General features: G+C 43.1%; 1 protein-coding gene and 1 pseudogene across 3 annotated transcripts; one reads left to right on the forward strand and one right to left on the reverse strand.

Moving 5' to 3' along the window:
- The first annotated feature begins 3,148 nt into the window (after positions 1-3,148).
- Positions 3,149-75,313, forward strand: USP31 (ubiquitin specific peptidase 31). Of its 2 annotated transcripts, XM_081257973.1 has the most exons (16): positions 3,149-3,914; positions 38,334-38,471; positions 40,393-40,481; positions 40,572-40,664; positions 41,608-41,743; positions 44,019-44,163; positions 48,500-48,680; positions 51,879-51,990; positions 52,595-52,689; positions 54,110-54,187; positions 54,785-54,914; positions 60,977-61,096; positions 63,372-63,597; positions 68,825-68,983; positions 70,559-70,711; positions 72,618-75,313. In XM_081257973.1, exons 1-16 carry the CDS (start codon positions 3,294-3,296, stop codon positions 74,177-74,179), a joined length of 4,038 nt encoding a protein of 1,345 aa, XP_081114099.1. In that variant the 5' UTR covers positions 3,149-3,293; the 3' UTR covers positions 74,180-75,313. The 2 variants fall into 2 exon arrangements, with proteins under 2 accessions (XP_081114099.1, XP_081114100.1); XM_081257974.1 differs by lacking the exon at positions 70,559-70,711.
- On the reverse strand, positions 55,863-57,536 carry LOC308629044 (T-complex protein 1 subunit zeta-like; annotated as a pseudogene). Its single transcript has 2 exons — positions 56,839-57,536; positions 55,863-56,730 (listed from the first exon to the last, which is right to left on the reverse strand). The product of its transcript is annotated as a T-complex protein 1 subunit zeta-like (transcript).
- Positions 75,314-144,179: the final 68,866 nt, after the last annotated feature.

Consider the following 144,179-nt stretch of genomic DNA (forward strand, 5'->3'; position numbering starts at 1 on the left):
TCTTCAAAGCACATGATAGTCACGGGATGCTGAGTAGCTGGCTCGGACAAGTGAGGGAAATGGAAAGGAGGGCCCACCAGGCAATGTGGTCATATTTTGCCTAAGGCTCCAGTATAAAGAAGAGGAGCAGGGTGGTAAATTTCCACTGGTCTTTGACCACTCTCCGTTTTATAAATTAAAAAAAAAGAACTCTTGTTAATACCCACTGTCTGCCAGGCATGCATGTAAAGGAAGGAATGATGTTCTGGAAAGCAGCTGTCAGGACAGTCAAGTGGACAAGGTGCATTGGTGGACAAGGCCAAGGATTGTTTGCAGCAGCTAAAAGAAAACCCCATCTCGGGCTTCCCTGGTGGCGCAGTGGTTGGGAGTCTGCCTGCCGATGCAGGGGACACGGGTTCGAGCCCTGGTCCGGGAGGATCCCACATGCCGCGGAGCAACTAGCCCCGTGAGCCACAATTACTGAGCCTGCGCGTCTGGAACCTGTGCTCCGCAACGAGAGGCCGCGATAGTGAGAGGCCCGCGCACCGCGATGAGGAGTGGCCCCCACTTGCCGCAACTAGAGAAAGCCCTCGCACAGAAACTAAGAGCCAACACAGCCATTAAAAAAAAAAAAAAAAAAAAAGGCAAAATTCCTTTTAAAAAAAAGTGATTAAAAAAAAAAAAAAAAGAAAACCCCATCTCAACCAATTCCAGATCTGTCTTGGGTTTGAATTCCCCAGTTCTAATTAAAGTGACTCAATATCTCAGTTTGGGTTCCCCTTAGATCAGAGCCTGACACAAAGACCTGGGTGCAGGTAGTCTGTTTGGGAGGTGATCCCGGAAGCAGGACTGAGGGAGTAGGAAGACTGAGACAGGGAAGTAAAGAGATCTAGAAAAGGGTGCATTATTGAACTGGTTACTATGGAGGGCAACTGGGGCTCAATCTTGCTGGAGACTCTGTGAAGAACTCTGTTGGATGCACCCCACAGTTGTCCATCCAAAGGATGGGAGGCTGGGATGTTTTTCCACCAGCTGATATTTCCCACTGGTTGAAGGTTGCCCCTGCTTAGGGGAGGGGGCTTATTAATTCCACTCCACCTAGTGAGTTCCCTGGCGTTAGGGAGAATCCTCAAGCAGAAAAGCAAAGAAACAGCAGGCTTTTGAAGTGGCAGGGGTGTGTGTGGGGTGTGGTGGGTGGTGGGTGGCAATGACTTACACAGTTTATAGCTGAGGCTGAAATTGGAGATAGGCTCAGGGCATAAGACGTGAGGGATGAAAAGCTGTTGCTATGCTCAGTTTCCTTCTAAGACAGTTTATTCATTCAACCAAACATTTATTAGAACCATGGTCAGTGCTGGGCATCTATGGTCAGCAAAAGAGAGCTAATCTCTGCCTTAAGAGCTGACAGTCTTTTGCGGATTTTGAGCAAGTGTGATTGGTGCTATGGACATGAGTCCAAAATGGAGAAGTGCTAAAATAAATAAACAAATAAATAAAGGCAGCATAGGGAAGCAAAGCTTGGGGGCTAACTCCCAAGTTAGATTGAAATCTACAGAGAGAGCCCACAGCCCCAAGACCCTTCCCATATAATAGAAACAAGCAAGCAAGCAAACAAACAAACTTTCAGCATAATGGCTGATATTGTGATAAAATGTCAGACTGCTTGAAATTTCACCAAAAGCTCTTCCTTTTCTTGTCCCTTCCTCCGCCACAATTTCATGTTTGAAAAAATTTGAACACGTCTGCAAGGTGATCTGGGGACTAGTGCAAAGAATCCACTGGGTGTCAGCATAAGGGTCCTGCTTACTGCGGGGTGGGAGGTCAGAGGCAAAAGCCATTTACTTTGAAATACGGTGTAAGGTGGGATTTATGTTTTGAAAGAGGAAAGGCTCTCCTTTCCCTGATTTCTCCGTTCTGCAGTAACCAGGACTCAGGCGAAGGGTTAGCAAAGAGGAGAATCTACAGAGAGGAGGTCATAAACCAGTGGATCTGGCAGCCCAAAGATGTACTTTTTGGGGGTTTTTTTGCACTATTTTCTTCTTTTTTAATTGAACCAACATTTAAAAATAGGATTTCCACCTTCTCTTAAAGAATCAGATGATCTGAGCCCTCATTTCTGCATGGGAACAATTGGCTGGAGCTGAGTGGCAGCCACCCCCTTCAGAAGGATGTTGATTTGCAATTTGCCGGAGTCCTTGCCATTCCTTATATTCTCCGCAACACTAAGTCAAGTCACTTAAAGTAATAATAGTATGATTGAAACACCAGAATTCTTCATTCGCGGATAGGACCACCTGATAGGACCCACCGATATTTGTGGGTCTGTGACCTTTTGTTTAGAAGCCAACTCTAGGGGCTTTGAAACATACTTGGGTTTGAAATGGGTAAGAGTCTACCAATCTCAAAGGAATTGAATGGAAGATTGAAGGAGAGATTGCCTGCTTAGCGCAATGCTTGTAACGGCAGCTATTATCAGCATCCACTAACAAGAGAGCACGGAGAAACCCTGTTAGTTTCACACTTCGTCGTACTCCCAGCGTCTAGGACCGTGCTTGGCACTAACAGTAACTGTTGAATGAATGAATGAATGATGGTAGAGCTCAGGGGGGTCTGAAAAGGAAGGTATTCTGATAATATAGTTTCACCGCGACCCCAAAGTGCCGCCTGGAAGACAAGCCTGGCCGAAACGTGCCAGGCTCTGCGATGGCGTTCGAGTGGGCAAGCAGACCGTCGGGGTCCCTCGGGAACCTGGCGGGGCTGGCTTGCCCAGGATCGGTCAGGGCCATGTCCATCACCTCTTCCAGAGTATGGTAAGGGGGCGTCCTGATTCCTGCACTTTCCCAAGGCCTCCACCATCAGATCAGTCAAGACGGAGTCCCACCCCGGGGCGTCCACCACCCAACGCTAGCCCAGCGCTAGCCCAGCGCTACCCCGCGGAGCCTGGACCTTGACCACACTAGACATGGCCTCCCTCGGGCTTCACGGAGCAGTACCGCGCCCGGAGCCGCCAGTCATCGCGTCTGGCTGGGGAGGCAGCTCCGTTCCCGGAGTCAACATGGCGGCCGCGGCGGCTTCAGCGCGGGGCGGGGGCGCTGGGAGGCGGGTCACGTGAGCGGCCCAGCTGGGCGGATCTCGCGCGCTCCCGCCCGCCCCGCCGGCCGCGGCTCGCTGGCTGGCTCCGCGGCGCTCTGAGGTGTGTGGGGTGTCGAGACCCCCGTCCCGGTGAGGCGCGGCGCGGCGGGATGCGGCGGCGGCCGTGGCGGGGACGCGGGCCGGGCGGGCGGACGCGGTGATGAGCGTCGGCGGCCACCGCCATGTCCAAGGTAACGGCGCCCGGGCCCGGGCCGCCGGCGGCGGCAGCGGGCGGGAAGGAGAAGCGCTCCTTCAGCAAGCGGCTGTTCCGGAGCGGCCGCGCGGGCGGCGGCGGCGGCGCTGGGGGCCCCGGGCCGGCCGCGCCCTCCTCGCCCTCGTCGGCGCGCTCGGTGGGTAGCTTCATGAGCCGCGTCCTCAAGACGCTGTCCACGCTCTCGCACCTTAGCTCCGAGGGCGCCGCCCCGGACCGCGGCGGCCTCCGCAGCTGCTTCCCGCCCGGGCCCACGGCCGCGCCCACGCCGCCGCCGTGCCCGCCGCCGCCCGCCTCGCCCGCGCCGCCCGCCAGCGCAGCGGAGCCGGTGCCCGGGGTGGCGGGGCTCCGGAACCACGGCAACACGTGCTTCATGAACGCCACGCTTCAGTGCCTCAGCAACACCGAGCTCTTCGCCGAGTACCTGGCGCTCGGCCAGTACCGGGCGGGGCGGCCCGAGCCCTCGCCTGACCCCGAGCAGCCCGCGGGGCGCGGCGCGCAGGGCCACGGTGAGGTCACCGAGCAGCTGGCGCACCTGGTGCGGGCCCTCTGGACCCTGGAGTACACCCCGCAGCACAGCCGCGACTTCAAGGTGAGCCCCTGGGGCACCCGCCTGCCCAGAGCTTTCTTCCCCGCTTCCGTCGCGGCCGGAGGACTGATGCTCTGGTTGCCTAAGGAAAGAGGAGCGGGCCGCGAGTCCGGGCAGATGGCGCTGATTGCGAGGGACAGTCCTTCACTCATTCATGCATCGCGCATTTGTAAGGGCTTGGTACGTGGCGGGCCCTTTGATGGGCACAGGGGAGGGATGGGACAGTGGGCAAGACCGTCTGCCATCCTGGAACTTACATTCTTGGGGGTGGGAGTGTTGAGCTTGGGTTCAAATCCTTGTGCTGCCACTTACTAGCGGTGTGACCTCGGGCAGGTTACTCGACCTCTCTGTGCCACAATTTCCTCATCTGGTACCTACCTCATAGGTGGTTGTGAGCTGCTAACAAGTTGATATGTCGGGTTGAACCCTATGAAGTTACCCACTGTTGACCGTTCTGACTTACAGATTGGCACTTTCATAGCATTCAACCTGGTATGTAAAATGCTTCCATTGTGTGCAGTGCTATGAGTATTTGCTGCCATTATTATTTTTAGTATTAAAAACTTTAACAAATTAAAGAGGTGGTACCAGACAGTGGTTTGAAGGAAGTAACACCTGGTGATGTGACTGATGTGCTGGCAGGGTATGTTACATGGGTTAGGGTGACTTCTCGGAGGAGGTGATGTTCTGAGACTTGAGTAACCACAGGGAAGACCAGCCTTGAGCTCAGGGGAAAGCGGTCCCCAGGTGTAAGGCAAGTGTGGACACCTTGAGACGGGAAAGAGCCTGGTGTACTTGACCCGCATTGTAGCTCCGGGATGGGCAAATTCTTTCTGTAAAGGGCTGCATAGCAAATGTTTTAGGCTCTGCTGGTCAAGATGCAAACCCGAGGATATTATGTAGATACGTATATAACAAGAAAAGACACATTTCTACACATTTTTTATTGCCTAAAATAAAAATGTTATAGTAATTGAGTACAATATTTTGTAATACAGGTCTACTAATGAGAAGCATGGGACTCTTTTTGGAGAGTACAACGTTTAACTTAATTGGAGTTCAAAATTAATGTTCCCTGTTGTCAAATTGATTACAAGTATTCATCTCTCCAAATCATTCGTAGCTCATAGGCCGTACAGAAACAGGCAGTGGGCTAGATGTGGCCTTGGGTCCTTGTTGTGAGTGCCTGCGCGCTGAGAGCGGAGTGTGAGCGGTGGGCTGGGGCCAGGTGGTGTAGGATCATAAATTTACGCTGTAGTACAAGGAAATGGGCTCTTAATCTAAGCAATAAGGGGAAGATGATTTGGGATTGTATAAGGGATACTTTTAGGTGGGAAATGGATATAAATAGAACTAAATAGAATGAAATCACACGATAAGAAAGTTAATTCCTTTTCTGTTCTCTTTCTGTCCTGATCATGCCCAAGAGAAAGTCTCAGCTTGGTGGTTAGCTTGTCTTTAACACCTCTTGCTCACTCCCCCACCTTTTTTATTTAAATTTGTTTATTTATTTTATTTATGTATTTTTTGGCTGTGTTGGGTTATCCCGGCTGTGCGCGGGCTTTCTCTAGTTGCGGCAAGCGGAGGCTACTCTTCGTTGCTGTGCGCGGGCTTCCCATTGCAGTGGCTTCTCTTGTTGTGGAGTATGGGCTGTAGGCGCACAGGCTTCAGTAGTTGCGGCACGCAGGCTCAGTAGTTGTGGCTCGCGGGCTCTTGAGCGCAGGCTCAGTAGTTGTGGCGCACAGGTTTAGTTGCTCCGTGGCATGTGGGATCTTCCCGGGCCAGGGCTCGAACCCGTGTCCCTTGCATTGGCAGGCAGATTCTTAACCACTGTGCCACAAGGGAAGCCCCTTTTTTAAAGAAAAATAGAGAATAAGCTTCAAGTTTAGAGATCTGAATAGGCAACAGAAGCTAGAATTTAATAAGGTTATGTCTTCATTGGATTTGTCTTTACATTTGTCTTTTTTAAAATAAATTTATTTATTTTTGGCTGCGTTGGGTCTTCGTTGCTGCGTGCGGGCTTTCTCTAGTTGCGGCGAGCAGGGGCTACTCTTTGTTGTGGTGCGTGGGCTTCTCTTGTTGTGGAGCACAGGCTCTAGTTGCATGGGCTTCAGTACTTGTGGTGCACAGGCTCAGTAGTTGTGGCTCGCGGGCTCTAGAGTGCAGGCTCAGTAGTTGTGGCGCATGGGCTTAATTGCTCTGCAGCATGTGGGATCTTCCTGGACCAGGGCTCCAACCCTTTGCATTGGCAGGTGGATTCTTAACCGCTGCGCCACCAGGGAAGCCCTGTCTTCTATTTATGGCAAATGGTACTGTCATTCCATTGGTGCTATGAAGTTTCTTTCTAAAACACACTTATTTAAGTATGAGTAAATGATTTGATTAAAATATAAATTGGTCAGCTATCTAAGGGAATCAGCTTGGTTGAGGACCTACTGTCTTACTGAGGAACAACACTGCCAAGGTCCACTCCTCTCCATTTAATACATTTTACTTACATGTTATTTATATTTATTTATGTTCTACCCTGTTTTTCTCAAAAAGAAAAAAATGGTTGTTGTTTGATCTTGGAAATTTGAATGGAAATACTTGACTGGGATAGGGACTGGAAAAAAAGAGATTCATGTCAGAGATCTCAAAATAAGAAAGTAGGAGGGAATGGCAGCCAGCCAGCTACTATCGGTCTTTTTCTTTTTGCCTATCTGTGCCTGCAGGTAGCCACAGCAGTTGCAGACTTTCAAGGTCACAGCCTAGTGTTTTAAGTTTGGTTTTCCATTCTTTTCCAAAATGTGAAAATCAATTTCTACAGCATTTTTGTATGTGAACACTTCCATTGCTTTTTAAGAGATTGTGTTTACTTTTTTATCAATTAGAAAGCTGTAACAGAATTGGGTCAATAATTCTAGAAAAGCATGCTTTGGCAAAGTTGAGCAGATTCTTAGAGGCCTTGTTTTTTTTTTCTGAATTTTATTTATTTATTTTTTTATACAGCAGGTTCTTATTAGTTATCCATTTTATACATATTAGTGTATATATGTCAATCCCAATCTCCCAATTCATCACACCACCACCCCTACCCTGAGGCCTTGTTTTTAAAAAATGTAATCTTCTGAACCGTTAGTAGATTTCACTTTGCATTCATTCATTCACCTCCCTCTGTTGAAGGTTTATTCAGTCAGTTAGGAATGCCTTCAGCACCGATGGTGCCTTAAGCAATAAAGATGTTGAATTAACTCACCTGTAAGAAGTCTGGAGGTAGGTGGTTCTAAGGTGGTGCAGTGGCTTTATGGGCCCAGCTAGGACCCATACCATTTTGTGTTTCCATTCTGTTGTCCTTAGCTATCAGTGACCTTTTGTCCTTAATGTTTGTCACCTCAGGGTTTTCTACCCAGTCAATCCAGGAAGTCATTAGGGAAATAAAAGTTCTTCCAGAAGCCCCCTCAACAGGCTTCTACTGACATCTCATTAACTATAATCATGTCACTTGACCACCCCAGTTGCCATGGAGGCAGGAAGGTGGTATTTGGGTTTTCCTGCCTTAATAGAAGAGATGAGTAAAGGAGGGGATTGCCTTGTAGGCAGCCCACCAAAGTGCTTCGCCTACCATGTGCCAGGCACTCTGACGTGGGGAAGACACTGTGCCTGCCTGTGAGCCACAAAGGAAGTTGAAGCACCAAGCAAGAGGATGCGGGCACACCAGTCACCACGCCCCCCTCACCTGCTGGTGGCACGCATTGATATTTGAGGCAGACACTCTTTTCTACTCTTCTTGAGCTCACATTCAGCCTCAGAATCCTGTTGAATTCTGGGCTCCAGGCAGCCACTACCAGTTGGCAGAGGAGATAAAACCAATTTGCCATCTTGAGATAATTTGCCTTGAGGTCTCGAAAAGCACTTAGTATGTCTTTGCATGTACTTTTATCGTCCTAAAACTTCTTTAAGTTCCTAACAATTTTGTTTGTAAGATTTTCAATTCGGATTCTAACCACATTGATTTCAGCTTTAGGAGCTTGCCAGGTAAATGGATTTTCGGTTTTGGATGAGCTAGATGGTTGTTATGGTTGGATTTTCATTTTCCAGAATGAAAGAAGTTGACTGGTCCAATCTTGGTAAGCTTTAAGAAACTTCTCTAGCTACCGCTTATATCTTTTGCTTTTTTTGTGCAGTCCTTTTTCTCCTGCTGATAGAGTAGTGGTTGTCAACCAGGGCACTTTTGCCTCCCCTACCCCCTCACTTCTGGGGACATTTGGTGATGTCTGGAGACACATACTTGGGTGTCACAACTGGGGTGGGGTGCTGCTGGCAACTAGTGGGGAGACTCCAGGTTTGGGGCTAAGTGTCATACAACATGCAGGACAGTACCCCTCAAAAAGGATTATCCAGCCCCAAATGTCAGTAGTGCTGAGGTTAAGAAACTGTTGGAGGAATGTTTTGAACTTCCTTAGTGCAAGTTTTCCGTACTTACCCAGCCTTTAGTGGTTATCTTGTTACTTTTTCTTCTCTGTGTTTGCTGCAGCACTAGAGTAAAGGTTGGACTTTACTGGCAGGATCCTTGGATCACTGTCTTAGTAAAACTATGACAGTAAGTAAATCATTTTGAAACCTGAATGCTCAATATGCTGCTTTAAGAGGAAATAAGCCTATTGTCGTAACTTTAATAGGATGCTAGCTTGAGTGCTCCAGGTTCCTACAGATGCTTTCTGATTTCTAGTACTCGGTGCCCTTTTGCAGCAAGTGAAAGATGGAAGGTCATCTTTCAAGTAACAAAGATAGGTTTTATAGCAGCAGTTTTCAAACTGTGCTTCCAAAGAACAACTAGAATAGAGTGATCTACTGATAAAAGAAATGTGGGGACTCCTTTCAAATTTGCAGGAAAACAAAAAGTAATTGATGAATCAAATTTTCTCTCCCACATGTTTTTCCTTGAACTTTGGTGCCTGGTGGTGCTTATGTATTAGTGAGAGTTCTTGGGTTACAGAGGGAGTATATGTGTGTAAATGAATAGTGGCAGAGAAGCTAGCAATCAGGGGCTTCCGCTGGCTCAGTTTCACACCTTACTTTGTCATGGACTCATGCTGGGGAGCTCTGATTTTATGCTGCAGACCTATGATAAAAGTTTTCCTCGTTTGTGTGAAGCTGTTTACTACGTTGACATTTCACAGTGGTTCCCAAGAAGTGATCTGATTTTAGGGTGTCCCTCAAATTAATTTGAAAAATAGGAAAAAACAAAAAAGAAATTGTGTCGGTCACATTCAGATTTGTGATGGTATTAAATAGAAAGTATGTCTCCTCCTGGTCTGTTCTCGTCTGTCAAATGCTGTCAGTTCTGTTTTAGTGAAGTTCCACATCTTTGAAGGAGAAGGGCGGTGAGAGGATCATCAAATTTTGGACTTGGAGGGAGACGTGGGTGAGATGCGAGTGGCCCTCAGCCTTTCTGGATGAGGACACTAAGGTTCACCTGCTGGCTAGAGGCTGAGGGAGCAGAACCAGAGCTCTGACCACCCCCCGCGATGCCGATGCACGCACTGAGCCTTGGTTCTGAGGTCGTCTTATCAGCACAACCACTGAAGCGACAGGTCTCAACATAAAACATAAATAGGGAGGGTGGACGTGCTGAATTGAAACATGTAGCATTTTCTTCCTCTAAGTTTGCGGTGCTAAATCGTAGTGAAAATAAGGTCAGCTGCAGCTAGCTTTATATATGTGCTGTTGCTCCTGAGACTGAGGCACTTTGGGGAAGACTTCCTTAAAAAATTATCCTTTCAGACCATTTAAATGCGTATGTAAACACATCTTTTACATTGATGGGCTTATACTCTCCATAGAGTTCTGTAACCTGCTTTCCCTTATGCCCCTATACTGGACTTGAAAATATATCACGGGTAGCCATAGCTTTCATTGTTTTTTGTTAATACATCCAAGTCCACCTCATTCTTTTTAACAGTTGTATAGAAGCCCACTGATGGGTGTTTTGGTTGTATAAAATTTTTAACCATTATAGCCAATCCTTCAACATATATCCAGTCTCCTTTTCTAAGGAGTGGATCTTAGCTGTGGCGTTGCTGAGTCAGAGGGAACGTGCATTTACACTGTTGATGCACCTCACCAGACTGCCCAGCAAAATCCTGTGTAGGATAAGACTCTGACCCATCCATGCTGCATGCTAGGGCTTCGCCACTGACACGTGCTTCCTCTTTCAAGTGACTGCCCTATTCTTCAGTTTTCAAACTTATTTCCTTTCACGTAGGTCAGTTTTGTTCCTCTAGGTATGCCTATTCTCCACTCTTCTTAAACGTGTATGTCTCTCTTTCCAGGCATGCCCGCCTGATGTGTGCAGCTTCTTATCAGGTGGTAAAGGGGACTCATGAGAAAGTGCAAGAAAAGCGTTGAAGAGGACTAGTTGGGGAATAAAAATACACGGGACAATTATAGACTCTCATGTTTGCTGACTTAAACCACATTTACTGAGCAATTATTGTGTATAAAGGGACTAGTTTAGGGGAGAGGGTTGGGAATAGAGGATTAAGTATGACGATTATAGGACAAAGTTCTTGCCCTCAGAGAACTTACCAGTTTTATAGGGAAATTTTTTTTTTTTTTTTTGCGGTACGTGGGCCTCTCACTGCTGTGGCCTCTCCCGTTGCGGAGCACAGGCTCCGGACGCGCAGACTCAGCGGCCATGGCTCACGGGCCCAGCTGCTCTGCGGCATGTGGGATCTTCCCGGACCGGGGCACGAACCCGTGTCTCCTGCATCGGCAGGCGGACTCTCAACCACTGTGCCACCAGGGAAGCCCTATAGGGAAATTTTAAAAAAATTGTATTGACTGGGAAAGTTCAGTGGGAATTCAGAGAAGGGTGAAATTGTTGTGAGCTGAAGTGCAAGTAGAAGATTCATTCATTTATTGTTGGCAGTTAAGCTTCTACAAATTTATGAATTTATGGAACTCCTAATTCCATGACACGTGCTGTGCTAGTCATTGGACATATGGGGGTAAACCAAACGGTATGGTAATGTAAAAAAATGGTGCCAGGTCCCGTGATCCATTCCTTCTTGGAACTTTTATTGTTACAGGGTAGGCAGATGTTAAACACACACTGGTAAATGTGAAATTTAAAATTATTAGAGCTAAGAAGGAAAAGATAAGGTGTATGAGAGAGAATGATGGGTGTGGCCAGGCAGGAGTGATAAAATGTATTCAAAAGGCTCTGCAGGGGGCAGGGCTGGGGGTCCATATGAAAGTCTGACAGGCCTTCTTCATGGCTTAGAGAGCTAGGAGGGGTGTGGGATAGATGAGGCTGGAAAAGAAGGTCAGGTAGGCAGAGGCGGATCCTGTAGGACCACCTTGTAGACCAAGATTAGGGGTTTAGATTTGATTCTAAGAGCAGTGGGGAGCTTTTGCAGGTTTTAAGCAGAGTTCTGGCATGATTTCCTTGAAATGTGAAGTGATCATTGAGTCTGAATAGTGACTGTAGAGTGGAAGCAGGGAGGCCAGTTCGGAGGTTTTGCGAAGGTGGTGGATGGGATGGAGAAGCGGATAGATTTGATATATATCTGGAGGTAGACTCGACAGGACTTGCTAAAGGATTGATTCTGGGGAAGGCACTGAGGCCGAGGGGAGCAGCCAGAATAACGCCCTGGTGTTTGTTTTGAGCCAAGAGAGTGATTACTGGTGCTGTGCACTTACTTGAGGAGCAGCAGTTCTGGGGGGATCGGGAGTTCAGTTTCAGATGTATTAAATAGGACACTCATGAGATATCTGGTTGGCAGCTGGATAAGGAAGTCTGGAGTTCAGAAGATTGGGACTGGCCAGAGATAAAGATATGGGACTCTTTGGTCTATAGGTGGTATTTAAAACTGTGGCATATTGCTTGGAATGGGAATTGAAGATAAATAAGGCTTGGATAGTTAAGGGAAAGAGAGATGCCATTCCATATTGTTGGGGAAATATTCTGAGCAAAGGCACAGCCATGGCACATTGTCTAGGATCAGGGAGGCCACTGGGCTGTCTGCTGTGTGGAATTGATTTGCAGAAGTTTTTTTTAGCCTTGGCACTGTTGACCTACCTGGCATTATTGGCTAGATGAGTCTTTGCTGTGGGGGGCTGTCCTGGTGTATTAGGATATTGAGCAGTGTCCCTGTCCTCTACCCACTAGGTGCTGGTAGTACTCCCCTGCACCCACCCCAGTCATGATAATCAAAACTGTCTCCAGGCATTGCCACATGTCCCCTGGGGGGCAAAATTGCCCCTGGTTGAGAACCACTGATTTGGAGAGAAGGGCAAATAAATGTCAGATGGCTGAGGGGATGAGAGGGGACAGATGATGGGTGCCCTTGAAAGTCTGTCGCAGCAATTTAGCCTTGAGGCTGCAATCAGTAGTGATTCAACTGAGGCTTCTTGAGCTGTGCAGACTCTGATTTGACGAAAAAAGATGTTTTAGAAAAATGGTTCTGATGGTGAGCAAAAACGAATCAGATGGAGGAGAAAGTAAGTGCGTGGAAAGGGCAATCACAGGTGGGACATGAGGAAAAGGAGGAGGAAAGGGTGAATCTAAGAGACGTTTTGGAGGACATCATGACGTCATTAAAGAGACTCCAAGAGATGGAGAGGTAAAGGAAACACCGAGGTTTCAGACCTGGGTGATGGAGAAAATAAGGGGATATCTGACAGAGGTGGAGCAGTCCAAAAAGGGCACTAAGGGCAGAGAAGATCATGAATATAATTTGAACATGTGGGATTGGGGGTCATAGGATATCTAAGGAGAGTCTTTTTTTTTTTTTTTTTTTTTTTTTTGCGTTACGCGAGCCTCTCACTGTTGTGGCCTCTCCCGTTGCGGAGCGCAGGCTCCGGATGCACAGGCTCAGCGGCCACGGCTCACGGGCCCAGCCGCTCCGCGGCATGTGGGATCCTCCCACGAACCCGTGTCCCCTGCATCGGCAGGCGGACTCTCAACCACTGCGCCACCAGGGAAGCCCCAGGAGAGTCTTAATAGTTGGAAATATGGTGCGATTTAGAACTAGCTGTGTAGACTTGGATTCAGCTGCATAGAGGTGATAATTGAATCCAGGAGCATTGTGTGTAGTCAGAAGCCCAAGGCCAAGCCCTTGGGGGAAACTAAAAATAAGAGGATAGGAGAAGGGAGGGACTTGTTGGACTTGTTAAAGGGGCAGACAGATAGGCGGAAAACCAGGAAAGCAGAGTCAGGAAACCTAGCTTATTTAGGTTGACTTCCTGCTCTTAGCCCCGAGTACAGTGTAGAGCTGCAGAAACGTCAGTTTATACCCAGTAAGAGGGGCTTCCCTGGTGGTGCAGTGGTGAAGAATCTGCCTGCCAATGCAGGGGACACGGGTTCGAGCCCTGGTCTGGGAAGATCCCACATGCTGTGGAGCAGCTAAGCCCATGCGCCACAACTACTGAGCCTGCGCTCTAGAGCCCGCCAGCCACAACTACTGAAGCCCGCACGCCTAGAGCCCGTGCTCCGCAACAAGAGAAGCCACTGCGATGAGAAGCCCACGCACCGCAACGAAGAGTAGCCCCCGCTCGCTGCAACTAGAGAAGGCCCGCTCACAGCAACGAAGACCCTACGCAGCCAAAAATAAAATAAATAAATTTTAAAAAATGCTATATACCCATTAAGAATCAAATTCAGGTTGATATATTGTAGTCATGATTCATTAAGTCTACAAATTTATCGAGCACATTTTTGTGCTGGTCCTGTGTTGGGAAGCACTGAGCTGTGCCAGGATGAGTGAGATGGTCCATGCCCTTAAGGAATGCAGGGTCTAGAAGGGAAGGCAGGGGTTAAGAAACAATTGCAGAAGGGTAGGATGAGTGCTGTGATAGAGGTATGTATAGAAGTGCCGTGTAGACCCCAGGGAGGGAAGGGAGGCTTGGGGGGGACTGGAGAGATGACACTTTGGCTGTGTCTGGAAGGATTTGGTCGGAATCCTCTAGGTGGATAAGGGGAGAGGTGGGAAAGGCCTTTCCAGGGGAGAAAACCCATCAAGTGCAAAGGCTTAGAACCTCTAACAACTTGGCTTATTCAGAAAATTTCAAGGTCTAGTGTGGTTGGAGCAGAAGGATAGGGTGGTGGATGGGTTGGGGAGGAGGTCACTGAGTGATGCTTTGGGCAAGGTTAGATCTCTGACTTTGTTCTTTGGGTGCCATGTCAGAGAATAGCATCTTGTGAGGGCAGCACCAAGGAGTTTCAGACAGGCTTGTGGTATCATTGTCTTTTTCTTTTATTATTTTTCAAAGAATGATCACTCAGAGGCCCAGGGACATTGAGGATGGGGAGGTGATGATGAGAGAGGGCAGGGGCAGAACTGGGGGGGTTCAGGGAGAACAGAATATATCTTAGCCTCTTGGAGCCTGGTTACATTTGGGAAACTGAGGCAGCATAAAACTTTTCAGAGGTGCTAAATTCCACTTTAGGCATGTTGTATTTGAGGTCCCATGGTAACTCATAGAGGAAAATACTCAGTCGTGTAGGCTAGAGTTTCGGCTAGAGATTTTTATTTGTTATTAAACTCCCCTTCTGAGTGTTTAAAAATATCTTTCAAGCCAGCAACGTAAACTAGCACTAAATCTGTTATTTTGATTTGATCTAGTTTGGTTCTTTACACATATGCAGGGGCAGAGCTTCAACTTGAACTCAGCGCAGTGTGATGATAACATTTATGCTCTCACTGTACTGAACACATTGCCTTGAAGTGCCATCAGTTTACATTTTTGTACTTGTCCACATACATATATATTTTACATAGTTGCTATTATCCTGGCCAGGCCATTTTGTATTATAATTTTTTTTCATGCAACTTATAAAACATTTTTCCATGTTTCTAAATAGTATTCATAATACTGCTTAATGTTTAATGATACATATGGTATCATATTGCTAAGTGATAATTTAATCATCCAGTCCTCTTTTATTGGGCAATTTCCCCCAGACTCTTTTTTATTATAATGAACATGAATCATGTGTATAGCTTTTTGTTTTGTCATGTTATTTATTTAGGATAAATTTCCAAACATGTTCTCAGAGCATCAGAAGCTTATGGACATCTTTTTGACTTCTTATTACAGAAATTACAATGCTGCTAGTTTGATCATAAACTTCACCCAGCCCAGTGAATGGTGCATGTTGGATGCTCACAAACCATTTTTGGAATGAGTTGGATTTTATAATTTAAATTTGTTATTGTCAGTTTATATTCATTCTTTGCTCATTTGTCTATTGTCATTTTTTCCAATTTTTTGTTGTGGTAAAATACACAACATAAAATTTACCCTTTTCGTTGCCTTTAAGTACAGCTCAGTGGCATTAAGTACATTCACTGTTGTGCAACCATCAACTACTGTCCATTTCCAGAACTTTTTCATCATCCCAAACAGGAACTCTGTATGCATTAACCAATCACTCCCGTCTAGTCCCTGGTAACCTGTGTTCTACTTTCTGTCTCTATGAATTTGCCTATTCTAGGTATCCCATATAAGTAGAATTACACAGTACAATACACAAAATCCTTTTGTATCTGGTTTATGTCATTTAGAATAATGTTTTCAATATTCATCTGTGTTGTAGTATGTTACAGCATTTCATTTCTTTTTATGGCGGAATAATATTCCTTTATACATATGTACTACATTTTGTTTATCCATTCATCTGTTGATGGACAACTGGGTTGTTTCTGCTTTTTGGCTATTGTGAATAATGATGCTATGAACATAGGCATTCAAGTATCTATGTGTGTCCCTGTTTTTAATTCTTTTAGGTCATGTAGTAATTCTGTGTTTAACTTTTTGAGAAACTGTCAAACTTTTCCACAGTGGCTGCACCATTGTGAATTCCCACCAGCAATGCATGAGGGTTCCAATTTCTCCACATCCTTGCCAGCACTTGTTATTTTCCATTTTTGTTTTCAAATAATAGCCATCCTAGCGTGTGTGAAGTGTTATCTCATTGTGGTTTTGATTTGCATTTCTCTAATGACTAATAATCATTAGTCATTAATGACCTAACTGATGACTTGGACTGTCTTTTCAAGTGCTTATTGCCTATTTGTATATCTTCTTTGGAGAAATGTCTATCCAAATACTTTCCTCATTTTTGAATTGGATTTTTTTGTTGTTGTTGATGCTGAGTTGTAGGAGTTCTTTATATATTCTGGATATTAATCCTTTATCAGATATATGATTAGCAAGTATTTTCTCTCATTCCGTGGGTTGTTGTTTCACTCTCTTGATAACTGTGATGAAGTCCAATTTGTCTATTTTTCTTCTTCTGTTGTCTCTGCTTTTGGTATCATATCCAAGAAATCATTGCCAAATTTAATGTCATGAAGTTTTCCGTCTTTGTTTTTTACTAAAAATTTTATAGTTTTAGCTCGTATATTTAGGTCTTTCATCCATTGTGAGTTAACTTTTGTATTGATATATGGTGTAAGGTAAGGTTACAACTTCATTCTTTTGCACGTGGATATTTAGTTTTCTCAGCACTGTTGTTGAAAAGACTACTGTTCTTTCTTTGTTGAATGGTTTTGGTGCCCCTGTCAAAAATCAGTTGACTGTATGTGTGAGGGTTTATTTCTGGGCTCTTTATTCTGTTCCATTGATCTATATGCCTATCTTTGTTTCAGCACCACACTGTTTTGATTACTGTAGCTGTGTAGTAAGTTTTGAAACCAGAAGTTTGAGTCCTTCAAATTTGTTCTTTTTCAAGATGGTTTTGTCTTTGGAATTCCTGGAGATTCTATATGAATTTCAGAATAGGCTTTTCTTTCTGCAGAAAATAGGATTTTTATAGGGATTGCACTGAAATCTGTGGATTGTTTTGGGTAGAATTGTCATTGTAACAATATTGTCTTCCAACCCATGAACATGGAATGTCTTTTTTAATATTTATGTTGTCTTTAATTTCCTTCGCTTAAGTTTTGTAGTTTTCAATGTACAGGTTTTTCACCTCCTTTGTTAAATGATTATTCCTAAGTATTTTATTCTTTTTGATGTTATACATGGAACTGTTTTCTTAATTTCCTTTTTGGATTGTTCATTGCTAGTGTATAGAAACGGAGCTGGTTTTTGTGTGTTGATATTGTATCCTGCACTTTGCTGAATTCATCTATTAGCTCTAACAGTTTTTTTTTTGTGTGTGTGAGTCCTCAGAGTTTTCTACATATAAGATCATATTATCTGCAAACAGAGATAATTTTACATCTTCCTTTCCAGTTAGGATACCCTTTTTTTTTTTTAGATAAAGCATAGTCGGTATACAATGTTGTGTTAGTTTCTGGTGTACAGCAAAGTCAGTTATATATATTCATATATATGTATTCTTTTCCATTATAGTTTATTAAAAGATATTGAATATAATTCTCTGTGCTATACAGAAGGACCTTGTTGTTTATCTATTTTATATATAGTAGTTTGTATTTGCTAATCCCAAACTCTTAATTTATTCCCCCACCCTTCCCCTTTCTCGCCTAGTTCCGGCTAGAAATTCCAATACTCTTGAATAGAAGTGGTGAAAATGGGCATCCTTGTCTTGTTTCTTCATCTTAGGGGAAAAGCTCTCAGTGTTTCACCGTTGAGTATGACGTTAGCTGTGAGCTTTTCAGATATGGCCTTTATCATATTGAGGAAGTTTTCTTCTTTTCCTACTTTGTTGAGTGTCTTTATCATGAAAGAATGATGAATTTTGTCAAGCGCTTTTTCTGAATTAATTGAGATGATCGTGTGGTAGTTTTCTTTCATTCTATTAATGTGACATATTACATTGACTGATTTTCATATGTTGAACCCCTTTTCATTCCAGAAATAAATCCTACTTGGTCATGGTGTCTCTAGGGATTTTGAAGGTTCTTTTCTTTTTTAAAAAACTTTATAACAGCTCTTTGTAGAGTGTAGATGTAAGGTAACAGCTTCATTAAGCCTTGATACATTTGATATAGATACTTCTCTCAGTCTCTTGCTCTTTCAGTTTTGTTAACTTTTATGTATTACAGACGGTTTTAATGTTTTTGAACCTGTACCTTTCCCTTATTTTTTTTGTCATGTATAGCTGAAAAGTTAGGCTTTCATATAGGATAATTTTTCTCTTTTATTTTTTGTTATTATTTTTTTTATGTTCTAAAATATTTCTCTTTCCAATAGTTTGGAGTGTGGTTTAGTATAGTGCAGTGTAAAGTGAGGATTTATTTTAAGGTTTGAGATTTCCCATCTTATATAGTACATTGAGTGGTTGAGAACCTGGACTGGGGAGCCAGACAGCCTGTGTTCCAATCCTAGCTGTAGCACTTATTAGCTGTGGGTCCTTGGGCACTTAATTCTCTGGGCTTAGTTTCCTCATTTGTAAAATGGGGTTAAGACTATATCTACCTCATTTGGTTGTTTTAAAAAGAAGAGAAAAACTTGGCTAAGGGACTGGCGTACCATCAGTGCTAAGTGAGTGTTAACTGGTATTGTTACCCCAGCCTTGTTATTACCCTGCTTATTTGTAAAAGTCTTCTCCATATTTAGAATTTTATGGTCTATTTCTGAATTTTGTGTTCTGTTTCATCAGTACTTTTATTGGTACCACATGGCATTGTTGTTGCCTGTTCTTTTCATGCTATTCTTTTTTCCCCCTACTGTGAAACATTTATTTTTCTTCTGCAATATTAGGCATGATTAAAACCAGTGCAGAAAAGTACTCAGTACCTTGGGTAAGAGATGAGCTATCTTGCTGTTCTTTTAAAGTTCTCCAGACAAATTTTAGAATCATTTTGTCATGTTTCAAAAACCAATCCTATGTGAATTTTAGTGTTAAAATATCTACATTAGTTTCGGACAGATAACCATCTTTGCTGAATGTCTGCCTGTCACTGATAAAATTCATAACTTTAAACAAACCATAAACTAATAATAATGTTACAGTAAGAAAACCTGGTTGACTGATGAGGAAGAAATTGCAAGAGTTATTAAAAGAACTGCCTGTTCCCCCAAAAGATTACAGAATTGGATGGATTTATTCGTACATTCTTCCAAGGATCAGATAATCCCCATGTTGTATGACTGTCAAAAGTGTAGAAAAATTTCCTCTCCGAGGCAAAAGGATTCTGTTTCCTAAACCTGTTCATGTCTGTCTCCTCCACTCCACTGCAAGGCCCTTGAGGGCAGTGAGTCTGTCTTATTCAGCATTGTTTTGTTGGAGGTGCACAATGTATTGGTCCATCTGAACTGAAGATGCCACAAGCAAGGAAGAACAGTTTGCAGACCAGCCTCAGTTGTAAATGTAGATGTGCTGATGATGGGCCACTTCTCTTATACACATGGGTCAGACCTCACTTGAGGACTGTGATCACGCTTAGGCTTTAAGCCTTGCAAGAGGAGAGAAACTGGAGATGGGTGGCATGCCTCAGTAACAGAATCTTTTGAGCAAGTTGTCTGAAAATGGAATGAGGTGCCTCACCTGAGTATTTTTATCATTGGACGAGTTTAAGCAGAGCCCTGGGTAGTATTGTAAAGGAGAGTTACACACCCCATAATAGATTGGACTGGATTCAGTTTCTTTCTTTCCCTTTCCTTGTCTCCTGCTCCTTTCCTCTGACTTTTGAACATATAAAAAATGTATATTTGAAGCAGAGTTGACAGTGTTTGGCAGCTTTACATGAAGGGTGGATAAGATGAGGAAGTGAAAATAACTTCGAGGTTTTGAAACAGGGTGTCTTGGGATGGTGTTCTTCAAGACTGGAAGCACAGAATGGAAAACGATTCTGGAGGTGAGTGGATAAGTTCAGTTTAGAGAGGTCACATAGTATTGGAACATAAGAGCCTAGGAAAACTTGTTTGTCGTTGTTATTATATTTGTTGAATGTCTCCCATATGTCAGGCAGGCACTGTGTAAAGTGAATCGTTGTAAGTTTTTGGTGAGCTGTGTAGAAATGTGCCGATCTGGTCAAAATGTGGAAATCTCTCTTAAATTGATACAGATGTAGTAATAAAGATGCTTGTGCTGAGTTACAGATGCTTATCCTGAGTTAGTTGTTTTACATCTTCCTTTGTGTGCCTTGAAGTTTTTAGTTTGACTCTGCCACTTTTGTTTTGTTATTAGTGTGTGGTTTCGTGGATTTTTCCTGTCCCCATCTATACACTTGTCACAACGAGGGGCTGCTAAATAGGGCAGTGTTCTCTGTTTGTGTAGTTCCCCACAGCTGTTTCCTATAGTGAAGACTCAGGAAAACAATGACCTCATGGTTTCCACAAAAAAAGCCTTTTATATATAGTCATGGAAAAGAAATCATTCAAAACTGAGTAATTTAAAATTCTGTCCTCTGCAGCTTTTTCCTTCAAAAATATTCTTGTTTGCTCTGTTAATTGGCTGTTCCTCAAATGACCTTTTATGTTTAACAAACAACATTTTTGCAGTGGAGCACATCGGGATATCTTGTCTTTCATTTGATTGTGATCTTTCTCTATTTAGAAATCATTGTTTTCTGCCACGAACTGTGGCAGTTCCTAGAGGAATTGGCCACTTACCCAACATCTGTTGCTTCTTCCCTCCAGTTGTTGAGCTTGGATGGTAGCAAACAGTGTGTCCACAAACAAACAGTTCACGCATTAGATTGCATAGGACTGGTCAGGAAATGCCTTTGTTGCTTCTACTGTCAGGAACCTTTGTAAGCTCATCACCAGCTTAGTAAATTCTTTTTCTTTCTTTTTTTTTTTCTTAAATTCCTTGACTTTAACTCTTGGTCTTCTCATATTTAAGAGCAAGGCAGAGCTGTCTGATTCTCAGGAGATGGGAGAAATAATAATAATCATAATGAAAATACCATTTATTTGTGTGGAGCCAGATTATAGATTGATTGATTGCGGTACGCAGGCCTCTCACTGTTGTGGCCTCTCCCGTTGCGGAGCACAGGCTCCGGACGCGCAGGCCCAGCGGCCATGGCTCACGGGCCCAGCCGCTCCGTGGCATGTGGGATCCTCCCGGACCGGGGCATGAACCCGTGTCCCCTGCATCAGCAGGCGGACTCTCAACCACTGCGCCACCAGGGAAGCCCCATTTATTTATTTTGAACCTTCTTTTTAAAAATTTATTTATTTGGCTGCGTCGGGTCTTAGTTGTGGCATGTGGGATCTTTTGTTGTGGTGAGCGGGATTCTCTCTAGTTGTGGCATGCGGGCTCTAGAGTGTGCAGGCTTAGTTGCCCTGTGGCATATGGGATCTTAGTTCCCTGACCAGGGATTGAACCTGCATCCCCTGCATTGAAAGGTGGATTCTTAACCACTGGACCACCAGGGAAGTCCCTGGAGCCAGATCATTTACACTGTACATTCGTATACAACTTTTTCATTTAATCTTCACAACAGCCCGTGAAAGAAGCATTGCTATTCCATTTAAACAATTAGGATATAGGGCTTCAGTGCTAGTACTTGATAAGTAGCAGAGCCAGAACTCCAACCTTGCATGGTTTTTATGAGGTTAAAGGAGAAGATATAATTAAGGGTTTAGTACAGAAACTTGCACATGGTAAGTATTCCAGAAATGGAAGGTGGTGATGAGGAAGGTGCTCATTCCAAGTCTGTGGCCACCCGAGTACCCTTCCCCATTTCTAAACTCTGTCCTATTGGCAGTTTTTCTTGCTGCCAGAGTAATCTTAAAGCTTATCTGTAACTACATTATTTCTCTTCTCAAAAATTGCCTTTACTTTTTCTTTTATATACAAAATGTGGTATAAATTTCTTAGCTTGGCATTTAAACTTTTCTGGAAAAATAAAATAAAAAAGGCATGCATAAAACCAGCCCCATTAAAAAACATGGTTAGATTCAATAGACACACAATTACTGTTAATTTGCTCTAAATGTTTCTGATGCTTACTCTGATTTCTGTACTTACCTCATCATGGACTGGTGAAAAAAGTTCACAGACAGGCACCTATCTGTGGATCATACTTTGAAGAGCACTGCTGTGCAGCTTCCCATGGTCTGATTTTGTCTGTTTATTCCCATAGTTTCAATGAAAATGTTTTTCTGTCTTTGCTTTTCTTGTAAAATGGTAGTTAGATCTAGAGTCCTAATGAGATTCAGGTTTGAGGGTTTTTTTAAGCACCCCCCCCCCTTTTTTTTTTTTTTTTGGTAAAACTAGTTTGTGGGAGGTGTTATAAACTTCCATCAGGAAGCCTGTCATGTCTGGTCGTGTCTCTTGCAGTGTTAGTAGTCGTCAATGGTTAGTCCTTGATCCATTAGTTCAATAAGGGTTGAAAAATGGTGATGTTTTAATTTTTTTTTTATTTTTGCGGTACGTGGGCCTCTCACTGTTGTGGCCTCTCCTGTTGCGGAGCACAGGCTCCGGACGTGCAGACTCAGCGACCATGGCTCACGGGCCTAACTGCTCCGCAGCATGTGGGATCTTCCCAGACCAGGGCTCGAACCCGTGTCCCCTGCATCGGCAGGCGGACTCTCAACCACTGCACCACCAGGGAAGCCCGTGATGTTTTAATTTTAACGTTCCTTTTCACTTATTAGCTGGAGAACTTCTGTAGAGACTCTCGCCCTTGTTGGTTGTTTGGTTATCCCAAAGTAAATTTGGAGAAGAAAGGCGAAATAAATACGTGGTGGTTTTTTCCCTTTATTTTCTGGATTTCAAAATAATTACTTGATTTCCAAATGTAGTTAGTGAGGGTTTTTTTTGTTGTAATTGTATGAATGAATGGATTTAAATGCATATTTGATGTGTTTCAGTCAATTACAGTTATTGACCTTATTATGCCCAACTTGTCCCTTTTTTGCCTATTGGGACAAGTCGGCTACCAAGTCCTTTTGACACAATACTGCTAGTAGTCTGTGATGTCAAACCAAAATGCAGGAAGTTAAGATTTTCAAGGCTCATCTTATATGTTTCCTGCTCCAGATCTGGAATCAGTCATTTCTTCTTCAAGGAGCCCTAGTTCCTTTTGGTGGCAGATGGTACTAAGACACCACAGTCTGGGCATTAGGGGTGTACTTGGTTTCTCTTTGTCTAAGTAGGCAGAGCTAGGAAATGTGTGACTTGTTTTAAAGGTGTAATAAATCAAGAATTCATATTGATAGTTCCATTCAGGATTTCAGGGTTTTTATTTAACCTCATTGATCTTACATCTGTTTTTCCTCTCTTCCATGCTGAAAATCCTGTTCTTAACACTAGTGTAAATTCTCATTTACATTATCTCACAGTGCATTCATAAGTCTCAGAATAATCCAGTACTACCACCAACAGGATGAGTATTTGAAAAAGGTTTAAGATTTATTTATTCATTTATTTATTTTTGTCCATAGGATATGTCCTACTAGGACTGTATAGTCATATTATTATGTTTTAAAGTCACTTGGAATAGTTCTCAGTGTGGCTTTGTCACCAATGTGGTATACAGTTAAATTGATTTGTTTCTTTTTGCTTTTGGTTTTGAGGAGTCGTTTTTTAAAATTTAGCTTTGTTGCATAATTATGTAAAAAATAAAATTCATTTGCCTGAAGTCAAATCTATAAAACAAGATCTGTTCAAAGAAGTCTAGTTTCTGTCTCTGATTCCTATATGCTGTTCCCTTTCTCGTTAAATTTTATGATTTATTCTTTCATTGTTTTAATATAAGCAAATACATGTATTCATAATCTTCCTCTTTTTTTAAATTTATTTATTTATTTATTTATTTTTGGCTGTGTTGGGTCTTCGTTTCTGTGCGAGGGCTTTCTCTAGTTGCGGCAAGCGGGGGCCACTCTTCATCGCGGTGCGTGGGCCACTCACTATCGCGGCCTCTCTTGTTGCGGAGCACAGGCTCCAGACGCACAGGCTCAGTAGTTGTGGCTCACGGGCCTAGCTGCTCCGCGGCATGTGGAATCTTCCCAGACCAGGGCTCGAACCCGTGTCCGCTGCATCGGCAGTCAGACTCTCAACCACTGCGCCACCAGGGAAGCCCCATAATCTTCCTCTTATTCAGATAAATAGTAGCACACCATACGTACATGATTTTCTTCATCTTGCTTTTTTCCTATAGATAATATATGAGTGCTTACCATATGCCCTGCACAGTGGATTATTTTATGTATTCCTTATAACATTGTAAGGTAGATATACATATTATTATTTCTGTTTTACAGATGAAGAAACAGAGGCATTTCTACAGACCTTTAATTCTCTGATTCTCATTATTCCCCATAGTATCTGGTCCTGTCCTTTGTGTGCTTGTTCATGAGTGAATGAATGAGCAGGACCTCACTTTTGTAACTGCTTTACTTTGAGCAACGATGGGAGCAGAGAAAGGCTGTTTTTAAACTGTAGGAAAGGAAATTCAACCTTTTCTTTGAGGTCCATAGCTCTGTATAGTTGGAGAAGAACACATAGTAGAAAGAACCTTTTTCCTGACCAGAGGTGGTCCCAGCAATTACAAAGATACATTAACTTAGAACATTCTTTAATGTTACCCTAAAATAAGAGTCCCTTTTTGACAGTGCAGTGACAGCTTGGTAAATCTCCCTCATTTTAGAGTCTTTATTCCACTGAAGTTATAATAAAGTAGGATAGCTAAAGAAAAGACAAACTCCTTTAAAAGCAATAGCTCATGGGAAATAGCTACTAGTTAATGATTTCAGGATTTTAATAGTGACAGGAAGGAAGGAGGGTAGCCTCATTTCCCTGCAGGCAGGAGAGAAAGAGGAGCATTGGCAGCTTTTTATCTTATATCCAGCAGGAGGAAGGGTTAGCTAGGTTGGAGGCCTGTTGGTCGTTACCCTTTAAGGCTCTGTTGTGACATCAGGCAGCTGGTTAGGCTGTTGTAACTGCCCCACCAACTTCCTGGTGATACCCAATTCTCAGACTTCAGGCTGTCAGCATCAGAGGATAGTGCTGGGAGGAGGATGAGGGCAGCCAGGGTGCAGGTCTGCTCCTTTCCTTTTGAAAATCTGTGAACCCATGAATTTTGAATTTAGTTAGAATCCTGGTATGGCTGAGATCTTGGGGTGGTCACTGAGCCTCAGTTTCCTTATTTTCCTTTTCATTGCCATGTGGTAATGTCAGCCTCACAGACTGTGGTGTTGAATGACCACTGGTTCCTTTACACCTAAGTGATGGAAACACTTTAGCAGGAAAAACCCACCAACCCAGCCTGTGAAAGCAAGCCTAGAACATAGGAAAGGGACCCTGGTAGGAAGAAGATGTGGAGGATCCTACACCACAGCTAAGTGCTGAAGAGAGATAAATGTGTTCCACCCCAAATTTGCTCTGGGTCTGGCCTTGTGACTGTAATTGTTTTGAGCTCACCTTTCATGCATGTGTGCTGACCCTCTTGAATTGTAGACTGTTTTTGAAAGGGTGGTATTTAAATCTCCAGTGTAACAGTGCTAGAGGACTCACTGAGGCATCTGTCCCCCAAGAGGGTATCTCTCACTATGATATATTCTGTGCCATTTTGTTGTCATTGTATGATCTTTCTTTTTTTCTTGGTTAATATTTATTTGTTTATTTATGGCTGCTTTTGGAAGCCCCTGTATGATCTTTCTTGAGTAACACAGTAATAACCCATTCATCTGGCTTTTCGAGGGAGTAAGTCTTTCATATAAGTTATTTCCTAGATAATTATTTATTTAAATATCAAGTCTTTAAAAGTTTAACTTTTTTTTTTTTTGATAGATGGCTTGATATAGCATATTTTACACACTCACTTTCTCAGGGAGGGAATCCTGGGCATACTTTACGCTCTTTGGTGATTTAGAGTCTTTATTATGAGCATGATCTATTGCACTCTTCTTCTGTACTATGGAGGTTTCTTTGGGGCTAGTGGGACTATGTAGGACTTAATGAAGGGTCCTGGCTTGCTGTATTGTTTGAAATCTTATTTCTGCTTTTAGTAATACTCCTTCTTGCTCCCTACAATCGTCCCTCAAGGTCCTTCCTTAGTTTTCTCTTGCTTTATCCTGTTTTACTTTATCCTGGGAGCCTATACCTCCTACTTCCTCATTCCTGCATTTTGCAGTTTCTAATCTGCTTCTAGTTAAATAACCAGATAAATAGAATTGGCTCAAATAAGACTAAATATGCTGAGTTAGGGCCTGAGAGTCTGGCTAAATTAAGAAACTTTAGGGTTTTCCTTTTTTTTTTTTTTTTTTGCGGTACGTGGGCCTCTCACTGTTGTGGCCTCTCCCGTTGCGGAGCACAGGCTCCGGACGTGCAGGCGCAGCGGCCATGGCTCACGGGCCCAGCTGCTTTGCGGCGTGTGGGATCCTCCCGGACCGGGGCACGAACCCATGTCCCCTGCATCGGCAGGTGGACTCTCAACCACTGCACCACCAGGGAAGCCCTAGGGTTTTCCTTTTTGAAGTCAATTTTTAAGAACTTCAAAATAAAGTATGGCCTACATACAGAAAAATGCATAACATCATTAGTGTACAGCTCAATGAATACTAAATCCTAATGTGATATTATATCAACCAGATCAAGAAATGGGTTGTCGTTAGCACTTCAGAAGCTTCCTCATTTGCCCCCTCCCAAACCCTACCCTCTCCCTCCTCCCCGAAGGTAACCACTTGCCTGGCTTCTAACACCATTGATTCATTTTGCTTGGTTTTGAGTTTTATTATGAGTGAAGTAAAAGTATATGTTCTTTTTAAAGAGAGCTTTATTGAGATACAATTTACATACCATATACTTCACCCATTTAAAGTGTATAATTCAGTGGTTTTTAGTATATTCACAGAGTTGTGCCTGAATCATCACAATTTTAGACATTTTTATTATCCCCAAAGAAGCCCCATATCCATCAGCAGTCATTGTTCATTGCCCCCAACCTCCCAGTGCTAGATGTCCATTAATTTACTTCCTGTTTCTGTAGATTTTCCTATTCTGAACATTTCATATAAATGGAATCATACAACACATGGTCTTTTGCATTTGGCTTCTTTCACTTAGCATGATGTTTTTCAAGGTTCATCATGTCATACCATGTATCATTCCCTTTTATGGCTGAAAAATATTCCATTATATGAATATACCATATTTTGTTTATCCATTCGTTTGTTGATTGACATTTGGATTGTCTCTGCTTTTTGGCTGTTATGAGTAATGCTGCTATAAACATTCATCTACAAATTTTTGTGTGGAAATATGTTTTTATTTCTCTTGGGTGTATACCTAGGAATAAAGTTGCAGGGTCATATGGTGACTCCATGTTTAACTTTTTGAGCAACTGCCCAACAGTTTTCCACAGCGGCTGCACCATTTTCCTTTTCCACCAGCTGTGTGTGAGGGTTCTAATTTCTCTGCATCCTTGTCAGCAGTTGTTATTGTCTGTCTTCTGTGATAGCCATCTTAGTGGGTGTGGAGTGGTATCTCATTGGGGTTTTTATTTGCAGTAAGGAATCTTTTGTGTCTGGTTTCTTTTGTCAAAATTCATTATGAGTAACATCTATTTTGATAAGAGTAATATCTAAAATATTGTAGAAAACTTGGAAAATATGTAAAAGTTGAAAGAGGAAAATTGAAAATGTATAGAAGTTGTTTGGCATAGTATATTTTTTCCTTTTGTGTATGCTTTAACATAATTGGGATCAAACTGTGTATATAGTTTTGCATTATGTGATTATCTTTTCATATTAGTCATTTTTTTCACAAAAACTCTTTTTTTGTTGTTTTTTTTTTTTTGCGGTACGTGGGCCTCTCACTGTTGTGGCCTCTCCCGTTGCGGAGCACAGGCTCCGGACGCGCAGGCTCAGCGGCCATGGCTCACGGGCCCAGCCGCTCCGCGGCATGTGGGATCTTCCCGGACCGGGGCACAAACCCGTGTCTCCTGCATCAGCAGGCGGACTCTCAACCACTGCGCCACCAGGGAAGCCCAAAAAAAACCTCTTTAGATCACTGTATGAAGGTACTATAAACCTTTTTTTGGATGGTTTCTGGTTGCAGTGAACATGTTTTTTACATAAATCTTTCATTTTGACTATTTCTTTTGGATATTTAGAAGTGAAATTCCTTGGTCATTATTTATCTATTTTGAAGGTTCTTAAATTATATTGTTAGTTTATTTTTACAGCAGGGTTGTGCCATTAGCAGTGTAAGAATGTCTGTCATACCCCTCTGTTGCAAAGAAGAAACCCTTAAGTTGATAAGTGAAAAAGAGCATTTTATTGTTTTATTTGCATTTTTTTGGTTGATAGTGAGGTAGGACAGCTTCATCTGTTCTTTAAAGTGGGAGGATATCTATATGAGAGTAACACTTCGATAATTTAGGGAATTACCCTGTTTTGATTTCACAGATTTCTCTTGTTTGCTCTCTGTGTTTTCACACACACCCTTCCAGTTAGCTTTCACATGCTACAGGCAAATGAACAAGACCTGTACCAACTAGCATTGGCTGAGATTGGGGCAGTCAGACCAGATCTAGACTGGGAATGTTCTAAGTTGCACTTTGCTAGGAAAAGCCTGGAGCCAGGATAAGCTGGAGGCTTGCACCTGTGCTAGTTGTCTGCTACCTGATTCTTTTTTTTTCAATTAAAAAAAATTAATTTTTTTTGGCTGCATTGGGTCTTCGTTGCTGGGCACGGGCTTTCTCTAGTTGCGATGAATGGGGGCTACTGTCTTCGTTGTGGTGTGCAGGCTTCTCATAGTGGTGGCTTCTCTTGTGGAGCACAGGCTCTAGGCGTGCAGGCTTCAGTAGTTGTGGCATGTGGGCTCAGTAGTTGTGGCACATGGGCTTAGTTGCTCTGTGGCATGTGGGATTTTCTTAGGCCAGGGCTCAAACCCATGTCCCCTGCGTTGATAGGCGGATTCCTACCCACTGTGCCACCGGGGAAGTCCCTGCTACCTGATTCTTGTGGTGAGGGTTGAAAGAACTGGTGGAGGCCAGGACTGATTTGGAGACTACACCTGTGTGCAGTTTACTAGTCCGCTTGGCTTAACTATCAGACATGCACAGTGCTGGGTATGGAGAAGAGTGATATAGCAGGCCCATGACTTGAATGCTTCTTTAGCCAGTTAAAACTTATTTGGAGTGCTCTGGGTTCATGGCAATATGAATGCATAATTTATAGAGAAACTTGCTGGATCTCTATCTACTTACGAATAACATCTCTTGATTACTACTAATTGATACTTTAGGTATCAAAATGCAATAACAGAATATTGATTCAAAGCAAGATTATTTCCAGAATTCTTTGAATCCCTTTATAAAATTGTCTATTTGGTTATAAACATTTTAGATGTTTATCATCAAATTCCAATATATTCAAAATCAAGAGGATGTATACTTTGCCAGTGAACGTACACACACTGATTATAGAAGAAGTAAATGCACGTTTGGCCTTGGAGTAGTTCAAGGCTTCATGCCTACCCCACTCCTTGTCTTTCCCACCCTGTTTCACCTCTGATGACGTGTAGGTCCCTTTACTTCCACCCCAAAGAGGAGTGACACTCAGCCAAGAACATCATTGGCCCCTGTGCTGGCGAGCAGGGCCATGTGCTGAGTTCATAAGCAAGCCCACGTTCCCCCTCTTCTTCCCTCCACTTGATCAAGAAGCTAATGCTGCTATTCTTTTTTTCTCTTACTAGGGTTAAGCTTTCACCTCCCACCTGGCAAGCCAGGGAGGCCTAAAAAGGCCCCTGATGGGTGGCTATAGGCATGAATTCTTTTTTTCTTTCTCTTTCCCTAATTTTTCTTTGATGCTGGCTGCTTTTTTTTACCCCCAGTGGTAAGATCCAAAGATTGATTTGGGCTTTGGGTTTAGGATTAATATAGGCAGAAAACTTTGATTTAAGGCTCCCTAGGTCTGTCTAGCAGAGAAAAAAATTCTTAGCATAGTGCATCCTGACTCTAGGGATTTGGGGCCAAAACTTCAGCTAGAAATAAGGTCTGTTTTTGTTTGTTTTTTTGTCAGCCCTGTTTCCTTTGCATAAGATTTGGGTTCCTTGGTCAGAAATACTAGGGTATGCTATCATAAGATCACCCTTACGTACCACTTGGTTACTATTATCAACAAATTCATTTTGGAAAACGTGGAAAATACTGAAATGTGTAAAGAAGAAAAAGAAAACTCACTGAAAATATGCCACTTTAAGATAATGACTGTTAATGTTTTGGTGTATATTTACAAGGATAAAAAACAAAAAGGTCTTTTAAAATGTTTTTTAAAAGTTTGAAATCAAGTTCATACGTAGTTTTGTTATCTTCTTTCCACTTAATTTTATTACGTATTTATTTCTTTGAATTTTCTAAAACTCTCAAACATTTGTAATGTTCCATGGTAGGAATATATAATAATTTCTTAGATGGCTTTTCCAGTTTTTCCGTTTTGAGTTCTAACTGCTGAAGATTATTACACTTCCCGTATGATGACCTTTTAGTCACATCAGGGCTGGGTGTTTGCTTTTTTGATTGTGTTGGTAGTTAGCCAAAATTCCCCGTCTTAAAAAAAAAAAGCTTTTAAAAAGCACTATTTTACTATGGTTGGGAAGAATCTTAGATTGTGTAGGAAAATGTCAAGGAGACTAAAAAGAAGACACTCTTGAGTTACTTGATTGTATACATAAAAACACATTTTGGTGACCCAAGCTGACTTTGGAGTTGGCTAGGCTTGGCCTGTTAGAGTGTTCTGGGAGGGATGGACGGCATCAGAATCATCTCCACCAGCAGAACAGCTTGAGCATTATAAGGTGAACACTCCCCTTTACACTTGTTGATGAGAGACAGATGCAGCTCTCCGAGGGATGGTGGTCGACTCTCTCTGGTTTCCTTTCTCTAGCATCCTGGGACACTCAGGCAGGGTATAGTTCTTCACATGCTGCACCTTGATTTTCTGACATAGTCCGAATTCCTCCTTATTTCTCGAATAATAACATTTCCATTAGATAAACTGCATTTTTGTTTCTGGGCCATGTTTCAGTCATAGGAAAAAAATGCAAATTATAACAAAACAAACACTGATTAACAAGGATTTATTTAAAAGCAAATAAACTCCCAGAAGCCTCAGGCTTGGTGCAGCTGTAGTTCAGTCTCCAACACATGTCTGTGTCTGCATTGAGAATGGCGTTCAGAATGAAGAACCTCAAGCCCTACATGATCCTGAGTTGTAGAAGGGAATAAATCATTTATTGAACAAAATGATTATGGGCAAAAATATTTTAATGCCGTTTTAATCAGATGAGGTTGAAGAATAGAGGTAACTATGGACAAGTTACTTCAGTTTACTGAGCCCAAGGTTTTTTATCTGTAAATAGTGATGTTAATACTTAACAGCCTAGGGAATTTCTGGGGATTCATTTTATAGGAAATAACAGCTATAAACAATTAGTATAAAGCCTGATACATTACAGGCACTCAAATATTAACTTATTGTTATTCTTTGTGTCAAGTATTTTATTCACTAGGCTTGGGGGAAATAATATTGAATAAGACATTCCTGATCACTGTCTAGTGGTGGAGACAGACATAAGATTATATATTCTGGTGATTTGAATAAAATGTAATAACTGCTATAATACAGTTATGACAAAAGAGCCTCCCATAAGTTTTAATGTTTTTGGAACTGAAACTTCAGAGTTTTTCTGGTGTAGCATGCTCTTTCTCAGTCGCAGCTTCACATTAGAAATAGAATTGTGAAAAAAGAAAATCACATTTGACAAAACACTAGTGATGATCAGGTCCCACCATAGACCTAATTAAATCAGCATCTCTGGGCTGCTGCCAATTTCCCCAGGTGATTCTAATGTGCAGCCAAGGGTCAAGAGCCAATGCTTTAGATACTTTCTTCTCTTTTTCTTTGGTGTTTTCCAGGATTAAACTATACCATAGGATAATTCCTTGCTTTTTACTTGACTTTTGAAACTTACATAATGGCAGGTGTTTAGAGTTTAAAATGCTTTTATGATCTCATTAAAGCCTCACAATGATAAATTTAGAAAAGTATTATCATCCCCATTTTGCAGAAAAGATAGCTGAAGCTCAGAAAAACTACACCTTAAGTAAAGGATAGACTTAAACCAAGGTATTCAGAATCCAGTCTTTCTGTTTCTATTGCATTTCTAGCAGAAACTTCCAACCACTGTTTAAATACTTAAAGGTCTTCTCTTGCTGCTAAGTTTTCTACTGATACAACTTTATGATCTGTTGAGAAATCTTTGCTCATTGTTCATCTGGCTGAACCACTTGTATATTTCTTTTTATATTTCTTCCTTTTATTCTGGCTCTAATGCTCTTGACCATACTTCCACCCTCAGCTATAATTTCTTGAAATGCTGTAGCCATTTTTCAGTCCTTTTTTTTTTTTTTTTTACAGTTTTTCTTTTATAAAAGAATATACCCTTTCCTATATTTTATTTCAGTGGTGAGTCCCTGCCACCAAGTCTTTGTGGTATATATGAGTTTGTTTAATACTGAAAACTAATCTTATAACTGCAAATATCCATTGTTGTCCAAATCTGTTTTAGTTCCTGAGTTTGGATCTTGAGAACTTGGATATAAGGGACACCAGTACTTGAGGTAACCTTTGTTTAGTTCTCTGTCTGGAAGGATCAAGGAGCTCTGTATCAGAATAACTCACTTTTCCCTGTGGCCAGACATGAACACATGAACAGGTTGTGTTGTGTTTCCCTGTGGCCAGACATGAACACATGAACAGAACACAACCTGTTCTCTACTATTCTTCCCGAGTTGTCTTTCCATCCTGGAAGGAAACTCCTTTCCCATTGCTTCCTTCCTTTCTCCTCTCCCACCAGGGTCCCAGCTCCATCTTGCTGAGGAAGGAGGCGGGGGCAGTGCATTTGGGAGATGGGAGTGGAGGGCATTCCAGGCATAGGGAAAGTGTGTGAAAGTCTGGAGGCCTTACGGTCTCTTTCAAGGGCCCATAGTTGCCACGGCTGGCTAGTACTGAGGGCCTCTCTGCCTCATATGTACTATTATGTGAACAGACCTCCCCACCAGAGGTGACAATAAAAAGAGGAAAGGCTGAATGAAGGTCACAGAGAGCCCCGTTGAGTGTGGCTGTGTTCTGTACCCTGGCATGGAATTCTGTTGTATGGACGCTTTATCACTGTTTTTTATGGGTCATATCTGGTTTTACAGTATTCATCCATTTGTACCAATTTCATCCACTATGTTTTTAGTTAATTATTCTTCATCAACTTAGGTGTCCAGAAAGTCAAATACAAGACATGAAGCTTTTCTCAAGACAAGTGCTTATCATTCTGTTCTTTCCAGCACAGTCCAGAAACCAAGTTTCACTTTTAGATACCATCTGTGAACCCAGCTGTTTTTTTTTTTTTTTTACACTTCATCTTTCTTTTAAGATGTAAATATATTGTCCTCCCAAGTTCTTCTGTTCTTTCCCAGAATCACTGAAAATAAATTATATGTTCCTTCTGGCATAGAATCAAGGAAAGTGAGTGATGATTTGGTTTGATGAGTTTTGGCAAGCCACCCTTTCCCCCAAAGAGTAAGCCAACTCCTGATCAGTCATGTCAGGCCGATACTGCCATGTCCATTCCCCATGGAAGGAAATCACCAATAGCCATTACTTTGTCATCTTCTTGGAGTCAGGTAAAGGATGTCTTGAACCAGTTACTGTCTTTTTGCTGGAGCCCAGGATTCTGCTGCTTCTGTACTAGGGCTCTGTGGAAAGAAAGAACCTCATGTCTAGTTTTATAGCTCCAGTTGGATAGACTTCATTCTTTTCCTTTTCTGGACCATGCTTCCAACTCATTTTTTTTCCCCTTTAAGGGGAAAAAAAAGTTCTCTGTAGTTCTAGTCCTTAAGGTTTTATTTGAAGGGTAAAAAGAAATTTTATGAGGCTTGAAGGCCCGACAAATGTGTTTGACTTTTACTTTATAGTAACTAGATGTTAGGGATCATCCTGAATGGAAAATTAGAATGATGGTTACATTTATTTGTAATAGGATGTAAAGGATTTAAAGCAACAGATTCAGTTTAATGTTTTTACAAACCAGAATCATACCCAAATTCTATAAAATAGACACAGCTGTGTAAGGTTAATTTTAAGAAGGTTCTTCTCTATTTTTCATAGAAGTGACAAATTTAATTTTAAATGATTTCTCAGATTGTAACATTGCTTATATTTACAGATGACATATTCTAGTGATAATCAACTTTTTTAAAAAACTGTAAAAATACAGAAGTATTAATTTTAGGACATCAAATAAACCAAGATTTATTAGGAAGAAAAAATCATAAAAGACAAACCAAAGCAGTGTCAGATGTGGCCCAAAAGAAAAACCAAATCACTTGCTGGGACTTTAGGGGCAGACCTTGGGTGAAGATATGGGATGCCAGGGTCTCTGTGGTGGTCCAGCTCAACTGCTTCATTGTATGACCAGGAGTCAGGTTTGGTGAGTTACCTAAGATAACCATCCGTGTGTGGCAGAGCCATGCTTGAGCCCAGGTTTCTTTCTTTCTTGTTTTTTGCGGTACGCGGGCCTCTCACTGTTGTGGCCTCTCCCGTTGTGGAGCACAGGCTCCGGACGCGCAGGCCCAGCAGCCATGGCTCACGGGCCCAGCCGCTCCCCAGCATGTGGGATCTTCCCAGACCGGGGCACGAACCCGTGTTGCCTACATCGGCAGGCGGACTCTCAACCACTGCGCCACCAGGGAAGCCCGAGCCCAGGTTTCTTGACTCCTACTATGTTTCTTCCTTCTGTAACACACACTGAAGGATGGTTACTAGGTTATTGTGTGTTATGGTTTCTCTGGGGAAGAAGTAAAATAAATAGTCCCTTGGCTCTCTGCAGTGGGAAGAAGTCACCATTGTGAAGGGAAAAAGGAGCCTTTGTGTTGTGTATGTTCAGTGAGGTTTCCTTTAAAATTTCATTTAGTTTGAGATATAGTGATTTAGGGCGGGGTTGACCCAGAGCAGTTTTGGCCCTAGTTACAGAGGGTTGTGGAAGTGCTGTTGCTTGTTTAGTCGTGCCCAACAAAAATCTTGTTGAGCAGCTTCAGCACAGCACCTTTTACAGAGTGATTGGAGGATAAATGCTGGCTGAGTTGAAGTGATAGTGGCAGGAAGCATAGATCAGATTTAATGCGATAAAGAACTGAATGTTGTCTCCACCCTGAATTTGGTGGCCACCGTGCATAAGATATCTGCTTTGACACAAAAAGAAGCATTTGGTTTCAGCTAATTTGTTTCTTAGGATACATACGCTGAGAACTAACTCTCCCTCCCCATTGGGAGTAAATAAGGGAGAGGGTCCTGAACAGAAGCTTGTTATGCTTCTAGCATTTTGTGTGCCCCAACTATACGCTATGAGATTTGTCTTTACCCTTGCTGTACCTAAAACTTCCTCTTGGCAATTGGCCTCTGCTTCCTCCACAAAACAAACAAGGTTCCCTGCCTTCCTGTCTATAACTTCTCTGAATCCATAACTATCCTTACCTCCTTCTCTTCTGTCCCTCTTACCTCCTGTTTAAGATAGTTCCTCTACCTCTTTTCTGAATCTTTCCTTCTCCCCTTACTGAAGAATCCTCTTTCTTCAAGTATCTCCTTTCTGTTAGCTTCTTCCCTCAGCACTTAAGTCCCTCTGTCCTGTAGGTGCCCCCTCCAGAGAGTTACAGCATCTTTCTTCCTGCCTTTTATAACCAAGCTTCTTGTATATGAAGAGTGGTCTTCTTGTAACCATTCAGTTTCCGGCGTACCTTTTCTTCTCCTTTAGCCTCTCTGATCAGTGTCACTGAAATTGCACAGGCAATCAATCTCTTAATTTGCAATTCCAAAGGACCCATCTCTGTGCTTGTCTTACTTGACTTTTCTGTGGTGGTTTACGTCATTGTTTCCATCTCCTTGGAGGTTTCTTCTCCGTCAGCTTGTGTGATGCCACTCTCTTCTGGCTGCTACCTCTTATCTTCTTCTTGGGCTTCTTTTCTGTGACTTGTCCCTTCTATAAGATTCTGCCCCAGCTGCCTCCTTTTCTCATTAAATGTTCCCTATTTCCTCTATGCTCATATGATAGGTGTATGTGCTCTGATTTAATTTTCCAGCTCAGATCTCTTTCCTGAGCACCAGACCTAACCTCACTAGAGATCCTGTAGGTACCTCAAACTCAACATGTTCAAAGCTCTGCAGTCCCCAGTCTCTTCCTCAGTTCCTGATTTCGTTATGCACCAAAGTCCGAAACTAAAAACCTCGGTGTCATCCCTGATTTCTTCTTTATATCACTCACTATAGTGTCACCAGTCATCTCTTTCTCTTCCATCCTGAATCAGCCACAGGTTTACCTGCTAGTGCTGATGATGTTTTTTTTTTTTTTTACTGATCCGTTTTTCTTTGCTAGGAGGTCTCTTTCTTCTGTAGCTCACTTTCTTCTGCTCTTCATGCCAGTGGCTTTAGTTTTGATTCTCCTAAATGAGAACATAATCATGGCCGCAAGCCAAACCATTTCAAGATGGAGTAAGATGTCAAGTATATAAAATGCTACAGGGAGAATGAAAAAGGTGAAGACTGAGAAAGAAGAAATTAGATTTGGTGATGTGGGTGGCATCTGACCTCTGGGGTAAGTTTTGTAGTGTAGTGAAGACTTTTCCCCACACTCACTCCGCCTTTTGTGTACCCGTTTCTGAGGTGGCACCCAAGTGGTATCCTTCAAGTCACTTGAAATCTTGTTTGTTACCAGGGTCCTTTCTCTCCCTTGTTCACTTCGTTCAGGTAGTGAGTTTTGCCAATGACACTTGTATATTCTCATTTGCATTGCTTTGATTTTTTCCTCCTTAAATTCGAATTTTGTAGATCATCTTTTTGTTATTCACATCTAATTGATCATCATGTTGTGATGGTTCTTCTTCATAATTAAAAATGTATCCCTTCTTTTCATCTCTGTTATCATTAATTAGAAAATACAATGGACAGTTATTAGTTCTTTGGCTTACTTTGTCATTCTTCAACTTCTAATACAATTGATCACTCTCTCCTTCGTAGCTCTCTTCTCTTGACTCTTGGGACTCCGTTCTCTTGATTTTCTTGCCACATCTTTGAGGGCCTTTTCTTAGTCTTCTTTTAGGGCCCCCTAAATATAGAAGTCCTCTGGATTCTGTCCTCTGACTTGATCTCTCATGATCTTGTCTAGGCAGTCTTGGCCGTACTCATGATTTCAAGTACCACCCAGCTGTTGACCCCCAAATCTTTGTCCTGAGCGCAGACTCTTCCACTGTTTTTTTTAGTTGTTTGCCAGGTACTTCCATTTGGAGGTTCCACAGAACTTCAGATATAGTGGATTCTAATGGGAACTCATCATCCTCTTTTCCAGACTTCTTCCTTTTTTATTTTGTCTTGATGAAGGGAACCACCAGTGGCCCATCATCCAGATAAGACACCTGAATGACATGAATGCCTCCGTCCTCACTTTCCACATTCATTAGGTCACAAATCCTATTGATTCTACTGCCCCAATTTTGAAATCTCTCTCAAATTTGCCCTCACAGACTTAATTTAGACCCTTATTGTTTCTTGCCTGATAATTTCATTTGTCTCCTAACTGCTCTCTCTTTGTGCAGTTGTCTCCCCTCCTTTCTCCCTACTTCCAAATCCAATACTCGTAGCTAAAATTTGAGTGCTTATTATATATCATTTACATGTGAAATGTTTTATATGCATTCTCACTTAACCATCACACTAAACCATTATTATCCTTTTTACTTTGGAGCAGTGTAGGCCAGGCCTCACAGATAGTGGTAGAGAGATTTGAATTCAGGCTATATGCCCCAGAGCCCATAATCTTAATTTTAATTAACCAGTTCACCTACAGCCTTTCATGGCCACCCCTCTTTGCATACTCTAGTTTGGAAGCAAGTCACTGTCACAGTCTATATTCAGGGTTGTGGGGCGGGGTTGGGGGGTTAAGGTCCAACTCCTGGAGGGGGGATTATTGACTTAAATTATTCAGAATTCTTCTTTAAGGAAGATTTGTCTCTTCCCACTTATTTATTCATTCAGTCATTTACCTTATGTAGACTTGGTTATTTTATACTTTGGTTTATAATCTAATACTGTGATACTTATTTAACCAATTCTCATTTTTTTCTTTTACTTTAAAAAAAATTGAGGTATAATTGACATATAACATTAGTTTCAGGTTAACAACATAATGATTTGATATTTATAACAATTCTCATTTTAAAGATGTTCAAGTTATTACCAGTTTTTTGCTATTAGTGAATGAATATCTTAGAAGTCTTGGCATGCTGTGTTGATGGTTTCCTTTACATATATTCCTAAAAGTAGGATTGTTGGGTAGGTGCGTTTAAAAGTTTTTGGTACATGGGTGAGGTTTTTACATTGAGCAGCTGTTTTCATATTTGCTGTCTTTCCAGGAAGTACTCTCTAACACCCTTGAGATCTTGCGTTCCTCTTTGGGATTATGAATAGTTTATGTTTAAAGCCAGGAACTCACAACTATTCATGCTGATTTATTTACCTGTGTAGAGTATTGTGTCAAAGAATGCACTGCAGTATCGGGGAAATTCCCAGCATGACGCCCAGGAGTTTCTGCTGTGGCTTTTGGACCGAGTTCATGAAGACCTCAATCATGCTGTGAAGCAGAGTGGCCAGCCTCCTCTGAAGGTAAGGGCGTGCCCTCAGGGCAGTCAGAGAGCAGTGAGTGGTTGCAGCACAGGCCACCGGTGAACCTAGTGAGGAGTGAGTGCAGATTCTTCTTCCAAACCTCCTCTGAGGAGTTGTTGCAGTTTGCAGTTAGTTAATATAGTAAAATTGACTAAGCTCCGGGTGAGTATAAAATTCATGGATACTTAGAGACTATTTCCTCTGTTTACCACTGTGCTGGCAGTGTCAGATAGGAGCTTACACTCTCATGAGAGGGGACACATTTGCATGTATGACTAGCTTTAGACTGACATTAAGGGATTCCATCTCACTAAACTGTTTTTAAAGCAGAAATTTGCTTTCTATTCCAGTGAGACATAGTCTGTAGATCACTGGAATGTGAATACACAATCAAAAAGGAAATGTATTGATGTCTCTGCTGTTAGGATTAGATTTGAGTATAGGAACTGAACCCTTAGAATATACTTACTGAGAAACAGTGATTCATTCTCAGTTTTTATTTATATAATCTTAGTATGATGGGTAAAATGATTTATATAATGGAAATAAAGTGTTCTCCTCTCACAGCTTTAAAATTTTTTGATAATTCTTTTCTGTACCTCAAATTTTATTTTATTTTATTTTTTATTATTATTTTTTTATATCTTTATTGGAGTATAATTGCTTTACAATGTTGTGTTAGTTTCTGCTGTACAACAAAGTAAATCAGCTATACGTTTACATATATCCCCATATCCCCTCCTTCTTGAGCCTCCCTCCCACCCTCCCCATCCCACCCCTCTAGGACGTCACAAAACATCAAGTTGATCTCCCTGTGCTATGCAGCAGCTTCCCACTAGCCATCCATTTTACATTTGGTAGTGTATGTACGTCAGTGCTACTCTCTCACTTCGTCCCAGCTTCTCCTTCCCTGCCGTGTCCTCAAGTCCGTTCTCTATGTCTGCATCTTTATTCCTGCCCTGCCACTAGGTTCATCAGTACCGCTTTTTTAGATTCCATATATATGCGTTAGCATACGGTATTTGTTTTTCTCTTTCTGACTTACTTCACTCTGTATGACAGACTCTGGGTCCATCCACCTCCTTACAAATAACTCAATTTTGTTCCTTTTTATGGCTGAGTAATATTCCATTGTATATATGTGCCACATCTTCTGTATCCATTCATCTGTCGATGGACATTTAGGTTGCTTCCATGTCCTGGTGATTGTAAATAGTGCTGCAGTGAACATTGTATATACCTCAAGTTTTAAATTTCTAGTTTTGGTAAGTTGTTAAAGTATTCTGATTCAAGGTCCTTTGTGCCTGAACATTCTGTACTATCTTTTGACTGTATGCTTGCGGCTGACTTTCCCACCAGACTGAGACGTACTCAAGGTCAGGCACTGTGTCTTATTATCTTTGTATCTTAATGCCCTTTGCATTGCTCTCTGCACGTGGTAGCTGATGCTCAGTAACAGTAAGGGGGAGGGACATGAAAAGGTTAAGTAAAATATGAAGTAGAATGATTAGGCCCAAATAAGCAGCAGAGGTAATAGGTGCCAGACAAAAAATTCTCTTTAGGCAGGGGAGGAATTGGTACTTTTGAATAGTTGGGATTATTTCCTGGAAGAGGTTGGAGGGGGCCTTTTGAGAGTTGGAGGGGGATTGGAGCACTCTGGGGAAGGACTGCCCGACTGCCTGGATGAGGTGGAGAGACGGATAAGCACTGTGTCTGGGAGAGCCTGTGAGGCGATGAGTCCATTTGACCCACACCCTGGCATCTGTGTTCTGGTCCCTTTAGCAGATGTCTTTCCCTGAAACATCTGGATCTGATGCAGATTTTGTAAAGGAGGTCAAGGACATCTGTGACATTTTTAGGCTCATCTTTAATCAAGAACTGGCACTTTTAGTCTGTGAAATTGTACTTTATTTTTTTTTAGCCACCATCAGAGACTGATATGATGCCCGAGGGACCATCTTTTCCTGTCTGTAGCACTTTCGTACAAGAACTTTTTCAAGCCCAGTACAGGTACGAGCAAATTAAAATTTCCCTTATGTTGTGTGCTTATGTAGTTCTAGGTGATCTTAATGTGAGTGTCTTACATTTTTATTTTTGCAGATCTTCTTTGACATGTCCTCATTGCCAGAAGCAGAGCAACACTTTTGATCCTTTCCTCTGCATTTCTTTGCCAATTCCACTACCCCACACAAGGTAAGAACAGAGTTAATAAAATTAAGACTATATTCCTATATGTTCCTTTTCCTCTGTAGGCTCCTGTTGGGGCTTCTTGCATATTTAAACAAGTAATAGGATTAGTGATAAGTTGAATACAGGCATTGTTAAGGCCTTATAGAAATTTATAAATGCCTGTCTGAGTTTGCAGGGTGAGCAGGTGCAGGGGGCAAGCAAGTCTTTTTGGTTGGTCTGGTTGTAGTCTGTTCCACCTATAGGTCATCCACGTATAGTATGAGGGCCAGAGAAGGTTGTTGAATGCCTTCTAGAGCCTCTAGAGACCTTACGTTCCACTTTTAATTAGCTGCTTTATTTGAACTGTTCCTCAAAATTTCTAGGAGTTACGCTGTTATAAAGAAAATACAAAGCACAGAACCAAGTATTGATATGCTGTATTTTTGTTGTGTTGCCTTTATTATTATGCTGTATTGCCTTTTCCAAAGAGTTCTTTTTTTTTTTTTAAAGGAAAACCATTGCTTTCAATGATCTAGATTCTCCATGATTTGTCCCTCAATATATATATATATATTTTTTTTTTGCGGTACGCGGGCCTCTCACTGCTGTGGCCTCTCCCGGTACTCGGGCCTCTCACTGCTGTGGCCTCCCCCGCTGCGGAGCACAGGCTCCGGACGCGCAGGCTCAGCGGCCATGGCCCACGGGCCCAGCCGCTCCGCGGCATGTGGGATCCTCCCAGATGAGGGCACGAACCCGTGTCCCCTGCATCTCAGGCGGACTCTCAACCACTGCGCCACCAGGGAAGCCCTTCCAAAGAGTTCTTGATTGTCGTTTGATAGTTCTACTTAGGTCCAACTAAAGGTGTGGGTTAGCTTTAGTTTTGTTGATTCCAGATCAGGGTTGTTCTGCTTCTATATTTTAGTTGAAGTAAGTGACTAATAAGAATATCTGACTTTGATCTGTACAGGCCTCTGTATGTCACTGTAGTGTATCAAGGGAAATGTTCTCACTGCATGCGGATTGGTGTGGCCGTGCCTCTGTCTGGGACTGTCGCCAGACTTCGGGAAGCAGTGTCTATGGAAACAAAGATCCCCACTGATCAGGTAATAAGCTTGCTAAGACTGATTACACACGAGCCACAAAAGTGTTGCTTTCTTTTCTTCTGGAATTTTTTAACAGTTCTCAGCCAAACATGGTTGGAGAGAAATTTAAAACCAGTTGTTTCTAGTGTTGAGGGAAAAATAAAAAGTCAGGATCCAAAGGAGAAAAATATACACAAAACCTTCTCATGCTTCATTTAATTGTATATATATATTTAAAAGGAAAAGCTATGACTTTACACCAAGACCTTCTTTCAGCTTTGTTTATAAAGTATAATTAGTTAATCCCTCTTAAATCATTCTGGGGATGCTCATGTGGGCAATAGGAAGAGCATCCTGTGGTATTTGAAGGTCAGAGAGGCTTAGAAAACTCAACCAGTGGCTCTTGAAAATCCCTTCCCATTATGGTGATAAGAATGGGCCTATTTCTAGTACAGTACATATAGGTGCTCAGTTTGGTTTATTTCCTGATTAAAGCTAGGCTAGAGTCTTTTACCTTGTTTAGATAAGAGAAAGGAAAGTTGTACCTCCTCCCTTTCTTTTTTGGGTAAATTTTTGATAAGTAGTTATATTGACCGAAAATAATTTGGGCCTGTTTGTGACTTGACATACTTTTGCATACTCTTTTACTCAATTCACTGTTGGGGTTTTATTTGGAAAAAAATTCCCTGTTTAAAATTTACCAAGGAAAGATGATTCAGTGGCTGAATAGCTTCCCCTAGATAACTTCTGGAAGCTGCTGTGTAATCATGTGACTAATAAAGGTGTTTTGTACTTTGGCCTCCTGTGACCTCATTTGAAAAGTTACCACAGTAAAACAAAAACAACCAGTAGTGTTGCCCTGATATAGCAAATATCTCATATTTTCATAGGCCAAGTACTGGCAGATTGCTAAAACGTTCACATTTTTCCTTACTTTGAGGTGCTCATTGATTGATTGATTGATTGATTTTAAATTCAAGATGAGGGAAAAGACAGAAAGAGGGAGGCTTAGGTGTGTGTCCGAGGCAGATCTGTCTGTATCTTTAAATCTTCCAGTGCTGTCTGGCTCTTTTTGCATTGTTTAAATGAGTGATGTAATTACAAGTTTGTTTTTGACCTCAGCTTGCTGGAGAAAGTGAATTATACTTGCATGTTCACCTTCAGGAGAACAATACGGTCGTTAAAATCATTAGAAGAAAAAAGGGCCAGGAATATTTTTCTTGGACTGTTTGTGGAATATGCCACCAAGCCTCTTTCACCTCATCAACTCATAGTGTTTGTGATAGTAGAGGGGACCTTAGGGGTCCAGTCCAACCCCCTCATTTGAAGTAGGCCCAGAGAAACGATGTGACTGGTTCAAGATCACAGGGCTGGTTGGTGGCAGGCAGAATTGGAACTTCTTCAAGCTCAGTCCAGTGCTTTTTCACTAGAGGGTGCTGCTGAGCACGTAATGAGGTCTCTAAATGTCTCCATTGTCTTTTTCCCCATCTTTTGTTTTTCTTTCATTATAAACTACTCAACCATTTCAGAAACTTAACTTACAAGTGAAAGTATCTTGTACTAAGTATCTTAAGAACTAAGGGTTACTAACTTTAATACTGTGTTGTATATTCATTCATATTTTTTCCTGTGCATGTACTATATTAATATTTTATGAAAATGGAACCGTGTACTCACATTTTTCTTTCCCTACTTTTAATATTTACTTGGTAGATCTTTCCACGTTAGTGCAGATATATGCAGCTCATTCTTTGGAAGCGCTTTATAATTCCAGTAGAACTATAGTATAGTTAACTAGTTCCTATTGTTGGACACTTGAGTTGATTTCATTTTTTTTCCAACACAAATGTCCATGATTATTTGACATTTTTTAATCTGAAAATAAGAAAATTTAATGGTAGGAGAAAGTCTCGGAGTCAGGTGTGGACTCTATCCTCGCTACGAGGCTGAGTAGTTGTATAACCTTAGGCAAGTCACTCCATCTCTCTTTAGTTTCTTCCCCCTGTGAAAGAAGGGCCTTAGACTTTGTATCTGCTGAGTCTCTTCACCAAAACTTAGAGGAAACTGGATTTAGTGCCACAGCACTCTGAAATCAGAGTATGCTGTTATACAATCATAGAAGATACTGTGCTTCCAAGACTCTTACTAAAGGCAGATCACTTCGGCTTGATGAGGTGTTTCCAAGCCCTCAGATCACTGCAGTCCTGCTGGTCTGGAGACGTTCACAGCTGGATTGGGAGATCAATTCATATTGACTTTCCAGTTATCCAACTATTTACATTTTTCCCGTTTTTAGATTGTGTTAACAGAAATGTACTATGATGGGTTCCATCGTTCCTTTTGTGACACAGACGACCTGGAAACAGTCCATGAAAGCGACTGCATTTTTGCCTTTGAGACTCCAGAAATATTTAGGCCTGAAGGAATTCTCAGTCAAAGAGGTAAATGAGTATCTGTTTCCATAATACCACCTGGGTTTGCAGGTCTAACAAATGTCTACCCTCTTAGATTATTATATGATGGTATAATTTTTAAAACTTGTGGTAAAATACACATAACACATCTTTTTATGATGGTATAAATTTTAGGTAACATATTTCCCTGGCAGAAGGCAGTTCTTGGGAAAAACTTCGTTCCTGGCCTTAGTGTTCTTCAAGATCCTAGGGCTTCTATTCTTTTTGTTCTACTCCAGTGGTTGTCAAAACATCAGTGTCTCCTGGGAACTGATTAGAAATGCAAATTCTTAGGTGCCACTCCAGACCTGCTGAACAGAAACGCTGGAGGCAGAGCCCAGCAATCTGTTTTTAGCAGGTGATTCTGATGCACATGAAAGTTTGAGAACCGCTGCTCTACCCAGTCTTACCAGTATTTTCTACTGGTGATTTTTAGAGCTAAACTCTCTACTAGCCCCCACTTTTCTTCTGGTCCCTGACTTCCAGCTGTCCATTGGAATCTCTGTTTATAATCCTACAGGTATCTTACACTGAGCGCTTCTTTCTTAGTTCCTCTTGCGTTTCTTCTGTGAAATACGGCATCACCATCCTTCTCTTCACCCAAGCTGGACCCAAACACTTCTCCCTCAGATTTTGACTTAAATTCACAACTGAAGTTTTCCTCTGCATTCTACTGCGACTGACACAGTGCAGACCAGTCTCAACTGGGCTTTTCTAGTGACTTCTTTACCCCTGGGCTTTCTCCTGTTCAGTTATTTCTTCACAGCACCACCAGACTTATTCTGACATACAGTTCTGACCACGTTACGTGCTTATTGATTTACCAGTGCTTCCCTTTTGTCTGCGATTAAATCTGAATACCTGGGAAGAATGCATGGCCCCTCATGATTTGGTCCTTGCCTTTTTTCCAGCCTCTCTACTATATTCCATTTTCTTCCCCATGTACCTTATCCAAGTTACTCTTTATTTCTGGAACATGCCACATGCTTTTATACTTTCCCTACTGTTTGCTTTGCTAAAAATTCATTTCTCCAGCTCCCGTCTCATTAGCTCCTACTTTGTCTCCCCTAAGGACACCTCCCAATCTCCCCATCCCACCCAGTCCTAAGCAGTCATTATTCTACTTTCTGTCTCTATAGATTTCCCTAGTCTAGACTTTGATATGAATGGAATCATATAATATGTGGCCTTTTGTGACTTGTTTCTTTGACTTAGCATAGTGTTTCAAGGTTCATCCACATTGTAGCATATATCAGTCCTTCATTCCTTTTTATGGCTGAGTATTATTCCATTATATGTATATGCCACATTTTGTTTATCCATTCATCTGCTGATGGACATTTGAGTTGTTTCCACCTTTTGGCTATTATGAAATACTGCTGCTATGACCATTCACGTACAAGTATTTGTTTGAATACCTATTTTCAGTTCCTTTGTAGGTATGTACCTAGGCGTGGAAGTGCTGGGTCATATGGTAATTCTATGTTTAACTTTCTGGGGAGTTGCCAGACTGTTTTCCATAGCAACTGCATCATTTTTCATTCCCACCAACAATATATGAGGGTTACAATTTCTCCACATTCTGGCCAATGTTTGTTATTTTCTGTCTTTTTGATTATAGCCATCCTAGTGGGTGTGAAGTGGTATGTCATTGTGATTTTTATTTGCATTTTCCTAATGACAGATCATGTTGATATCTTTTCATGTGGTTTTTGGCCAGTTGTATATCTTCTTTAGAGAAAAGTCTATTCAAGTCCTTTACCTACTTCAAAATTGTGTTGCTTGTCTTTTTGTTTTTGAGTTGTAAGAGTTCTTTATATCTGCTGGATACTAGACCTGTGTCAGATACATGACTTGCAAATATTTTCTCTCATTCTGTGGGCTATCTTTTTACTTCCTTCGTAGTGTTTTTTGATGCACAAAAGTTCTTAATTTTGATGAAGTCATATCCAAGAATCCATCACCAAATCCAAGACCATGAGGTTTACCTGTGTTTTCTTCTAAGAGTTTTATAGTTTTAGCTCTTACATTTGGGTCTTTGATTCATTTTGAGTTAATTTAGCTCTTACATTTGGGTCTTTGATTCATTTTGAGTTAATCTTTGTATGTGGTGTGAAGTAGGAGTTCAACTCCATTCTTTTGCATGTGAGTATTCAGTAGTCCCAGCACCACTGTTGAAGAGATTATTCTTTCCTCATTGAATGGCCTTGGTAGCCCTGTTGAAAGTTCTTATTTTAGTTCCTTTTTTCCTTCATCTCTACTTCTAGAGGTCTCTGATGCCTCTAGTCTCTGAACCTTTGGTAATTCTGTATTTTGGGTTGGTCGGCTTTCTGCACTGCCAGCTTAGGATTCAGTTTTCTCTGGTCTACTCATATTTACATTATTATTTTTTTGAGTCTTATTTCAGTTGTCATTCTCTGACTTGGGAGCTTTTTTGTTTATTTTCTAGTTGTTGTGTTTTCAGGCGTGTGCTTTTGTTTGTTTAAATTGTTTTCTAATTTTAGTTGCATTATAGTAAAAAATAGCCAATCATCACCTTGTACAGAAAACCCTTCCTCACTTCCCCCACCCCAGACTGGCTGACTGACTTCTGCTCTCCCGTGTTCCAGTGTAGCTTTTGCTAATCTCTGACACTAGCATGTTGTATGGAAATGCTCTCAGCTCTGTCCTTCCTACCAGACTGTGAAATTCTCTGCAGTTGGGACTACACTTTGCTTTATCTTTCTGTACCTAGCAGTTTAGTGTACTTCGTAATACACAGCGAAAGCCCAGTTAACGTTTGTTTAACTGAAAATTTCCCCCAAGCCCCCTTCATACCCCAGTTGCTTACGGTTAACACTAAGTTTCTATTTATAAATGAATTTGATGAGGTCCAAGGTTATATAGTCTAGCCAGAGAGTGCCTTTGTTGGAAGAATATACCACTTAGTGAATATGCGTAAGCCTCTGTTCTTTACAAAGGCCTCATCAATATTTTGTTAGTGCATATGAGGCTACTGTCTTCCCCAGTTCACGGGTGAGGGAGCTGAGACTTAGAGAGGTTAGGTCATGGGCCCAGGTCACACAGTTGGTAGTGATGGGCCTGGACTATGAATGTGGAGCTTGATTTCTGAGCAGTTGAGTGGTATCCTCTCATCTCATTGGGAATCCTGATCACTTTTAGCAGAACTGGTCCTCCCAGCCTTACTTCTGCCAAGAACCTGGGAAATGAGCCTGTTAATTGTCTCAAATTCAGACTTCTATTTATTTTTCTCATACCAAAGTTTAAAATGGTTGTGAAGTGAAATCTGCTGCTCTTTTGTGATTTCTCTATGGTATTTAAGCTTAAAAAGTTTTCTTCCCTCTAATAGCTTGGTGAAGATTCAGTTCTTCCTTATTTCTAGTTTCTATGTTCTCATTTCTAAACTCTAATTAATCTGGAATTTATTTTAGTATTAACTCTGTATGTTAATAGGTTCAACAAATCTCCTGTTGCTGGATATTTAGGTTATTGCTGGAGTTTTGCTATGGATACTTTTGTGTAAACCACCTTTTATTTTATTCTCCTTTTGGTGATATTGTTATTATTTCTTTGGTGTGGTAGTGGTGGAGGGCTTCTTCTGTTCTCCAGTTTGAGGTATCATTTCCTTAGGGTATACTTCCAAAGGATTAAAGAAATGAGCAATTATTTAGTCAAGCATTTATTGAGTTCCTACTAAGCGCAGGACCTTGTGCTAGGTGCTGAATTGCTAAGTACCTCTGATTGACAGATAGCTCTGCTTTGGGGCATGTCTGAAGACCTGGTTTTTAGCAACCAGCACTGTGCCTGTCAAACATATATTTTTGTTCACTTTATTGTAGGTCAATCCAGGCTAGTTGATTGTATTAAAGTTCCGTAATGGCTGTGAGTTTCTTATAAGTCTGGGTCTAAAGTGAGGAAAAGAAGCTGCTGTTGGAATATTGAAGATCATTCTACATGTACTAGTCTTTATTTTTTATTAAAATTTTTTTATTTGGTTGCTGGTTGTATGGTCTCACTTTAAGTTTGTCTTGGTGGGTCATCTCTGCAAACTTGCCATTCTAAAACTAATATTCATTGAAGTGAAGAGTTTTAATTTTCAGTTTTTAAGGTAGTAGGTAGGTAAGGCGAGTTTAAATGAAATAATGGATGCAAAAAATTTTCTTATGACTAGATGAGTAATCTCAAAGTAGGTCATTTGTTCCTTTTTTCAATTGCAGCTTAAATACCATAATGACAATTTCTTAATTTCTCTAATGGGTAAATTTTTTGTAATGAAAGAATAAAAAATTTTGAAGAGATAAAGTAAGTTTTCATTTTGTTTTAGGAATCCACTTAAACAACAACCTAAACCACTTGAAATTTGGCTTGGATCATTATAGACTGTCTTCTTCTACACAAGCAGCAGCAAAGCAGGGGAGAGCAGACTTAACCCCCGCGAGAGCAGGAAGCGACAAGATTGTTCTATTAGTGTGTAACCGAGCCTGCACTGGGCAGCAAGGGAAAAGGTGAAGACCAACTTATTTTCCAATAAATATTGAGACTTTAAAAGTCTAATATTTTCAAATGTTTTAAAAGTAGGGATAAAAAAACCCCTTACTTTTAGTAGTTAATTGTTGATTCTGATATTTAGAAAGAGCATGTGTGTAAATTGACCTGATTTGAGGGGTTGGGAGGGGGAGAAGATAAAATTAGGATGATAAGATCTGAGTTAGAATGGCTCCCAAGCTCATGTAGTTTTTAAAGGCACATTTCTCTGTATATTTTCAGCTCAAGATCCTTCTGGGTCTCTAGACCTATAGACCTATATCCAGCTACTTTCTTTACAGCATTTTTTTCTTCTATTAATTCTTAACAAATCTACTTGGATGGCACATGCACCTCAGTCTTGTGTTCCAAACTGAACTCATTGTGTTTCCCTATAAACCTGACCCTCCAGTATTTCCTGGCTTGGCAAATGGCACCAGTATTCATTCAGCTGCATGTAGTCAGACATTTGGGAGTTAGAAATCTCTCTCAAATCTGTTTCTCTCTGTAAGAATTTATGGGAGTTACTTTTCTTTTTTTTTTTTTAAACATCTTTATTGGAGTATACTTGCTTTACAATGTTATGTTAGTTTCTGTATGGGAGTTACTTTTAAAGTAACTTTATCACAATAGTAATGTAACTTGAGTAATATCAAGGTATGGATGTGTTTCAGGGAGGAAGGATACTGTTTCTAATATTTGTCAGAGTAGCATTTATATTAACTTTTTAAAATGTTGCTTTGAAATAAGTTTCTTATTTAAGAATGGTAAATAACATAAAAGCAAAATGTGTTGATTTGTATATTTATGATGTTCATTAGCAGGTACTTTAGTGTTTACAGTGTGTTGGCCACTATTCTGAACACTAGGGATATAGCAGGATCTGTGTGTTCTCATGGAGCTTGCATCCTAGTTAGGACAGAGCCACTAGAGACAAGTAAACGCACTTAACTTCAGACAGGCGTTGTCACTTTGAAGATGTGAAAACATGCGGGTGTGATAGAACGTGCTGGTGGGGGCTCTAGCAAAACTGTCTTAGAGAGGGAGGCAAGGGGGGCCTCCCTGAGGACGCGGCAGCTGGGCTGAGCCGAGTGGGAAGGTGCGAACTGTGTGAGCCTCTTGGGAAGGGATCCCGTGAAGAGGGGACATCGAGTACAGAGATGCTGAGATTATGGCTGAGTAATATTCCGTTGTATATATGTACCACATCTTTATCCAGTCCTCTGCTGATGGACGTTTAGGGTGCTTCCACGTCTTGATTCCTGTAAATAGTGCTGCTGTGAACATTGGGGTGCAGGTATCTTTTCGGATTATGGTTTTCTCTGGATATTACCAGGGGAAAGGGGGCAAGGGATTAAATTGGGAGATTGGGATTGACATATACATACTACTATATATAAAATAGATAACTAATGAGGACCTACTTGTATAGCACAGGGAATTCTACTCAGTACTCTGTAATCCCCTATGTGGGAAAAGAATCTTAAAAAGAGTGGATATATGTATATGTATAACTGATTCACTTTGCTGTACGCCTGAAACTAACACAACATTGTAAATCAACTATACTCCAATGAAAATTAAAAAGAAAAGTTGCTGAGATTAGAAGGAGCTTGGCATGTTTAAGGGACAGAAGAAAAGGCAGCTCATCGTATTTATATAAAATAAAGAAATTATGGGGGCTTCCCTGGTGACAGTGGTTGAGAGTCCGCCTGCCGATGCGGGGGACGCGGGTTCGTGCCCCGGTCTGGAAGGATCCCACATGCCGCGGAGCGGCTGGGCCCGTAAGCCATGGCTGCTGAGCCTGCGTGTCCGGAGCCTGTGCTGCGCGGCGGGAGAGGCCGCAACGGTGAGGGGCCCGCGTATCGCAAAAAATAAATAAAGAAAGAAAGAAAGAAATTATGAAATCCCTTTCATGATGCTAGTCTCTTAAAAGTGAGGACATTGTCATGTGAAAAATATGGCTACCGATTTACACATTGTGCTTGTAACTTATTTCGCATCACAGTTGTCTTTAGGAAGGTAGGCTCACTCTTGAGTACTACTGTGAGTAAACTGGTACTTGTTAGGAGTGGGTTTCTTGGTGACCTTAGCACCCCTGCTTTGGCCTGAGTCAGGGTTTATCTGTTTGTTTATTCACTTGTTCATTCATTCATTCAGCATCTACTATTGTCTAGGTATTGGCTGTCTGGGCTAGGAACATAAGTCGGTCACAGTTCCTGCTGTCAGGTAACACAGTCTGTTGGTGGAGGCAGCAGAATAAGCAGGCAGTATTTGTAGTGCAGCAGAGCTCCGGGAACAGATCAACAGGGTGCCAGTGGCTCCCTCTGCGGATGAGTAGGAAATAGCTTAAAAGAAGAGTGAGAAGGGTAGTCCAGACTGAGGGACTGGCTGTACGTTGGCGGTGTGAGTCGGACGCATTCAGAGCACAGCATGTAGGTCTGAATGGCTGGGGCTTGGGTGAGAGTTAAGGCTAGGCCAGTGCTCCTCCACGTTGGCTGCATATTAGAATCACCTGGGGAGCTCCTCAAACAGCCTTGGTGCTCCAGCCACAGACCAGAGGGATTGCAGCAGAATCTCGGGGGAATCATTGTGTTTTAAAGTTCCCTCGCTGATTTCAGCCTGCAGCCACTGCTGAGAACCATGGCTCTGCCTCTGATTCTCTAACACCTGTGAGCTCAGCACTGGATAGGAAACCTGGCAGGGGCCACGTGACTTCTGCCCTAGGCTAGGAGCTGACTTTTAGTGTCGCTTGCCAGTGCCTTCCTTGTTGTCAGGCCACCAGGATGTGGCTGCCTCCCTGCTAGACCTTCCAGCCCTATCTTTTCCTCTGGCACCTAACCCCTTATATGTTTGACCCATGCTGCTTGCTAGACTCGTGTCCACTCCCACCTGCTTTCCTCCCCATCTCCACTAATCCTGTCATCTTATTACCTGGCACCATACTCTGTTAGACGCCATTTTGGTGTATGAGTTGTTAAATTTCATTTAGAAATCTCAGTTTCCCTTCTGACTGTTTCATCCACTTATGATATTAAATTTCCTGTTTGTTTTATTTTGAGAACTGTCCTAAAACTAATTGTATTGTGATTCCATTTAAAAAGATCATGAATAAGGAGTTACAGTATTAAAGGAATTGTCATACTTTTTAAGGTGATTATAACATTTATGTGTGTTAGATTTGGACTACCTTTTGTGCTGCACTTAGAGAAGACAATAGCATGGGACCTTCTGCAGAGGGAAATCTTGGAGAAGATGAAGTATTTCTTGAGGCCCACAGTTGGCATTCAGGTGTGTAAGCCTTTTGGTACTCCAGCATAGCATGTGTGTACCCAGTGAAGAAAGTCATTACAGTGAGATTGGAAGTTCAGACCTTTGCCCTTAGGAAACACCAGACACTGAGCTGGAATGCTGGGGATCCCTGGAGAAAAGCTGCGTAGTAAAATCTGCTGTGTTCAGGTTTTCCAGAATGAGGACTGTCCCTCATTTTATGAAGGGAGCTGACCACTGCACGGTTTTCCATGCACTGCCAGGTGTTCCTTTATAATGTTTGTCTAATAAAGTTTAGCACATGATCGGCTTGGAGAGATTTTGTAGACTATCTATATATTTTCAAAATTATGATCTCTTTGTTAAGGTATCCGTGGAAAACTTATATTAATGTTCAGCTAAAGTAAATATTACTTGTCTTGCATAACATATTTGATATGTAAATTGCATTTGGGGCAATCATATTTAAAGTGTATTAGAGTGGCTCAACAGCCTCACAGAATGTTGTAGAGAAGCATTTTGCAAAACAGTTTGCTCTCCCTCTAATCTGTTTTGGAAATGCCCCAGTGAACCACATGCCCTCGAAGAGAAACTCAGCCTGATTTGCCTTTGCCATTTGTTGCAGGTGTGTCCATTCAGTTTGCGAGTGGTCAGTGTTGTGGGGATAACATACTTGCTGCCCCAGGAGGAGCAGCCCCTGTGCCACCCAACAGTAGAAAGGTAAAAAAAAAAAAATCACCTTCTAGACTTTCATATATGTTTGTGTGTAATTTCTAGTGATGTCTGATGTAATTTCCACATAAGTGTGGTAGGTCCTCCAGGCTCACTTAGAAAGTAAACACTTATTTTACTTTTGATTCATATTTGAGTAGGATATGTTTTATGATCTTTTTTGGAATCAGGAAAGCCTGGAGTACTGATGTTAGGAAAGTAAATTGATTGGTCTCAGGGCCACAGATGAATTGCACTTTCATATTCACCAAGATCAAAGTTTTCCAAAGTAGAATTCTAATCATAACACTTTCCTCCTTGAAATCCTTAAATGGTAACCGTGGCCTCAAAGATGAAGCCCAGTTTCCACAGTATGTGAAGTTCTCCACAGTTTGAACCCTGACTACTTCCCTTCTGTCAGGCCTCTTTCTTCTCCCCACTATATTAAACATTCAGCAGCATCAAAGTACTGAGGGTTGTTTGAACGCACAATATGGTTTTATGTGTGCCTTTGCACGTGTAGTTTCCTCTGTTGATAATTCATTCCTTTTGAGCCTCTCTTCACACTGTCCCTCCTCTCTCCCTTAGAATTATCTTCTCCCCTCTGCTATCTCTGTGCTTTTACATACTTCTGTTATTAATAAAGTAATAGAGATATGTATATATAGACACGATACATACATGGATACATATAAATATAAAAACACATTATTGTTTTTATTATAATGACTTTTTCAACAAATATCGTAGTGCCCTGCATTTCAGGAGTCCAAAAAAGTATACAACATGGTTCTGTTTGAAAGCAACTCACTGTTTGGTTTTAGAGATTAGAGTTAATAGATTAGATAATGATCCAAAACATTGCAAAACTTAAAAACTATTTGATGGGTAATACTGATTGTTAATGCTGAGTATGTCAGGAGATGGTGAAGGAGCCAAGGAGCTCAGGGGAAATAAGTGAGGTGAAACTTGAGGGATGCCTTGTAGGAAGGCACAGTTTACATTGGTGTGGGCACGGTCCAGGGACCAAGCATGGCCTATGGGGGTAGGTGGAGAGATGCAGGAGCAGAGTTTGTTCCCAGAGAGACTATCGTCCCGTCCGGTCTCTATTGATTTGGTGAGATATTGGACAAAAATTGGAAAGATCATTAACATCTAAGAGTTATTGTGGATAACCTTATAGTGTGGTACTAAATTTCTTCCAGTATCTTTATTTCCATATTGAATATTTTAATTTAAGGATTTTTCAGTCCAGTTGTAATCAAGTTATTAAATAAGAGTTTATAATGGTCAGAAACCTCTTCTGATGGGGAACGATGATGAAGATTTTCAGCAATCACACTATGATTTCAGATTTCAGATAGGATGTATATTTAATTAAAATCATTTATTTAGAAAGTAATACGTGACTTCCTTCCCCATCCTCTAGGGCACTAAAATCTTGTGGACCAGGTGGCACTGCTCACGTGAAATTAGTGGTAGAATGGGACAAGGAGACAAAAGATTTGTAAGTATTTTTTTAACTTAGTGTTTGTAGAGTCATTGTCTTAATTATCACTATAATAGCATACCTTTGATCTTTCAAATTAGCTGAAACACAAACCTGTGTTTTCTTTAGCTAAGTATCCAAGTGTGTTGCTGATCCTTTATTTAAGTAATTTATTATTTCTCTCCTACACATTCTGTTGTCTGGATCCCAAAACCTTAGAACATTTGTTTGCTGCTAATGAGACAGAAGCTATATATTCATTAACTACTGTGTAGGTCAAATTACTTTGATTTTTATTACAGACCCATTAACTCTAGCAAGTTATGCCAAATGCATGCCCTTTGATACAGAGGACAAGAATATATGATTAATCAGTACAGTTTGTGCCCAATCCCAGAAAAAACAATTCCAAGTTATTTCTTGAAAATAATGTCATAGATAGAGAATGTCTCACAACATTTTGGAACATAGAAAAGTTGGATTGCCACTTTTATTTTCTTACATATTGACCTTTTTGGTTATGAATTTACAGCCGCGTTGTGAAGCTGTTAATTGTATTTTGTGTCAGTTTTCCAAGACATTCTCTAATACATGCTTTTTCTCCCCTGATCGCAGTTTGTTTGTAAATACCGAAGATGAGTATATCCCTGATGCAGAAAGTGTCCGGCTGCAAAGGGAGCGTCACCATCAGCCTCAAACTTGCACTTTATCCCAGTGTTTCCAACTCTACACCAAAGAGGAGCGGGTAAGGGTTGGGCAGCATTTGTTGGGTGGTGAGGGTAGTAGGGAGGGCCCAGGGCAAGATGACAGTGGAGAAACAAATTATGCACCAGAAAACTCCCCAAGGATTTTTGCATTTACATAGGTTCTGCACATGTGATATGCATCTTAGTGTTATTCCTCTTAGGATTTTAACACAAAGTAGTTTAAATTTCTGGAAAACCTTGATAAAATGAAATGCTCTAGACATGAACCTTTGTATAGTTGCTTTTTTTTTTTTAACTTTTTAATGGTTAATGATAAAGTTATATTTTTGTTTCAGTTTTTAGAGATTTTAAATTATTTTCCTTAGTGACTAGATCAGTGGTTCTCAACTTTTTGGAACTAAGAACATAGGTGCCATTTTAATTAAAATTAATTAAAATTAAAAATTCAGTTCCTTAGTTGCATTAGCCACGTTTCAAGGGCTCAGGAGACACATGTGGCTAGTGACTCATATTGGACAGTGTAGTTATAGACATAAAGTTCTGTTGGACAGTGCTTTAGACCACTTAGCATAGTGTTTGCAGATTGTAGGTACTCAGTAAATATTTGAATGAATGGATGGACAAATAGTGGATAGGACCCTTGCCTGTGTGTGTGTGTGTTTTTTTTTTAACAGGAATATTTAATAACAAGGTAGATAACATGTTTATCTAACATATTTTTATATAACTGAAGCTAAAGCAAAACATCCTGTTGTTGGATAAATATGGCCTGCTGTATGTGTGTACACTGCAGTGCAATTTAAAAAATACTGTAATTATAATTTCAGAACTTCAGAATTTGAATAGGTGCCAGTATTCTGTCCTTTTTTCATATGGGAAAAGAAAATTCCTTTGAAAATCATTTGAAGCTTGGAGCAAAATTCTATAGCTGTATTCTTAGTATCACTCTGTAGGGTCTTCATGATTCAGATGATACAAAGGAAGCTTCAATTCAGCCTTCCTTTTAGAGAAGACATTCCAGCTTTCATGATCTCATCAACCAGGAGAATATTGGTGGCAATTACAGTGCAGGAGTGAAGAAGCTGTTTCTTTACATAGTAGTGTTCCCATATGCCTCCCATTGGCTTACCTGGGTTCAGGTCCACACCCACAAGCTGACCTGAATGTTCTGCTTGAACTCAAACTAGTGTTTCCTGAAGGTCCAAACCAGAGTTCTGAGCAAGAGCCTTGTGAATAATGAGCACTGCATTAGCAAATACTTGAACTCCCAAGTTGGGCCCTGCCCTTTACACTGACTGGGCTTTTATTTAATCAGGGCTTCTGCCATTGCCACTTGCACTGCACCAGTACCTGGAATGACACAGCCATCATCAATAACATTTTTAACAGCTCTCAAGCCACCTTTGATCGCATCTTTGATTTGCATGAGTGTGTACTTATTTGGTCCTTTGACCAGTAATGTGACGGATGTTACGTTTCTCAATAAAGTCAAACTTCTCTTCTCCCAGTGTGTAGTCATAGACAAGTCGCATTTCCCAAACAATCAGGATTTAGGTCATCAATAGAATTTAGAGCTACCCCACCACGAGCAAGCGTCAGCCTCTCCACATTTCTCTTAGGTCTGTGCAGAGCTACTATGCCTTCTTTTGCAAGAGCATCTAAGGCAAAGGGGTCAATTCCCTTTTGATTAATAACAACAAATCCTTTATCTGAATCACCACCACACTTTCTTTCAAAGTTCTATTATTTTTTAACTCCATCTTCAGTGAATTTTCTTTCAGTCTTTACTAATTTCTCTCTCTCTTCTGCACGCTTATTTAAAAAAAAGCCAGAATTCACTTGTTTTTTCATATTCTAATGGCACATTGCATATGAAGATGTATGCATCTTCTACTTTTTTTTCATATCAGGATGCCATGTCCCATGATCCAAAACAAGACCTCTGATTAAGCTTGTATAGGTTTCAGATTTATGTTTCATCCCTGTGATCTCAACCATGAAGGGGTCACTACGTTCATCTTGTTTTTTAATGGCCAAAATGGAGCCCACTACAGCTTCTGTTAAAACATCAGCAAGTTTAGCATGAATTTTAGTATGTAGAGATGTTCTGGCCATGTCTGTAAGTGTTTCACTGTTCATCTCTTTGCATATTTTGACTAGTTGCCAAAACTGAAGTGCCTTTTTCTTTGCAGCTTCAAATCCTTCTGTTATTATTTTGAGATGAAGATCCTATAATAAACACATAGTTACAAAGCCACCACTAATACTAGAGATCTTCAGTTAGATGCAACTATAGTTCGTGATAAAGCAGATTTATGGAAGGATATTCTGGATCATTCATACCCTTTAATACAACTAATATGATGTGCTGACTTTCTGAATACTTTACAAAGGATAAATAAGCTTTCAGTGTAGAGGAAAAAAACAGACATTGCTCTAGCACAGAGTTGAAACCAAGGAACTAAGCCACTCTTGGTGTTCACTGTGCAACAGGCCTTTGTGGTTTTTAAACCTCTCCAGGTTCAGGCGCCTTGAGAAACCCTGACGAGAGCACTTGGAGTTCATCTAATTTTGAGTTGATGTTTAGGATCATAATTCTGGCTACTGACTCTTACTGCTCACTCTTGCATGTAGGGAATCATGCAATTTCAGGGTCGGAGGGGGCTTTAAAATGTCTTTTTTCTAATGGTTGAGTTCTACCTAATTTCAAATAGGTGATTATCCAGCCGCTGTTTTTCAGAGACACCATTTTCTCTTTGGGTATCTGATGGAATATGTCCCTGGTTGCTACAACCGGCAGGTAAACTCTCAGGTCATTAAGAACAGAGGACAGGTCTTCATTTTCTTCCACTTGTTCGTCCGTCAAATATTTGAAAATAGTTTTCATCTTCTAAGTCTTTTCTCCCCCAAGCAGTTAACAGCTAATTCCTTTAATAGTTTTTCATTAGACGTATTTTTCCAATCTTGGGCTTATATAAATAATTGGCTTTGAAACTGGTTGATCACATGCTGTATGTAGCACCTTATCCTATTTAGCTTTTTTTTTTTTTTTTAATTGATTTGGGAGATGTCTGAGAATGTCACAAAGCTTAAAGGTGAGCAGATCTACTAGATGACCACATTGGTATTCTACAAAACATCTCATGATCTTTCAAGCTAGCCAGATACATTTTAATAGGGCTTTGTTCATTCAGTACATGTCTGTTGAGTACATACTATGTGCCAGGTACTGTGCTAGGAACTGGGAATATAGCAGGGACCAAGACAGACAACAGTTTTGCCCTCAGCTTGTTTATAGTGTAGTGGGGATAAACAAATAAGTAAAGGAAGCAAAGGTCTTGGGGTCGGAGGAAGGTTGAGAAAAGAAATGAGGCCACTGTGGCTGGGGCACAGCAGGTGAGAGAATCCAACCCAGTCGTAAAATAACCCCAGCATGTCTAGCAGTGTCCGGTCCATGGAAGGCATTCAGCAAATCTATGCCGCAGTGAATGAATGAGTGTTCCTTGGGGAGCTCAGTCACTGGGTCCAAAAATAACATTCCAGATATGGAAGAGGAGGAGGTCAGACTTAGCAGTAGGCTGTGTGACGATAATTTTGGGGTCACGTTGTCTGCAAGCTCAGTATGATCAGCAAACAGTGTCATGTGGGTGTCAGCCACTGTTGGCTACCTAAGGATGCTTTAGAAACAGTGTCCAGAACTCAGATGGTGATAGCACTGCTCTTCTCATTACCTTAAATGTTCGCTGTTAAGAGACCGACATGCTGGGGCACAAGCAGAGAGTGTGGATAGGGGATGGCGCGGCTGAGTATATCTTTTTCTTTTCTTTTCTTTTTTTTTTTTTTTTTTTTTTTTGCGGTACGCGGGCCTCTCACTGTTGTGGCCTCTCCCCGTTGCGGAGCACAGGCTCCGGACGCGCAGGCTCAGCGGCCATGGCTCACGGGCCGAGCCGCTCCGCGGCATGTGGGATCTTCCCAGACCGGGACACAAACCCGTGTCCCCTGCATCGGCAGGCGGACTCTCAACCACTGCGCCACCAGGGAAGCCCGCGGCTGAGTATATCTTGATGAAGGAGACCTTAAGTGAGGATCTGATAGTTATTTTCACATACTTCGAGGGCCATCCTGTGGATAAGGGATTGGACTTAATTTTATCTAAAAAGCAGAATTAGAGATTGGAAATTACAGGGAGAGTGATTTTGTCTTAAAAAGAGGAAGAACTTTGTAACAGACTGCCTGAAAGTGGAACAGCTGCCTCTGGGGCTAGTCGCCTTCCTTGCTGGGCAGTTAGCGAGGCTGGCCACGCTCCAAGGGTGCTCTGCAGGCCGAGCAGCTCTTTGTGGCAGTTTACAACGAGATAAGTACAGAAGTCAAGCAGTGTTGTAGAAACTGTCAAAGCTGCCAGCCACTGTCTTGACATTCTTACTGTATCTTATAAAAGAGTATCTGTTTATGATGTATTGGAAATTAAAAAACAAATAAACAACAACCTGTTCCTTTGCCGCGAGCACTGGGCTGATGGCCATGTCTGTAGACAGTTAGCATGTTAGCACAGATGTGGACGTGCCAGATGACATGTTCCTCCTGCCTTTTTTTGTTTGTTTGTTTTAACATCTTTATTGGAGTATAATTGCTTTACAATGGTATGTTAGTTTCTGCTGTATAACAAAGTGAATCAGCTATACATATACATATATCCCCATATCCCCTCCCTCTTGCGTCTCCCTCCCACCCCTCTAGGTGGTCACAAAGCACCAAGCTGACCTCCCTGTGCTATGCCTGCCTAACTTTCTGATTCACTGCTATCCACCCAGACTTCTGTCTCTCCCTATCTTTCCTACACACATGACAGGATCTCCCTCTCAGGAAAAATAACTCCCTCAATTCTGCTTCCCTTTCAAACTACTGTGCCGGTCTTTCTCTTCTTTTCTGTGTAACTTTACCATTTAGTGATTTCAGGTCTTTCCCTTCCCTCCCTTCCAAACCTCTTGTCATCTGTCTGACTTGCGTTTCTAACATTGCTCTCCGAAGTTCTTGGGGCCCATAGTTTGCTCAGTTCAGTGGCCTCTGCTTAGTCTGCATTTGACCTCTCCGTGGGATATGGTACTGATAACCACCCTGTTCTTGCCACTCTCTTTTCTTGGTGTGCATAAAAGGAATGCTTCTGATTTGCCTATTTTTCTGACTATGCAGCCTCAGGTTCTGGTGGTTTCTCAACCTTTGTGTTTCCCTTAAAAATCGGCCTTCTGCAAGATTCTGTCCTTGGCTTCTTTCTCTTCCATCTGAGTGGGCATTGCCATCTGTTCCCGTGGCTTCCCTTACCTCATTGTGTTGATGGTCCCAGATCTGATGCATCTTCTGAAATCTAGAGATTTAAAAAATCTCTCTTACCAGACATGCTCTGTTAGTACCTCTGTGTTGTCATCCTGAAACCCTTGCCTGCAGAGGTGACATACGTGGATTCGAGGTCTCAGATTGATGTTGAGAAAGATCTTGTTGGTAGCAGGATGGGGAGGATTGTTTGGAGCAGTTTGATGCTTGGGGGAGAGAGAACAATTAAGAGACTTGAGGAAGTCCAGGTAAGAGTGAGTGAGGACTTTGAATTAAGGTGGACGGAGAGGAGGAGACGGGTGTGAGGAATGGCAGAGAGTGTTACCTCGGGTGGACATGGAGCAGAGGAAGAGGGAAGGGTTTGAGGCTTTGGGTTAACCCCCCGTGTACTGCTCTTGACGGGCGGTTGTGGTATTTGCCGGGGTAGGACATACAGGAGGAGGAGAAAAGGGAGCTATATTGATAGAAAGGCGACGAGTTGAGTTTGGGAGTATGCTGAGCATGAGATGCTTCTGTGGCATCTGACATCTCTGTGCAGTATTTACCTAGTTGGTCATTCCTTTTTGAGATATAATCTGTTCAGCAAATGTTTGGGTGCCAGCTCTAGCCGGCTTTTAATTTTAATTGTGCTTTTCTGTTGACTCCCCTCGGACGTAGTTTGGGGAGATTCAGAGTTGTGCCGTGCCCTGGCCAGGACGTGAGTCTGGCTGTCTCCTGTAACAAAGTCTTGCCTTAAGTGGCTCTTAATAGAAGTCGTGCTCCTTGTTTTCAGCTTGCCCCAGATGACGCCTGGCGTTGCCCGCACTGTAAGCAGCTGCAGCAGGGGAGCATTACGTTAAGCCTCTGGACTCTGCCTGATGTGCTTATTATACACCTAAAGAGATTTCGACAGGTAAGGAAACCCTCTGTCATAGGGAAAAAAGCTGTGACCAAGTTTCTTATGCCCCTTACTGGTGGGCTGTTGGGTGGGGAGTTCTTTGGTGTCCCTGTTTGATCCCGTGATCCTGTGTTGTTACAGACACACATCTGCCCCTATGTTTGGAGCCATGTTTTGTTCTTTCCCAGAGCAAAGTTTGTGCATCCTGTGACCCTTTAAATCCTAACTATTTTAGTTCATACTGCAGATATTTTACTTTGTTCCTGAGGATTTGCTTTAGATTTGTAAATGTTGTGCTCAAGTAAGTGTACTTTGGGATTTAAAAAAAAAAAATTGAGCGCCTTTCTTGGGGGTGGGTAGAATTCTATTTCTGCCTAAGGTAATAATGGGTGTTGTTCTGCTTCCAAGGAGCAGTTGTGCAGTTGTGGAGATGAGTCATAAATATATACAAAGAAAATCTGCTTTGAGTTGTGTTGCTTTGTGAGTCAGTTTTCCCACAGAGGCTCTCTATTCCTAAGGTTAGAGTTGTCCTGGGCAGCCCCCTTGTAAGAGAGGTAAATGAGAGGTAAACGCTGGAGGAGTCTGAGCCTGGCGTAAGAAAGTTTGCATCTGAAAGATTAGGAGGAGGCCTGTACCAGGTGAGCTGGGAGCGGGGCTGCACATGTATAGTGGCTGAGGGAGCAGCGGGCGCAGAGCATGTGCAGGAGGCTGAAAGCTGAGGCCAGTGTGGCTGCAGCTCCGGGGGGTCGGGGGGAGAAAGGCGTGCGTTGAGGTAGAAGAGCAGGCAGGGGCTGCTCGTCAAGTAGTCCTTGTAGGCAGAGTGGGATTCTGAAGCAGAGAAGCAACATGACCAAATTTGTGCTTGGAAGAGACCCTTCAGGCTGCTGTGTGGAGAATTAGAGGCTACAAGGATGAAGACAGGGAGACCTGAAGGAGGCCTTTGCAGTCACCGGAGGGGTGGGGGCTGGCCAATGGCTCGCAGTGGAGTTGCGGCAGTGGAGATGGAGAGACTGGATAGACTTGAGAGATGTCTAGGGCTGGCCGATGAAGTGAATGTGTCGGGGCGCGCACATGGTCCCCAGGGTGGCCTTTCACACACAGGTTTGGGGTCCAGTTCCTGTAGCAGTGAGGAGTGGGCACTTGCCCTGAGTGTCCCAGCTGTACGCTTCCATTGGGATCTTCCAGGGGGACGGCCAGTTGAGGGTTTGAACCCAGCTTCTCTGTCTGCTTCCATACACACAGACTGGCTTCCTTTGCTTTCTGTTTCTTTTGAAGACATATCATCACCCTTCCAGCGCCTCAACTCAAAACTGCAGTGTCATCTTTGACTCTTCTTTCTTGTCCCTGTCACCTAGGCAGTCACCTCTTCGGCCTGGTTGTGCCTCTCCACTGCCTCCTGTACGTGTCCCCTTCTCCCCATTCTTGCTGTCGTCCTGCCAGTTCCAACTTCTGATACTTCTGAGCTGGTTGCAGTTGCAGTGTCTTTTCACTGGTTTCATAACCTACACTGCTCTTCCCTTTCTGCCATGTTTTGGGCACTACTTAATGACAGCTCTGATGGCATCACCTCCTCCCTCAGAGCCTCAGTGCTTCTCCCTTGACTGCAGAACAAGGTCCAGGTTCTTTAGCCTGACCTTCCTGACCATGCAAGACCCATCCTACTTTTCTCTTAGGAATATTTTTCTTCCCTTTGTAGGTCCATAGTTCCTTGGGACGGGCATTATCTGTGCCCGATTGATTTTTTAAAGCTCCCATAGACACAGGAAACATTCAGTAAATATCTACTCAACTGATGGTTGGATTTCCCAATGGGCTTAATGGGAAATACAGATTGCCCAAGATCGTCAACTAAATGACTATATTAAGTTAAGTCCCTGTTAACTATTAACGTATTTGTCGGAGGAGTTGGGAAGGAAAGAGGCCCTGTTCCGTGAATGGCTGTTCTGTGCCAGCACTGTGCTTTCCCTTCACGTATGTAGTTATTCCATTGCTTTTCATGCCTCTTTCGTGACAGAGGTTTCAGGATGAACCCTTTATCGGGTAAGGCAATGTGAAGGCTCATTATCCCTTAGATGTAAATCATCGCTGGTTCCATTTTTGGTGATATTAAAACCTGTTCCTCCAGTTAGCTAAAACTGTTAATCTGTTTCCCCGTGTTGTATGTGTCTTCGGAAACATCAGATAGGTAACTTAACCCTACTTCAGTTGATGGTCTGCCTTTCACGCTAAACTGATCTACCATCTGCTTGCATGAAAATATCGTCAGAACTTGTTTTTCTTCTTGCCACAGGAAGGAGACAAGCGTATGAAACTTCAGAACATGGTGAAGTTCCCTCTGACTGGCCTGGACATGACACCTCACGTAGTTAAGAGAAGCCAGAGCAGCTGGAGTTTGCCATCCCATTGGTCTCCATGGAGACGGCCCTACGGACTCGGGCGGGACCCTGAGGACTACATCTATGACCTGTATGCTGTGTGCAATCATCACGGCACCATGCAAGGGGGGCACTACACAGGTCTGCAGCTCGAGAGGCCGGGCGCCTGTGCTGACGATTCCTCCCGACATGTTTTGCTTGTGACAGGGTTGCTTTGCTTGAGAACCTCGCTTTCTCTTCCAGCAGGCAGTGTGCCAACCGTGAGGGCAGTTTTCATCCTCTGGTTCTCTGCCCTGAGTTAGTTCGTCTGGTCGGGCTCTGACCCAAGCAGGGAATGGTGTGTGCAGATGGGTGGCATCGTCTGGCTCACCCAGGACTTGCTTTCTTGACCTCACCTGCATGCCCCGTTTAAGGTTTTGCTGTGCTTCCATATCCCTTATTTGGAGTGGTTGTGAACCACTTATATAGTGTCTTTAAAGTGACTTGGAAGGGGTTTTCTTTTTGCTGTATGGATAAATTTACTTTTTCATTTGTCAAAGCAATAGTGCTCATCATTTGAAATTTAGAGACTAGAGAGAGGCAGACGGAACGGTGCCATCAACCCACGAGATTATCACTCAGAAATAATCCATGAGATTAGTGCTCAAAAAATGGTAACATTTTTAGAAACTGTGATAAAATATACACAACAAAATTAACCGTTTTAACCATTTTTAAGCTTACGGTTCAGTGTCATTAAGTACGTTCGTATCTTTGTGCAACCATCACCACTGTCCATCTCCAGAGTTTCTTTCATCTTCCCAAATTGAAACTCTGCATGCATTAAACAGTAACTTCCTGTTTACTCCTCCCCCATCCCCTGGCAGCCACCATTCTTTCTATGAATCTGACTACTCTAGGTACCACATGTAAGTGGAATCATACAGTATTTGTCTTTTTGTGTTTGGCTTATTTCACTTAGCATAATGCATTCAAGATTCACCCACTTTGTATCGTCTGTCAGAACTTCCTTTCTTTTTAAGGCTGAATAATATCCCATTGTATGTAGGTAACATTTTGATATGTGGTGTTTCCTTCCAGTGTTTTTCTGTAAGTTTTGGCCATTATTTTATACTGTTGTCATTGGCCTGGTATGCTCTGTTCAGGTGAACCTTTATGGAACACCTCCTCTACGTCTTGCTTGCACTGGGCTGTGTCACATCACAGACACACTGGAAATGAAAAGATCTCGACCTCTGTCTTCCAAGAGTGTAATCAAGTGGTTGGGGTGGTGTAGGTGCACTTTAAATGAAAGAGCAGGATGTGTATTAGGTTCTGTGGTTGAAGTGTGAACAGAGCAGGGGCTGGAGGAGAGAGTGGTCAGAGCAACCTCCTCCTGGAGGGTCAGGAGAAGCTATTGGGATTAGTAACCTGCTGCCTACACGTGAGGCCCTTATGGGCTAATGGGGCAGACGCTTAATTTTTTTAAAAAATAAATTTATTTATTTGTTTGTTTTTATTTTTATTTATTTTATTTTTGGCTGTGTTGGGTCTTTGTTGCTGCACGCGGGCTTTCTCTAGTTGTAGCGAGCGGGGGCTACTCTTCATTGTGGTGCACGAGCTTCTCATTGTGGTGGCTTGTCTTGTTGTGGAGCACGGCTCTAGGCACGCGGGCATCAGTAGTGTGGCATGTGGGCTTAGTAGTTGTGGCTCATGGGCTCTAGCGCGCAGGCTTAGTAGTTGTGGCGCATGGGCTTAGCTTCTCCGCAGCATGTGGGATCTTCCCGGGCCAGGGCTTGAACCTGTGTCCCCTGCATTGGCAGGCGGATTCTTAACCACTGAGCCACCAGGGAAGTCCCAACAGACGCTTAATTTTTGTAAATATTATTTTTAATGACCACAGAATATTCAGTTGAATATTCCCCATTCCCCATTGTTGAACACATATATTGTTTCTGGTTTTTAACTTTGAAGATAACTGATGGACATCTTTGTGTGTAGTCACCTTTTCTGTATTTTAATTCTGTATTTCCTTGAGATTGAGTCTCAGAAATGGAATTATTGGGTTAAGGGCATTCATGCATGCTGGGGAGGCAGGTAGATTTGGGGGCTTCTTGCTTGGACATCTGTATGTCGGGGGACTTGATGTGAGGGTCCTCCTACTGTGTAGGTGGCCAGGACTCGGCTTTCTGCATCCTTCTCACTCAGCCTATTTTGCGTGAACACTTCTCTGGGACTTTTTGTTTCTGCAGTTCAGTGGTTTCTGCAGCAAGACCCCAGGGTGCTAGTGATTCATAAAGGTAGGGGGAGGTAGAGGAGGGTAGGCTCCTCCAGTTGGTGTTTCAGTCTCTCTGAGACTCTTCCCTGGCAGTTAACCCTGAGAACCCTGCAACATGGTGAAGGAGCCTCTCGGGCCCCAGACCCCCTCCTTGGCCCAGCACAGTTACTCTCTCAACTTGCTCTTCCTCAGGAGACAGGGGACGTGGAGTGTGACTGGACACAACAATCTTTTGTCCTCGAAACCCATTTAGTTCTAGTTCTTTCAGTACGCTGCCGGCAGCAGTCACTTGTGAGGGGAATGATTCCGACCTGGAGTGTATCTCGTGGTGGAGCCGTTTGGACGGCCTCTACTTGCCCTCGGAAGTACTTGAAGGAGAAAAAGGGGACAGAGGATCTGTTGAAAAGTCCGTAGACGACAAAGTTAATGTTAATTAAATGCTTCAGTAGGTTTTACCTCGTGTTTTGGTTTAAGCCAAATTTTAATACTGTATTTTGTGTCTTACATATGTTATATTTATATTTTGGGGGGCCACTTGTATAATAAGTGTTGTGTGTCTAGTTGGATTTTTGCTTTTGTGGCATTCCCGGTCATATCTGCGTTCTTTGATACTGAGTCACAGAGTTATATACTTGGGGACTCTGAGGATTGAAAGGGACTTAGAGGGAATTTAATTTCACTAATTAGCTGGTGAAGTAATGCCTTTGCCAGCATCACTGGTTGGTGTTCATGTAGCTTCAGCTTTGGTAAAGAATCTCCTGTGTATAACAGTGTTTCTCAGGAAAATATGGGTGAGCCCGTTGTGTGGTTTCTAGCAAGAAATTGTTGAGGAAAATCGGACAGTGCCAGATTTTCGCTTCTCATGTTGCTCTTTGTATAGCATAGACTCTGGAAAGTGCCTGGAAACCCATAACTGCCTTGGAGGCAGTACAAATTAGTGAGAGGAGTATGGGTTAGAAGCTAGACACGTATTCCTAGCTCTGTGACCTTAGGTGGGTAACCTTATTCAAACCTGGCGACCATGTGAGGGAGCCAGAAGTGCTCGCGCCTGCCTCCTGGGGCCTGTTACTGACAAGGGGCTCGGATATTTGCTGCGTTGTTACCCCTTTCCCGTGCTTAGGCCATACCACTGCTTTTCTGATGAGGACATTTTAAGTACCTCAGCATTGTTGAGTTAAACATATCTTGTTTTTAAGCTTTCATTTGGAGTGTTTATTTTAATGTGTTCTTTTATTTTGCACTGGTTCTAACTATAATTACATGGTGCATGTATGGCTGACTTGTGTAAGGAGTCTAGAACAGTGCTTCTCAAACCATCTGTGATGAGGAACCTTTTAAAAAATTTCTTAAACCTTTTTTTAAAATGTCCAATCCTTCATGAACCATGAACCAGTACTTCTGCAAAAACACAATAAAAGTATCATACAGTATCAGATTGCTATGAATGTTTTTAAATGCTTACCTCGTTTTGGTGCTTATCTCATGGACCGGCACCGGTCTGTGAGCCACAATTTGAGTAGCACTGGTCTAGGAAATACTTCAGAAAATAGCGCTGGGAAGAAAAGCACATAGAATTATTTTATAAATACATCATTGACCCATTCATGAGTCCCTGTGCTGCCTTAGTTTCCACACCGTGATGGAGGACAGACCATCCTGAGGAGAAACGGACTGAAGCTGGTACAGGCTGCTCCGTCACCTCCTCTCGGGCGCGTTCCCCCTTACAGACCTCCCACTCCCACTCCCGAATAGCAGCCCCTCACCAGCTGGGTCGTTCATCCAGCAAGCCTGATAACGCCATTGACCAAGCAGTCGCTGTTTTACCAGCTCCATTTGCTGCTTGTGTCTCCTTTTCTCTGCCGTCTGGTTCCAGTGAGTCCACAGCTGCAGCCGACTTTCCTCCCTACAGTCATAGGTTCTTCTTCTGCTCTTCTTTTTTGGGACCTGTGTGGTATAGCCCTTTCTCTTCCGGGTCCCTTTCGTCTCCTAGGAGTCCATACTTAGCAAAGTGGTTGTGGCCTATCGAGGGAGTCACTCCTGGTGCCACTCGGGACCTTACGTGTCCTGCCCCCGGGGCCCTACTGAGCCTGTTCCAGCGTTCAGCTAAATATTCTAGCACTCGTTTATTTTCACCCCAATAAATGGGTCTTTTTAGAAAGTGTTGTAAGAGTGTACCTTTCTGGATCAAGCTTATCACACTCCTTGATAGCTTCACAGGATGATGTGGCTCCATGAACACTAAGCTGTGTCCTTGCTGGTACTTGAGTGCTCTTTATTTTTATCTCAGCTTAGAGTTTGGACTGGAGGGAAGGCCACATGCATTCATGAGCTCCAGTGTTCTCCGTTTGCCAGGGGCCTTCCATCTGAGGGAGGCAGGGTGGGATAAGGCTTTAAGCTCCGGGACTAGATAATCCTGTAATGAGCTGGCCCCTGCCCTTCACCAGCTGCATGACCTTGGGCAAGCTGGTTAATCTTTTTGAGCCTCTGTAAAATGGCAATGATAATAGAACACATTTCATAGGATCAAATGAGATGCACGTAATAAGTGCTAAACAAATGTTAGCTATTGCTCTCATTAATATCATCATTTCTAGTTCTATTGTTTTCTGTCTCTAAGAAACACTAAACTGTTACAACATCCTTAAAACAGGGTTTCTCCATACTGGTACAGTAACATTTTTGCTGGGTAATTCTGTATTGTGGGTACTGTGCCACGCATGGTGGGATGTGTAGTGGCGCCCCTGGTCTCTGCCCACTAGATTACACTAGTATCCCACCTTCCCCACGCCCCCACCCCCAGTTGTGACAGTCAAAACTGTGTCCCCTGGGGCAAAATCATCTCTGGTTGAAATCCACTGGTTTAAAGAAGTATATTGTGTTTTCTAAAATTAAATAGAATTTCATCCATTTGGAATAGTTTGGAATTTCTTGAAACATTTTGCCTGAGTTTGATTCGGAATTTGGATTTCTTACCTCTTTCTGTATTACTATCTGCAGCCTTAAAAAGTTCTTGAATTAATTATATGAGCCAAAGACGTGGTGTCTGTGGGTCAAGTGGAGTGGCCATTGCGGCCGCCCTGGTGCTGATCGCTGGTGGGCTCTCTTTGACAGCATACTGCAAGAACTCCGTGGACGGCCTCTGGTACTGCTTCGATGACAGTGACGTGCAGCAGCTGTCGGAAGACGAGGTCTGCACGCAGACGGCGTACATCCTCTTCTACCAGAGGCGGACAGCTATACCGTCATGGTCGGCCAACAGCTCGGTGGCAGGTAAGGCCACTCTACTCTTGGGTGGTTTTTTTGAGAGCAGAAGATTGTAGTTGATGGTCCAGAGAACTTCTCCAGGAGGTCTCATGATTCTGTTGGTTGGATCAGATTAATTCTCAGGTTTGCATTTAATGTGGAAACCAGAATGGTTGCGGTTAAAGGAAATGGGGGTGGAATGTGCCAGCAGCTGTGAACCAGGAGTTCCCATGGAGGTGGAGTGGAGCCTGGCTCTAAGCACGCTCGTGGTGTTTACTTACGGAGTAAATAAACGAGTGAGGGAGCTAAGAAGCAGCACAGCACACTGCTCTCAGAGTCGAGGGACTGGAAATAGAACTGAGACTTGGCTTTGCCACATTTTGGTCGGGTTATCTTCGAGCATGTCCCACCCAAGCCACATATTTGTCATCTGTAATATGGGTGTACTGATCCTACCTGCCTCATGGGGTCGTTGTGTGAAACAGATTAGGTAAACGTGCATTAAAGCCTTTTGTAAAGGGTAAAGCACTATTAGACATCGTTCTTTTTTCTGCTAAGATTGGCCTATTCTGTTAGGGGAGGGATTGAAGGCTATGAAAATATTAGATGGCTTGGAATTAGTTTGATGGGATCTAGCCTGTTGTGCTTATTAATAAATGCAGGAACCAGTACCCACGCGTGATGTTGATGCAGCCACACGCAATCCGAACAGGAGGACGAATGCTTCCTAATGCAGAGTTGGAGTTTAGAGAATAGGACAGAGGATTGGGACATGGCAGTGTGTGATCAGTTATTAATCCCTGCTCCCCTTGAAGCGTGTGAGGGGTAAGTTGGAAGCCGCTAAAAGGGAGCGTCACTGAAGCAGAGTGAGCCCTGCTGGAGTCAAACCCCACCCAGTACAGCTGTCTGTCCGTAGCTGCTCTTAGTTCCCAGAAAGTGGGAACTCCAGGGCTCTAGTGCCGTCCCTCAGTGCTTTCCAGAGTCTGAGATATGCTCAGAAATGACACCCTCTTGAGGTCTACTCTAGATAGTCATGTGCTTTCATGTTCTCCATTTCAAGAGCAGTTTCTGTTGCTCCAGTATATATTTAAGGGCCTCCCTGGAACAGACAGGACAGAATGGCATGTGGCCTTGTGTGTGCATGCGTGTGTGTGTTTATATATTGTGAAAATGATTTTAAAATTCCACCACACAGGCCAAGAAGGTAACAGTAGACTGCTACTTGCTTTTTTGTCTCTGTGTCAGAAGTATTCCTGCAAGTGCTTAGAACAGTGCCTGGCGTGTAGTGCTTCATAAATGTTTGTAGAATAGATGAATATATGCACGATTGTGTCTGTTCCATTCTGTTGCCAGCACTAAGACTCGGACTTTGCGTTCTGAAGTAGCCATCCCTGTACTTGGATTTTATTACTGCAAACGTGTGTGAGCGTCTGTCCTTTTCATCCCAACAGGCGACGTTCGAGCGGGCACAGCATGGGCCTGGGAGTCAGTGCTGACCTGGCGGTGACGTCACCTGCCGCCCGGGCAGCAGCCCTTGGTGAGGGCGTGTGTGGCACAGGCAGGATTCTGGCCTGACCTCGGCGCCCACTTCCTTCCCTGCAGGCTCCACAAGTTCCTCCTTGTGTGAACACTGGGTGAGCCGTCTCCCGGGGAGCAAGCAGGCCAGCGTGACCTCTGCAGCTTCCTCCAGACGCACCTCCCTAGCCTCGCTGTCTGAGTCTGTGGAGATGACTGGGGAAAGGAGTGAAGATGATGGTGGGTCTGGGTTTCGGTGACAGATTTCCAAAATGGCAACTCATGGACACAGCACGGGCTCCCTCATGTTGAGGAGCATTTTATGTAACAGGGTCATTTGCTGTCCCTCTGTGACCTAGCACTTCTTTCTTCCACTCTGTTGTTTTCCACTTTTAAGGTCTAATGTGGAGGCTGGGGCTTTAACTCTGTACAGTAATGTATGCTCTTTTTCAAAGGGCTGTTTGAAATCTTCAGAGCAGCTGTGAGGGGACTCAGCGAGGTTGTGGTTTGCCGAGGGCCGCCTGGTGTGCGGGGCCTGGCGTGGAGGCTCCTGACTCGCTCAGCTTCTCGCCTTCCCACCGCGCTCTCTCCCCTGGAGGGATCTGTGGTGTGCCCTTGTGGGTGCAGAAGCATCTAGAACAAAAGCCGTTGCCTTTGCATAAAGGTAGTTTTTAGGAATTTTGAAGATAGTCACAGTATAAAAGCTTTGAAAATCTGATAAAAATTGAGCTCCGGTGTTTTGCCTTCAGCTGCCGCTTGAGTAGTGGCGGAACAGCCCTCGGTTCTCACGGGGACCCCAGGTGGTGTGGGGAGGGTCGGGCAGCCGGAGCCCTGAGAGCTGCGAGGAGCAGGGGAGAGTGAGCTCAGCTTCCATAACGAGGACGGTGACTCATCCCCCAGCAAGCCTCATTCTGTGGTCGCCAGTTCCATCACATCCAGTAGCTGCTCCTAGTGGCGCTCAGGAGGCTGGAAGAGGAAGGCCAGACGAGAGCTCCATCGCAGCTCCAGCTCTACCCCTGCTTCTGGCTGTTGCTTCTTTTTTTGTAGAAAAAGAGTCTTGGGCTGTAACTGAAGCTCCTGTCTGTAGCTCCTGACATTTTATGAAAAACTGACCAGTGAACCTTGGCTTGTTTATTATTTAGAGGTTATTTTCAACACAGCCTTTAAGCCTAGAATTCACTGTTGTTTTAACAGTAAGCCTAGATATGGTTTGGCCCCAGTCTGTTTTTAAACGGTGTAGTTGGTGAAATCGATACCAGTACCATCATCATGCAGTGGTGCTGGGTGGTGCCCACAGAACAGGGCCTATCTCTTAGGATCTCATCCAGACAGAGTTTTATTAATACCACAGCTACAGGATCAAGTGTGTGGAGAATTTAGAATATTTTCTGTGGAAGTTTTAAGTCACTTAAAATAGGAGTATAGTGTTCTAATTATGAATATTTTCCTTGGGGGCTTTCCACTGATTGCTTTCATAGTCAACGATTACAGGCCTGCCTAACTGTGGCATTGAGTTGGGGGGAAGGGGTTGCGGTTCTGGTGTTAGCTCTGCCTCTGTTTGTGTGATCTTGGGCAAGGACTGCACTGCTGTGGGCCCCAGTGTTCTTAATAAGATGAAGAAGCTGTAAATGAAGCAGCTCACATTTATTGAGCAGCTGTGCAGTGCCAGGTGCCTTGCTGGGCACAGGACTTTTAAGATTTTATTTAATTCTCATAGTAGCTCTGTGAGTTACAACAAGGGTCAGCAAACTATAGCCCACAGGCCAAATATCGCCCCTGCCTTTATTTGTGTAAAAAAAAAAGTTTTATTGGAACACAGCCACGCCCATCTGTTTGTGTTGCCTGCGGCTGCTTTCGCACTAGGGTGGCAGAGTTGAGCAGCTGGCCCACAAAGCCTAAAATACTTACTCTCTGGGCCTTTAGAGGAAAAGTCTGCTGACCCCTGATGTCGAGCAAGAAGGTGGTTTGCTGATCCCCAAGTTAGAATGCCCATATTTTATAGGTAAAGGAACTGGGCTCAGAAGAGTTAAAATCACACGACTACTCCTTGACCCCAGACCCCTTGATTTCCTACCGTCTTAGATGGATGTCCTAGTAAGGACATTTGGTAGGTTTAGCTTAACGACACTCTCTTTGCTGCATTCAGGAGGTTTCTCAACTCGACCGTTCGTGAGAAGTGTCCAGCGCCAGAGCTTGTCATCCAGATCTTCTGTCACCAGCCCCTTGGCCGTCAATGAAAATTGCATCAGACCTTCCTGGTCCCTGTCTGCTAAGCTGCAGATGCGCTCCAGTTCCCCTTCCCGCTTCTCAGGGGACTCTCCGATTCACACCTCCGCCTCCACCTTGGAGAAGATCGGGGAAGCAGTGGACGACAAGGTTTCCATCTCTTGCTTTGGTAGCTTGAGGAACCTGTCCAGCAGTTACCAGGACTCAAGCGATAGTCATAGTCGACGGGAGCACAAGGCTGTGGGTCGGGCCCCTCTGGCTGTCATGGAAGGTGTGTTCAAAGATGAGTCAGACACCCGCAAGTTGAACTCCAGTGTTGTAGACACACAGGGCAAAAGCTCAGCACAAGGGGATCCCTTGCCCCCCATATCGGGTCCATTTGATAACAATAACCAGATTGCTTATGTGGATCAGAGCGATTCTGTAGACAGCTCTCCAGTCAAAGAGGTGAAACCTCCAAGCCACCCAGACTCCCTCGCAAAGAAATCGGAGAGCACAGCCAGGGGACCCCCCAGCTCCAGAGGCGCTCCTGAGCCAAACAGAAGCTTGCGGAAGGGGAGACCAGTCTTGGCCAGCCAGGAATCATCTCTTTCCAGTACATCTCCTTCTTCTCCTGTTCCTGTAAAAGTTTCTGTAAAGCCCTCCCGCTCCCGAAGCAAAGCCGATTCTTCTTCCAGGGCCAGTGGACGGCATTCCTCCCCTGCCCCCCAAAAGGAGTCCTCCCCCAAATCCCAGGACTCCGTATCATCTCCTTCGCTCCAGAAGCAGAAGTCAGCTTCTTCCCTCGCTGACAGTGCTTCTTCCACATCCGCCAAAAAAGCCTCAGGCCCTGCCCCGAGGGGCCCCTTCCCTCCTGGGAAGAGCAGGACTTCAGACAGGAGCTTAAGCAGAGAGGGCTCCAGACAAAGCCTGGTTTCCGACAGAGCCAGCGTCACCTCCAGCCCCAAACCCAGTTCCCCTCGCGTGAGCCAGGCCAGAGCCGGGGACGGCAGTGGGGATGGAAAGCACGTCCGCAGCTCCTCCATGGCCAGCCTGCGCTCCCCCAGCATGAACATGAAGGCCGGTCTGAAGAGGGACAGCAAGTCGGAGGACAAGGGGCTGTCCTTCTTCAAGTCAGCCTTGAGACAGAAGGAAACCCGGCGCTCGACGGATCTTGGCAAGACAACCTTGCTGTCCAAGAAGGTGGGCGGGAGCTCAGTCAAGTCTGTCTCTAAGAGTGCAGTGGATGACAAGGCAGAGAAAGGCTCCCAGGCGCTAGGCTCCCAGCAGCCAAATGTGAATGCAGTTGGAAAAGAGCAGCTTGCCTCTAAGGACCCTGCTTCTGCTAAGCATTCCCTGCTGTCCGCTCGCAAATCCAAGTCATCCCAGCTAGATTCTGGAGTGCCCTCGTCTCCTGGTTGCAGGCAGTCTGCTGAGAAATCCTCAAAAAAGTTACCTTCTAGCATGCAAACCAATGCACGGCCTTCTCAAAAACCTCAGTGATATCTCTGCAATCCAAGTGTTTTATCTGTAAAGACGTTAATTTATTTACAACCCCTTCCCTCCCACCAAAGCCCTCTATGCTTTTGTTTTGTATTTTTTGGGTCACGTGCCTGACGTACGTGTGTGTGTGTGTGTGTGTGTGTGTGTGTGTGTGTGTAGAATTCAATTGCAAATTGTTAAAAGCATCGCCTTATTCTGCCATTGAACCAAATAACAGCCATAGGCAAAGCATTGATACCAAGTTAACTGGAATAATTGCAGACGATACCCTGGACGGTCCCTTTAGCAATTGTACATATTTCTTTCTAGAGAACTCTAATGACTTTTGTTGGACACTAGGGATTTGAAACCTGTGAACCAGTTAAGCTGTCATTAGTGTGCTCTGTAGAAGGATGAATTATTTGACTTGGGTTTCATCTGAGCGGAATTTGTCCTCACTGCGTGCGGATTGTCGTGTGGCACCAGAAGCTCTAAAAACTGTGACACTAACAGTGAAACAAACCGAGGGAAGACTGTCGCTTTCTGCACTTTGGCCCCATCTACCAGTCTTTGTAAAGGGCAATATTTTAACACTAAAGTTTCTCAGGTATATACTCAGCTAGTCTAGGATGGGTGCGCATATCAGTGAAAGGATCGAAGAAGAAGGTGGCCTGTGGGTGGCTATCATTTCTCCTACTGCCACAGATAGAAGTTTATAGAGGTAGAAATGAAGTCCTTCACCACCTTCATATCTGCAAAGATGTCTGTACTATAAGCTGTCTTGACCTTTGGGATATGTCCTAAGAGGTGGCAAATTGGATAGCTGGAAAGGCAGTCACTAGTAGTTAAATTTTTTTTTTCCTTGTAAATTTGCTAGCTAAGGTCATTGGGATTTTGAAATGTAGTAGAGCAGTTAATACCTTTGAAAGGGGCCTCCCTGGTGGCGCAGTGGTTGAGAGTCCGCCTGCCGATGCAGGGGATATGGGTTCGTGCCCCGGTCTGGGAGGATCCCATATGCCGCGGAGCGGCTGGGCCCGTGAGCCATGGCCACTGAGCCTGTGCATCCGGAGCCTGTGCTCCGCAACGGGAGAGGACACAACAGTGAGAGGCCCGCGTACCGCAAAAAGAGAAAAAAAAAAAAAAAAAAAAAAACCTTTGAAAGATTTCCTGGAAAAAAAAATGGATTCTAAACTGGATGCATAAATCTGCCATTTTCCTTCTCTGGTGTTGCTTTTTTCCACGTTAGAAGTTGAAAGCTCCATGCTGCACCATGTGTGCATGCCTTTGTTTCCTCATCTTGTAATTTGGAGAGGAAAGAAGTTGCCTAATGCCAGCAGTCAGTGATGGTATGTTAGAACAATGTGTGACAAAGTGTTACATGCACACTTCTGGTCCTGCCTGTCAGTCTTAGTTGTGACTGTTTTTCAGGAACTCATTTATTTCTTCTTTGTGCTGAAGATTTAATCTCTTACCCAGAAACTCACAAGCAGGATGGAGCATGTTCCATCTGGCATTGTCAGTGCAAGTTGCGTTTCTTGTTTAGAAAAAAAGGGAACCTCACAGAAATCCAAAGATAAGCAAGATTATATATATATATAATTTCAGGCTTTTAGGAGGTATTCTGGAATTTTTTGCTTTTTTTTCTTTCTTTTTCACTTTTTTTTAAATGTCAAGAGAGTCATAGTTCTGATTCTTTTTGAATAGCATTTGTCACTTTGCCATGAAATATAGCATGCTAAGTTTATATGCTTTTACATATTAACTTTTTTTTTTTAAAGTCATGGACTCTTCAGGTTCTTCCTGAACTCTTTGTGCACAGATCCATTTATAATCTCCCTTTTCAGTATTGCTCTGTGTGAAGTAACTATAACACATATTACATGCATAGCTATGAATTCTGTACTGCCCTGTTTTTTTTTCTCTTTCTTTTCTATGAATACCTCTTGGGAAATGTTTCCAGTAAGTTACTTAACTTTATTTTGCTGCTAATTTGAGCATTAGCAGGTAACTTGCAGGTCTGGAGGCCATTTATGTTGAGGGTAGCTGGAATTTTAGACCCTTGCAATGTTTAAGACTTACACGTTCGGCCTTGTGAGAGTTACGCTAGTGCTCCATGAAATTCACTTACTGTGAGCCTGTTGCCCATTGCACTCGATCCTGACTCACCACTTTGCTTGGTGTTCTCGTTTCACCATACAGACGTCTGTTTTCCCAAAGCAGCCTCTCCCCTGCTGGGCTGTGACTGCCTTCGATCTTGTTGTTGCGTCCAACGGCACATTGACAGCCTGATCCGTGTATAGCCACTTCGAGTTTTCCTGAATCACTTTTATTTCCTAAAAAGATGCACCAAATGTGGGGTTGTCAATATCCGGAATTGAGTGTTTGTCTGACTCCCCCGTCTTTCTTTAATAGGTAAATCTTGTTTGAAATCTCCTATCTGAAGTTCTGAAACAGTCTTAGAATCATAGGTTGACTACACAGAGTGTTTTAATAACACTTTTTTGGGGGCTGTAAACAGTTAAGCATTAATTAGAATCTAGTTTAATTTTCACAGTGGTAAGTATTTTTACTCTTTGAGTCCTCCAGGAATGGATTTTCTGTTATGTCTAGTGTCTTTAAAAAAAAAAAAAACAACAACAACTCTACGAACTCCATTAAATTTCCATGGGATCTAGAAATAAATTTTCCGTATCTATAAACTATATGTCTATGGAGTTTAGTTCTTGTTTCAGATTTAAATGGGAAAAAAATCAAGAAGTATTATGGCATTGTTTAGGCACCTTTAGGCTTATTATATTTCTGTGCTTGGTAAACAATGAAAACTTCATTCTTAATTATTAGGTTACGACCTTTAAGCCACAGAAAAGGATATTTTGCCCAAAAGTTTGGAGGTGCTCTTTGTGGTATGAAGTACCCTATGGGAAAATTATTACTTGGTTCAGTTCAGTTCTTCGGTAGAGTTAGTGACTTGGTGTTTTGTTTTTTCTTTTCCCAGTGATGTTTGGTACGGTGAGCTTGTATGTGTTTTGGGGTTAAAAATCACCTGCTGAGGATGGTAGACCTGGGGTCCTGGTTGACAACCAGGTGGGCCTGATTAGAGTGGTCATTTCCTGGTAGGCACAAAATAATCACCAACAGTAGCGTTGCATCTGTAATGTTTGTTTGCTTTTTAAAAACTTTATTCTTGATTTCTTTTCCTATAAACATCGAGTGCACTGAGTCTGTATCATTCCGTAGGACAGCCCTACACCTTGCCTTTGTAATCCCTTATATAATGTGAGCACAAAGAAACTGTTAAGCTCATGTCATCTCAAGACCGTCTCCCACCTTTTTTGTATTTTCTTATCCTAAAAGCAGCCTAACTGAAAGTAAGTAATGCTCCTCTGGACCAATAGAAATGTGGGAGTATTTGTGGCATGGTAAAACATTGTTATTGTCTGTGAGGCTGCCCTGACCTCTTCTGTAATCATTCTTTCATCATTCATTCATTCATTTATTCATTCTGCAAACATTCGTTGAGGGCCTGCTTTGCTTGTAAAGGCAAGCTGAGAGCTTCGAGAGTTTGCTGTAGCTGAGGAGCCCTGGGAGCACAGCTGATGAACCAGGGGATGCCAGTGATGTCCTAGATGGAGCGACAGTCCTCCTGAGCAGAAAGATCAAGTGGATCCTGGTGATCGGCTGAGCCTTGTGGGCCTCGTGAACAAGTCTGTTATGTTCTGGAAACCAAAAGTGGCCTTCTTCATCTTTGGAGACATTTTATTGTCACATCCTCTTTTTCAGACTGTGCTGTCTCTACTACTTAGGGATTGGAAATCCATTACAGAGTCACTTTTCATTAGAATTTGGTTATCAGCATTTGTATGAGATGGATGTGGGGATTTTGGAGGGTGGGTGGGGAGAGAAATTGTCATCCCTCTAAAGTACCTGTCATGAAAAAACAGGAGCAGAATGTGAAGGAAACAGGTGGCAGCCTTTAGGAAAAAAGGAACAGAGAAGAGCTGTGAACAGAGCTCATTTTTTTCAAATAAACATGCTTTAAAAAGTAGATTGACATCTGACGTTAAATTTCATTCTGACAAATTACCGAACAGCTGAAGATACTGTTTCCTGTGTAGGTTATAATAATTATTGGATGCAAAGGTAATTAGTGTTTCCGGGTTGGATTTTTGAGATAGTATGCAAACCATAAGCACAGTTTCAATAAAATGTATTCTGTGAGGTGCGTTGAACTTTGTATTATTTGGAATTGAGAAGAGCAAAACTTGCTGACAAACCAGTGCCTATATCATAAACATAAACACAAAAAATAGCTGTTACTGTACAGGCTGTCTGTCTGCAATTTCACAAAGGGTATGTTGTTGCTAAACCTGATTACACATTTTGGGGGGGAATCCCATGCTTTTATTTAAATGAACACTCAGTCTCATACTGCCTTTTGATCAACTCCCAAAGTGTTTTTGCAGCTGCATTTTGAGCATGACCAGTCATTTTTCCCCCAAGTAATGAAAATAATTTTGCATGGCCTCCATCTAACCCAGAAAGCATGCTCTTACTACCTATGCAAGCAACTAATAAAAAAATACAGCCTACTTACACTCAACGTAAGTTTAAAAAAAAAACCACAATTCTTAGATTATGGAGCTCTATTTTTGAATTTGTAATTTTTAAAATGTGGCTTAATCAGTATCAAAGAACATGAATGTGATTTCTTGCTTTGCACATGTTTCTCTTTGCCTATTTTTCTTTTTTTTTTTTTTTTTTGATCATTGGCAAAATTGTATGTAAAATAAGTATTTTGCAAGCAGGAGTGGAAATGGGTATGTTGAACACACACTGGTTTATATACCGTATTTAGCCTGAAGACTTTCCTAAAGTATTTTGTTCTAAAAATAACCTGCCATTTTCTATAGATCTTAATTTTTTATATCTTCTAGGGTTCCATTGTGGTCACAAGGGAAGAATGTGGCTTCTAAAACTGCTAACAATTTTAAAACACTTTTGTAGAGACTTGAGCTGTTCTGGAAAGCTTTGGAGCTTCCCAACGGCTGGTCACAATGAGACTAAGCTGTGGAGTTTACAGTAGTGTCGACAGTGGGGTAGGTTCTAGAGCCATCTCACATTCGTCTAAGACTGGTGTTTCCCAATTTGGGGGGCAAGGGAGATCCATAGCAGACTGGGGAGGCTTTTTCAAATCTCCCATGCATACTCCCCCCAGGATTCTGTCAAGCCTCTTCTGAATGACTCATCTGAGATTCTGATAGCCAGTGTTCACTAGACTCTTCTAGGGAACTTTTAAAAATGCCTGGGTCCCACTCCCAAGCTTTTGATACACTTAGTGTAGGGGCAGGTCCCAGGAATTACCATATTTATATTGAAAGCTCCGAGATGTTTCTAATTTGCAGTCAGAATTGAGAACCACTGTGATACACCCTCCCTTTGCTGAGAACTATGGCGAGAATCACTGCCGTATGAAGTATTCAGGAGTGACTCAGATTTCTCTGTTGCTTTGGAGAGAAAAGAAAAAAAAGATTGAGAGCTACTGATCAACCTGTTTGAAATCAGAGGGGCCTTTCTGATGCGAGGAGCTTGGAGCTTTGTGTGTGCCTCAGCACTGGCCGTCTGGTGGGAACCGGTGGTCCTTAGTTTGCTGAAGCAGGCAGAGTGCCCCATGGGTTTGCCTCCTTCCCAGAACCCTTCCCCTGGATGCCACAGCAGGGCCAGACCCTTGGGGGAGCAGGGCGGTCACTCTGAGAAAGTGCTGAAGTAAAGCCTTCAACGGCTTTGAAAAACCTGTCCCTGATTTTGATAGACCGATTGTCACCTTGTAGTAATTATAGTAGCAAACCCTAGGCTGCCGCCCAATTTCCTATTTAGCTCACTCTCTACTATCCAGAATGTAGTTTCAGGATTTTTTTTTTTTTTTTTAGTTTAAAAATGAATGTGAAGCATTTTATTTGAGGTCTTTTTTCGGGTAACCCTCGGTATTTTTTCATGTAATTAAAAAATCAAATAATATTAATCCAAAAATTTGGCAGTACATGTTACCTGTGGAGGCAAATGAAATTGAGTTTTAATCTGTGGTGAGCTGAATATGCACTACAACATCTTCAAAATAAGCTGCTGTGCTTCTCAGGTGGTTTCTTCCTGTTGAGCATGATGCTGCCTACAGAAAAAAAGAATTTACCTGGTGTTTTCAACATTTCAAGGAATAATATATAAGTAAAAATCCAAGTTGGAAATGCTCCCTTAGAAGGGCCGCCTGGAGCAGTGATACCTGTTGTAATGGTGAAAACGCAATATGAAATTTCCTAGGTGCTATTCTAAACGGTGAGGTGTCATTATACCAAATGGGGAAGGCAGTGTTTCTGAAGCTGAAGTTCTCTTTGTAGGCCTTTTAAATATGCATTTATGTTCCCTATAGTTTTGCTCACCAACTGTGCCTCTCACCACTGGTTAAAATTGAATTCAAGCCCCATTACAAAAATAGTTTCTTGATTGAATTCTTAAGTTTTTACACTGGAATTTCTATAGTTGTCTTAAAAGCTGCACGTCATATCACTGTATACAAAATGCTTTGGTGTTGTTCATGCACCATTCATAGTGATTTGTGTATAATTTTCTTCTTTAGCTGTACAGTAATATGGAAGGCAGGATGTCTTTCCTTGAGGCTGGAAACAAAGTGTATCATACATTTTAAATTATTTTAGAACAAGTGCATGAGATGTGTCACTGACTTCTGTTATTTATTTGTATGTTTTATTATTCAAAGTGTACGCACTTTTAAGAAGCAGAATTTATATTTTTATGTTTAAAACGTTTTATTTCTGGAACAGCAGTTGATTATATAGTATACAGTTGGAATTAAGAGAAAAGTGGAAAATGTAACAAATATAATAAATTTATTACATGATGCCCTCTTCAAGCCATATTCCTCTTTCTCCCCCTTGCCAACCTCTGTATTTTTGGTGTTAATTAACCTTGGAAATTAAGCAGATACTTGTACTACACTGATGGATACAAAATGCTTTAAAATTGTAGTGTTAAGTGAAAACAAGTTACAGAAGGATACATACAGATACTCTGTAAGTAAAATTTTAAAGCAAAAAAATCACATCCATGCTTATTTAATTTTCACAACCAAGGATTAATATAGCCATTTTCTCCAAGATGCAATTTGTCCTGGGCCATGGAACTGGACAAGAACTCACATTCTAACTCAATTCCTATGGGCTTTGTATTATTTCCCTCTTCTACCAAACTTTTATGATGGGAGGAAATAGTATAAAAGGAACCATTCTTTTCTGGGCCCTCTGTTGCCCCTGATATCTTCATTTTCAACCATCCTGTTCTGATAAAAATTTCCAGGTGGCAAAATTTACCACCTCTCAGGACGGGAATCCCTATTGAGGACGTCACATCACTTATGACCACTTGGGGGCACTAGAGATCACCATTATCAAAGGTATTTTCGAAGTCCAGCCTCCAAGTTCTTAGCCTCTGTGGAAGTGCTTATTAAATACGAGTTGAGGAGCATTAAAAGTGAGCATGGGTTTCAGTTTTGATAAGTACCACCAGCCATCATTTTTCCTAAAAATTGAATACAGATCACAGGACAGATCTTATTTTCCTACAGCACAGTGTTACTTACGGTTTAGGGTTGGGGCAGGGAGGCTGTTCTGAACCAAGGATGAGTGTGAACCATATGCCATAAAACCCGAGGCACAGCACTATAAACCTCTCTAGTTTTAAGTAGTAAAACTGTGCTTCAGATTGTATTAAAGAATGTAACCATGTAGTACACTGATCATTCGAGAGGCATCATTTACGTCTGAAAGTGTTCACGTGCCATAAAATACATAGATTTAATTTTTAGGCGGGTATTGAAGGATCACTCTGTCTCCTTAGAATTTGGAAGATTATTTTCAAATATTTGAACGAGCAGTATCTCCCTGCACACGTTTCCCTCCTCTGTCGGTCTTCCTGGAAGAAGCAAGGGCCTGATAAAGCCCCTTGCCCTGGGTCCTGCGAGTGATTCCAGGCCACTGTCACTCCACAGGGTGTGACTTGAAGCCTGTTGCCGCCCCCTTGCCCCCCAACCCCCCGGATCTCCTTTGTCTTTCCCAGGTGGCTCCTAAATTCTCCCAGGTGAATGTTGCGGTTTTTCATTTTGTGGCTCTGTTCTGTGTCTCAGGCGTCTCCACAGGGGTCATCTGGTAGAGGTCCCCTCTCTCTTCCTCTTGTAGAACCCTCTGGAATTCAGTCTTGTCTTGGCCTGGCCTTAGACATGTTTCTCACCCCCGCCAACGTTTGCCACACAGAGGACCAGGGCTCTCCTCTCCCAGGGGGATAGGTTTTGGCACGATGCTGCATAGCCCATCAACCTTGCACCCTGTTTCTTAGAGCGTGCAGGGGTGTGACATTAATTTGATGTGCTCTTTGGATTTATAACAGCTCAGTTTTTCTTCAAGAAAGTGGGAAGACAGGGGCTTCCCTGGTGGCGCAGTGGTTGAGAGTCCGCCTGCCGATGCAGGGGACACGGGTTCGTGCCCCGGTCCGGGAAGATCCCACATGCCGCGGAGCGGCTGGGCCCGTGAGCCATGGCCGTTGAGCCTGCGCGTCCAGAGCCTGTGCTCCGCAACGGGAGAGGCCACGACAGTGAGAGGCCCACATACCGAAAAAAAAAAAAAAAAAAAAAAAAAGTGGGAAGACAATGTGAGCGAAACCAGTGTTAAAATCAGGCCTCCCTGACGCTGGCAGGCTCTCCTTCTGTACCTTTCCTTTGTTTAGGAAGATTTCGTGGAGGCCCACAGTGTACAGATCCTGTACACGTTCCCAAGACATAGGGACGCAGTGTCAGATTCCTTCGGAGAGCGGGGAAGGGAAGGCACAGGGTGGAGAATGGCGCAGTGTGGCCCAAGGATGGTCAGTGGCGGCCTCAGGGTTCCAAATCCATAAAAGGTTGTGTTGGGGAAGGTGCCCCTTTAACTGTCTTATTCAGAATTAAAGTCCAAGTTTCTTCGTTTAGCAATGCCTCCTGTCTGGAGGTAGGACCATACTCCGCGGGGCTCGCTGTCTAGTCAGGGGTCAGGCTGGTTGGTAGATAATGAAGATTTCAGTGTGTGCTGCCCATGCCTTTCACTCACTGCTCTTCCCTCGAGGCATCTCCCACCCCACCGGCAGCCACTTCCAGCTGTTCTGCTCAGAAACCTTGTCTCTGAGATGCCCCATGGCTCATTCCCTTGTCTTCTATGTCTTTGCTCAGATGTCAGCGTCTCAGGCCTCCCCTGGCCACCTTTTAAAAAAACACTGCAGCCAGCTTCACATTCTCTCCCTCCTCCCTACTTTATTTTCGTCATATCACTTGGTACCAACAACCACAGTATCTATACAATATATATGCAACGTATACTACATACCTATGGTATATATGCTCACAGGAGGGCAGGGCTGTTTGTTCAGCTTGCTGCTCTTTTCCCACCACCTAGGAGAGTGCCAGGCCCATGATAGTTACTAAGTAAATATTTAGTAACTGGATTAATGGATTTGCTTGGTAATCCACTTAGCCTTTCTGCCTTCCTATCTAGAAGATGAAGAATGATGGTCCTTGCATCATGGAGTTGTGAGGGTTAAATGGGAATGATGCCTGTAAAGCATTGAGCACAGTGTGTGGCACAGAGAAAGGGCTTAGGGGATGGCGACGGGGGGCTGACCCTGACCTTCCTGGGAGCTCTACAGAGGAGGGGGCATTGGAGCATGACTCATACATTCCAGGCTGGGGAAACTGCTTGTACTTTCTGGAAACCCCAGGAGTCCAGTCTTCCTGGAACGTAGGGCAGGAAGGCAGGACGTAGTGGATGAAGGGAGAGGGAGGTTGGCAGAGGCTTCATCTAGAAGGACCTTTTTTGACCTTACACATTTGTCCTGAGGTAAATGAGAATCCAGGAAGAGATTTTAATTTGGGAGAGAGATGAGATCCAGTTTGTGACGTAGCATGGTCACCATGGCAACGATGTGGCACCAGTGAGCCCTGGTTAGGAACTTGTTGCAGGAATCTGGGTAGAGCCTGGTGGAAGGGCTGACCTAAAGCAGTGTTAGGTGGACAGAGGCCCCGAGGGCAGGCTGCTAGGTTCGAATCCTGGTACCATGACTTCCTAGCTGAGCAACCTTGGACAGGTCACTTAACTTCCCTGTGCCTCAAATTCTTCACCTGTTCCGTGTGTCTAATTGTATGTATATGACTGTTGGGAGGCTTAATTGGGGTGCTTGGTTTATTTACATTTTATATAATCACTAATGTATTTAGTTTCATCTATAATACTATCTCACTGTTTCTTTAATATTTATCCCACCTGTTTTATATTTCTTTTTCTCTTCTTTCTTTTAGGTCAATCGTTTTTTTTAAATTCCAGTTTTTCACCTCTGTTTGTTATTCATTCTTTTGCTCTTCTTTCAGTGGTTATCCTTGTGATTTCAACATGCATTCTTGATTTACAGGAATCTAAGAAAAACTAGTAACTTTTACCCCTTCAGAGTCTTAGAACACTTTAATTCCATTTTACCCTTTCTGCCATTTGCTATTTGTTGTGTATTCGAATTCTATGTGTATTTAACATACATATAGTCAGCCCTCCCTATCTGCAGGTTCCATATCACAGTTGGTTGAATCCACGTGTGCAGAACCCATGGATATGGAGGGCCGACTGTACTACGCCATCCTTGGACTTGAGCGTCCTTGGATTTTGGTATTCACGGGGTGCGGAGCGTCCTGGAACCAATCTCCCATGATACTGAGGGATGACTGACTGTGTATATAACTCATGTAACTAACATTATTATTGTTAATGTTAGATGTCATAACTAACATTATTATTATTAATGTTAGAAGTCAATATTCACTTGGATTTACCAAGATATTTACTTTCCATTGCTCTGCATTCCTTCCTGCATTTCAGTATTTCTTCTGTGATCATTTTCCTTCTTCCTGAAGAATTCCCTTTAATGTTTCTTTTTCAAGCCCGTGCTGATGATGCATTCTCTTAGTTTTTATGTGATTGGAAATGTCTTTATTTTGCCTTTGAAGGGTATTTTCACTGGGAATAGAATTCTAGGTTGCAAGTTATTTTCTTTCATTTTCATTCCATGGCCTTTTGCTTTTTATTATTTCTGTTGATAAGTCAGTTCCTTTGAAGGTATTTTTTTTTATTTTTCTAAATGCTTTGAAGATGCCTCTCTGTTCTTCATCAGTTTCATTATGATGGGCCTAGTGTGGGGTTATTGTTTTGTTTGTTTCTATCCTGCACTTCATGAATCAGACTTGGGAAATTTTTCAGCCATTAACTCTTTAAATATTGCTTCTGATCCATTTTTCCATCCCCTTCTAGGGCTCAGTAAATGGCATCACCATCCACTCTAGTTGCTCAGTCCAGAAGCCAGGGATCCATCCTTGACTCTGCTTTTCCTCTCAGCCCCCATCTAATCCATTTGCAAGCCCTGTCCAAGCCTACTTCCACAATTATGTCCTGCCCACTTTTCTTTCTTTCCACTGATGACACCCGAGTCGAGTCCAAGGCTCTGTGGTATCTTGACTGGGCTTCTGCATCAGCCTCTTAAATAAATCTGCCCACTTCTCCAACCCCATCTTATGTCGCTCTCCTTCACTGCAGGCACAGAAGCCACTTGAGTGTCTTGACCACAGGGCCTTGCACTTGCTGTTTCTTCTGCCCGGAATGCTCTTCCCCGGCATGTTCGTGTGGCAAGTCCTTTCTCATCTCAAATGGAACCCCAGGACGTCCTCTCTGGACCCCCGTATCCAGAGTCGTTGTTGCCCGGCTCTGCAGTCACTCTTTTTTTTTTCTTTTAACGTCTTTATTGGAGTATAATTGCTTTACCATGTTGTGTTAGTTTCTGCTGTATAACAAAGTGAATCAGCTATATGTATACATATATCCCCATATCCCCCACCTCTTGCGTCTCCCTCCCACTCCTCTAGGTGGTCACAAAGCACCGAGCTGATCTCCCTGTGCTATGTGGCTGCTTCCCACTAGCTATCTATTTTACGTTTGGTAGTGTATATATGTCCATGCCACTCTCTCGCTTTGTCCCGGCTTACCCTTCCCCCTCCCCGTGTCCTCAAGTCCATTCTCTACGTCTGCATCTTCTTTTTTTTTCAAAGATTTTTTTTTTTTTTTTTTTGGCTGCATTGGTTCCTCGTTGCTGTGGGTGGGCTTTCTCCAGTTGCAGTGATTGGGGGCTACTCCTTGTTGCGGTGCGTGGGCTCCCCCGTTGCAGAGCACGGGCTCTAGGCATGCGGGCTTCAGTAGTTGTGGCAGGCAGGCTTCAGTAGTTGTGGCTCGCGGGCTCTAGAGAGCAGGCCCAGTAGTTGTGGCACACGGGCTTAGTTGCTCTGCGACGTGTGGGATCTTCCTGGACCTGGACTCGAACCCGTGTCCCCTGCACTGGCAGGTAGACTCTTAAACCACTGCGCCACCAGGGAAGCCCTGTACGTCTGCATCTTTATTCCTGTCCTGCCCCTAGGTTCTTCAGAACCATTTTTTTTCTTATATTCCATATATATGTGGTAACACACGGTATTTGTTTTTCTCTTTCTGACTAACTTCACTCTGTATGACAGTCTTTAGGTCCATCCACCTCACTACAAATAACTCACTTTCATTTCTTTTTATGGCTGAGTAATATTCCATTGTATATATGTGCCACATCTTCTTTATCCGTTCATCTGCTGATGGACACTTAGGTTGCTTCCATGTCCTGGCGATTGTAAATAGAGCTCTGCAGTCATTCTTTATTTCATTTCCCTGTTGTATTTTCATAATACTCCTCAGTCTCTGAAATTCTTTTTTAATTTTTATTGGAGTATAGTTGACTTACAATGTTGTGTTAGTTCCAGGTGTACAGCACAGTGATTCAGTTATACATGTACATATATCCACTCTTTTTTAGATTCTTTTCCCATATAGGCTATTACAGACTGTTGAGTGGAATTCCCTGTGCTATATAGTAGGTCCTTATTAGTTATCTATTTTATATATAGTAGTGTGTATGTGTCAATCCCCATCTCCCAATTTATCCCTCCCCCTCCTTACCCCCTAAAAATAATGAAATAATGTCACTTGCAGCAACAGGGATGGACCTAGATATTGTCATACTGAGTGAAGTAAGTCAGAGAAAGATAAATATCATAGGATATTGCTTATATGTGGAATCTAAAAAAATGGTACAAATGAACTTATTCACAAAACAGAAATAGTCACAGATACAGAAAACAAACCTATGAAACTCTATGTATTCACTAGCACTAGTTGATCATGAGTCTGCCCTACCAAAACATACTTACCATGAGATCAGAGTCTTTGTCTGTCTTTGCTCTGTTACTTAAGTCATTTTGGGTGTTCTCAGCTCTAAGGAACAAAATGTCCAAACAAAGTAGGCTCCACTATTTCAGTGTTATACATATGTATACTGAGGTGCAGAGAGAGAAAATAACTTACCTAAAAATCACACCAGTCATTAGTGGTACATCTTGGATATGAACCTAGGCCTGCTACTTCAAAACTTGTGTTTTTTTGCATTATTACTCCAGTATCCTACACTATATTAAATAAGGGAATTTAATAATTAACATATTCAACTGCATTTAGTAATGCAGTTACTAGTAGGGGAATCCTTCTACACTGTATAAAGTCCTGTTTTGTGTGTAATCTCTGAGTAATTTTTTACTACAGCAAATTCAGGAATTAAGGAAATTGCTACTTTTTGGAAACAGAATTTAGGAGTGTCCTTGGCTTAATTTTTTGAAACTTAAAAAAATAATTTTATACTTATAGAAAAGTTGCAAAACTAGTTCAGAGGATTACCATGTACTCTGCTCAGCTTCCCCTAATGTCAGCATACTGCAGGACCATAATACTGATTAAAACTCAAAATTAACACTGGTATAATACTATTAACTAAACTACAGACTTTATCTGAATTTTACCAGTTTGTCCACTAATGTCTTTTTTTCTGCTCCAGAAACCAACCCCAGATCCCACGTTACATTTAAGTGACATGTCTCCTTAGGTCCTCCAAATTGACAGCCCTCACTCTTTTATGAACTTGACAGTTTTGAAGAGTATGAGCCAGTTATTATATAGAATGTGTCTCAGTTTGGATTTAGTTCATGCTTTGTCATGGTTAGATTGAGGTTTTGCATTTTTTGGCAAGAATATCCCAAAAGCAGTGCATCAGAGGGAGAATGTGACATTGATATGTCTTATTACTGGTGATGTTAAAACCTTGGCCATTTGGCTAAGGTGGTGTCTTCTGGGTTTCTCCACTGTAAAGTTACTATTTTTCCCTATGAACTGAATAAATGTCTTGGGGAGGTAATGTTAGATCATGCAAATATTCTGTCTCTCCTCCTTTGGCCAACTAATTTTAGCATCCAGTAGTGGATCTGGCCTGCAACAATTTTTTTATTCCTGGGGTATTCTAGTAGTGAAAGAAAGACATCTTAAAAACCTCACTTAACAGGAAGTCCAGAGACAGGGCAGGTGCAGGGTTCTCAGTGCCTCAACAGAGTCAGCCAGGACCAAGGCTCTTCCCTCTGCCATTCTCAGCAGGTTAGCCTGTGTCCTCAGATTTGGCCTTCAGTGACGACATCCAGTTGAAAAAGACAGGGCCTTTCTCTGCCCAGATGGGGAATGTTTCTCAGACCTACCCCCTGCTCTCTGAAAACCTCCCCTCAGATCCCATTGACCAGGATCTTGGTTACCTGCCTGTGACCAAGTTGCAAGGAAAGCAAAGGAAGTGAGTAACTGGCATTTCCAGCCAGTGTTGGGGGTTGGAAGGATGGGCTCTGGCAGAGAAGAAACTTGTGGGGGATGAGTACTGGGGAGATAGCCCCATGTCTGCCGCATTGCATCGTCCCCAGCACCCAAGGCAGCGCCCTGCCCCTGCAGGTGCTCAGTTAAACTCTGTGGGGCCAATGAATTCTTTGTCTCTTGCCTGGAGACATAATCTGCCATTACCTGGAAGCATTAGAGCTCTGAACTGTGGCCTTAGATAGAGAGAATGACATGGGGAGCAGATCAGGGGAAAGGTGAGGTCAGCATGGCAAGGATGGCGGAATGGCAAGGGGGCTCCTGGTGGGAGTCCCCACTCACGACACCTTAGCTTCCTCATGCTTTGGTCTCCAGCAGGGTGATGCTCCTCCGGCCCCGCAGTTCCCTCTAGGGAGAACCTACAGAGGCGTTTGTGCAGGAAGGCAGAGAAATCTGTCTGCCAGACACAATGGCCTCTACTAAGAAGGTTCTCCAAAGGAAGAAGGGAGCCAGAGGGAGGTCCCTGCTCTGTACACAAAGGAGTCTGGCTCTGGGGGCCTCGGACACAGCCTGGTAGCTTGTTTGGTAAATAGTGACATTGTTATAAATATTTAATAAGTCAGGGGACTGCAGCACATGAAAAATTGATGAGATCCCTTTGTGGGAAATGCAGGCTTTCTCTCCACGTCTGCTCTGCGGGAGACAGTTAGAGGCTGTCGTCTGTTCGTGCTGACACCTGTATTTGTGGTGGGGCTGATGAATGGCCAGAGAAATATTCTCCATGTTTAGGAAGCATCAATCCATCAAGCTGGAGTTTAGGCTGAGGGAAGAATTCACAGCCATCAATATTCTCTTGTTTATTACGCAGCGCGGGTTTTGTGAGACAGCGAGCCTCATGTCAGTCCTGGGAGCAGCGCCTCCAGAAAGGGCACAGTGGCTCCTTGATGAATGACTTTAATAAGAAGCAGCTTAGAAGTACCTTCAAGTAAGAAACTAATAACAATAATTAGATGTTTCTTAATCATTTATTTATTTTATAATTTATGCCCTGCCTGCTTCTGGAAAAAGAATGGAAGTGGCTTGCAATTAAAACACATCTACCCAGGATGGTTCAAATGAAGATAAACATGAGATCAGAAATCGCATTGAGGGAGTGAATTTTTCTTAATCCACTTTCCTGCTACCCACTGAGAATATTGTATTCCCTCTCCTCGCCACTCACCTTTGGTTCCTCGGCGCCACAGGATGTGGCAGATGTAAAGCGGCGGCTGCAGGTGTCGCAGGACAGGTGGATGAGGCGGGAGCAGGATGTGTGACCTGTGGTCTCAGCATCTCAGCCCTGGGCTTCCAGCCACATTTGGATTTCGTATGTTGTCGCTCCAAACAAATCTGTGTGTCTGCAGCAGGGTGGCATGAAAAATTAATGCCCCTGTGTCAGAGCTTGTCAGAGTGACAGTGCAGAAAGGGAATAACAGGGGCAACATGCGTGGTGCTTTCTACTTAACAACTACTCTTGTGTTCCCTGACTGCAGTCTCCCAAGCCTGCGTGTCTGGGCTAATGGGGCTTCAGCAGCCAGACCCTCCCTTCAGGCTGAGGGCAGAGAGCCTGCCTCTGCGCAGTAGCTCAGACCGTGTGTCTGGAGTGTGCTGACCCTCCTCCCCACCCCAGTGGGAGCAGCAGAAGGGGCTGTGGTCAGAGCTGGGTGACCAGTTGACCAGTCTTGGCTGAATCATCCTGGGCTTAGAGAATGAGGAGGAAGACAGCCCCCCAGAGGGTTGTCAGAGTGCAGGCTGGGGCAGAGACGTTCCAGAGATGCTCCAGTGTGGGAGAACCTGGGGAACAGGCGGGCGAGGGGGCAAGGAGAGGAAGAGGGGAAGGCTTAAGGTTCTGTTGCTGCAGAACCTCCACAAGCGGTGGAGTGGAAGTTTCCCCGCACATTTAAATACTCAGCAAAGGTTTGTTCACTCTGAATCTCAAGTTGGCTTCTTTCTGACCTGTGGTCATAGGGGTGGGAGTAGCCACTTCCTTCCTGCAGCAGGGTTGGTCTAATGTAGCAGTTTAATATCATGGATTCTGGAGCCAGACTACCTGGGTTCACATCTCAGCTTTTGACTTCCTAACTCTCTGGCCTTAGGCAAATTGTTTAACATTTTTATGCCTCAATGTCACATATGTAAAGTACTTAGAAAAATGTCTGGTGCTTGGTGTTAATTGGATTAACGATCGGATTTCCCTGATCTTCATCCAGGGGAGTGGATGAGGAAAGGCCCTAGAGCTCAGTGACCTAGGCTTGGGCCATGTTGAAAGGTCGTGTGGCTGGAGCTTTGACGAGGGAGTTAGGAGCTTGTTGACCTGGTGAATGGCGGTGGGAAAATATACATCCTCTTCTGTCTGCCTGAGCCACTGAAAGAAAAAAAATCCCCCTTGCCTCCCTTACCCCCCTAGGATAAGCCTAAATGTGATGTTAGGTTTATAAGATGAACCACCCTCATCCAAGCCAGGGCTGAGCAAGGCACTCTTTTTTTTGCGGGGGGGAGAGAATATACCATAATTTTCATTTTTTTTAAACATCTTTATTGGAGTATAATTGCTTTACGATGGTGTGTCAGTTTCTGCTTTATAACAAAGTGAATCAGCTATATGTATACATATATACCCATATCCCCTCCCTCTTGTGTCTCCCTCCCACCCTCCCTATCTCACCCCTCTAGGTGGTCACAAAGCACTGAGCTGATCTCCCTGTGCTGTGCAGCTGCTTCCCACTAGCTGTCTATTTTACATTTGATAGTGTATATATGTCCATGCCACTCTCTCACTTCACCCCAGCTTACCCTTCCCCCTCCCCGTGCCCTCAAGTCCATTCTGTATGTCTGCATCTTTATTCCTGTCCTGCCCCTAGGTTCATCAGAACCTTTTCAAAAAAATTGTTTTTTAGATTCCATATATATGTGTTAGAATATGGTATTTGTTTTTCTCTTTCTGACTTACTTCACTCTCTATGACAGACTCTAGGCCCATCCACCTCACCACAAATAACTCAATTTCGTTTCTTTTTATTGCTGAGTAATATTCCATTGTATATATGAAGGGTCTCTCTTCTTAAGAAATAAAAAGGAAGAAAGCTTTCCTGCTCTTTGTGGAAATTTAGGATTATTCCTTAATGCTAAGGCAGTGGATCTCTTACCTCATTTCACATAAGAACCCCTCGGGGAGTTTTAAAATTTGTCTGAAGTCTAGAACCCTCACCTAAGATTCTGATCTGATGGGTCTAAGGTGAGGCCTGGATGACAGGGTATTTTTGGGGTTCCCAGATGCAGTACATTCCTTGTTAACCAGGGGAGGACATGATGAAGGAGTCGGGAGCATCTGCAGGAGTGATGATGACAGATCGGGAAGCTGCGTGCACCTCGGGTATAAAGGCTACGACATGATTTTGTATGGGACATAGATGATAAATATGGCAAAAATTGTGAAGTTGGCTCTAAAATGGCTGGCGTTCAGAAATACCCTGGGGTAGATCATTCACTATGGTTTGGGGCTGGGGGGGCCATCCGGTTTCCTGCCCTGGCCCATGAACTTCTGTTGACACTTAAGCAAGTGCTAAGAGGCATTGAGAAGTGAACTTATTTCTCTGGGTTGATGATCTTATTCTCTGCAGTAGATACTGATAACTGTCCTGCATTATCGCATCTTCTCTATGCTGCCAGAGGCTGCATTTCCCAGCCTCCTAAGGGTAGGTATGACCATGTGACTAACTTCTGGCTGGGAGAGTGTAAGAGGAAGTGGTATGTACAATGTCCAGATCACATCTTTTTTTTTTTTAATTATTTATTTATGGCTGTGTTGGGTCTTCGTTTCTGTGCGAGGGCTTTCTCCAGTTGTGGCAAGCGGGGGCCACTCTTCATCGCAGTGTGCAGGCCTCTCACTATCGCGGCCTCTCCCGTTGCGGAGCACAGGCTGCAGACGCGCAGGCTCAGCAGTTGTGGCTCACGGGCCCAGCCGCTCCGCGGCATGTGGGATCCTCCCAGACCAGGGCTCGAACATGTGTCCCCTGCATTGGCAGGCAGACTCTCAACCACTGCGCCACCAGGGGAGCCCCAGATCACATCTTTTAAAAGGAAGCAGGTTTCCCTCCACTTCCTGTCTTTCCCCCTTCTTGCTGGCCAGAAAATGATAACACCTGGAGCAGAAATGGAAGCCACGTGTCAGGAGGGCAGTGTAATCCAGCAGCTCTGGACTTTTGTATGAGAGAAAATAAAAGCCTATTATTTTATTTAAGGTATCACATTGTTAGGTCTTTGTTTCAACAGCATAGCCTGTACCCTAACTAATATATGCTTCCTTTGGCACTAACTTTGGCACATTCAGAATTCTAGGATGAGGGGAAAAACTATATAAATGCATAAATAAAATAAGGGAAGAAGGATTTTCACAGCCTGAAGATGGTCATATGCCATAAACAGAGGGGTATGTTTATCTCAACTTTCTGCAAATGAGGTAAATTAGATAAACAGACATTCTAATGTAGAATTTCCTTCTCCTTTGGTCTCATAATTCGTCAACATGAGGGATTATTAATGAAGCTCCCTCAGCTACTGACATTGAACTATCTTCACCTCATTTCCGAGAAAACTCTCTAAACACATGCAGAAATTCATCAGAGTGAGACTCTGAGGACTCAAAACAAGTGACATGTTGTGAAGCCATATTACTGCAGGGAGACTTGGGAGGATATGGCAATGATACAAGTAAAAGCAGGATACTATGAAAAGGTATTAGAGAAGCAAAAGGAATTTTTGGAGCTACAAAGCGTGATTGAAAAAAAATGGAATAGCACGATCAAATAAATAAATTAAAAGGCTTTATTAAGAAACTCCTCTAGAACTTGGTTAAAAAAGACAAAGAAACAAAAATCCTAAAGGACAAATACGATGTCAAACTAGATCAAATGATTCGATATTTATGTAAAAGAAATTCCAGAAATACAAAGTGAAGTAGATGGAGGAGAAGAAATAATTGAAGAAAAGAAGAAAATTTACTTGACCTGAATATTTAAATCTTTATGTCAAAAGGGTTTCCTGATTTATCCTCAGGATTAACTGGAAAAAAGAGCCTGCACATGGATATATTTTGTGGATTTTTATAAATTCTAGGTATAAAAAAATATTAAGGTCAGTTAGGTAGGTTAAAATGTGATGATTAAAAAGGACAGGAGGGCTTCCCTGGTGGCACAGTGGTTAAGAATCCACCTGCCAGTGCAGGGGACATGGGTTAGAGCCCTGGTCTGGGAGGATCCCACATGCCGCAGAGCAACTAAGCCCGTGGGCCACAACTGCTGAAGCCTGCACTCTAGAGCCCATGCTCCACAACAAAAAGAAGCCACTGCAGTGAGGGGCCTGCGCGCCACAGAGAGGAGTGGCCTCTGCTCACTGCAACTAAAAAAGAATGCCCGTGCTCAGCAACGAGGACCTAACACAGCCCAAAATACAATAAATTTTTAAAAAGGACAGAAAAAAAAAAAAGATGCATCAGATTGTTCCCCTGCAACAGTGAGTATTAGAAGGCAATGGCAAAAAAGTTTAGAGTTCTGAGAAAAAGTGATTGTGACCCCATAATTCTACACCTTTTCAAACTATTGTTTTTGCATAAGAAAAAAAGACAAATATTTTTAGGTGTTCAAAAACTCAGAAAAGATACCATCCACATATAGCCATAAGAAATTTACTGGAAGCAGCTCTCCAGCAACATGGAAAAATTCAAAATAAGGAACTGAACAAAAGGAAGACTTGGTATTCAAAAAACAGTGGTTCCAACTATATACATAATAACATTAAATGTGAATGAATTAAACAATCTAATCAAAAGGCAAAGATTGTCAGACTGGATTTAAAAACAAGATCTAACTATTTGCTATTTACAGAAGATACCCTTTAGACTCAAAGATAGAAGTAGTTTGGAAGTAAAAAGATGTAAAAGAAATAACATGCAACTAACAACCATAAGAAAGCTGAATGGTTATACTAATACCAGACAAAATAGGCTTTCAAACAAAAAAACAGATAAGAGAGGGGCATTTTATAATGACAAAAGGATTGATACATCAAGAAGATATGACAATTATATATATTCACCTAACAACAGCGCCCCCAAATACATAAAAGAGAAATGGACAAAGTTGAGGGAAAAATAGATAATTCAACAGTAATAGTTGGAGACTTTAATAGCCCATTTTCAATGATGGATAGAACTAAGCAGAAGATCAACAAGGAGACTTCAACACTCTAAATGAATTAGACTTAACAAACACCTATAGAACACTCTACCCAGCACCAGCAGAATACTCATTCTTCTCAAGTTCACACATGGGACATTCTCCAAGATAGGTCATATGATATGCCACAGAACAAGCCACAATAAATTTAATAGGATTGAAATCATACAAAGAATGTTCTCTGACTACAATGGAGTAAAAACAACAGAAAGAAATTTGGAGAATTCACAAATCTGTGGAAATTAAACAACACACTCCTAAACAGCCAATGGGTAAAAGAAAAAATCACAGGGAGTTAGAAAATACTTTGAAATGAATTAAAAGGGAGATACAACATACAACATACAAAACTTATGGGAAGCAGCTAAAACAGTGAAAAATATATAGCTGTAATCTGGCAGGCAGATTCTTAACCACTGCACCACGAGGTAAGTCCCTTTTTTTGCATTTAGAAAGTGTATTTAGCATTGTTTTCAGATGTCTACAGATGAATTGGAAAAACTCATCACTCTTGTGTCTTTTGCCCTTAACTCTCACTCTACTACCACTACCACACTTGCAACACTTCCCACACAGAAGCTTCTGTCCCTGTGGAGTTGGGGTGCATCACCCTCCTAGTACGTGGATGTGTTCACCAACCTGGATGTTCTCCAAACCCTATACTATTGGATTTTTTTAATAGAGGCTTTCTCACGTAGGCATGATCAATTATTAATTTCATTTTCAGCCCCTCTCCCCTCTGGAGAATGGGGGGCGGTAGGGCTGAAAATTCCAAGCTTCTAATTATGTCTTGGTCTTTCTAGTGACCAGCCTCCATCCATGAGTCCACCAAGAGTCCCCTCATTAGAACAAAAGACACTGCTATCATCTAGGAAATTCCAAGGGATTTAGGAGCTCTGTGTCAGGAACTGTGGTCAAATACCAAATATTAGAACAAAAGATGCTCCTAGTGCTCTTATCACTTAGAAAATTACAGGGGTTTTAGGAGCTCTGTGCAGGAACCAGGGGTCAGAGACAAATATATATATTTCTATTATCTTACAACAAAATACTTCCAAAGGATTATCATTCATTTAAGATGGAAATTGTCTATCTTGTTTATATGCTGAATTCTTTCAGATGCAGGCAACAAGAAATGCAACCACAGTGGCTTGTACAAACATGAGTCTAGTTTTTTCTTCATATGAGAAATCTGAAGGTAGGCTGCTGCTGGTATTGGTTCAGATGTTCAACAATGTCAAGGCAAATATTTCCGGGATTCTCTTGGCCTTTCTCACATTAGCAGTCAAGACAGAGAGAAGGAGGAAGAAGACAGGGCAACACCAATACCAGAAAAGAAAAATATTTTCCAGGAACCTCACCAACTTCCATTTATATCTGGGTCACATGGCCACCTCTGGCTGGAGAGTGGATGAGGAAAGAAGGCAGGATGCCAACTAAAAATTACCTGTCAGGATCTCAGTGTCTATAACAATCTTTGGTATATAGTAGGAGGTATCCCCATAGTCCTTTATAAGTATCTGTTGAATGCATATGGTAAAATGTTTATTCACGAACACTCAGTGCTCCTCCCTTTAGAGGATAAGACATCCATGCTCTGTTGAACTCAGGAATCTGACTTTTCTTTGGCCAAGGAAATGGGCACAGAAGTGGCTTCAAGAGCCAGGCTCTTTTCTCTGTCTCTGTGATCATGGAAGCATGTGTCAAAATGGCGCTTTGGTCCCTGAATGACTGCGATGAAAAGAACTCTGAGCTTACCCATATTATTTAAACCACTGATATTTCTTGGGAGTTGTTTGTTACTGCAGCTTAACCTAATTTATCCTGACTGATGTGATGTATGTATCAGGTAAGAAATTCACAACAAATCTCCAAATTAAAATTTTGAAAACTATATTTCCTGGTCACATGAATAGCAAGAGTATGCCTAGATTAAGATAAATGACAGCCATTTGGAAATTAAGCAAAATAAAAAATAGCTTTTCTGTCAAAGTGGAAATCAATACTGAAAAGACAGACTATTTAGACATTTAAGATGATGAGACCACTGTATAAAAGTACATATGTGAATATGACAAAAGTTATTCTTAGGAAAATCCATAATCTAAAGCTGTTATTACTAAAATAAATATGCTTAAATGTTGAAAAATTGAGAACAATTGGATTAAGAATTCAAAATAAGAAGCTGGAAAACAAATAGCAAAATAGTGAGAGGAAGAAATTAATAAAGATAAGAGCCTACATTAATCACAAAGCAAAAAGTCAGGGAATTGATTAATCAAATCAACAACGAGAACTTTGAAAAGATAAATCAAATAGACAAGTCCCTGGAAAGTTTGACTCCCTTCAAAGCAGGTGAAAACATGATAGATATTCAATGTGAGGTACAAGTAAAGGACAGTATAAATTGGTACAACATTTCTGGTGAGAGGTTTGACACAACTGTCAAAACGTAAAATGTTCATACCTTGAACATTTGATGAATAAATAAATGTTAGATTGAACTGAATGAGGTTCTCAATTGTGAAGTCTCATGAAAAAATACTCTTTTATAAGAAGTTTGTGACCCTGGGCCTGGTGAATAGGGGATAAAGTGGAACGCCCTCTACAACAGCCTTTGGAGAAGGATGTGTCTCAGTCATTTTGGTCCTGGAGATGGGCCACCTGGAGAATGACCCCATGATCCTATGAAGCCTGTACAAAGGGAATGGTCCGACTATATCACCTCCCTTCCCTCTTCCCCTCCAGAAAATTTTCCTGGATTCTTCTGGTACTCTAACAGACAAAATCATTCCCCAGGCTCCCAGAGCACCCACAAACTCTGTGGGTATTCACAGCAATGCCTTATGTATTCTCTGAGCTGTCTTCACCTCTGATGCCTCCAGGGAAGCTTCTTGAGTCAACTTGTCCCTTCTCATGCTATGAACCAGGGCCCTTTTTGAACTCAGGTTCAAGCTCCCTCCTCTTTCACCATTTTACCTCAGGATTAAATAAACACTTATGGCTGGAATGTTAAGGCTCATTCTGAGCTCTGGACCTCGCTCTGTAGATGCTCACTGGATGATGCCCTTAGCATCTCCATCTCCCATGGGAAGATTTCTTTAATGCCCAGCATCCTAGGATACAAAGTGCAAATGCATCCAGGCTCCTGGCCTAGAGTAGACTCTGGCCATTGGAATTCGGAGACAAGTGACAGACTATTCATCCATTTATGTATGTTTACATTTATTCATTTACTCCATTCACTCAAAAAATATTTGCACACCTACTTAGTGCTGGGCATTTTTCTAGTCACTGGGGATTCAGCAGTGAAACCAACAGAGAGAAAAGCCTTGTCCTACTGGAGCTAACATTCTAGTAGGGCAGATAAACAATAAGCAAAATAAATAGGTGAACTAAAAAGGTATGTCAGAAAAAAAAAAAGGTATGTTAGTAGTAAAATCTATGGAGAAAAATAAAACCGAGATGGAGGATAGGGAGTATGTGGTAGTTGGAATTTTAAAGGGGATGGTTAGAGCCCCACCCCACCACCACCCCGGCCCAACTGAGAGGTGACATTTGGATGAAGACATGAAGGAGTGAGGGAGTGAGCATGCAGCTTTCTGGGAGAGACATATTCCAGGAAGAGGGAATGGCAAGTGAAAAGCCCTAAGGAGGAAGCACGTGAAGAGCATTCAAGGAGACAGCAAGGAGGTCAGGGGGGCTGGAGCTGAATGAGCAAAGGGGAGAGAATTAGGAGAGAAGGTCAACAGGAACAGCAGGTTGGAGGCCATTGTCAGGACCTGGGCTTTCTTTTGCGTGAGCTGGGAGCCTTTGGAGGGTCCTGAGGTGGGGAGGGGGCCATGGAAGGCGTCCAGATGCTGTGGCGGGAACAGACGGTAGCAAGGCTGAGATAAATGTAGGAGGACAATTAAGGGGCTTCTACAATAATCTGGGTGAGAGGTGAAGGTGGCTTGGACCTGGATGATGGCATGGAGGTGATGAGACGTGGCTGGATTTTGGTGACCCTAAAGGTAGTGCTGCTGAGAAGGGGGTTTTAGAGAAAGAAAGGTGCCAGCAATGGTTCCATCACCAGATTTTAACACCAAGAACCTGTACCTTCTACAGGAAACGCTACAAGGAAAACGTGAGTTCTTATAACTCATCTTTTAACCACCCTGGTCACCTCTGAGGACCAGCATGATATCATCTCCGAAAGCTATTCCTGAGAACTCTGCGATTCTCCCTCCAGAGGGCTCTGCTTCCCATTGTTGGATGAAAAATGAATAGGATGAGAGCACGGAGTGAGCCTGGGCTCATCTGAATTCTGCCTCGGTCCCCGTGTTCTATTCAGTGACAGGAAAAAAATATCACTGTATAAGCTGCTCAGTGAAAAACAATATTTAATTAGGGCTGAGAGAGTTAGACAAGCAAACAAATGTTCTATTATGATCAGTCTTGAGCCATTTAAGCTTCAGTTCAATAAGAAATCATTATAAAAGTCTAATAAAAATGAAAATATAAACAGCGTAGTTTTGTTTCATTTCAGCTGTTTCCTCAGGCTTGTGGATCTAAAAGTCTGTTTGACCATGGTGGATGAAGGCTGTCAGCCAAAAAGGGATTCAGCACAGACAAGAAGGTTGTGGAAGGTGGGCATGACCACCAGCTGGCCGGATGGGGGCAGGAGCCTTTCAGCTAAGCTGGTTTGGACCTGAACGACAGGGGCTTTTTCATCTTATTTTTAATGTCTGAGAAGCAACATGAGAATTCTGCCTGGGAGGGAGGAGAGACAGCTTAAAAAGAAACTCCTGGATGTCTTGTGAGAAGCTGGGTTATAGAATAAATACGTCTAATAAAATCCCCCTGGTTACCCAGCTTTGAGGATTTGGAAATAACTTCAGAGTGTTTCATGAAGGAATTTCTTCACAACAACTGGAAGAATGCCTGCAAAGGGCACCACCATCACCACAGAGGGCTTTGAGATAAAAATACCATCCATTGCTGAGATTTGAGTCTCTGCCCAGGCTTCTGGGGATGTAGAGGCGCAAGCCCAGGTCACCTCTTCCTTGTATCCTTTCAACATCTCCCTCCTTCTCTCTAGGAGTTCCAGTCTTCTTTCTGGAATACCCAGTGTGTCATGAGGATACGGTCTGGAGGTACTCCTGGTACAAGTTAGGTCTTTGGGGTTGCAAGTGACAGAAAATCCCACTCAAATTGGTTTAAGCAAAATGCAGAACCTGTTGGCTTATGTAACTGAGAACTCCAAGGCTGGATCTAGCTTCAGGCATGGCTAAATCCGGGTGCTAAAATGACACCCATAGGAATCCGTCCCCCTCACCCTTGACTCTGCACCCCTAAGGTGTTGGCATCACTCTCAGACAAGCTCTCCCTAAGTGGTGGCAGGATGGCTCCCGGAAGCACCAGGGTTATGCATCAGCCTTTCAGCAATGGTAATAGAGAAACCGCTTCTCCGAATAGCTCTTGTCAAAGACCAGCTTAGCCTATGTGCCCATCCCTAATCCAGTTACAGTGCCCAGAGGAGTGGGACATTCGGATTGGCCAGGTTAAGGCCACATGTTCATCCTTAGATTCAGAGGTGAGATTAGCCTCTACAGAAAGCACATGATTATGAGAGGGGAGAGGGGTTGTTTCCCCCAGGAAAATCAGAGTACAGTTCCCCAAAGTGGTGGAGGTTTTCTGGGTAACAATAACAGATTACCCCACATCCTCACCTCCTGATTTTCATAGTCATGGTTAAAAGTAGGTCCCTTTAAGGCCAGACACACACTGGGCATGGCAGGATGGCTTTGTAGCTTTGTCAGGAAGGTAGTGGCCAGTAGGAGAAGCCAGTCTGAACATGGTGAGATGACACAGATCCTACCCTTGACCTTCCAATATCTTTGAGGCTCTGAACTCTGGACTTGTAGTTCCTTATCTATTTTAGGATCTTGTCTGAGACCAGTTGTGAGTCAGGGAGACCCACACATAAAATGAGGCACAGAGTGGGTGTCTCAGGCTCATGGGAAGAGACCATAATTTTTCATTGCATTAGTCTTTGGTTGCCCTCAGAACTCTAATATCTAGAGCAGAGTTTGGCAAAATTTTCTCTGGACCAGATATGAAATATTTTAGGCTTTGTAGGTCTCTGTTGCAACTGCTCAACCTGGCCATTGCAATGCAAAAGCCGCCACAGACAACAAGTAAACAAACAAGTTTGAAACTTTATTTACAAAACAGGCCACAGGCCAGGATTGGGCCACGGGCCATAATTTGCTGACTTCTGATCTAGAGCATGGCTGTAGGCTGGGCTCCTCAAGATGCTGCAGTGGACTTAGAAGCTAAACCTTTTGTCAGGAGTAACATCTGTGTAAAGAAAACGGGAGAAGGCAGGATGGGCCAGAGGAGCCGTGCGACTACTCTGCAGAACTTTAAAGGTCTCTGCCAGCCCAGGGAGTGCTCTGGAGTACAGGTTGCCCATTAGAGGGGCCCTGAATTGAACAGAAATGGCCAGGCCATAGTACCACTGCCTTGCTCAGTCACTGGCCAGGGGCCAGCCCAAGAGGAACGTGACCTGAGGCCCCTGAAGGAGCCACCTGATGGAGGCTGTCAGTCAGTCACATTCCTTGCCGCTGGGCAGTGTGCATCTCTCTCTCTCTTTTTTTTTTTTTGCGGTACACGGGCCTCTCACTGTTGTGGCCTCTCCCATTGCGGAACACAGGCTCTGGATGCGCAGGCTCAGCGGCCATGGCTCATGGGCCCAGCCACTCCATGGCTTGTGGGATCTTCCCAGACCGGGGCACGAACCCATGTCCCCTGCATCGGCAGGCGGACTCTCAACCACTGTGCCACCGGGGAAGCCAGCGTGCATCTCTTGAAGGGGGACTTGAGTGGCTCATCTCTGGATCTTCTGCAAGACCCAAGACCAAGCAGTAAACACAGGGGGACGGCCAGGGAGGAAGACTGGCTTGCATTGGAGGAGGACTTTGGCCTGCCTCTGGAATGGGCCAAAAGTTTTAGATTTGGGACAAAACCCTTTCTGCAAAGTGTGCTTTTGCCTGGAGCATACCCTCTCTTGAGAGCCTGTGGTGGCATCCAGCAGCTGAATGAGAAGTCAGAGGCCCTGGGTCCTGGCCGAACTCATCATAGCCATCACACGCGAGGTTAACCAAACTGATTTTGTTCAGCTTTAATTTTTTAAAATTTAATTTTATTATTATTTGGCTGTGTCGGGTCTTAGCTGTGGCATGTGGATCTTTCATTGTGGCGTGTGGGCTTCTTTAGTTGTGGTGCACAGGCTCCAGAGTGCGGGGGCTCTGTAGTTGCTTTGTGCAGGCTTTTCTCCAGTGGCGGCTTGTGGGCTCCAGAACGTGCGAGCTCAGTAGTTGCAGCGCGTGGGCTCCAGAGTGCGTGGGCTTAGTTACCCTGTGACATGTGGGAATCTTAGTTCCCTGACCAGGGATCGAACCCGCATCTCCTGCGTTGGAAGGCGTATTCTTTCTTTTTTTTTTTTTCTTCTGGTACGCGGGCCTCTCACTGTTGTGGCCTCTCCCGTTGTGGAGCATAGGTTCTGGATGTGCAGGCTCAGCGGCCATGGCTCATGGGCCCAGCCACTCCACGGCATGTGGGATCTTCCCGGACCGGGGCACGAACCCATGTCCCCTGCATCGGCAGGCGGACTCTCAACCACTGCGCCACGAGGGAAGCCCTGGAAAGCGTATTCTTAACCACTGGACCACCAGGGAAGTCCTTGTTCAGCTTTATTTTTAATTGGCAAACTTTTCAGTATAATTTGGCTTCCCATGCAGCCTTCTCTATAGCAAAGAATGCACAGGCCACTAGGCTTGAGTGAACGATTGTATCTCTCATTGTAAGTGAATACTTTGGAATTATAGCTCATGTTCTGCCCTCAGTTTCAGGTGAGTCAACCTCAGAGAAAGGGGTTCACTGTCAGAGTCTTGACTCGGCCTAAGAAACTGAGAACTGGACTGTGAACCTTTGAAATGCACCAAAGCCAGTGCCTCCCTGTAAGGCTTTTTGGAACTCAGGAAGGCTGCCCTCCCTAGACACTCCCCTGCCTTGTCCAGCTCTTCTTTGGATTGTCTACATTGCAAATATTTGAGAAGGTCGTTTGCGTGGATGACAACCACCAAACTTGCAAGATGTGGAAGGACTCATCATTCACAAATATCTGTAATACCACGCAGGTGACATGTGAGGCTGACAACTACAAGATTTCAAACCCGAAAGAAGAGAAAGGGAAATCTCTCCCAGCAGCCTCAGAAACAGCGGATTAAAGCTCCACAATCAACTTCATGTACCCTGCATCTGTGGAATACATGAATAGACAACGAATCATCCCAAATTGAGGAGCCAGGAGTCAGTGCTGTGTCTCTGAGGTGGGAGAGCCAACTTCAGGACACTGGTCCACAAGAGACCTCCCAGCTCCACATAATATCAAATCTTCCAGAGATCTCCATCTCAACACCAGCACCCAGCTTCACTCAACAACCAGCAAGCTACACTGCTGGACACCCTATGCCAAACAACTAGCAAGACAGGAACACAATACGACCCATTAGCAGAGAGGCTTCCTAAAATCATAAAAAGGCCACAGACACCCCAAAATAAACCACCAGACATGGACCTGTCCACCAGAAAGACAAGATCCAACCTCATCCACCAGAACACAGGCACTAGTCCCCTCCACCAGGAAGCCTACACAACCCACTGAACCAAACTTAGCCACTGGGGACAGACACCAAAAACAACGGGAACTACGAACCGGCAGCCTGCAAAAAAGGAGACCCAAAACACAGTAAGATAAGCAAAATGAGAAGACAGAAAAACACACAGCAGGAGAAGGAGCAAGATAAAAACCCACCAGACCTAACAAATGAAGAAGAAATAGGCAGTCTACCTGAAAAAGAATTCAGAATAATGATAGTAAAGATGATCCAAGATTCTATTTCCAGGATCCAAAATCTTGGAAATAGAATAGACAAAATGCAAGAAACAATTAACAAGGACCTAGAAGAACTAAAGATGAATCAAGCATCGATTAAAAACAAAATAGATGAAATGAAAAATATTCTAGATGGGATCAATAGCAGAATAACTGAGGCAGAAGAACGGATAAGTGAGGTGGAAGATAAAATAGTGGAAATAACTGCTGCAGAGCAAAATAAACAAAAAAGAATGAAAAGAACAGAGGACAGTCTCAGAGACCTCTGGGACAACATTAAACGCACCAACATTCGAATTATAGGGGTTCCAGAAGAAGAAGAGAAAAAGAAAGGGACTGAGAAAATATTTGAAGAGATTATAGTTGAAAACTTCCCTAATATAGGAAAAGAAATAGTTAATCAAGTCCAGGAGGCACAGAGAGTCCCATACAGAATAAATCCAAGGAGAAATATGCCAAGACACATATTAATCAAACTGTCAAAAATTAAACACAAAGAAATCATATTAAAAGCAGCAAGGGAAAAACAACAAATAACACACAAGGGAATCCCCATCAGGTTAACAGCTGATCTCTCAGCAGAAACTCTACAAGCCAGAAGGGAGTGGCAGGACATAATTAAAGTGATGAAAGAGAAAAACCTGCAACCAAGACTACTCTACCCAGCAAGGATCTCATTCAGATTTTTTTTTTTTTTTTTTTTTGCGGTACGCGGGCCTCTCACTGCTGTGGCCTCTCCCGTTGCGGAGCACAGGCTCCGGACGCACAGGCTCAGCGGCCATGGCCCATGGGCCCAGCCGCTCTGCGGCATGTGGGATCTTCCCAGACCGGGGCACGAACCCGTGTACCCTGCTTCGGCAGGCGGACTCCCAACCACTGCGCCACCAGGGAAGCCCCTCATTCAGATTTGATGGAGAAATTAAAACCTTTACAGACAAGCAAAAGCTGAGAGAGTTCAGCACCACCAAACCAGCCTTACAACAAATGCTAAAGGAACTTCTCTAGGCAAGAAACACAACAGAAGGAAAATGCCTACAATAACGAACCCAAAACAATTAAGGAAATGGGAATAGGAACATACATATCAATAATTACCTTAAATGTAAATGGCCTAAATGCTCCCACCAAAAGACACAGATTGGCTGAATGGATACAAAAACAAGACCCATATGTATGCTGTCTACAAGAGACCCACTTCAGACCTAGAGACACATACAGACTGAAAGTGAGGGGATGGAAAAAGATATTCCATGCAAATGGAAATCAAAAGAAAGCTTGAGTAGCAATTCTTATATCAGACAAAATAGACTTTAAAATAAAGACTATTAGAAGAGACAAAGAAGGACACTACATAATGATAAAGGGATCGATCTAAGAAGAAGATATAACAATTGTAAATATTTATGCCCCCAACATAGGAGCACCTCAATACATAAGGCAAATACTAACAGCCATAAAAGGAGAAATCGACAGTAACACACTCATAGTAGGGGACTTTAACACCCCACTTTCACCAATGGACAGATCATCCAAGATGAAAATAAATAAGGAAACACAAGCTTTAAATGATACATTAAACAAGATGGACTTAATTGATATGTATAGGACAGTCCATTCCAAAAACAAGAGAATACACATTTTTCTCAAGTGCTCATGGAACATTCTCCAGGATAGATCATATCTTGGGTCACAAATCAAGCCTCGGTAAATTTAAGAAAATTGAAATTGTATCAAGTATCTTTTCCGACCACAATGCTATGAGACTAGACATCAATTACAGGAAAAGATCTGTAAAAAATACAAACACATGGAGGCTAAACAATACACTACTCAATAACGAAGTGATCACTGAAGAAATCAAAGAGGAAATAAAAAAATACCTAGAAACAAATGACAATGGAGACACGACGACCCAAAACCTATGAGACACAGCAAAAGCAGTTCTAAGGAGGAAGTTTATAGCAATACAATCCCACCTTAAGAAACAGGAAACATCTCGAGTAAACAACCTGACCCTGCACCTAAAGCAATTAGAGAAAGAAGAACAAAAAAACCCCAAAGTTAGCAGAAGGAAAGAAATCATAAAGATCAGATCAGAAATAAATGAAAAAGAAATGAAGGAAACGATAGCAAAGATCAATAAAACTAAAAGCTGGTTCTTTGAGAAGATAAACAAAATTGATAAACCATTAGCCAGACTCATCAAGAAGAAAAGGGGGAAGGCTCAATTCAATAGAATTAGAAATGAAAAAGGAGAAGTAACCACCGACACTGCAGAAATACAAAAGATCATGAGAGATTACTACAAGCAACTCTATGCCAATAAAATGGACAACCTGGAAGAAATGGACAAATTCTTAGAAATGCACAACCTGCCAAGACTGAATCAGAAAGAAACAGAAAATATGAATAGACCAATCACAAGCACTGAAATTGAAACTGTGATTAAAAATCTTCCAAAAAACAAAAGCCCAGGACCAGATGGCTTCACATGCAAATTCTATCAAACATTTAGAGAACAGCTAACACCTATCCTTCTCAAACTCTTCCAAAATATAGCAGAGGAAGGAACACTCCCAAACTCATTCTACGAGGCCACCATCACCTTGATACCAAAACCAGAAAAGGATGTCACAAAGAAAGAAAACTATAGGCCAATATCACTGATGAACATAGATGCAAAAATCCTCAACAAAATACTAGCAAACAGAATCCAACAGCACATTAATAGGATCATACACCATGATCAAGTGGGCTTTGTCCCAGTAATGCAAGGATTCTTCAATATATGCAAATCAATCAATGTGATACACCATATTAACAAATTGAAGAAGAAAAACCATATGATCATCTCAATAGATGCAGAGAAAGCTTTCGACAAAATTCAACACCCATTTATGATAAAAACCCTGCAGAAAGTAGGCATAGAGGGAACTTTCGTCAACTTAATAAAGGCCATATATGACAAACCCACAGCCAACATTGTCCTCAATGGTGAAAAACTGAAACCATTTCCACTAAGATCAGGAACAAGACAAGGCTGCCCACTCTCACCACTCTTATTCAACTTAGTTTTGGAAGTTTTAGCCACAGCAATCAGAGAAGAAAAGGAAATCAAAGGAATCCAAATTGGAAAAGAAGAAGTAAAGCTGTCACTGTTTGCAGATGACATGATACTATACACAGAGAATCCTAAAGATACTACCAGAAAACCACTAGAGCTAATCAATGAATTTGGTAAAGTAGCAGGATACAAAATTAATGCACAGAAATCTCTGGCATTCGTATACACTGATGATGAAAAATCTGAAAGTGAAATCAAGAAAACACTCCCATTTACCACTGCAACAAAAAGAATACAATATCTAGGAATAAACCTACCTAAGGAGACAAAAGACCTGTATGCAGAAAATTATAAGACACTGATGAAAGAAATTAAGGATGATACAAATAGATGGAGAGATATACCATGCTCCTGGATTGGAAGAATCAATATTGTGAAAATGACTCTACTACCCAAAGCAATCTACAGATTCAATGCAACCCTATCAAACTACCGCTGGCATTTTTCACAGAACTAGAACAAAAAATTTCAAAATTTGTTTGGAAAAACAAAAGACCCCGAATAGCCAAAGCAATCTTGAGAACGAAAAACGGAGCTGGAGGAATCAGGCTCCCTGACTTCAGACTATACTACAAAGCTACAGTAATCAAGACAGTGTGGTACTGGCACAAAAACAGAAAGATAGATCAATGGAACAGGATAGAAAGCCCAGAGATAAACCCACACACATATGGTTAACTTATCTTTGATAAAGGAGGCAGAAATGTACAGTGGAGAAAGGACAGCCTCTTCAATAAGTGGTGCTGGGAAAACTGGACATGGACATGTAAAAGTATGAGATTAGATCATTCCCTAACACCATACACAAAAATAAGCTCAAAATGGATTAAAGACCTAAATGTAAGGCCAGAAACTATCAAACTCTTAGAGGAAAACATAGGCAGAACACTCTATGACATAAATCACAGCAAGATCCTTTTGGACCCACCTCCTAGAGAAATGGAAATAAAAACAAAGATAAACAAATGGGACCGAATGAAACTTCAAAGCTTTTGCACAGCAAAGGAAACCATAAAAAGACCAAAAGACAGCCCTCAGAATGGGAGAAAATATTTGCAAATGAAGCAACTGACAAAGGATTAATCTCCAAAATTTATAAACAGCTCGTGCAGCTCAATAGCAAAAAAAACAAACCACCCAATCCAAAAATGGGCAGAAGACTTAAATAGGCATTTCTCCAAAGAAGATATACAGACTGCCAACAAACACATGAAAGAATGTTCAACTTCATTAATCATTAGAGAAATGCAAATCAAAACTACAATGAGATATCATCTCACACCAGTCAGAATGGCCATCATCAAGAAATCTAGCAACAATAAATGCTGGAGAGGGTGTGGAGAAAAGGGAACACTCTTGCACTGCTGGTGGGAATGTGAATTGGTACAGCCACTATGGAGAACAGTATGGAGGTTCCTTAAAAAACTAAAAATAGAGCTACCATATGACCCAGCAATCCCACTACTAGGCATATACCCTGAGAAAACCATAATTCCAAAAGAGACATGTACCAAAATGTTCATTGCAGCTCTATTCACAATAGCTTGGAGATGGAAACAACCTAAGTGTCCATCATCGGATGAATGGATAAAGAAGATGTGGCACATATATACAATGGAATATTACTCAGCCATAACAAGAAACGAGACTGAGCTATTTGTAATGAGGTGGATAGACCTAGAGTCTGTCATACAGAGTGAAGTAACTCAGAAAGAGAAAGACAAATACCGTATGCTAACACATATATATGGAATTTAAGAAAAAAAATGTCATGAAGAACCTAGGGGTAAGACAGGAATAAAGACACAGACCTACTTGAGAATGGACTTGAGGATATGGGGAGGGGGAAGGGTAAGCTGTGACAAAGTGAAAGAGAGGCATGGACATATATACAGTACCAAACGTAAGGTAGATAGATAGTGGGAAGCAGCCGCATAGCACAGGGAGATCAGCTCGGTGCTTTGTGACCGCCTGGAGGAGTGGGATAGGGAGGGTGGGAGGGAGGGAGACGCAAGAGGGAAGGGATGGGGGAACAGATGTATATGTATGACTGATTCACTTTGTTATAAAGCAGAAACTAATTAAAAAAAATAAGAAAATAAAAGTAAGAAAGAAAGAAAAAGAAAAGAATGGAGGAGAGGAATTTGAGACAAAAAAAAAAAAAAAGATTTCAACCCCCCCTGCAGTGAGTCTGAAGGCACATGGCTCCCAGCCAGAGACTACATTTCCCTGACTCCCTATGTGGAGCCTCTGGTTGACAGGGTCCTTATCCCTTTCGGGAGGGCAGAGCTGTGCTTGCAGAACTATGATCTGAGCTAGGGACCACGCAAGGCCACAGGGGGGTGGTACCTTCCTGAGGAGTGGAGTGATACCACTAGAGCTGCAGAATCTCCATCATCTTGTTAGGCATGGATAGTTGGCCACTGGTACATGAGAGGCTCTGGGGTGGGTGGGGCATGAATATTGGAGTTGGGGGGATCTATGTGTGGAGTCACTGTCTCTGGGTGGTCTCCGGGTGAGTGGTGTGCCGACTGAGGGAGAGGGGTTTTGCATCTGACGGCATCAGAGGGAGTGCAGATGCCGTGTCTACGCAGATGTGATGGATGCGGAGCCTGTGCCTCGAACAGAGGGTGTGAGACGTGTGTGTAGCATCCGAATGAATGTGCTTAATTTTTATTATCACACAGGTCTTTTATCAGCATATAATTTCAGTTTAATTGATAGCGGCGCTCCCTCCTCCAGGATAATTCATTCGGGTTTATCATTGAAAGCAGAACTAAGGCCCATCCATCCTGGTTTCTCAAGGTGTTGCAGGCTCATCTCCTGGTCCTGGTTTGCCTGTCCATTTAGCTGGTTAGCTGGCTGGTTGAGCAGTCATACTTTAGATCACCTCTGTGGGTTTCCTCTCTTTTCTGAGCCACATTTTTGGCTTGTTCTGTGGAGTCATCAAACCCCTGTTTTCTCTGCAGCTCATTGCTGCAGAATTCTTTGTTTTATTTAAATGAGTTTAAATCACTCAGAATATATTAGATTACCCTCTCCCTTGGGTTGGATCTTTGTAGGGATGGAAGTAAACTGAACAGTTAGCAGTTATCTTTCCTTCTTCTCTTAATTGAACAGGGGCTGGCTGCTGGGAAGATTGGTATTCTGCCCAAAGACATCCCCCAGCATCCATAGCTGGGTTCCTGTTGGGTCCGTAAATACATGAGGCCAGGCTGGGATAAAGGTGTGTCAGGGTTTAGAGCCGGAATCTCGCTGAACAAAGCCCCATTTGAGGCCCTACTTAATCTACGATGGCCAGTCCCTCCTTAACTGGCAGCCATCTGCCTACATAGTAGTTCACAGAGACCTCATGCCAGCGTTTAGTCAGCGTCCTCTTTTGCAAATGATTTATGATTCATAATGAGCAAAAGACTGCTCCTCAGATGACCTGTCAGGGTTAGCCTGACCCAGCACTGGGGTCCATAGGAGAGGAAACTATTCTCCATGTTCTGGGTGGGAGCAATGGAGAGACCACAAATAGGTGCTGCAGACCAGGGCTGCTGCCAGCCTATAGATTGCCTTTGTGTGCGATTGCAAAATATGCCTCCTCTGGGTAGACACAGCCCCACGGCCACACAGTTAGAAGGGGAGGGCTCTTTCTAGGAAGAAAAGTGACTTTCTCCGGGCACACTCAGCTCTGTGCCAGGGAGTGTGTAGTAGTGAGGAGAGTGTGGACTGTATTTCAGTCCTAGACCTGAAGCAGATGCCACTCCTTCTCTTGTGTGCCAGCCTCCCCCAGTGCTGGTTCTTCCCACCTTGAGGGAAAGAATAATCTACCCTCTTTGCCTTTTCTTCCTCATGTCCTCTTCATGTCTTAACCATTCTGCTGTGATGTAGGTATTATGTGTTCCATTTTAGAGATGAGAAAACTGAGGATCAGAGCAGTTTTCCAAGGCTGTGTAGCTTGTAAGTGATTGGGCTTGGCTGATTAGAACTCAAATCTGTCCCAAACCCATGGTCTTTCAACTACATTTCCTTATAAAGTCATTGGATGGATTTGAATTTTCTGTGATCAGGACACATTCATCCTTCGGTATCCATGGGAGATTTGTTCCAGGGACCCCCACGGATAACAAAATCTGCAGACACTCAAGTCCCTTATATAAAATGGTGTAGGGCTTCCCTGGTGGTGCAGTGGTTGAGAGTCCGCCTGCTGATGCAGGGGACATGGGTTCGTGCCCCGGTCCGGGAAGATCCCACATGTCACGGAGCAGCTGGGCCCGTGAGCCATGGCCGCTGAGCCTGCGCGTCCGGAGCCTGTGCTCCGCAACGGGAGATGCCACAGCAGTGAGAGGCCCACGTACCGCAAAAAAACAAACAAACAAACAAAAAAACTGGTGTAGTACAATGAAGACAACAGGCCTTCCAAACCCTAAATCAACTGCGATCGAAATTCGAGGGTGGGACTGTCCTGCAGTGTTGGGTCTCTCCCTCCTCAACCCTGTGATGATGACTTTAGTCTAACTCTAGCTACCAACTCTTTGTCAGGCTCTGTGATACACACTGGGCTTAAGAGGTAAGTGAGCAAAAGGGTTCTCCTGTCTAGTTGGGTGAGATTGACAAGTCCTTTCACCCAGCACACCCATGTCTATTTCTGTTTCTCCATGAGAGGTGCCTGGGGTGAAGGAGGAGCCCTAGACTGGGGATCAGGGGTCTGGGAGCCTCCCCTAAGGCTGGCTGCTGATTTGCTGTGTGATGCCCTGAGCAAATCACCCAACTAGGTGACCAACTCACTCCGGTTTGCTTGGGACTTTCCCAGTTTTAGCACTAAGGGTTCTGTATCCCAGGAACCCCCATTCTCACCCCTGCAAACCGTTGCACAGTTGGTCACCCTACACTCAGCCATAAAACATCCCTCTGGCTCCTTCATGGACTGTAAAGCACTTTGCAGAAAAGAAGGGCCCAGCATTTTTTTCTTTCTTTCTTTCTTTTTTTTTTATTATATAAGTCATGCATGTTGATTGCTGAAAATAGAGATAACCAAAAAAAGACTATGCTAAAATGGCTAATAAACATAAGAAAAGATGCTCAATTTCACTCCTGAAGAAATGCAAATCAAAACAAGATATCATTTTCACCTCTCAGATTGGAAAAGAAAATGAAAACAGTGAGAACACTTAGTTGAAGCTGGAAAGACTGTGGAGGACACATGCCCTTTCATTTTCTGTGGTGGGAATGCAAGTTGGTGCATTGAGAGGTCCATTTGGCATATCTGTCAGTGTTTGAGTGTATGTACATCCTTCGTCCTAGTAAATCCATTTTAAGAATGTGCCCTACAGAAATACTTGCATGGGTCCATGAAGATGTATATGAGAGAATGTCCGATAGAGACTTTTTGTTTTTGTAAGAAAAAATTGGAATTAATCCAGGAGTTCACCAACTGGGGTGAACAGTGGAAAAATTGCACATCATGGAATTTGAGGCATCTTCTTGTGACTCCTGTAGACAAGGGTTCTCAAACGTCAGTGTGTGTCAGAATCCTCTGGAGGGCTTGCTCAAGCAGGTTGCTGGACCTCATTCTCAGAGTTTTTGTTTTTGTGGTCTGGGGTGGAGCTGCAGAATCTGCATTTCAAATAAGCTCCCAGGTGATGCTGCAGGTCCCAAAGTGTGGTCACACATTGAGAACCACGGATACGGAGAGAAATGAGAAAACCTTCTTCAAGTATGACCTAAACCAGATCTGGGAGCAGCACAGTCAAAGACAGAGAGGCCTGGGCAGGGGTCCAGGAGGGGGGTGAGGGGTCTCCTCTGATTTCCCTTCTGTTGGTCTGGAGACCTCACCTGATCCCTCAGAGCATGGGTCACGTAAAATGTGGCTGGATTCCTTGGCAAACATGAATGCCAGGGGTTCCTGCAGAGTGGGTCTTAGCTGTGGGCAGAGGGAGGGAGAAGCTTGTGGGTTGGCCTCACCAGCAAAGGTACAGGGCTGAAAGGAGGAGTGAGGGTCAGCTGGGTGACTCCTGCCAGCTGTGTTTGTTGGTGTCTCTGCTTCTCCCTGGGAACATGGCATTCTGGTTTCAAGGACAACATCAGATGCTTGGGGAAAAGAGGAGCAGGTGTTTTCAGGAGCCAAACCTTGCAAATGAATTAACAGGTGTTGATTGCTGCCAGGCAGAGGTGTGTTATGTGTGGATATTGTTTTCTACCTTCTTCTCCCTTCAATCTCAGACTAACACCATGACCTCATCCTCCTCAGCTAGAGCTGCTACTGAACTCTCCCCATGTACATACTGTGACTTAATTTGGGACTTTTCCCTAAGTACACACTTTTGCTCTGTCTTCTTCATCCAAGGCAATGGTTTGTGGCATGATGAGGAATATGAGAAAGAAGTAGGGAAAAGAACGCTTCTTGCCTCCCTCTTGGAAACCCTCCGTAATTCCCATCACCACCACATTTGCTAGAATTTTTCTCAGTGTCCTGGGAAAGGTCAATGGAGGGATGGAAAAAGACAATAAATCACTGCCACTGCATTGCTCCTCATCCACCAATCTGGACTTGGCTCCATTTCTGGTCTCTGTTTCCCTGGTGGGTTATCTTTTGCTTTCAACAGGCTGACCTAGCTCCTTTAAAATGAATACCTTCTCCGCATATTCTATGCATCACTTCGTAAGGGCATTCTGGTGCCCACTAGCTATTCATTGTCTTATTCTTGAACCACTTTGATCCATGCATTGCAGTTTGCTTTATTGTGGACTTGACTCTTCTGGCTATTGAATTTGCTAGGCATTCTCCCATTTGTCTCTCTTCCTCATCCTTCAGATTCATATGAATTTGGCTCTTCTCAAAAAATTCTTAGTTCTCCACCCGAGCTACACTGTCCCGGGTTATCATGGGTAGTTCCCATTCCTAGTCCTATCCCTAGTAACCTTTGTCTCACCCTTCCCGTACCAGCAACCCACGCCTGCAGACAGAGCAGCCCCCAAAGAAAAGACTGGGAATTCCTTCTGGAGGAATCCCTGGCCTGAACTGGAGAAGAGAAATACGAACTTGGAAGCAAATGTTCCCCACTCATGACAGCCAAAGCCACAAGACTTCAGCCTAACACCGAGTCAACTGTACAGCTCAGAGCAAGTCTTTGAACCCTGAGCCAAAGTGCTAGCCAGTGAATGAATTCCATGATAATCTAGCAAGCAGCACCTCCGCTGTCCACGGTGCTGAACCCCTTCCACCATTTGCCTCTGGGAGAGGAACAGGTTCAAGGAGCCCACGTGAAGGAAATTAAAACCGCCCTGAAACCTAGGTCCCCATCAGGAAGGCGAATACCACTAAATAAAGATCTAGTTAAACTGTTGTTATCTGAGGTCATCTGGTTTGGCTTCAGGTCCACCGATCAAGGAGAAAGGAAATAACGTTGAACACCTGGACAGGCAATGTGCTTGACACTTTGGGTACATTATTTATCTTAATATTTAAAATAACCAGCAGGGGTAGGCATTGTTATCTTCATTTTACTGATGAGGAGGTAGGGGCACAGAGAAGTTGCTCATGCTTTGGCTAAGCTCCTACAGCTATTAAGTGGTGGAGCCAGGCCCCAAACCCAGAGATGCTTATTCCCAAAGCTGGAACTGATGACATTAGACCCACACACCCCTAAGGCTTGGGCTGATGGCTCTTTGTTAGGCAGCTGCTGACATTTGGGCAGGTCACCAGATTTCTTTTCTCCCTGGGACATTTAAAATGTCAAGTCTTTGGGCTTCCCTGGTGGCGCAGTGGTTGAGAGTCTGCCTGCCAATGCAGGGGACACGGCTTCGTGCCCCGGTCCGGGAAGATCCCACATGCCGCGGAGCGGCTGGGCCCGTGAGCCATGGCCGCTGAGCCTGCGCGTCCGGAGCCTGTGCTCCGCAACGGGAGAGGCCACAACGGTGAGAGGCCCGTGTACTGCAAAAAAAACAAAGAAAAAAAAATTCAAGTCTTTGAGACCCTGAAACCATTTCGAAACCCGTCATTGCCCTCAAAAAATACACACTACACCCACACAAATGAAAAAGCTTCATTTACTTTCTCATTTATGGGAAAATGATGTGAATATAAGCAAGACATTCAAATTAAAATTGACCATTTTATTTTAATTGACCTTTGATTCCCAGCTCACTGCCTCCCCAACGTCCCCGTTCTGGCCCCTTCCATCCCTTGCTGTGCTCTGTGATTCATCAGGGCCTGAGGCTCAGCAGCTGTAATTGGTTTGTAACTTCCTGGAATGTCAAAGCCAAGATGGAAATTTTGCGTATCGCTCCACCAATTCCATCCTGGCTTTAATAATAAGTTGGCAGAGGGAAAGGCAGATTTACAGCAGAAGAGAAATGTAATCAAATTTGGAGGTGAAATGCAATAAGTACAAATGCTAGTTTTCATTTGGAAGCTTCTTAGATAAATGTGATCTCACCCAGCTCCCCAGCCAAATCTGTTGTTTCTTCAGGAGCAGTGGAGGGCCTCAGTGGAATAATAATCCTCAGAGGGAGAGTTTGTATCCAGTATTCCCCCACCCCAGCCCCCGCAGAGTGACCCTGGTAGACTGGAAAGCAATGAAGGGAGAGGCATGAAGAGTCAGTTAAGGAGACAAGGCTTAATAGGAGCCTCTGATAAACTGAATACTTGAGGGAAAAGCAGAGTTAAGTACTTGTTAGGCAGTGTAGTAAGTGCCTTACATGTCTTATCTGAGTTTCACAGCAACCCTGTAAGGTAAGTAATGTTATTCTTCCCATTTTATAGAGCAATAAAGTAAGACTTAGGGAGAGGATTCTCAGCTACAGAAAAAAAGGTTCTGTTTGACTCTGCAGCTTGTACTATTAACCCCTCTCTTACAGGAAAGTAACAGCTGACATTTCTTGAATATTTATGTGCCAATCACTCTTCAAGTGCTTCATGAGAACTTTCACTGCATCTCTGTGTGAGAAGTGCTATTGTCATTATTATCTTCATTTACCAAGTGAGAAAACTTTCTGAAGATTGATCCTGTAAAAGTCAGTGAGGGTCATGTGAAAACACGTTCACATCATTAGCTGTTAGCGAAATGTAAATTAGCACCACAACAAGATACCACTATGTATCTATCGGGATGGTTAAATTTTCTTTTCTTTTTAAATAGCGATAACACCAAAGGCTGGTGAGAATGTAGAGGACCTGGATCACTCATTCATTGCTGGTGGGGATGTAAAATGATACAGTCTCTCTCGAAAAAGTATATGGCAGTTTCTTATGACATTAAACATGTGCTTACCATACAATCCAGCAATTTCACTCTTGGGCATTTGTCCCAGAGAAATGAAGACTTAACATTCACAAAGAAGCCTGTACATGAATGTTCATAGCAGCTTTATTCATAATAACCAATAATTGGAAGTAATCCAAATGTCCTTCAATGGGTGACTCGTTAAACAAACAGTGGAACACCCATACTATGAATTACTGGTCAGTAATAGAAAGGAACAAGCTATTGATACATGTAACAACTTGGATGGATCTCAAGGGAATTAGGCTGAGTGGGAAAAAAAAACCAGTCCCCACAGTTTAAAAACTGTGAAATTCCATTTAAATAACATTTTGGAAATGACAAAATTATAGAAATGGAGAATCCAGGTTGCCATGGATTAGAGAATAGAAGAGGGAGGCCGGTGGCTCTGGTTATGAAAGAACAGCACAAGGAATTCTTGTGGTAATGGATCTTGACTGTGGTGGCGGTCACACAGACCTACACACATGATAAACTTGCTTAGAGCTAAACGCACACACGAGCGCATGTAAAATGAGTGAAATCTAAATTAGGTTGGTGGATTGTATCAGTGTCAGTTTCCTGGCTTTGATATTACATTCTACTTATGCAAGATGTTACCACTGGGGAAAACTGGGGAAAAAGATCATACATCTTTTTCTTTTTTTTTCTTTTTTAAAAAACATCTTTATTAGAGTATAATTGCTTTACGATGGTGTGTCAGTTTCTGCTTTATAACAAAGTGAATCAGTCATACATATACATATGTCCCCATATCTCTTCCCTCTTGCATCTCCCTCCCTCCCACCCTCCCTATCCCACCCCTCTAGGTGGTCACAAGGACCGAGCTGATCTCCCTGTGCTATGCGGCTGCTTCCCACTACTGATCTATTTTACATTTGGTAGTGTATATATGTCCATGCCACTCTCTCACTTTGTCCCAGCTTACCCTTCCTGCTCCCCGTATCCTGAAATCCATTCTCTAGTAGGTCTGTATCTTTATTCTCGTCTTGCCCCTAGGTTCTTCTGACAATTTTCTTTTTCTTTCTTTTTTTAATAGTCCATATATATGTGTTAGCATATGGTATTTATTTTTTCTCTTTCTGACTTACTTCACTCTGTATGACAGTCTCTAGGTCCATCCACCTCACTACAAATAACTCAGTTTTGTTCCTTTTGATGGCAGAGTAATATTCCATTGTATATATGTGCCACATCTTCTTTATCCATTCATCCGATGATGGACACTTAGGTTGCTTCCATGTCCTGGCTGTTGTACATAGAGTGCAATGAACATTTTGGTACATGATTCTTTTTGAATTATGGTTTTCTCAGGGTATATGCCCAGTAGTGGGATTGCTGGGTCGTATGGTAGTTCTAATTTTAGTTTTTTAAGGAACCTCCATACTGTTCTCCATAATGGCTGTATCAATTTACATTCCCACCAACAGTGCAAGAGGGTTCCCTTTTCTTCACACCCTCTCCAGCATTTACTGTTTGTAGATTTTTTGATGATGGCCATTCTGACTGGTGTGAGATGATATCTCATTGTAGTTTTGATTTGCATTTCTCTAATGATTAATGATGTTGAGCATTCTTTCATGTTGGCAAATATATCTTCTTTGGAGAAATGTCTACTTAGGTCTTCTGCCCATTTTTGGATTAGGTTGTTTCTTTTTTTGTTATTGAGCTGCATGAGCTGCATGTATGTTTTGAAGATTAATCCTTTGTAAGTTGCTTCATCTGCAAATATTTTCTCCCATTCTGAGGGTTGTCTTTTCATCTTGTTTATGGTTTCCTTTGCTGTGCAAAAGCTTCTGTTTCATTAGGTCCCATTTGTTTATTTTTGTTTTTATTTCCATTTCTCTAGGAGGTGTGTCAAAAAGGACCTTGCTGAGATTTATGTCATACCTATGTTTTCCTCTAAGAGTTTGATGGTGTCTGGCCTTACATTTAGGTCTTTAATCCATTTTGAGCTTATTTTTGTGTATGGTGTTAGGGAGTGTTCTAATTTCATTCTTTTACATGTAGCTGTTCAGTTTTCGCAGAACCACTTATTGAAGAGGCTGTCTTTTCTCCACTGTATATTCTTGCCTCCTTTATCAAAGATAAGGTGACCATATGTGCGTGGGTTTATCTCTGGGCTTTCTATCCTGTTCCAGTGATCTATATTTCTGTTTTTGTGCCAGTACCATACTGTCTTGATTACTGTAGCTTTGTAGTATAGTCTGAAGTCAGGGAGCCTGATTCCTCCAGCTCCATTTTTCTTTCTCTAGATTGCTTTGGCTATTCGGGGTCTTTTGTATTTCCATACAAATTGTGAAATTTTTTGTTCTAGTTCTGTGAAAAATGCCAGTGGTAGTTTGATAGGGATTTCATTGAATCTGTAGATTGCTTTGGGTAGTAGAGTCATTTTCACAATGTTGATTCTTCCAATCCAAGAACATGGTATATCTCTCCATCTATTTGTATCATCCTTAATTTCTTTCATCAGTGTCTTATAATTTTCTGCATACAGGTCTTTTGTCCCCTTAGGTAGGTTTATACCTAGACATTTTATTCTTTTTGTTGCAATGGTAAGTGGGAGTGTTTTCTTAATTTCACTTTCAGATTTTTCATCATTAGTGTATAGGAATGCAAGAGATTTCTGTGCATTAATTTTGTATCCTGTTACTTTACCAAATTCATTGATTAGCTCTAGTATTTTTCTGGTAGCATCTTTAGGATTCTCTGTGTATAGTATCATGTCATCTGCAAACAGTGACAGCTTTACTTCTTCTTTTCCAATTTGGATTCCTTTGATTTCTTTTTCTTCTCTGATTGCTGTGGCTAAAACTTCCAAAACTATGTTGAATAATAGTGGTGAGAGTGGGCAGCCTTGTCTTGTTCCTGATCTTAGTGGAAATGGTTTCAGTTTTTCACCATTGAGGACGATGTTGGCTGTGGGTTTGTCATATATGGCCTTTATTAAGTTGACGAAAGTTCCCTCTATGCCTACTTTCTGCAGGGTTTTTATCATAAATGGGTGTTGAATTTTGTCGAAAGCTTTCTCTGCATCTATTGAGATGACCATATGGTTTTTCTCCTTCAATTTGTTAATATGGTGTATCACATTGATTGATTTGCATATATTGAAGAATCCTTGCATTCCTGGGATAAACCCCACTTGATCATAATGTATGATCCTTTCAATGTGCTGTTGGATTCTGTTTACTAGTATTTTGTTGAGGATTTTTGCATCTATGTTCATCAGTGATATTGGCCTATAGTTTTCTTTCTTTGTGACATCTTTGTCTGGTTTTGGTATCAGGGTAATGGTGGCCTCGTAGAATGAGTTTGGGAGTGTTCCTCCCTCTGCTGTAGTTTGGAAGAGTTTGAGAAGGATAGGTGTTAGCTGTTCTCTAAGTGTTTGATAGAATTTGCATGTGAAGCCATCTGGTCCTGGGCTTTTGTTTGTTGGAAGATTTTTTATCACAGTGTCAATTTCAGTGCTTGTGATTGGTCTGTTCATATTTTCTATTTCTTCCTGATTCAGTCTTGGCAGGTTGTGAATTTCTAAGAATTTGTCCATTTCTTCCAGGTTGTCCATTTTATTGGCATAGAGTTGCTTGTAGTAGTCTCTCATGATCCCTTGTATTTCTAGTGTCAGTTGTTACTTCTTCTTTTTCATTTCTAATTCTATTTTTTTTTTTTTTTTTTTTTGCGGTACACGGGCCTCTCACTGTTGTGGCCTCTCCCATTGCGGAGCACAGGCTCTGGACGTGCAGGCTCAGTGGCCATGGCTCACGGGCCCAGCCACTCCATGGCATGTGGGATCTTCTCAGACCGGGGCACGAACCCATGTCCCCTGCATCAGCAGGCGGACTCTCAACCACTGTTCCACCAGGGAAGCCTCTAATTCTATTGATCTGAGTCTTCTCCCTTTTTTTCTTGATGAGTCTGGCTAATGGTTTATCAATTTTGTTTATCTTCTCAAAGAACCAGCTTTTAGTTTTATTGATCTTTGCTATCGTTTCCTTCATTTCTTTTTCATTTATTTCTGATCTGATCTTTATGATTTCTTCCCTTCTGCTAACTTTGGGGTTTTTTTGTTCTTCTTTCTCTAATTGCTTTAGGTGTAAGGTTAGGTTTTTTATTTGAGATGTTTCTTGTTTCTTAAGGAAGGCTTGTATAGCTATAAACTTCCCTCTTAGAACTGCTTTTGCTGCATCCCATAGGTTTTGTGTTGTTGTGTTTGCATTGTCATTTGTTTCTAGGTATTTTTTGATTTCCTCTTTGATTTCTTCAGTGATCTCTTGGTTATTAAGTAGTGTGTTGTTTAGCCTCCATGTGTTTGTATTTCTTACAGTTTTTTTTACTGTAATTTATATCTAGTTTCATAGCATTGTGGTCAGAAAAGATACTGATACGATTTCAATTTTCTTAAATTTACCAAGGCTTGATTTGTGACCCAAGATATGATCTATCCTGGAGAATGTTCCATGAGCACTTGAGAAGAATGTGTATTCTGTTGTTTTTGGATGAAATGTCCTATAAATATCAATTAAGTCCATCTTGTTTAATGTATCATTTAAAGCTTGTGTTTCCTTATTTATTTTCATTTTGGATGATCTGTCCATTGGTGAAAGTGGGGTTTTAAAATCCCCCACTATGATTGTGTTACTGTCAATTCCCCCCTCCCCATTTTTTTTTTGTGGTACACAGGCCTCTCACTGTTGTGGCCTCTCCCGTTGTGGAGCACAGGCTCTGGACTCACAGGCTCAGCGGCCTTGGCTCACGGGCCCAGCCACTCCGTGGCACGTGGGATCCTCCCGGACCGGGGCATGAACCCGTGTCCCCTGCATCAGCAGGTGGACTCTCAACCACTGCACCACCAGGGAAGCCCCTCAATTTCCCCTTTTATGGCTGTTACTATTGGCCTTATGTATTGAAATGCTCCTATGTTGAGTGCATAAATATTTACAATTGTTATATCTTCTGCTTGGATTGATCCCTTGATCATTGTATAGTGTCCTTCTTTGTCTCTTGTACTAGTCTTTGTTTTAAAATCTATTTTGTCTGATATGAGAATTGCTACTCCAGCTTTCTTTGGATTTCCATCTTTTGATTTCCATCCCCTCACTTTCAGTCTGTATGTGTCCCTAGGTCTGAAGTGGGTCTCTTGTAGACAGCATATATACGGGTCTTGTTTTTGTATCCATTCAGCCAGTCTATGTCTTTTGGTTGGAGCATTTAATCAATTTACATTTAAGGTAATTATTGATATGTATGTTCCTATTACCATTTTCTTAATTGTTTTGGGTTTATTATTGTAGGCCTTTTCCTTCTCTTGTGTTTCCTGCCTAGAGAAGTTCCTTTAGCGTTTGTTGTGAAGCTGGTTTAGTGGTGCTGAATTCTCTTAACTTTTGCTTGTCTGTAAAGCTTTTAATTTTTCTGTCAAATCTGAATGAGATCCTTGTTGGGTAGAGTAATCTTACTTGTAGGTTTTTCTCTTTCATCACTTTAAATATGTCCTGCTCCTCCCTCCTGGCTTGCAGAGTTTCTTCTGAAAGATTAGCTGTTAACCTTATGGGGATTCCCTTATGTGTTACTTGTTGTTTTTCCCTTGCTGCTTTTAATATTTTTTCTTTGTATTTAATTTTTGATAGTTTGATTATTATGGGTCTTGGCGTGTTTCTCCTTGGATTTATCCTTTATGGGACTCTCCGTGCTTCCTGGACTTGCTTAACTATTTCCTTTCCCATATTAGGGAAGTTTTCAACTATAATCTCTTCAAATATTTTCTCAGTCCCTTTCTTTTTCTCTTCTTTTTCTGGGACCCCTATAATTCGAATGTTGGTGCATTTAATGTTGTCCCAGAGGTCTCTGAGACTGTCCTCTATTCTTTTCATTCTTTTTTCTTTACTCTACTCTGCAGTAGTTATTTCCACTATTTTGTCTTCCAGGTCACTTATCTGTTCTTCTGCCTCAGTTATTCTGCTATTGTTCCCTTCTAGAGAATTTTTAATTTCATTTCTTGTGTTGTTCATCACTGTTTGTTTGCTCTTTAGTCCTTCTCTGTCCTTGTTAAACGTTTCTTGTATTTTCTCCATTCTATTTCCAAGATTTTGGATCATCTTTACTATCATTATTCTGAATTCTTTTTCAGGTAGACTGCCTATTTCCTCTTCATTTCTTAGGTCTGGTGGGATTTTTGCCTTGCTCCTTCATCTACTGTGTGTTTCTCTGTCTTCTCATCTTGCTTAACTTTCTGTGTTTGGGGTCTCTTTTTCACAGGCTGCATCTTCATAGGTCCCGTTGTTTTTGGTGTCTGTCCCCAGTGGCTAAGGTTGGTTCAGTGGGTTGTGTAGGCTTCCTGGTGGAGGGGACGAGTGCCTGTGTTCTGGTGGATGAGGCTGGATCTTGTCTTTCTGTTGGGCAGGTCCACGTCTGGTGGTGTGTTTTGGGGTGTCTGTGGCCTTATTATGATTTTAGTTAGCCTCTGTGCTAATGGGTTGGGTTGTGTTCCTGTCTTGCTAGTTGTTTGGCATAGGGTGTCCAGCAGTGTAGCTTGCTGGTCGTTGAGTGGAGCTGGGTCTTGGTGTTGAGATGGAGATCTCTGGGAGTTTTTCACCGTTTGATATTACATGGGGCTGGGAGGTCTCTTGTGGACCAGTGTCCTGAACTTGGCTCTCCCACCTTAGAGGCATAGCCTTGATGCCTGGCTGGAGCACCAAGAGCCTGTCCTCCACACAGCTCAGAATAAAAGGGAGAAAGAAAGAAAGAAAGAAAGAAAGGCAGGCAACAACAACAACCATAAAAAAACAGGACAGACACAACCCTAGGACAAATGATAAAAACAAAGCTATACAGGCAAAATCACACACGGAAGCATACACATACACACTCACAAAAATAGGAAAAGGAGAAAAAAAATATATATCGTTGCTCCCAAAGTCCACCTCCTCGATTTGGGATGATTCGTTGTCTCTTCAGGTCTTCCACAGATGCAGGGTACATCAGGTTGATTGTGGAGATTTAATCCACTGCTCCTGAGGCTGCTGGGAGAGATTTCCCTTTTTCTTCTTTGTTTGCACAGCTCCTGGGGTTCAGCTTTGGATTTGGCCCCGCCTCTGCATGTACGTTTCCTGAGGGCGTCTGTTCCCTGCCCCGACAGAACGGGGTTAAAGGAGCAGCTGATTCCGGGGCTCTGGCTCACTCAGTTCGGGGGCAGGGAGGGGTATGGATGCAGGGCGAGCCTGCAGTGGCAGAGGCCAGTGGGACATGGCACCAGCCTGAGTCGCGCCGTGCGTTCTCCCAGGGAAGTTGTCCCTGGATCCCGGGACCCTGGCAGTGGTGAGCTGCACAGGCTCCCGGGAGGGGAGGTGTGGAGAGTGACCTGTGCTCGCACACAGGCTTCTTGGTGGCGGGAGCAGCAGCCTTAGCGTCTCATGCCCGTCTCTGGGATCCGCGCTGTTAGCCGCAGCTCACGCCCGTCTCTGCAGCTCCTTTAAGCAGCGCTCTGAATCCCCTCTCCTGGCGCACCAGGAAACAAAGAGCGAAGAAAAAGTCTCTTGCCTCTTCGGCAGGTCCAGACTTTTCGCCGGACTCCCTCCGGGCCAGCCGTGGTGCACTAACCCCTTCAGGCTCTCTTCCTGCCGCCAGCCCCAGTCTTCTCCCTGCGCTCCGACCGAAACCCGATACCCGAGCCTCAGCTCCCAGCCCCGCCCGCCCCGGCGGCCGAGCAGACAAGCCTCTCGGGCTGGTGTGTGCCTGAGGGCACCGATCCTCTCTGTGCGGGCATCTCTCCGCTTTGCCCTCCGCACCCCTGTTGCTGCGCTCTCCTCCGCGGCTCCGAAGCTTCCACTCCGCCACCCGCAGTCTCCGCCCGCGAAGGGGCTCCTAGTGTGTGGAAACCTTTCCTCCTTCACGGCTCCCTCCCACTGGTGCGGGTCCCGTCCCTATTCTTTGTCTGTTTTTTCTTTTTTCTTTTGCCCTACCCAGGTATGTGGGGGAGTTCCTTGCCTTTTGGGAGGCCTGAGGTCTTCTGCCAGCGTTCAGTACGTGTTCTGTAGGAGTTGTTCCACATGTAGATGTATTTCTGATGCATTTGTGGGGAGGAAGGTGATCTCTGCGTCTTACTCTTCCACCATCTTGAAGCTCCTCTCTATGATCTTTTTCTATTTTGTTCTTAAAACTGCACGTGAATCTACAATTTCTTAAAATAAAAAGGTTTTTTTTTTATGTCAATGAGAGAAATGGATGGAGAGAGGACAGGGGGAAGAAACAAAGGCCCTCGTCCAAGTCCACACATTGGGCAATCAAGCTACTTGTGCTCATCAGAGCCTTGGGCTCATATCCTCTGCTCTGTGCCACCTCCTCATCTGATAAAAGACTGTTATGTCCTCTACTTCTGGGACCTTCCCCTTCCTCTCTCCATCTAAGCCTAGCGATGTGATCAATCAAGGGGTCTTGAACCCTCAGTAGCAAGGCCCAGGCTTTTACCCACATTCAAGGTTGGGCATGTGAGTTCTGTGTCCACCACTCCCACAGCAGAGAGGAGGGGTGCAGGAGGGCTCTTTGACTCTGCAGCTTATTCTAAGCCATGTTGGGTTAGAGGGATCAACATGGACACTGAGAAGGAGAGACTCTTTAGTTCTAAAGGGACCATTGAAACAGAAATTTCTGAGTGCCATTTTCCTACCATGTAGAAATAGTATACCTGAAAATAAAGTAAGATCAGAGGTGAGGGACAGAGGAAGGGAGGGAAAAGCTGATGATAAAAATTGAGCATCTGGGCTTCCCTGGTGGCGCAGTGGTTGAGAATCTGCCTGCCAATGCAGGGGACACGGGTTCGAGCCCTGGTCTGGGAAGATCCCACATGCCGTGGAGCAACTAGCCCCGTGAGCCACAAATACTGAGCCTGCGCGCCTGGAGCCTGTGCTCCGCAATGAGAGGCCGCGATAGTGAGAGGCCCGCGCACCGCGATGAGGAGTGGCCCCCACTTGCCGCAACTAGAGAAAGCCCTCACACAGAAACGAAGACCCAACACAGCCATAAATAAATGAATAAATAAATAAATTAATTAAAAAAAATTGAGCATCTGTGTCTGTATATCTATATCAATATTTATATGTATAAATACCTTTATATGTATATCTATATCATCTATGTCTATATTTATATGTATATCTATATCTATATCAATGTCATCTCTCTGTATTCATATCTGAAGCATTCAAACTCATGGACTTCTTTGGGATGTGAAGCAGTATGTTTACTTTTTGGGTGCTTAAGTTATGTTTGAGTATCATTTCTATTCTTTGCAACCAAAGAGTCCCAGCATATAACCTCCCACCTGCTATATGCCTCCTAGCACTTTGCCCACCAGCCCAAGCCCTACTCAACCTTGGAACTCATTAGTAAACTCACAACCCTGTATGTGCTGAGAGCTGGCCAGCTCCCAGATATTTGAAGGCTCTAATCTGAGCTTCCCTCTGCAGGGTGTTCTGAGCCCTGTCTGAGGAGGGGGAAAAGGAAGGCTGTGTCCTGAGATGGGATCAGTGCCTCTGAGGTGAGGCGTAGCAAGCTCCAATCTACAATGGGTTTCCTTGGAGGCTATGCCTTAGAGTCTGTTTCCCACTTCATTTGTCAGTTCATCTCTAAAATGACTTAACAGTGGGACTCTGGGAATGCAGATTCTCACCAAGGCTCTGACACTAGCTGGGGACATGGGGCACCACCGCCAGTTTCAAGGGAGATGAGAATAGCTGCCCTCATTGCCTGGGATTTGTCCCCACCAATGAAGGCTAATTTTGGAAGCCTGGAGTCTTCTGTTGCTAGTAACTAGACCAGAACCATGGGTGAAATCATAGCATAAAGGTCGTAGCACCTCACTGAGGTCGTCAAAGAATGTTTGAGGTCATAGCCAGGTTCTGGGAGCTTGCTCTACAGGTTGAGGGAGAGGGAAGCACAAGTCTTGGTGAGCTTTGAAGTGGGTGAGTGTCAGGAAGTTCAAGCATGTAGGGGGATCCATTCTTGCACCTGTATCAGGAAGGCAGCCTTGAGGTCCCCCTCCCCACACCACCCCTGATGCCCTGTCAGATAACAGCTATGCTGGGGCACCCCATGTTGGTCAGGAGGCAGGTACCATCTGATGTTACCCCACTTCACCAATTCTTCCTTCCTCCCTCCATTCTGCCTCACACTACCCCTCCCTCCTCTCTCCCCCATTCACCACACCCCGTCCCACTTCAACCACACTCCTCCTCTGCTTGCTGCCTGCTCCACTCATTTCTCTTCCATTTATGCCATATTTCCTGTTTCATTCCAGCCACACCCTCCCCTTTGCCGCATTCCACTTACCTGCATTTCCTCCCATTCAATGCTGAATCTAGAATCCAGCCTACTCAGCAATGCCTGGGTCAAATCCCAGGCAACGAAGGCAGCTGTTCTCATCTCCTTTTGGCAGATGAGGAAACTCAGAGTGAGAGTTGCCTGTGACTCCCTCCAAAACATGGCACGAGAGAATGACCTAAGAAGAGTGGTTCCAGAATCTCAAATGAAGAGAACAGCTGTTACTCTGGCTGGCACTGTTCTAAGAACTTTAATTCTCTTAAACAGCTTAATGAGGTAGATACAAGCATTATCTCCATTTTTCAGATGAGTAAACTGAGGCATGCAATACTAATTAAATTCCAAGGGCAAACAGCCACTGAGTGGAATAGCCAGAAATTGACCCTGGTGTCCATGTTTTCATCCACACTCAGTAGCAGTGGTGGATGTTTATATGAGAAGGTAGCCAAGGGCTGTTTTGATTTCCTACCTTGACTAGATATTTGTGACGTTTAAACATTTTCAGGTATCTAGTTACTTCCTCCAAGCTTATATCCAAGGGGATGATTTTGCCTAAAACTTATAGGCCGTAGGAAACACCTTCTCCCAGGGCAATAATAAACAGTCTTTCCCAAAGTTTAGTCTCTCCCATGCAGCATTAGAAGTAGCCATATTGTGTAACCAGGCAGGATGCAAGGTCGGGGATGGAATGCTGTCAGGAGACAAGGGAGAAATTCACTTGCTGCTCTGTCTTGGGCAAATCCCCATCTTCTCTTCCTGGACTCCTCATCACTTTAGGATTTTTTAATGCCTACTTGGGATATTTGGAGGATATGCGCTTTTTACTAACCATTGTAGTGCTTGAGTCCCCCTCCTTTACCCCACATCCCGATGGATACCAACATTAAATCCATCCTTCACAGCAGTGAGACCAGTGTTTCTCACAGCAAAGTCCGTGGCCAGGCTCCACCCCAGACCCACTGGGCCCAGAAATCTGCATTTTACTAAACCATACCCAAGCTAGGTAAAACTAAGTCAAAGGAAAGATTGAAATTGAACTGAGAAAGGCTCTGAATTTTAGAGGACAGTTTAAAAAATACGCAGGCAATGGGAGTTGAGTTTTTCACTAGGGGGCTCTGTTTGATAGATAAATTTGGGCAGGATGGAGAGCTGCAATGTTTAAGGCTGGATTTGAAGACTTTAAGCATTGAAAAGATCTCATTCCTCAGATCACCACTGTTACTTCAAAATAAAAATAATACTGAAGCATAAAACACAAAGTGTACATGTTGAAATAGCTTCCTCCTAGATGTGCTAATTGGCAAATGTTGAGTAAGTTTATTGAAATGCAAACTGTTTTATTTTGGGGCTGCCCCTGCTTAGTTGGTGTCCTACAGATGATGCTTCTTCTGCCTCAAGTCATCTGGCTCTGGTAACATTCATTCGTTTGTTCTTTCACTCATTCGTGCAACAAATATTTATTGAGCTTGGCACAGCAATTAACCAAAAAGCAAATATCTTTGCTTCCACAGAGCTTGCATTCTAGTGCTGGGGAGACAGGCGAGAAACAAAGTCAATATGTAAAATCTATGGCGTGTTAAGAGTTATAAGTCCTCCGGAGAAAAATAAGATGGAGAAAGGGGAGAAAAGTTCTGGAGCTTGGAGGAGGGCTTATCAGGGAAGTCTTCTCCCAAAGTGAGGTTTAAAGAAAGTCCTAAAAGAGGTGAGGGAGCCACGTGGTCCTGCAGGAGGAGGGTGCAGGCAGAGAGGACAGCGCTTTGCCTAATCCTGTAGCAGCCAAGACGCAGACCCCTGACTCCGCACAAAAAGCCCTAAACAATCCCCAGTTCTGAGGGAAGCCAAGCTGGGCGGCCGCTCCCATCTCATTACAGCAGCAAAGCTTGACCTCATTGCCCGGTGGCCTTAGGGGCTGTCACCCAAACCCTGCCGACAGGTACCACCTTCTCCCTGTGGGTTCAGGTCAGATCTGTTCAGTGAAGACCAATTAAGCACCGATCCTGTGCCCAGACCTGTGCCAGGACCCGTCAGAGCCTGGCCTGCAAACCTGACACAGAAAAGTAGAATCCAAGTGTGAGGGTCAGAGAAGAGGCGTGGAGTCAGCCTGGGGGCAGCAGTTGTTTGGTTTGCTCTCATCCCACCCCCATCATTCCTGCTCCCCAGACACGCTGCTGCTTTCAGATTTGTTCTTCGTGTCAGGGCTTTTGCTGTTTCTTTCCCTTGGATTCTCTCTCCCCAGACTTCCCCAGGGGTCAGTTCTCACTGTTCTGGCTTCAGCCTAGTGTCACCTCCCCAGGAGCGTCTCCGAGATGGCCCTGCAGTCTGTGTCGCTGTTACTATGTGCCTCGTCCTTTTTTTCCATCCTATCATTGTCCCCACCACCAACTGAGATGACTGTTGTCGCGGTCCCCTCTCCCCTACCCTCCCCGCGGGAGCTGGGACCCAGTTTCTCCCATTTGCCCCCTCCATCCCCAAGGCCTCAAAAATAGGAGGTGCTCAATAAATATCAGCCAACAAATTTATTTACTGAGCAAGGGGCCATCGATGCTTTACCTGAATAACCCATGCCGTCTGCCCAGCTCTCCTCCTGCCTGCACCCCCCTGCCTGCTCCTGAGGCCCCTGAAGTACATTCTCGGATATTCTCACTGACCATGGAGAACTGTTATTATCCATCCTACAAAAAGGAGGGCAAAGTGATGGTTAAGAATATGGATTGGACATCAGATGGGTTTGCTTTGGCCTCTGGCTCCTCCACTTTCAAACTGTGCCCTGGGCAAGTTAATTAACCTATCGGAACCTCAGTTTCCCCACCTGAGTAGAGCTGCTTTCAGTAAACTGTAGTCTTTGTTATTCTACCCAAATAACAATGGTTACTAACTCCTCTGTCCAGAGGAGAGGTTTGTACCACTTTCTTCCTGAGATGAGCGCCCTGGCCCAGGCTGGAGCCCCCAGGGACTCCTGCAGAGAGACCGACAAAAAGGGAAAGTCCAAACTCAGTGATTGTGCTGCTGGGGACCAAGAGTTAATGATCCGGGGACGCTTAATGAGCTTCCTCCTCTGCTCTCTCCCATTGCAGGTGGCATGGCAGTCTTCCAGGACCAGAGGCTGCTCCCTGCACCTGCCCCTCCACATCCAATTTGTTTGCAGTGTCCTAAAAAGCTAACCAAGCTGAAATCGCTGATACCAAGGCTCTAAAAGTCCTGCACCAGTATTTAGTGTTCTCCAGGGCTCCAACCTTGTCCCTGCCTCCTAATCCTTTCCATCTGTTGGGAGCAGTTGAGGGATTCAGCGATGATAACTGCCGAGATGATCTCTTCTGCTTGGGGCTGGGAGCACAGCTGTCCTGGAGGCTTGCTTCTTGTGAATTCCTGCAGTGTCCCTTCTCATGCCTGAGCACTCTTCCTGGGGCTTCTGAGGAAGTCCCATGCATTAGTGTCACAATTATATTATGATATAATAAAGCTGCTGGTGATTATCTTGGAGAGGTGGCAGGCCATGGTGGCATAGAGCACAGATTGGGAATCGGGTTGCCTGGATTGAATCCTGGCTCCGTTTAATAACTGTGTGATCTTGGCCCAAAATAATGTTATCTTATCTATTACATACAGCCTGCCTCGTGGGAGCCAGACATTGTTCATAAACCCCCAATATAATAATAATAATATATATATATATATATATATATATATATATTTATTTTTGGCTGTGTTGGGTCTTTGTTGAGGTGCGCAGGCTTCTCATTGCGGTGGCTTCTTTTGTTGCAGAGCGTGGGCTCTAGGCATGCGGGCTTCAGTAGTTGTGGCTCACAGGCTTAGTTCCTCTGCAACATGTGGGATCTTCCCGGACCGAGGCTCGAACCCATGTCCCCTGCATTGGCAGGCGGATTTTTAACCACTGTGCCACCAAGGAAACCCAAAGCTCACATGATTATATTAAGCTCACTGGATGATCTCCCTTTTGATGAACTCGAAGGCAACAAATTAGTAACCTTAATTACACCTGCAAAATGCCTTTTGCCACATAAGGTAATGTGATCACAGGCATGTTTTTGCATCATATTCACAGTCCTGGGGATTCGAGCAGGAAATCATGGTGTCGTCTTAGAATTCTGCCGACCTCATCTACGCTGCCTTGAATTTTAGAATGTTCAAACTTCACCTTTCCTTGGGGCACAGGAAAGGTGATCGCTTGATGCTGGATTTGGGGGAGACCCTCACTAGGGCAAAGCGTCCAAGGATGCTTGAAGGGAGTGGGATTAAGAGTCAGAAGGATGATTAATCTTGGATGAAGGACAGACATTTTATTTGCTTATCCAGCCATGTTTATTGAGAATCTCTAGGTGCCCAGGATCTAGCAGTGAACAGAATAGACACAGTCCATGCCCTCATGGAGCTGATGGTCTGGTGGATGATGAGGGTTCCCCAAAGAGAAGTATGGGGTTCAGTGGGGGGAGGGAAACGAAGGCTAGCCTGTCATCTGAGGGCAAAGAGGGCAGGGGTTCAGGTAAATTTTTACAGCTTATGTGAGGAATGGGAAGGACACCATCTCCTCGGTGAGGTGGAGCTCAAACAATTCTAGGCTGATCTAAAGAGCACTGAGTCCTCTAAGGATCCTGAGCTCCCCTCGTGCCCCAGGGATCACCAGGAAACTCTGTCTCAGCTTATTAGCTTAGCCTGGCAGTCACTAACTTGAATATAGAAATGCCTACAAGGGCAGGAACTTGACATAAATAAATGGCGCATCTGAGTGTGAACAAAAGAATAGGGCAAGTGTGATAGCAAATGGTGACTGGCCTGCGGCTTTGGTGTCAGGATGGTAACAGGGAGTGCTGGGGTCCCCACACACTGGAGCATGGACACCTGTCTACAGGGGTTGCCAGTACCTACTCCAGCTGATTGTACCATCAGGAACAAATCATCAGGTCTTCTGATTTTTGACAAAATTCAGATGATTTTGTGGAAAATCCCCGATTTTAAAAATTTAAGTAATTTTTTTAAATGTAAAGATCTTCAGAGAGGTAACATACGTACAGGTGTCTGTGGCACAGGGCCAGCCTGCAGGCATCTATTTGTGAACTTCAGTAGAGCTGCCTGCACTGAGTTGTGTTTGGGTGTCGCATCATCAGCTTTTTTTTTTTTTTTAAATATTTATTTATTTATTTTGGTTGCACCAAGTCTTTGTTGCGGCACGTGGGATCTTCGTTGCGGCATTCCGTCTTCTCAGTTGCGGCATGCATGCAGGATCTTGTTCTCCGACCAGGGATTGAACCTGGGGCCCCTGCATTGGGAGTGTAGAGTCTCACCCACTGGACCACCAGAGAATTTCCCCCCATCATCAGCTTTAACTGAGAAGTGCAGGTGGCCTCTGTATCCCAGGGTTCCCAGCCTGAAGTTATGCATCAGAAATGCCTTTGCACACTTTCAATGGAGGAAACCTTGTGTCTCCTTGAGATTTCTCTTTCTCCCCTTCCATTGTGACCATGGGAACAATCGCATTGCCCTCTCTGCCATGCATGTTAGAAGCTCACAGTTCAATTCAAATGTTTGCTCCTCTGGTATCCAGTGTCTACCTTTTCCTCCTCATGGTCTCCTCAACTGAGGCAGCTGTCCAAGCTTCTGTTCCATTTCCTAGTACCTACCATCTGACTCTGGGCTGGGAAGCTAACTATTTTATTTACCTTAGTATCTACAGTGTCTAATACATGGGAGGCACTCAATAAATATTTGAGTGTTGGGCAAATGATGAGTTGCCCATTATTTTTGGTTGATACAAGAAATAGACATGTGTGAAAAGAACACTTTTGTAGACACTATTATTGAAAACTCAACCCTTAAGTTCCCTTAATGAATTAGAGTGACCAACAGTCCTCACGTGTCCAAGAATGAAGGGGTTCTTGGGATGCAGGACTTTCAGTTTTAAAACCAAGATAAAAGAGTTTCCCAAGACACAAAACTTTCAGTGCTAAAACTGGGAAAGTCCCGGGAAAACTCAGCTGGTCACCCTCCCTTAAATAAAAACTCAAAGGAAAACAAGATTCTCTTGAAGCTCAAAAAATGGAAAAAGACCATTTCTCCTGCTAAATAGGGATGATTCCTTTTATCTGCTGATGGGAGGTTTGAAAATCTCATGTTCCCTCTTTACCTTGACCTCTAAGAAACTCCAGGGTAAATTCTCTGGATCATGTCAGCAGCATCTGTCAGTCTAGGTTGTCTGAGATAATTGTTTCATTGACTCTGCCTTGTTTTTTTAAAATCTTTTCTCTCTTTAAAAGTGTTAACATGGTGTAAATTGCACCCAGAATTACATTAAATAATTTATGCCAAGCAAACATGAGAGAAAGCCTATGTCCTTTGCCTTTTTGCTTCTCTTCAATTGGCTATTATTTCATTCTATGTGTGTATTACTTCAGGGGTTGGCAAACTATGGCCTGTGGGTCAAATCTGGGACCACTGCCTCTTTTTGTAAATAAATTTTTACTGGAATAACAGTCATACTTATGAACTTATGTATTGTCCATGGCTGTTTTCATGTTACAAGGGCAGAGTTGAGTAGTTGCAACGGACACTGTGTGACCCACAAAACCTAAACTATTTCCTCTCTGTAGTCTGTCAACCCCTGCATTATGTCACAAACCACAAATCCTTTTGAAAGGATTTATATAGAATTTCAAATTTTACATACATATTACCCTTTCTGTTCCCAAATGTAGTTTCAAAATTTATACATGTATGTGTATATATATTCTGTTTACAAAAGTAGTACATGCTAATTATAAAAATGTTAACATCACAGAAATACGTAATGATGATAGTAACCATCCCTTTTTAAACTTAGTTCCTACTGGTAAGCCTCAGTTAACTAGTCAGTGTAGATTCCTCCTGATTCCTTTCAGTGCATAAACTAATTCACATATATCATTAAAATAATACTAAAAAAGACATAAATCTCTCTGTGAGCACATTTTCCTGGGTAAGCATTTTTAAATTCTCCATCAGCAGCATTTTTCACCCAGGTCTCCACTGGCACATTTGCAGACATTCTCACTCATTGTTTCCAATATCTTTCCTCATTGATCTAGTTTAATCAGAAGCCCTTTCTAACTCGTCTTCACAATAGCAACATCACTGCAAGTTCTAATTATTCCTGGTGCCTCTCATTTTAATGATTCTTTTTTACCACTACGAATTACTGTTACTTTAAAACATCTCTCAGAACAAATGAGGATGTCAGATGCCTGCAGACTGTCACTTTGCTTCTAAATCATCAAGCTAAGTGTTCAGGACATGGCTTCAGCTGATCATCCATTTGTTTCTGGGAGACTATTAGGACCAGAGCCCTCACACAACACATGCATGATTGCATCACTCACCCCCAGAAGTCCAAGTCTTCTAGGGCATCCGTCATCATCCAGAATCTTAGATGCACACTGCTTTCTACGTGCTGATTGGACCAGATTACCTCCCCTCTCCAAACATTTCCTCTGAGCCCTTTGGAATTCCCAGTTTGTAAACAGGAGACATCCCTATATTTTCTTTTTTTTTTTTTTTTTGCGGTACGCGGGCCTCTCACTGTTGTGGCCTCTCCCGTTGCGGAGGACAGGCTCCGGACGTGCAGGCACAGCAGCCATGGCTCACGGGCCCAGCCGCTCCGCAGCATGTGGGATCTTCCCGGACCGGGGCACGAACCTGTGTCCCCTGCATCGGCCGGCGGACTCCCAACCACTGCACCACCAGGGAAGCCCCATCCCTATATTTTCAATTTCTCCTCCAAATGTTTTCTTTCATTTCTTGCCTTGGCTTAAGCCAGAGCTCCCCCTCGCCTCCTGGCCAGCCTTCCCAAGTGTAAGTTGCTTTTCTCTCTCAACTCATGTACCCCAAGGTTCCCCTTTGCCACTTCCAAAACATTTTCCCTTTCCAAAAAGTCCCGGAATCTTTCAAGCGAAGCCCTCAGATTATAGTGCCAGCTGTTCCTCCTCAAAATGGTCATCTGCTCTTCTCTCAATCATTAGAGACGCTCATGCTTAACGAGCCACTATCTTTCTTCCCACCCTGTTTTCGTCATTCTCAGTGATTTCAACATTTACATAGATAACTCTTCCAACCCTTTGATGTCTCCATTCCTTGGCCTTCCCACACATCCACATCTCTTTTCCATCACTTCTCAGCCTTTCCCATGGCCTTGCCATTGATGGTAACTGTACAACCTCTTAAATCTGAATTTCAAATCTCCCCCTTTTTGACCAATATTTCCTCTCATACTCTAATACCTCCACTCCAAACATTTTCCTGACTCGGTGAGACCTTTAGTTCAGTCCCATCCAACAGAAAAATAATGCAAGCTACGTGTGTTGCTTAAAATTTTCTAGTAGCAGCATTAAAGAAATATAAACAGTTAAATTTAAATAATATTTTTGTTTAACCCAACGGAACCAAATATTATCATGTTATCCTTGTAACCAACATAAACATTATTAATGAGATATTTTACATTCTATTTTTCATACTCTGAAATCTGTGTACATTACACTTACTGTACATCTCACTTTCGACCAGATGCATTTCAAGGGCTCGATAGCCACATGTGACTATCATATTGGACAAAGCAGCTCTGGTCCATTGACCTAATTAAGTTTTCATCCTGTCTCTTCAATGTCCTCCCATTATTTCTTATCCAAAGCAGATTCCATTTCCCAGTACTATCATCACACTATTTCAAACATCCTCCACTATCCCTTTACCTAGTCATCTAGAAAAAACTCATTGTTGGTTGGACCAAACAATCAGTTTGTACTCATGCAGTTAAATGCTACAGGAGAAAATCACACATCTGGGCTGCCTTGCTTCATGTTAGCTTTAGGACCACAGATTTCAAATGGGCACATAACCCTCCACAGAAACCTCATCACATGTTCTTCATGGCATTTGTTTAATTGCTCTCTGAGACTACTATTTCAAATGTTTTCATCGCTGCTTAACGACCCCCCTCCCCCACACGTCTCCCTCTCAGCAGAGGCCCAGCTTCATTATCCACTAACAGGTATCACAAAGGAAATATGGCCAAAGTAGAACCCTACACTGCAGTTCAGGTGATGGTGCCATCCTCAAGCCCTGAACCTAGGAATCAGTTTGCTTTCCTCACTTCTGAGTCACCAGCATGTCCTATTGTCCAAAAGGTGTCTAAAATCTGTCCCTTTGTCCTTGAGTTTATAGCCACCACCTCGGATCTAGTCAGCATTACCTCTTGCCTGGACTTCAGTGACAGCTAACTGGCTTCCTTCTTTCCACTCTGCCACCTTGCAATCCCTTTTCTACTCAGCAGCCAGAGCAGTCTCTAAGAACACAAACTGGAAAGTATTGCTCTCTTTCTCACAACTCCTTGTTTCCATGGTTACAAAGGTCCTACACGATGGCCCTTGCTCACTTCTTCAATGAAATGTTTGATTGCTTTTCTCCCTACTCCCCACATTATACTCATACTGGCTTCTCTCTTGTTTCTGGAACACACCAAGCTCTTTCTTGCCTTCTGGCTTTGGCACTGCTATTCCCTCTGCCTAGAAATATCTTCCACTAGTGTTTCTCATGATTGGTTCCTTTTCTCCTTTTGATTTTTAGAGACATCTTCCCAAAGACCCCTATGTAAAGCCCTCCTCTCCTCTCACCCATCATTTATTCTCTTGTCAGGTCTCCCGTTATTTCCCTCATGGAACTTATTGTCTGAAATCACCTGGTTTATCTCCTTGTTTACTTCTTTATCATCTGTTTACCCACTAGAGATAAGCACTATGATGGTAAGGATGTTGTCTTGTTCAGCACTGTGTACCCTGAGCCTGGCACAGTACCCAGCATATAACAAACTCAGTAAATATTCATTGAATAAATGAATGAACAGTCAAGGAACTGGATGTTCCAGTATATCAGGGCTCCTCTCATTACTGTGAAATGCGCAGACTCACAAGATTGATCTTAACAGCCCCAGCAAGATCATTAACCTCCGATCAGGGTCACTGAGATTGACAAAGTACCCTTTCCCCCCACTTTGATAGAGATCATGTCTATAAATACTGCTGGGTGTTTTAGCTCTTTAAATGTGGTTAAACAGCAAGTCTAAATAGACTGCTTTCCTGACAGTGCTGGGTCAACAGAATATATTATCCCAGAGGGGCAGATGGGGTTAAAACCTCAGGGCTACATCAGTTCGAGAACTCAAGGGATGTTCATCACACAAGCCGTACAAATAGGCTATGACCTAGTGGTAGTTCTGAGAACTTATCATATAGTCACAAATCATGCTGACTTCTGTGTGGAGGATGGATTGGAATGAGGCAAAAAGGAGTATGGGGCTTCCCTGCTGGCACAGTGGTTGAGAGTCCGCCTGCCGATGCAGGGGACACAGGTTCGTGCCCCGGTCCGGGAAGATCCCACATGCCGCGGAGCGGCTGGGCCCGTGAGCCATGGCCGCTGAGCTTGCGCGTCCGGAGCCTGTGCTCCACAATGGAAGAGGCTGCAACAATGAGAGGTCCGCATACCGCAAAAAAAAAAAAAAAAAAAAAAGGAGTATGGAGCATCTGTTAGTAGTCTTTCATTTGCAAGTGATAGAAATTCAACTCAAATTGGTTCCAGCAATAAAAGAATGTATTGACTCATGTAAACCGAAAAGGCTGGAGGTGTTTGGCTTCAGGTATAGGTGGATCCAGGGGCTCAAAACTAGTCAGGATTTGGAGCTTAATTACCTCCTCTCTTGAGCATAGGTTGGACTTAATGACATGCTTCCCAAGAACAGAGTATGGACAAGGGAAAATAAACAAGGTAACTTTAAGTGAAGAAGCCTGGCAAAAATTATGTTGGTCAGGTGATCAAAGTCATCATCACCAGTGACAAGTCATTTTGAAAACACGTACCTCCTGCCGTGCTGTGACCAGGAGGGCACTTCTGGGGTATTTTTCCCCAAGCTCATGACTCCAGTCTGATCATGAGAAAAACATGAAAGAGACCCAAATTAAGGGACATCCCACCAAATCCCTGACCAGTTCTCTGCAAAACTCTCAATGCTGTGAAAAACAAGAAAAGACTGAGAAAGCATCACAGAGTAGAGTAACCTAAGGAAACGTGACAGCTAAATGTAATGTAACCTCCTGGATGGGATCCTGGAACAGAAAATGTTGTTAGTGGAAAAGCTGGTAAAATCTGAATGAAGCCTGGACTTCAGTGAATAGTGAGGTACTAATGTTGTTTTCTTAGCTGTGATAAATGTACATGGTGATGTAAGATGTTAGCCTTAAGGGAAGCTGGGTGAGGGGTATATGGCAACCCTCTGATCTATCTCTGTAACTTTTCTGTAAGTCTAAAATTGTTCCAAAATAAAAAGTTTATTAAATCCTTGGTGTTTACTCCAATGAGTTACAACCTTATGTCTCCACAAAACTGGCACATGGATGTTTATAACAGCTTTATTCATAATTGTCAAAACTTGGAAGCAACCAAGCTGTCGTTCCGTAGGTGAATGGATAAATAAGCTATGGTACATCCAAACAATGGGATATACGTCAGTGCTAAAAAGAAAGGACCGATCAAGCTATGAAAAGACTTGGAAGAAACTTAAATGCATATAACTAAGTGAAAGAAGTCAATCTGAAAATTCTACATAATGTATGATCCCAAATATATGGCATTTTGGGAAAAGCAAAGCTATAGAGACATTGAAAAGGTGAACGGTTGCCAGTTGTTCAGGGGAGAGAGGAATGGCTTGGCAGAGCACAGAGGAGTTTTAGGGCCGTGAAAGTACTCTATATGATACTATAATGGTGGATACGTGTCATTATACATTTGTCCAAACCCGTAGAATGTACAACATCAAGCGTGAACCCTAAGTAAACACTATAGACTTTCAGTGATAATGCTGTGATGATACAGCTTCTTCGATGATCACAAATGTATCTGGTGTGGGATGTGGATAGCGGGGGATGCTGTATTTTAATGGGGGGAGGTAGGGGGTGTAAGGGAACTCTATGTATTTTCCACTCAATTTTGCTGTGAACCTAAAACTGCTCTAAAAAAGTAAAATCTATTTAAAAAAATTATTAAATAACAAAACTATCCGCAGGACCCACTATTTCTGAGTTCTGCTTTCCTTGCTGTCAGCTCTTCTCATGGGTAGAAATGACCAATCACTCCAGTTTGACTGAGAAAGTCCTAATGTTTGCCTGCTGTCCAGCGTAGTGATTAATAGCGTCTCTTTTTAATCTCAAGAGTGTTCGGATTTGGGTGATAAGTGATGTAGTCACCCAACTCTGTGGACGCCAGCAGCTCTGGGCCTTCGTCCTCCCGGATTTAAGGCCAAGAGATGGGAGAGGTTCTTGTTTCTCAGCAGTTCTGACTGAAGTCCCAGCCCTGAGTCTGACTGGCCCTGCTTGAGTCAGGTGACCAATCCTGAAGCAATAGGGAGTCTCTTGTTCTCATTGGCCATGTCTGGGCCACATGCCCACCACCGGCACTAGGCCCGAATGGCTCCACCCAGTCTGCATGAGACAGAGGGAGGGCTTGTTTCTCAGGCTCAGTTGGAGGTGGAATGGATACAAGGCAGGACAAAACACAGATGTCACTCAGATGGGGACACATGAGGTTTTCAAATGACTTACTTTTCAACTCCCCTAATATGAGTGGGTTTTAGGTTGCATTCATAACACATTGCTCTCACCCACTTTGCATCACACTTAGTGTGTTAAGAATCACACATATATGCAGACTCTCGTCTTGGCCATAGTTCATTGTGATCGATTGTTGCTGTGATGTTGTTGTCTTAACTGTGAAAGTTGGGAATTACTGGACTGCTTGTGAGTCATGATTTATTGTTGCTTCAAGTTTCTTTTACATTTTACCCATGCACAAAGTGGAAATTTTGCTGTGTCTGTGGAGGTATATTGTGAATCCCATTGGTATGTGTGTCATAGCGGGGAATGAGGAGAACCATCGTTGCAGGGGACAGATGGCCAGTCTCATTAGAAGAGGTCTCAGGGCCACCTAGCAGGGCTGGCATAGTCCTCAGCATGCTGGGTGCTTGGCAAGTCCCACCCACTTGGACATTTGATGTAAGCACTGGTTAAGGTCACAGGCTCAGAGGGAGGAGACAGAAACAGGACCTCAATGCTACCAAAGCTGTGTGACCTTGGGCAAGTTACTCAAACTCTCTGAGAATAGATGAAGCTAATAATCATACCTCCCTATAGCATTGTTTTAGGATTAAATAAGATAATGCATAGGGAGCACTTAGAAGTGACCAGCACATAAGAAGAGCTCAAGAAATATTTACTATTATTTTTATTATCTTAGTACAACTCCAGAAGCCTGCCTGCAAGAAGTCAGCATTTCAATCCAGGGTGCTTTAAGGCAGTGCAACTCAAAGTGTGGTCTGCAGCCCTGCAATAGCAGCAGTAGCAGCAGCATCTCGGAGCTTGTTAGAAATACAGACCCTTGGGCCCCATCTCACACCACCTCTGAATCCAAATCTCTAAGATTGGACTTGCAGTTTAACAAGCTCCCCAGTGATTAACATGCATGTGAAGTGTGAGAACCATCGCTGTAAAGTGCCTTCGCGTTAACCCAGAGAGCAGTGTTTCCAAGCCATAGCCTTGCTATTGTAAGAAACAAAGAAGAGGAATTTTCCCCTTCCAAAAGATTCTTACTTCTCTTCCACTTAGAGAAGACACTTCAACATTTCTTTTAGGATAGGTTTAGTACAGCAAGGTCTGAGGACCAACTGCCTAAATAAGCCAGTAAAAAGATTAAAGGCAAAAAGTTGTAAAAGCAACCATAACTACATAAAGGTGTGAAATATGACAACAAAAACACAAAATTTAAGGAAGGGGAGTAAAAAATGTAGATCCCTCAGAGAAATGCAAATCAGATCCACAATGAGATATCACCTCATACCTGTCAGAATGGCTATCATCAGAAAGATGATAAGACGATACAAATAGAGAAGATAATCCAGCCAGCCTGTACCTGGACTTCTGACCTGCAGAAACTGTGAGATAATAAATAGGTATTTTTTTTAATTCTAAAAAAAAACAGTCTACAAATAACAAATGCTGGCAAGGATATGGAGAAAAGGGAAGCCTAGTACACTGCTGGTTGGAATGCAAATTGGTGCAGCCACTATGGATAACAGTATAGAGCTTCCTCAAAAAACTAAAATCAGAACTACCATATGATCCAGCAATTCCACTCCTGTGTATATATATATATATATATATATATATATATATATATATATATTTTTTTTTTTTATTGCGGTACACGGGCCTCTCACTGTTGTGGCCTCTCCCGCTGCGGAGCACAGGCTCCGGACGTGCAGGCTCAGCGGCCATGGCTCACGGGCCCAGCTGCTCCGCGGCATGTGGGATCCTCCTGGACCGGGGCACGAACCCGTCTCCCCTGCATTGGCAGGCGGACCCTCAACCACTGCGCTACCAGGGAAGCCCTGGGTATATATTTGAAGAAAACAAAAACACTAATTTGAAAAGATACACCCCAATGTTCATAGCAGCGCAATTTACAATAGCCAAGATATGAAATCAACCCAAGTGTGCATCAACAAATGAATGAAGACCACTAAAAAAATGAAATATTACCATGTGCAGCAAAGTGGATGGACCTAGAGAATATTATGCTTAGTGAAATAAGTCAGACAGAGAAAGACAAATACTTATGGAATCATGAAATCTAAAAATAAAAAATAGTAGAAATGAATGTGTATGCAAAACAGAAATAGACTCACAAATCTAGAAAATAAACTAGTGGTTACCATTACGGAGAGGGACAGGGAAGGCAAATTAGGGGTATGGGATTAAGAGATACAAATCAGTATGTGTAAAATAGATAAGCAACAAGGACATATTGTATAGAACAGGGGATTATAGCCATTATCCTGTAATAACTTTTTATGTAGTATAATTTGTAAAAATACTGCATCATTATGCTGTACACCTGAAATTAAAATAATATTTTACATCAAGAAAAAAAAAGAAACAAAGAAGATAAAGCAGAAGAGATGAAGTTGGCAGAGGGAGGTGTTGGTCCCTGGGAGTCCTCTCTGGCCACCGGGACTTAGGCTCTGCTGGAGGTGCAGAAGGCTCTTCCCGTAAAAATGAGCAGACCCCTGAGGCCACACTTGTCAAGAAGACTTCAAGATGCAAAGGAGAGTGGCTGGCCATTCTCTCATGAAGCTTGAGCTTTGCAAGAGCCTTTCTCTCCTCTTTTGGCTCCAGTGACCCTGAGCTACCTGGAGCTGTCCTGATGTTCCTTGACCCCAAAGACTCCTTTTCCATCTCCCCCCCACCCTGCCCCCGAATACAGTTCTCCAGGACTCCGCTCAGCCCTGCCCTCATCATGCAGGTGTGTCTGCCTGTGTGATCTCCACCCTGCCCACAGCTTCCACCTCCAACAGGTCTCTGTGTGGAGCTTTCACTTCTCTCTGGAACTCCAGGTTAGTACTTTGAGTTGCCAACAGCACTTTCCACCAAGAGACCACTGATTTAAAATGCCCAACCCAGGGCTTCCCTGGTGGCGCAGTGGTTGAGAGTCCGCCTGCCGATGCAGGGGACACGGGTTCGTGCCCCGGTCCAGGAAGATCCCACATGCCGCGGAGCGGCTGGGCCCGCGAGCCATGGCCACTGAGCCTGCGCGTCCGGAGCCTGTGCTCCACAACGGGGAGAGGCCACAACAGTGAGAAGCCCGTGTATTGTAAAAAAATAAAAAAATAAAGATAAAATAAAATGCCCAACCCAGACTCAATTATCTTTTTCTCTCACAGCTGATTATCTCTCTGTGTTCCTTATCCTGTTGAATGACTTATTCCAACCTCTCCTCCCCACACCCCCACTTACACTCCAACCACATTAGACTCATTAGATGAACAGCAGATTATCAAATGTGTGCTGAATTTTCCTATCTCGATGGCGTCAATGTTACCTCCACCCGGAATCCTTTTCATCTGATGTCTATCCTTAATTGCCTACTCATCTGTCTTCCTCTTTCTACTAAATGGCACCACTGTCCATCCCGTTGCCCAAGCCCCAAATCTGGGAGTCATCCTGACCTCGTAGGCTTTTCTAGCCGATACCTAGCAGTGTTTGTAAGAGCAGTGACCAGATCTGTCTTGTTAGCTGCTGCATCCCCAGTGCCTGGAACAGTGCCAGGTCAGAATAGGTACTTAATAACCACTGGTTGAATAAATATCTAAAATGCTTTTCCAAATTTTCTAGTTTTGAGTAAATTCTTTTGCCCTTTGTGCCTTATCATAGCTTGGATTCTAAGCAAACTGACTCTGAGGCAGAGATTTGCATGTAGGAAAGATAGTGGGGAGTGGTCTTGGGCACAGCACCAGTGAGAAAGCTGGAGAAGCAGGAATGGGTGGAGGGAGAAATTGGACCACGGTGGAGTTACAAGAGAGGCCTTGGCTGATCTTCAGAGGTGGGAGGCTCCTGTAACGCCATTATCAGCCCGTCATTGCACGAGGCTGCCCCTGGGGAGGAGGCATGAGGGTGAGCAACCCGCATTCCCTCAGCTGAGGGCAGCGCCTGCAGACGAATCCAGCTGTGAGCTGATGACAGCCAACACTTGTGGCAGCTGGGGAATGAAGTCATACTGGGAAGATCTGGGCAGCCCACAGGGTGTCTGCTATATGCCCCATGTGTAGCATTTAGCAGAATCTGCTATAGCTCACTTATTTGTGCATGTCCAGCTCTCCTTCTCAATTTATCAGTCTCTGGAGGGAAGGAACCAAGATTTTCCCATTTTTTGTGTCCCCCATAATGTTCAATACATAGCATGTGTTTAGTAAATGCTATTTGAATTTAATTTAGCAGCAAAAAATTTGTAGCTAAGAATTTCCTTTATGTTGTGAAGTTCTTAATGAAGACTCCACAAAAGAGTTAATGGAAATGCTTTTTGGGTTGGAGAGGGGAGGCCATAGCCAGGCTCCCAGAAATATAGGCACAGAAAGTGAGCAAATCCTCTACTTAATAAGATGCAAAGAACCTTAGCTCTTGGGTGCCATTCCTTATTTGAAAAGCAGAGCACAAAGTGAGCACTAGGCATCATGGATCTGGACCCTGGCTCATAATACTCCCATGTGGGAGTGTTTTACAAGGCAGAAATTTGTTTGGAAATTCAGTGTATTTAGCTGCATTCCTTTCAGATGCAATATCTGAATACATAGGCTGGAGGAAGGAACCAGGAGGAAGAAGAATAATTGAGAAAAATAATGGGTTTCAAGCTAGAAT

The sequence above is a fragment of the Mesoplodon bidens genome (genome assembly GCF_964165515.1).
Source record: "Mesoplodon bidens genome assembly, chromosome: 15".
In the NCBI taxonomy this organism is placed as follows: Eukaryota; Metazoa; Chordata; class Mammalia; order Artiodactyla; family Ziphiidae; genus Mesoplodon; species Mesoplodon bidens.

What these genes read in the sequence shown, in the direction of transcription:
- USP31 (XM_081257973.1), top strand. Translation starts at nt 3,294, where the DNA reads ATGTCCAAGGTAACGGCGCCCGGGCCCGGGCCGCCGGCGGCGGCAGCG. An exon ending in GACAAGGAGACAAAAGATTT is followed by an intron (nt 54,188 to 54,784) that starts GTAAGTATTTTT and finishes CCCTGATCGCAG; the next exon opens with TTTGTTTGTAAATACCGAAG. An exon ending in ACCTAAAGAGATTTCGACAG is followed by an intron (nt 61,097 to 63,371) that starts GTAAGGAAACCC and finishes TTCTTGCCACAG; the next exon opens with GAAGGAGACAAGCGTATGAA.